The sequence below is a fragment of the Molothrus ater genome, chromosome 7 (assembly GCF_012460135.2).
Source record: "Molothrus ater isolate BHLD 08-10-18 breed brown headed cowbird chromosome 7, BPBGC_Mater_1.1, whole genome shotgun sequence".
Taxonomy (NCBI): domain Eukaryota; kingdom Metazoa; phylum Chordata; class Aves; order Passeriformes; family Icteridae; genus Molothrus; species Molothrus ater.
Genome location: NC_050484.2, coordinates 9,082,268 through 9,226,446, shown reverse-complemented (window position 1 = coordinate 9,226,446; position 144,179 = coordinate 9,082,268). Strand labels below are relative to the sequence as shown.

Below are 144,179 nucleotides of genomic sequence, written 5' to 3'. Positions count from 1 at the left end.
AAAAACCCAAACTGTTTATTAAGGGACAGCCAAGGGAAGGGGTGAGCTGGGAGGTGAAGAGGGGATGGGCAGGACCTGAGGGCTGCAGGGAAGGGGGCTGCCAACAGGGAAAGAGATGGCAGGAGCTGCTGGAGCTTCCACAGGCTCAGCTCTGAGCAGCAAGAGCTGTGCCTGGAGCTCCAGCTGCTCCATCCTGCTCTGCAGGTGCTCCCATCTTCAGTGGGCACTGGAAATCGCCAACGGACGCCGGTACATCTGATCCAGCTGATGAACAAAGTTCTGCAGATCTTCTTTCGAAGGTCAGCTGAAGCAGGATGCTGGTGCAGGACGGCCTCTCTTCTTCCTTCAGGGCTTGAAGAGCTGGAAGAGAGAGGAACAGAGCCACGGTCAGAGGCCAGATTGAGGCAATGCAAGGAAAGCCTCCTGCCAGGGCCATCCCAGCCGGCTCTTGCCATGGCCAGGAGGGAGCGGGAGACAAGGGCTTGGGCCGGAAGGTGCTGGCCACGGATCCCCCAGGTGTCCCTGGAGGCTCTCCGGGCTCTGCCGCCGCCGCCGCTCGTCCGCACAGGGAGCAGAGCCCTCCGCAGCCCGGGCACGGATTGTAGCTGCGGGGCCGGGAGGTGCAGCTGCCCCCGGCGGTGCTCGCTGCCACGCGGCTGCCCCGACTCACCCTCAGCGAGGACCTGGAGCTCCTCCTTCTGCCCCGTCACGAGCACTCCGGCCAGCCCTGGCAAGACAGAGCCCGTGGCGGCGGCGGGCGGCACAGCTGGCCGACACGGGCGCTGGCAGCCCTGCGGCCGCACGCCCTCCTGCCCGGGCAGGGCTCCCGCCGGCCCCTGCCGCACGCTGCCGCCCGAGGGCACGGCCGCGGCAGGGCGGCGGCAGCGCCGAGGGCGGCCGGGACTGCAGCGGCCCGGGCGCCGCTCCCGCTGCCGGGGCAGCAGCCGGGCCGGGGGCAGGGAGGGAAGGGAGGGAGGGGCGCCGGGCTCGTGGCTCACCGATGGTCCTGACGGCCGCCAGTCGCACGGGCTTCTGCGGGCTCTGCAGGCGCGGCAGCGCCCAGCGCAGGTGCTCGGCCGCTCGGCTCTCGTCCTGCAGCAGCTGCGGGGAGGGCCGGCAGGGAAGGCTCGGCGCGGGCTCTGCCCCTCGGCCGGGCGCTCCCTGCGCCCAGCACCGGCCGAGCCGGCCCGCACGGCCCGGGGCAGGGAGCGGCCTGGGGGGGCGCAGGCCGGCGGGCCCGGCTGCGGCGCCGGGCAGGGCCAGAGGTGCCAGCGCCCCGCACCGAGCACCGGGGGCAGGGCTCGGGCTCCCGGGCTGTCCTTACCAGGCTCTCGGCGAACTTCATCCGCTGCTTCTTCGTAAGCAGCTCCTCGAGTTCCCCCCTCCTCAGGAAGCGTGCCGCACAAAGCAGGGCTTCGCCAGAGGCCTGGAGAGCGGCAGAGAGCTGCAGGTGGCACCAGACCCGCGTCCCTGCACCACGGCCAGGGAAGGCTGGAGCCCGCCAGGCGCCAGGGCAGGAGGCGGCCGAGCCCCCTGCCAGGGATGCGGCAGCATCGCACAAAACCTCACCTCGGCCACCTGCAGGTTCTCATCGTGCCAGCGCAAGAAGAGAGGGAGCAGGCTCTGGTTCACGATTGTCGTGAGACACTCCTCCTCCCCTTTCGCTATCAGCTCCATCACCTTGACGAAGAGCTGAATGGAGAGCAGCTGCACGTGGCTGTTGTCCTGGAAGGAAAGGAGAAGTCCTAAGCACCAACTGCTCCAGGCCCATTGGGGCAAAGGCCCAAAACTGCACAGAGTTTCCAGGCAGCGTCCAGTGCCCTTGGCTGGGGGCACAGAGCCCTACATTCTCAAAGTGTGGCAGGAGGGGCTCAGCCATCTTCAGGGCGGGGACGCTGCGTAGCACGACGGCTTTGTCCTGGAGCGTACGCGTGAACACAGAGAGGCTCATCTCGACCATCTCTGGGTCTGGATCAGCCAGCAGCTGCACCAGGTCTTGATACAGGCGGCGTATTCCTCGTCCCTGCGTGCAAGACCGGACTGTGCTGTGAAGCCGTGAAGGGCCGCAGCACCAACAGCTGCTTGGGGCACTGGGGCAGCTGAAGCGGGAGGCAGGAGAGCTGGGAGCAGCTGCCTCTGCTGCCAAAGGCCAGCCAAGGCCAGAGGTCTGCGTTGCCCAGCCCCACGATGCTGCCAGCGGGGCTTCAGCCACTGCCCCCTTCTCACCAGCGAGGGCTCCTTGCTGAGCACCACGAGGCCTCGGAGCGCCAGGCGCTCGCTCTCCGTGCACACGTGGGGCAGGTACCTGGACAGCAGCAACAGGGCACTGGGACCGTGTTTGCTCAAGTCCAGGCACTCCAGGAGCTGAAAGGCACAGGAGGGCAGTGCCAGGGGAGCCGGCCGCCAGGAGCCCTGGAGCCGCACAGGGCCGGGCCCCGGCAGCAGCAGCGGGCGCGGGCGGCGTCCCAGGCGGCCGCAGCCTCGAGAGGCCCGAGAGCCGGGAGGCAGCTCAGCCAGGCAGCGCTGGCCATCAGGCTCACCTCCACAAAGAAGGCCAGGGCAGGCAGACGCCAGCACAGCTGCTTCTCCATGAGCAGGCTGAGCAGCTGCGAGGCCATGAAGGGACACAAGGGCCTCAAGCCACGGCACACCTCCCTGGCAGGGGAAAAAGGCACCAAGGCCCTGAGCCTCCCAGGGTGGGCAAACCTGTCCCAGGAGAGACTCACAGAGGTCTGATCTTTCCCCAGCACTCTGCAAGGGCACATGGGCCCCTTGGGAGGCGGCTGCTCCTGGGCATCCTCCTCTCCCAGCCTTTTCCAGTCTGCTCGGCCCTCCCTCGCCGACAAGGCCCTCTCGCTTACAACCCCGGCGACTGTGTGGGGCACTGCGGGCACAGGGCACAAATGCTGGCGGTGGTGGCAGGAGTAGGGGATCTCACCTGGCCAGCAGACCCGCTCCATAGTGCTGGATCTCGACATTGAGCAGCTTCTGCCAGACCCGCTTGTGCTCCAGAGCCATCAGCTTCTTCCCGTCAAAGCCCAGGCGGGAGAGCAGATCCTTCATGGTCTGCACTGTAAACCTGCGTGCCGAGCAAAGGCCAGGTCACTCTGGGAGCGCTGGCCCTGGCCACGGGGGCGTGGGAGGGACAGGGCGACTGGCACCTGTTGGGCTCGCTGGGAAGGCCGTGTTCCTCCTGGCACGCTCTCCAGAAGCTCTGGGTCTCAATGTCCCCTGGCATCTGCTCTGTGGTGATGACAATTTGCCGGAGCAGAGCCAGGAAGAGCTGGGGAGAATGCAGGAGAATGGCGTAGTGCCACTCTGACATGGGGACAATCCTCCAGAGCACCAGAGTTGCCTGCAAGAGACAAAGCAGCCCGAGGCAGCGCTCAGTGCCAGGGTGTCCATGAGGCAGGGCCCGAGGGGAGACGCAGGGGGAGCACTCAGCCTGCTGCCCCTAGGCCAGCTTTCAGCCCAGGCAGGGAGCTGAAGGCTGGGGAAAGCTGCTGGAGAGGCCACCTGGAGGGCGAGCAAAGGCCAGCTCTAGAAACTCACAGCCAGGGCAGAGATGGCCTCGTTGTCCCCGCTGCAGAAGAAGCCGCTGTAGGGTGGCTGCTCCTCCATGGCAGAGAGCAGCCATGGAAGCACCACCTGGGCGGCCACTTCTGACGTGCCGATGGCTCTCCACATCAGCGTGGCGGCTCTGTGGGAGCAGAGCTGTGCGTCAGCACCGTGCCCCGTGCGGCTGCGTGGGGCCGGGTGACAGAGCCCCGGTGCCCTGAGGGGCAGGGAGGGAGCATGGCAGAGACTCAGCAAACAGAGGGGCCCGAGGCTCCCGCAGCTCTCCGCCTGTCTGGCAGAGCCCGTGCGACAGGCTCGACAGGGCCAGGGGCCCTAGGGGCCAGCGAGCACCGAGCTCTTGAGGGAGTTGTTCCCCATACCTGTCACACGTCGGGGCACAGCATAGGAGGCTCATCACCACTGGAGCAGGGTGTTCCTCCGTCAGGCTCAGAATCTCCATTTGCAGCCCAGCGTCCACGGTGACACAGGACGCCAGCCTCTGGAGAATGTCCCTGACCGTGGCTAGCACCTGGGGGAGGCGGCATGGGGAAGACTTGGAGCGCTGTCCAAAGGCAGCAACTTCCCCAGCTTCCCCCAAGAAGTGCTCGCCTTCCCAGCCCACTGTGATGGCCTCAAAGGCTGAGGGGGCCCAGCAGCTGTAGCTCGAGGGGCCACGTGATCCTGGGAGGCCTTCAGCCCTGGCCCCAGGCTGCTTACCTGCTGTGGAGAAGCGCCACGCTTCTGTAAAAGCTCCAGAGAGGGTGGAGGAGTCAGGGACAGTGTGGGCATGGCGTCACTCGCTGGCATGCCCTGAGCCTGGGTGTCGGTGGTGGCCGTGCCCTCAGTCAGGGCCACGTCAGCCTCCGCCCTGCCCTCGGCCGTGTCCTGCTCAGAGGCTGCTGCGAGCTCAGAGGACGCTGAGCCGGCAGCAGCCTGTGCCCGCAGCTGGCCGGGCCTGCAGTCGGGCTGGGCCGTGCCCTCGGTGCCGGTGCCGCCGCTCCTTCTGCGGCCCAGGCGCAGGAGCCTCCGCAGTGTCTGCAGCAGAAGGAAGGGCGGGAAGAAGAGAGGGACGTTCCATGGCCTGCTCCAAGCGCGGGGCTCGGCCGGGCAGTGCCAGCAGGCCTGGCCCAGGTGGGGACGGCCGCAGGTACCTGTGCTGCTCTGTGGAAGTGGCCACGGGTGGGCTCCTGCTCTTGAGTCAGGTCCTTGGCCGAATCTGGCAAAGAGCGAGTGCAGCCAGAGCTGAGGGGCCGCGGGAGAGGCTGGAGAACACAGCCCAGCCCTGCGCTCCCCTGGCAGGGACAGCCCCCCGGGTGCCCAGGGGACAGAGCACGGCCATTGTGGGGGCAGCCCTGGCCCCTGTCCAATCCCGTCCGTGGGCACGTCCAAGGGATGGGATGGAATGGAATGGCATGGGATGGGATGGGATGGGATGGGGCCAGGCCGGCTGCAAGCACCTGCCCTGCGGCCTAGCTCCGCCACTCACCGTCCTGCAGCGGTGGCAATTGCTCTGGCTCTGCAGGCTGCTGCGCTGGGGCAGCTGCAGGGCCATTCTTTTTCTTCCCCCGAAGCCCCTTGAACGGGCCGAGCAGTCTGCCCGCCATCTCGCTGTCTGACCTCGAGGGCACCTTTGACACAGATGCCCCGTCAAGGGTCCGAGTCAGCGAGTGCCGCAGTCCTGCCTTGCAGGTGCCTGCGACAGAGGAGCCTCAGGAAGACTGCAGGACAGCAAGTCCTGCACTCTGCTCTCGAGGGCTCCTGCCACAAGGACAGGAGACTCCTCGTGAATGATGGTGGTCACCAAGCCCCACGGCCTGGCCACGAGGGCACGGGCCGCAGGGATGGGAGATGCCTCAGAAAAACTCCGAGTCACCGAGTCCCGAGGTCTGGCCGCGAGGCCAGCCGCAGGAGGAACGCTTCGGAAAAGCTCCGGGTCAGCAAGGAACGAGCCGGCTGTGCGGGGGCTCCTCACAGCACTGCTCTGTCCCGTCCTTTCCCGTCGCATGCACCGAGCACTGTGGTGTGGCCACGGCGCCGCCAGAACCTATGTCAGCGTGTGTCACAAAGGGCTGCTCACGCACCCCATCCCACTCGGTCCCTCGGTGACCCTTCCGCACCGTGTCACAAAGGGCCCTTGGACACGCTGCCACGTGCCCCAGGGCCGCCCCCTCCCCACCCAAGGTGCCCTCGGCTGGAAGGAATCCCTTGCCCCGAGTGTCTGACGCAGGCCTGGACACACCAAGCCCGGCCAAGTGCTCAGGAAAGGACTCTCCACGGTGTCCGGCCCGCACAGCCCAGCTCGGTGCCGGCCCTGGAGCAGAGCAGCTTCCAGCAAGAGGCAAACGCGTCTTGCCAAGAGTTCAAACACACCAGAGAGGGAAGATGGCATCAATGTGTGCATAAAGGCCTTTGAAATCACAGCTCTCTGAGAGGCGTTTGGGGCTCTCGGCTGGACAGAGATGATCCGGCTCTGTCCTGTGCTCAGAGGGGGGGAACACACCCTGCCGCTGGTGCTCGGCTTGGTCTCCGCAGGCCCAGGCAGATGCCAAAGCTTCTCTTCACGGTCTTCTCCCTTCCCACGCCCCTCTGCCAAGTTCAAGGGGCCTCAAGGATGGAAAGGAGCTCAGGGAGCCAAAGGGAGACAGCTGCACCTACCTCACTGGGGGCCCCTGGGGAAGCACTTTGCTTGAGAAGCAAGCCCCTCTCTTCCAAAGGCATTTCCCCAAATGCCCACATTTCCTAGGGAACACCAACACACACTTAAGAAACCCTGGCAAGGCTGAATTACTTCTGCTCCTTGCAGCACAGGCACTCCAGCTGCAGCTCACCCTCCTTCCCCCGAGTCTGTTTCCACGTGTCCCTTGTGGCGCGCAGCCCCGGGCCCCCTATAAACGAGAGCTGCCCGCTGCCTCCTCACGTGCCTGAGCTCCTGCCCGTGCTCAGGGCACCAAAACCAGGCTGTTCCCAGCCTGGGAACGCAGCCCTGCTCCCACAGGAGGCTCTCGTGAGCCCCTTCCCCACTGTGCACGGCCCTTCTCCTGCCCGCTCAGAATCCTCTTGGCACAGCAGAGCACAAGCTGGCCAGCTCTGGGCTCAGCAAAGCCCAAACACAGGCACAGGAGGACGCAGCGGCTGTTTTGCTGCCATGCCCCAGAGAGATGGGAAGGGTCCCCTGCCTCTGGTCTCGTTTGCTCGGTTTCTGACCGGCTCTGAGGCAGGGGCTGCGATTCCTCGCTCGTGGGGAGAGCAGAGCCGCCAGAACCGCACCCAGTGTGCAGGCACTGCCTGACAGCGCTGCGGCCGCTGGGACGGTCGCGCCTCCGAGTCTCGGCCACTCCCTGCTGCTGCTGCTGCTCCATTTGCTTTTAGGCACACCCAAAGCTCACAGCTAGGCCACGGTGGTCTCTGGTTCTGCCCTCTTCCTGTCCCTGTGTAGGGATGGAGCTTTCAGGAAGCTCTTTGCAAACCTTCCGGCATTGCAAGCTCCTTTGCCCTCAGTGGATCCATGCCATGGACTCCCTCACGGCTGGCTTCACAGCACACACTCAAGTGTGCTCTTCTAAAACCCAGGGTCCTTGTCCCCTTCAGCGTGCTCAGCACGACCTTTAACTCCACGGTGCTGTGCAGCTGGAGCAGCAGGACAGGGACCTTTGCAGCCGAGCTGCCCTTGTTCCTCTCTGTCCGTGCCCAGAACGCAGCGCGGAGGAGAACGGCAGCAGGGCCCTGCGTGTCCCCGGGCTCAGGTTTTGCGCCGCTTCAGCACCACGGAGATGCGGGGTCAAGTGAAAAACCCAAACTGTTTATTAAGGGACAGCCAAGGGAAGGGGTGAGCTGGGAGGTGAAGAGGGGATGGGCAGGACCTGAGGGCTGCAGGAAGGGAGCTGCCAACAGGCAAAGAGATGGCAGGAGCTGCTGGAGCTTCCACAGGCTCAGCTCTGAGCAGCAAGAGCTGTGCCTGGAGCTCCAGCTGCTACATCCTGCTCTGTGCTCCCATCTTCAGTGAGCACTGAAAATCGCCGACGGACACCGGTACATCTGATCCAGCTGACGAACAAAGTTCTGCAGATCTTCTTTCGAAGGTCAGCTGAAGCAGGATGCTGGTGCAGGACGGCCTCTCTTCTTCCTTCAGGGCTTGAAGAGCTGGAAGAGAGAGGAACAGAGCCACGGTCAGAGGCCAGACTGAGGCAATGCAAGGAAAGCCTCCTGCCAGGGCCATCCCAGCCGGCTCTTGCCATGGCCAGGAGGGAGCGGGAGACAAGGGCTTGGGCCGGAAGGTGCTGGCCACGGATCCCCCAGGTGTCCCTGGAGGCTCTCCGGGCTCTGCCGCCGCCGCCGCTCGTCCGCACAGGGAGCAGAGCCCTCCGCAGCCCGGGCAGGGATTGTAGCTGCGGGGCCGGGAGGTGCGGCTGCCCCCGGCTGTCCAGAGGCAGGGCTCAGTGCCATGGTGCGCATGTGGCCGGGACTGAGGGGAGAAGGAGGTGGAGCACCCCGCCTGCTCCTCCTGACTCTTTAAGTTGGGGAACTGAGGGGAAAATTTTTTCACTGGTTGTAGTTGGTGGTATTTTTTTACATCTTATTGCCAGACTCTATTGTTGTGTCTGGTACAATGACACTGCTCTGCAACACTGTAACTCTCACGTACTGCAATGTATGTAGGACTGATTAGGTTTAAGAAAATAACTTTTTGAAGCTCTGCAGCCAGAAACACATCCCGATTTCTAGTTCGTGTAAAGAAACGTTGACTCAACTTTTTAACTTTTTGTTTCCCAAATATTTAAAAAAAAATAAATATTTTTCTGAATAAGTTTTCATATTATATTGGTTTGGTCCTACTATTATATTGTGCATTTTAGTTCAAGTTACACAAAGCCATCAGTGCAATTACATTTGGTAATATGAAAAAATGATATTAATAAGTCATTGATACTTAGTTTTCTGCTGATATTGAAACAATTTAGTCAGTATGCAAATAATACCAGACTATCAAGTTATTGCTAGATATTTTCTATGGAAAGAAAGTGCACAAGTGAGGGACATACTCTGGAGAGCTTTCTTTGCACTGAGGGACTCTATAAATCTAAATGGCCTTGCGGACCATAAGAATTTGGCACAAGACCAGCATCTTCAATAGAACCTTTTTACTCCTAGCTATTCCTCCTATCCAATAGAGCTGGAAGATAAAGACCATATTTCCATCCAGTGATTATCAAATAATAGATATTTTCAGAGGCCCCACAGGCTCCAGTCCTAGTGATAGAGACTGATCCTTGAGGTCCCAATTGCTACTGGAGAACTTTTATCCTGGGTTCTTTGCTGCACTTGTTTACAAACAAATCACAAGCTTGATGATTTGTTTTAACACACATTTAAACACACCTTTTAACCAGTTAAGCTTTCTTCATTTTAACAGCCATCAGGCTGCTTCAATCTAATTGCTGAAGTCTGTTTGTAGAATTATTTGCAATTCTAATCCTAGCATTGCTTGCAGCTTGGAGAAGCTGTGCGCTGATAAACTGGTTTGATCCCTGTGAAACAGAAGTTAATCCTGTGTAGAGTAATGGAGTGAGAATTTTTCCTACAAATCTTACAAACTGACCTATAAAATTTCATCTTTACATAGGATAACTCCCTGAGCAGCTTTCTATTGAAATACCAACATCTTTACAACATCAAGGAGATTATACCTATGTCCTCACTGTTCCGTCTTTTGTGAGGCTCCTGTCAGCATCTGTAAAGCCAGTGCAGAGGGATTACATGGAATGGTCTTCCTGTTCTGTCTACAGGCTCTTAGCGTAACTGGGCCTTCATGAAACGAGTCCTTTGAGGAATTTAATCACATCTAATTTGGCTTGATCAATTTCTACAAGTCTTTCACAGCAGGACATTTACAGAGATATCTTGGTGGCACCTCTACTCATTTTGACTCTGAGACAAATGAACTTCAATGACTTTACGGAGCGAACTCTATAACTTTTTTCAAAGGACAACTCTCACCACTTTGACTTCTCATTGTGCCATAAGTTGAAAGAGTGCATAGAAACACTATGCAAGCCATAGCACCTCCTGAGTTGTTTCACAAATTGCATGGTCAGCAGCTCCAAGATCCCACTTTGTGCATAATTAACATCAGTAGAGGTTAATTACAGCTACCCATACAGCAATCAAGCAGAGGGTAAAACTGAGTGGTTTAATTATTAATAAAATTATGTTATAGAGTCAACGTGATAATCACCATGTAATAGAGGTTATATCTTTCTAAAAACACATTCTGAAATTTCTCCTATTCTGCAAGATTTTTGCAGGGAATTTTATAAAAGCTGTTGTACAATCAGGTAGATAGGCTGTACATACGCTAACCACTAATAGGAACACAAGCAGCTGCACAAATAATGCAACAGAAGAACAGGTCAATGATGAACCTTTATCATCTGAAAAGAAAATTCATCTAAATTTGGTTGTGATGATGCAGGGATTTTCACTTGACAATTACTGATCTCCAAAGTGCAGTTGCAGTGCTTTCTCTGTTAACCCCCTTCTTCCCACATTCTTCAGCCCAAGCTACAAGACTTTCAAGATTTACTGTTTTTTACCTGTCTCAAAACTTGGCTCTAAATTTTCCAATGAATGGAGAAAAATAGATTGAGCTGTGTTCCTTTTTAAATGCTCTTGAAACCCTCTGTACATGGAGCAGGTAAATGTTACTGTGGTAAGCCATTAGAGTATCTTCAAAATTAATTTAATACTTTATCTCTTCACAGAGAATGAAAAAAAGAACAAGTTTGAGAAAAATGAGAGGAAGGAATCTGTCTTGCAAGTCCTTGAAAGCTGATAAGACTAGATTAGCTTCCTAGTGCATGTAATTTTTACATGGTTTTAATTGTCATCTGGAATTTCCAGTCAGTCCATAAAATTAGCTGGCTCATCTAGATGCAGGCATTCAAGGTGCTATGGCCCAGGGATTTATCACCAAATGGAGTAATTCTGTACTGCTGTTTAAAGATTTCTCACACTAAAAAGGGGAAGTTATTACTGTGCTGCAAGATCCTTCCTATGGCCCTTCCAATTTGCTGTTGTATCTGTCTTGTCACTAACGTCAAACGCTACATTTTGTGCATGCTACTGGATACAGAAAAAATGAGCTTGAAATTCTCAGAGAAAAAGGAGATAACCCTTCAGATGTGCTCAATCAGATAACCAACTCAAACATTTACATGTACCTCTTCAATTTTGGCTTCGGAAGCAATTGAACCAGAGAAGAAAAAACTTCAGAAATAGCTTTGTGAAATACTCAAACAGATTCCTCTGCAGCATACTGAAGTGGAAGCACAAAATAGGAACATTCAGTCCATATTTACATAGGTTTTCTTAAACAGTACATAATTTATACATCTAAAAGCAGGATATGATGGCTCCATGGCTGCTGGAGGGTGTGTGCAGTGCCCTTGTATCGACCACACATGGTAAAACTTCACAGAAATGACCACATGGGGGAAGGCTCTTAAAGAAGTGACTCGTAGAAATCCTAAGGAAACACTATTGATTGAGTTGTCTCAATCCAATAGACTACTACTTTGATATATATATATAATTTCTAGCAGGAAAATTTTTCTAAGAGTGCAAAATTTACTTTGCTGGCAATGAGATTTACTCCAAAATAATCAGCATGCTTCTGCTTATTTCAGTATTTTTAAAGTGATGGTTAGTGGCATATTTGAGAAATCCTCCTTCCCTCATCTGGACTGATTTCTAAACTTAGTGAATGTATGTATAGAAAAAGAATTTAGCTTTTTTCTTCCCTTTATAAAGGCCAGTAGCTGCCTTGAGTATGAATGAGCAGGTCAGATGTAGGTACTGCCAGGAGAACAGGGAGTGCTGCTGCCTCCAGCTTTATGGCTACCTGTTGCTCATGGAAAAAGGTCTGCATTTATCCTCCCATACAGTCACTATATCATAGAATTAAAAGGAATTATCTCCTCTTTCTTTTTCCCCCACTTCTTTCATTTTACAGGAAGAATGGGTTAGGCTGACATGCAGATCACAGGGAAGTCAGCTTATGGTAGAAAAACCTCAACTTGTGTGATGAAGAGATCTTTCTGTTGGTTGAATAAAATATAACTCTGCACAAAGAAATACTGGTCTGTATGCTAACAAAATCTAAAATAATAAAATTACTAAAACTAATCTAAATTATGGTAACGAAATATTTGTATTCAAGTCTCAGAAATATAAAATAATAATAATTTATTATAATTTATTTATAATTCTGATTAAAATATTTAACCAATATTTTTATTCGGGGGGATAAACAAGAGAATGCTTAACAATTCTCATTGAAGGCAAACACAAAGTATTCTTTTCCTCCATAAAAACAAAAAATGGAACAGTAGAACATTATGGAATCTCACTTTCTCCATGGTGGGAAACATAATGGGGTTTTGTTCTCCAGCCAACATCTTTTAGTCTTCCTATATTCTTCTAATCCATTAGAGCTTACTTGCATGAAAAAGCAGATTTATTCCACAGAATTCAGAATTTAAGATGTAATTAACTGAGAAAATTACCACATAGTATAGGGGGCAGAAGCAACTTACAAAACTCTTAAAATTGCTTAGAAAATTTCTAGCACAAACAAAGCATACTCCTAAGTTCCTTTTTGTGCCATCAAGATAAAGGAGGATGTGATTTACAATATTCCATTTGTTATTTTGGTTTCTGTATTTTACTTACTAGTTGTATCTAATTCAGATGACAGATCTGCTTCCCTGTCTTACTGCTTGTTATGTTCTTTCCTTAGAAAAGACTGAGAAACCTTACTTCAAAGGATAACTTTCCACTGTGAGTAATGCTTTTTGCTGCCACTTTCCAATTTAATTATCACTTACTAATAAAAAAGTAAACCAGTAAAAAGTAAAACAACAGTAAAAACCTGTACTCCAGAGAAAGTTTTTACAGCAAAAGACAAGAAAAGTAACAGAGCTATATTACATTTGCTGCCCCCCTTTAACATTGCTTCTGGCTAAGTGGAAGGAATCTGGATAACAAGGTAAACTGAGGCAATCTGAAATCTTAAAGCAAATAATGGAACATGGGGTTAGAAGGCTGCAAATAATTTCTAATAAAAATCAAGAATGAACTGAAGCGACGATTGTTTTTGCAAAGATGTGGAGATCTATGTGCATTTTTAAAATGAAGAAAAATAGTGTGTCAAATTGTCTTCAAATACACTTTAACTCTGACTTCCCATTTGTTGCCTGAGGTTTTCAAGCATGGAAAAGAACATGTTGTGGGTTTAGGCTTGGATAGTTCCAGCCCTTTCACAATTGGTCTTAAAGGCAAGGTTGGCTTAGATATCTGCTTGGCTTAGGGCCCTAATGAGTTAATTAAGCAATTCATGGTGGCTGCACTTCAGAAAAGGACAAAAGCAGGCATTAAACCTTAGCTCATTTTAAATGCTCTAAGTAAATTAAGGTCAAGTGCAGTAGTTAAAATCTTTAGTGAAGAACCACAGGGAACACAAGGTCAATGAGTTCCCTGGCTGTGCTCACATTTCCTTGAGGGTCACCCCGAGCTGTGCAGCCCAGGGCTTGGAGAGGCAGCTCCTGCCAAGGCCCTGCAGCTGGGGGTGAGCTGGCCAGAACAGCCCAAAGCCATTGCTCAGGTACATCGTGCTGCCCAGGGATGCAGGCATTTAGGTGGGGAAGAGGCAGAGCATGAGCGTGACACTCCCCAGGGCGCTGGAGGCACGTTCACCAGAGCAGATTTATAATAAGCAGATGGACACATGATATAGAGAATATGGCATGGAATTCACGCTCAGCTCTCATCAGTTCATAGCTTACCTAATTTTGGGGCAAGCAAACAGCTATCACTTAATTTTAGCATCTCTAGCAACTGATATTTATGAATTTCTCTCTTCCACCTCCCCATCCATGCACTTTTTATTGTTTTCTAGTATGTATTTTTTATGATATTTTATTTTAAAAAGTAGTTTTCTCTTACCAAACACAAAGACAGAAGGCAAACCCCATGGGCAAAGTGGTAATAAAATTAAAATGAATCCAAATAGAACTTAATTCTCTGAAATCAGTTTTGTTCCACTGCATTTAGCAGTCTGAAATAAAAGAAAGCATGGTTTATAATTAAAAAGGAGATCTAATGGAAATTGAAAAACAACCTCAATTTCCATCAAAAGGGAGGAAAACCAGTTTCAGATATGAAAATTTGTCTTCTATTTGTATCATTAAACAGCAAATGCTTAATAGGATGTATTGTGGAATGATCAAAGTTATTTGGGACACAAATAAGGCATAAAAGTCTTACATGACCTCCCATGAAGAATATGATAACCTGCTTTTCTGTGCTTATCAGGATGTAGCTGTCTAAATGAGCAATACTTTAAAACACTGTGATGGACCATGGCATTTGGAAGAAAAGTGAGCCTACACAACTAAAAACTTCAGGAGTTTTACAAGAAAGAGTGTTTGGTGACCAAAAGGCATTTCTAGGATTGCAGGATGCAGCCAGGATGCAAAGCTGGAGGTCAGGAAATGCCACAGATTATAAATATGTGACCTGACAGGAAAGTCCCAGAATGGACACGAGCTGTTTTAACACTCGAGCTGTTTGGGATTCCTCAAGAACTCCTTCTACCTGTGTTTCAGGGACTGCAAAGCTTTCATTCTTCTTTCTCCTAGGGGCCCCAGCCTTGGTGCATGCTCTGAATAGATGTATTGGACACAACCAACCAACAAATCTCCAGGCAATAGGATGGGGTGCAAGGGGAGCAGGGTGGCCAGAAAGAGATGAGATTTCAGGAAAGAAAAGGAGAAAGCTATACTGAAAAAAACTCTGTCAAAAAAATAGCATGTGTTTTCACCAGGGCTGCAGAAACACACGGATTTTCTCATGGCACAGTGACAAGATCCCATCCAGAGAGAGTGGAGCACCTCAGTGCTCAGAGAACAAATTCTGTGAGGAGGACTGAAATGGTTCATTTCAGTTTAAACTGTGCTAAACTCTCTTTTCCCATCATAATGACGATATTTGCTGCTTCACCTGTCTTAGACAAACTGGTAAGATTCCCTCCCTGCTAGAAGACTCATATGAGACATCCCATTACTGGAGGCTGGACACTGTAAAACTACCCAAATTTTGTGAACTATAATAATGACCATGACCTTGGACCCTTGAATGGATTCTACATAGCTCATCAAAAATCTTCATTTTTTTCTATGCAAATTTTTCATGGTCGTGCACCACAATTTTGTGTTTTTCTGGTTCTCTTTCCTGTTCAAAAATCCCTGTAAAGAAAACCCCAAAACAAACCAAGCAAAACAACAAACTAGTACTTTACTCCTCTTGAAAACAGTATAGACCTTTGGGTTTTTACCCAAAACACCATTCCCTTTATACAGTCATGATAGATGAAGAGCTATTAATTTCCAGATGGGATGCAGGACACCTTTTGCAGATGAGCCTGACTCCATGGCAGAAGAAGCCATAAGTTTTAGATAAACTAATATATTCCAGTCACATGGTTTAAAAGCTAACTCTTATGTTTTTTTACTTCTTTTTGTTGACAGCCACAGTGATCTGTTACTGACTTGGCTATGATATTTGATAGCTTCCATTCACAGGGTTCACAAGAAACAAAAATTTTTTGTCTTTAACAACACGAAATGAAAATGTTTATTTCAAGTTTCAGAGCTGCTTCTCTCACTGCCCCTCGCAAATTTCCTATATGCCCTCCAGAGTAGGAGTAAAGTGACTTATGAACGTCTAATTCCTGCAAATTATGCTTTTAGGATTCAGCAAAAGAAATCTTAAAACAAAAATCATGAAACAGCAAGATTATATAGCTCATTTCTGTGCCTTTTCACGGCCCTGCAGGAGGTCACTGAGATCACACCCCACAGCTTCAGAATCATCGTCCTTCATTTGCATTTTATCTCATTTTCTTTCCTCTGTCTTGGTGCTTACCATAATTACCTTGCAATGATTTTTTTGACAACTACTGTGAATACAGGGAATATGGGCAGTACAGTGGCTTTTACAGACCTAAAATCTCAGAGGCTGCCACCATGAAATATTGTGCAAAATAAGAGAGCAAACCCTCCGGTGTGCAGCAGAGAACCTCAAGCTAGCAGGTGGTTTATCTATCAGCAATTTTTTTTGTTTTACCCCAGGGTTTCTGGATGTGCTCATTTGTCACCACTCATTATTTATAGGCATGCAGTTTGATGCACAGTACAGAATTACAGTTCAGATTTGCCTGCTGGAAAAACTTAAAGCCTGTGGTCCATGACATCTTCTTGAGGAAACTGCAGAATTAAATCAGTGAAAAGTGATGCAATGTTTTTAATAACATTTAATTGGTAATTGGATGCTCTAGGAGTAAACAACTGTTAAATAACATTGATGAAAGGTCTGTCAAAAGGAGAATACATTGTCTGATAAGCAACTGTGTGGGCAAATATTTCAATTGCTCCAGTCTAGTCAGACATGCTGTGTCTGAGTAATTCCTGAACCTGGTCTTTTAAATTGAGCTGGGCTGGCTTCCAGACAAGAGCAAATCTATCCTCTGGGTTGCACAGCTAAAGACCTCAGTGCAGAGCTGTGATCCTTGTTCCCGATGTCATTTCCCATTCTTTCAGTTCCTGACATTTTATGTTACAGCACTGTTTTTCTGTTGCTTTAATCCCCCAGACATGGCTATATTTAGAAAGCAGTGGAATAACTAAACTACTGTACAGGGCTTTGCTTCTTCATTACAGATTAGGATTTCAGTTCTCCAAAGCTTCATATGTGGGATACATCTTTGCAGGATTTCAGAGTTACTCTTTAAATGCTTGTAGGATTTAGTCACAGATAAACTTTAACTGAAATTTTCTTAGTCTGCTGGCAAGATTAAATTCTCACTATGATCTGTGCCTTTAATGGAGAAGAAAAGAGTGAAAACTTTCCATAGATTTTTATGATGATCACTGTCACTTTATTTGAAGAGTTCACACTCATGTTTACAGTTATAGCATCTTTTCAGTACTAAAACAAAACCTTCAATTTCCCCCTCAGGGTTATTAATCATGAGGAAACACATAAACAGAACTCTCCAATCTCACTTGTTACTGGTTTTATGCAGAGAAGGTCACATACAATTTTTGTTCACCTAATGATATGTGAAAGTTAAAGTAGCTGTTCTTTTACATTTGTCATTGCTGCAGAAACTCTGTTTTGAAAATCTGATGTTGTAAGACATAAACCAGTAAGAATGGAACAATACCCATATGGTTTTTTTCACCTAATCTATTATGTGAGTAAACACGCACACACATATATATATAACATTTAAAAATACTTCTTCATGTTGCTGGTAGCATTTTTGGCATTTTTTAATAAAAAAGTATTAGCATACTCTAAATGTAGTCATTTCAAGACACATTTCTCTTGATAAAATTACTAGAACTAGCAAGTAAAGAACAAAAATCTGGACTAAATATGTTCTTATGCTTAAGGGCATGTACCCTTCAAAACTTTTGCAGGATCCAAGTGGCTTGGGTGTCACTATTAGAAGTGACTCAGATGTTGAATGATCTGTATGTTTGGACTTCCAGGAAGAGTTAATGTACTACCCAAAGATACATGCAATTTTAATATTTCCTTTATCACAGAGATGTAACTCCTTACATTGTTATAACATGCCAGTAAGACAGCATCCAGCTGGGATGCAAAATAATCTTTTCTTCTCTTTATTTCTAAGATTGGAATTAATCCCTGCATTAGATACTGACAGAATTTATTTTGGGGATTAAATTTGCTCAAAGCCTTTGTTCATAGGAAATGCAGCTTGTGATACAGAGATGACACTAAGCATTATCATAAGCTAATAAAAAGAGAGATAATAAGGACCAAATCAGTAGAAACAAATTTCAAAAGGTAAAATTCCCTCTGCCTGCAAATTTTCTTTTTCTCTCCCCTTTGCCCTTGTACCCCTCCTGCTCTACTTTTAGATTCAAACTAATTTCTTCACCATATTTTAAGTAGTAGATGAAAACGTGATAACTCCCCTTTGCTGAGGCAGAAGAACTAATTGCTTTTTGTTCACTATCTTGGCTGATGGGTGAGAAACTAAAACCCAATTCATCCAGTAATTGCTACGTTCACGAAAAACAGCATCAAAGCCTTGATGCATTTTACTTTTGTGTCTTGGGAAGGCTCATGTCTAATTCTTTTGCTGATATGGCTCATAATATAGTCCTCTGACTCTTCTATTTGCTCTTGCAATTACAAGGGTTCTTATTCCATTGTGCATATTCCTCTGAACTAAGATTAGCTTAACTGAACTTCCTTTGAAAACCTGGCTACCCATCAAATGCATCAGGCCTAATGCATTCTGCAGCCACACAAAATCAATGAACAGCACAATTTTCTGCTTCCTGCAATGATCAATAGGATTCACATAATGGGTGGAAAATTTTTAATCATGACAGCCCAGCATCTAGCTGGCATAAATCTTCCCTGCATTATAACCTCTCCATTTCCCACCAGTGCAAATTTGCAGGTATTGAATAATATTTATGTAGCAGATTCATTATGAAAAGCAATACAATTAGAACTTCACACTTCAGTGATGATAGGTTGAGATCCCAGAGGCCCATTTCCTAGACAATGTACTGGCTTCCACGTTCCAAATGCAAAATCCTTTTTTCTCCTGAAACTATGACTTTTGCTGAAACTATACTTCCCTGGATCAAATCTGACATGGCTCAGGAAAATGTTAATTCAGGTTGACCATCTCTAAGAATAAGTACATTTGAATGAGAAAATCATCTGCCACCAAAGAAGCAGTTCCTGTCTCTGTCATAATTTGCTTTTCCTCCTCTGTCCTGGCTCAACTTATGGAGCTGCAAAAATCACTTCCTCTGAAAAGCCATGAGGGAAGAGGAAAATCAGCTGGTACTGTCCTCACTGACAGTGCGACCTGAGGCACACGTGATTTTTACAGGCTACAAGTCAGCTACCACAGGTACAGAAATAAAGGGAAAGGAGCTAACTCTCCTCTGGTTTTTTTTTAGTAACAGTCTACAAATAAATACATAACTGCAATGTTAAGGGTTCTGGAAAAATTGTCTCTAAGTCACGTGCGTATTTCTAATTTACTGTTTTCTCAGGAAAAGTACAAAGGAAACTTTATCAAAAACGAAAGAAAACTTAGGTGCCTAGAAAAAGTTTCTTAATTTTAAATGTCAGGACCACCCCTATGTTAGGGTATGCCAGTGCCTTTTACTGCTCTTTGAGTCTACAGATCTCAGGCTTTGCTCTGATAAACAGAGGAGCATCTGTGGCACAAAGGCTTAAAAGGTGAAACAGCAGCTGAACTCTTCTGCAAGTCCCTCTGAGACATAACCCACCCTTCTGCCTGGTTCTGCACCCCTGGGTCCTGCTGCCAAACCAGAGCCAGCAAATCACCTCTCACACAATATAGTTAGATAAATCTTTACAGTCATGTTCTAGGAATGGATTTCATTTTCATCATCTGCCATTATGTTATAATCACAGCCCTATACATGGTTTAGTGCCAAGCTATTTTTTTTGTCCTTGCCAGAGTGTTATAAGAGTATCTTTATGACTCCTTATGCTCAGTGAATCAGAATGATGATTCCTTTTGATCTTAGCTCAGAGCAGGTTTCACTGGGTACAAACAGAAGTGCCCGCCAAATGTGAACTGCTCAAAACTTACACTGGTAAATAATATTCAAAGGAGTCAAAACATTGTGTCACTGCTCAACTCTGACATTTGCTTCTGTCATAAAAATGAGAAATTGGCAGGAGACAGCACAGTTTTAGACCATTCTTATAATAATCAGAAAAATACAACTGAGAAAAGCAAAGAGTATGTGATAAGCACTACATTATCACAGTATCACAACTGGAAATGGGTACATATTTGCAGAGGTTTAGAAGGAAAGATTCTCTCCTTCTCCCTAATTTTTGCAAGATTTTTCTGAAGGACAAAGTATTAACTTGCAGCTTACAGTGAAGACACATGAATATAATTACTCAATATAGATACAGGATTATAAAGTCAGTCCACCAAATATCTACAGATAGCAAAAGGCTTTTTTAATATTAATATGGAGGGAAAAAGAGAGGCAGAAACTCAGTGAATGTTTGGCAATGTGTTCTGCTGTTACTTCTAAATTCTCATGTGTAATTTGGAATGAGAAATCAAAAGCCTCAGGCCCTCTTTAAGCAGAAATTTGAATTAAAACAGTACAACCTCAAAGTGTCTCCTGTAAGTGGATGCACTTCTTGGCCAACAGTCTGTATTTGAAACTGGCACTTTTCTCTTCAGCATTGCCCTCTGTTGGGATATGGCATGGGAAGCAGAACCTGCCTGAGCCATGTCTGAACTGGGAACAGAGGAAGGCTACATGGCACAGGAGTCCACATCAAATTAAACCTGCAGTTTAAAGCAAATTTAACAACAGAGTGTTGGATTTCTGCACTCTGTATTGACTACTTGTCAGTAGATATCATTTATACTGTGGCTTATATATATGGTATTTAGTCACTCTTCCATTATCTGTTTTTCTTCAAAAGCTCTTTTCTGCATGTCAGGCTAACTTTTAGCATAAAAATGAAATATCCACAGTACTAACCAAAAGAAATACATCTGACTGCCAATGCAAAGATTCTCCTGACCACTCCTGCAGACATTCAGACTAGTCTACCAGTCAGGCATTTTCTGATGTCATTAAATGACTGCCTCTTCTTGATCTTAAACTTGACAAATTAATGACTCTAGACAGGCCCAAGATGATAAAATCTACACATCTGTTGACAGTGACAAAAATTTTCTATAATATTAACTAATAAGTTACACAAGAAACAGGCAAGTTTAGCACCATTTAAATTAAAGGTGTTAAGTTCTGCCTGTTGTCAATTTTGATACACAGACATAGCTCCAAGTACTGATAGCACTTAGAAATGTCCCTTGTAACACTGTCCAATTTTAGCTTCAATCCTGTTATTATTTAGCTGACTACATTATTCATGTGTGCATGAACACTCACAAATACACACAGACATACAGTAGTTCAGTAGTAGTAGGGCTAAAAACATACTAAACACAATATATGTCTGTCTTATTCCTGTTTAATTTGATGTATAAGCTTTGCAAGGCACTAATTTCCTCTTAACATCAAGAAAAAACTAATTGCAATGTTATTTTTAAAAAGGGCAAGATTAATATGCTAAAATACATTGCTAGCATAATTTCTTCTCTCCACACTCCAAGTAATCAAAACGTTTCACCCTCCTTTATGTTCCACATTAATTGAGGCTCCATCAGAGCTGGAAAGCTACAGTGCTACAGTCTAGACAATATAAAACACCACCCAGAAATGACAGTGCCTGCTGGAAAGGCTTTCTGTTCTGCTAGTCCTTTTTGTCATTATAACTAATTATGTAGGACCAAATAAGCCTGCAATATTAGCTCAGCACTCTGGGGTTCCTAGAAATGGATGCTCCCTGTGATGCTGTGGATATTAGAAAATGCAGTTTCACAGTTTTGTTGTCAGCAGGGTCAGGTGGTCTATTAAATACTGTCAAGGAGGAGAAAGGACAGGAAAAGAAGAGCAAGTTTTGGTGATACAGCTTGGCTCTCACTGGCACTTTCTAATGCTCTTTCATTTTTATTATAGTTTATTCCTAGGTAATGATATATGAACAGAAAGAAATTTCAGTCTACAACCAGCTAGCTCAGTGAGATATTTACAGCCAGTCTCAATATGCTGGGGACAGAGGGAAGTTTTTTCAGGGAGGAGAAAATTTCCAGTGAATGCTATTCTATAGTAACCTCAAAAAAATAGTAGTTAAAAAAAAAAGTATCTTTAGGGGAAAAAAAAATGAAACCTTTTATATTTCTATTTTTCAGATTTCAGTGTCTTTGAACCCAAATTCAATTGTTTTTCAGGAATTCTAATATTTTTTAAAATACCAGGTTGTTTTCCAGAAACCTTATTTTCTTTATTGAAAATGTTTTTTGAAGGAAAACTCATTCTTGTCAATAACACAAAAACATATGAGACTATGCTGAGTACTGAGAAACATATAATGGCTTTCTCTTTCTTGGATGTTTTGCCTTTGATAGAAGCTAAGCTGCACTTTTAGTAGTTTGCAGGAAAATAATGGGGTTTTGTGCTATTGGTATTGCCAGGAGTGCTGTGTTGTTAGTGGTGATACTTTCTATGAAATGTTAAAAACTATGCTTGCTCAGATTAAGGATAAGGTTCATTAATAATCTGCAAGAAACCACATTCACCTGATGGCACATCTAAGGTAACAGCAACTGTACTGGGTGTTAAATCCCCACATTTCCTTGATTAGAGTGTTGCCAGTTGCCCAGATTTGTTTCCCTGTAGATGAAGCTGGGCTTTCACTGGCTTCCTCAACTCCTGAAAAGTGAGAAGCTATGAAACAGGGCCACAGCTACATCCAAGTTCCATTTAGTGCAAAATGCAAAGATATTTGCATCTGTAAAACCACATCTGTGTGCTGTACGACTTACTAGCAGTAGAGACTCTGGCCACCTGTGGAGAGGAAGAGATGGTTGCTGCCATGAGTCAGAAATCCTCTAAATCTGCAGAGATCATCTGAAATCATCTAACCCTGCAGACAGGGTGGGTCATACTCTGTGTGACCAGTGGTACACACTGGTTCAGGGTATTTTGAATCAAGCAGGCAAACAAACCTGCTCCACCTTGAATATGCACACCAGGCTTCTGACAAAACTATGGCAACGTCTCCATTGCTCCTTTCACTGCAGATTTGAGGCAGAATTACCATTTATTCAATTTCAGTCTGGTTTTGTCCCTCTGAGACTTACATCCACACACTGTTCTCCCTTGTAAATCTGTAAGGCCACCAAGCTCTGTTCTCCTTGCTGAGCACACCCTTTCCCTGGCACCTGCCTTGGCTCCACAAGCCACTCATCCCTGTTTCCAGGAATGCCAGAAATGCTGAAAGGAGCCCTGTTCATGTGTCTTGCCTGACCACTGGAATAAACAAGCCGAGGCACAGCCTGGCAAGCAGAGCCAGGAGATGATTGTTCAGCTCTGGTTTTTTACATTTTCATACACTAGGAAAGCATCTATAAATAGCCTTTGAGAAACATAAACGTTTTAGTATAATGGGATTCATGTTTAATATGGGCAATGACTTCCCTTCCCTTAGGATCGCAATTAAAATGTTTAGACAAAATTAAACAGCTTCTTGGGAAGATACAATGATGCAGAGCACAATATTTAAACAAGCTCCCAGTGCCTGACAGAAAATGGCTCTTTGCAATCAAGCTCCAAAAGGGGAGACAACATAGCTGTTTATTATTGCTCCATATGCTGATGAAATATGGGTACTGGAGCACCAGTATCACAGAAGCTTATAGAAAAGAGGGATTTCTAGAGAAAAATGGCATTATTTGTTCCTGAAAAACAAATTGGTAGTTGTCTGAGGCAAGTTTGGGACATGTTCTCATTATTAACTAGCATCATGTGATTAGTCAACTCCAGCTTTGGCAAGACAGATTTTCACATACAGAGCAGTTTGATAGAAGTTGCTGCCTGCCTGTTATTTGAAAAAAAAAAAACACAAACAAGCAAAAAACACAAACAAGCAAAAACCAACCAAACAAACAAAACAACCAAACAAACAAAACAACCAAACAAACAAAACAACCAAACAAACAAAACAACCAAACAAACAAAACAACCAAACAAACAAAACAACCAACCAAACAAAACAACCAACCAAACAAAACAACCAACCAAACAAAACAACCAAACAAACAAAACAACCAACCAAACAAAACAACCAAACCCAATCCCACAAGGTTTTAATCACAGCATTTTCTATCCTTGTAAGATCCTTGGCTCTGGCTGTAAAGCTCTTGTGCAGAGCTCAAGCAGGGAAAATAGATAATTGTGCAATGCTTTTATGAAGCTCCAGTTAATCCAGGAGCTAATCAGGGATTGTTTAGCCCTTGGCACAAACTGGGATAATCTCTGTGCAGCTCTCACCTGTGCCCTTTTCCAATCCTTGACAATAATTTGTTACAGCATATCAAAATTCAGGTAATATTTTAGGAGGACAACTTGGAGTTTTTTCCTCTTTGCTACCCCTGCATTTAGGAAGGTTGGGAAAGGTTGTTACAACATGGATTTCTTCAGAACCCTTTTATTCCATGATATTATGGTGACTAAGAGCAAGCATAAAGCCTCCAATTCCATCAGATATTCAAGAAAAAATTGATCTATGTTGGACCATCTTAAAAGGATAAGTTCAGAGCTTCCAAGTCTGATCTGGAAATATTTGCAACATAGTCACAAAAGATATCCACTATTCAACTTTTACCATTTAGTTACTTTAAGGCTTGCTATTCTGGTCACTCTAAACTACAGTTTTACTTTTCTGCTAGAAGGATTAAATCTTTTACATTTCCTTAAAATTATTAGGCCTAGGTGGGTGAGAATGATTGCTGAGAACATAATCATGCTAAGAATTTAGCTTTCAGAGAAATTCTGAATTTTGTCTATACTTCTGCCAAGACCTAATGAGAAGAGGAAACAGACACAGCAATGAGAGAGATCTCTGGTTAACCAGAGCTTTTTAATCTAAGCACCATGTTGAAAAACCATAGTCTTTGTATTGCAAATAAAGGATTTCAGGACCTGTTGACTTCTCTTAGCATTGCCATGATGTCAAAGTCTATACTACCCTGGACATAAATACTAAACACCCAAGTTAAATCTGTGATTCTATAATGCTTTTCTGTTTCCACTTCCTTTGCTAATTTTGATTTCACTCATTTCATGCTGTGTGTGCAACCTGTCATTATGTATCTGTGGTTTCTGTCATTACATATCCTTCTTTAATTAGTGCCTATGGCCATGGTGAGATACATTCCCAGTGCCAGCTTCTGTCTGACTGCCATGTGCATTGACCTTGTTGACCTCACCTACATTTCCTTTCTGGCTCTTAAATGCCAGAACCCTCATAACAGGCTGGAGCCTTGGAAGTACAGGGACATCTGTTTTCACAATTTGAGCTGTCTTGGTTCTGCCCTGCCACCCAAGTTCTCAATCTGGCACATCCAACCTCTCCATGGTCTGCCACTAAATCCTCAAAAGGGCAGCACTTTGAACTGAGATATTATGGAGACACTTTCTTTTATAAGCCTTAGCTAAATATCTTGTTTGAACTGGCCTTTAAAATACTTGCTGGAATATAGCACAACTTAATTGTTACTAAAAACCCCCCAAAACCTGCACAAAGATTTAACTATCCAAGTTCTATGGCTTTTAAGTGACTCAAGAAATCCATTCTTCCTAGTACATAAAAATGAAAATTTCATCGTATCCATGTAGGTAAAAGGCAGGAAAAAATTATTAAAACTAACATGACAAGAAATCACTAACTAAAAGTACTGAAGAATCATTAAAAATTAAAACCTCCATTTTGAAATAAGGAAATGTCTGCAGAATACATTCACTTTCTCTAGTATTTTAGGCTTTGTCCACATACACAGTGAATGTTTCTTCCTCAGTATTTTCCTGAAAATATTTAAAAACGTCATAGTCCAGACAAGCATTTAAAAAATTCTGATAACAAATGCAGATTGTATCACAAATACTCTTGTAAACTCAATAATGAAATGCCTTGTATTTTCCATTAATAAATGCAATGAATTTTGAGGACAGAAACTATTAAAACTCCATATATGCTCTCACTTCCAAGCAAAGTATTTAAAACATTACACATTTTCAATTTTTCTCCAGTCCTCACTGAAAGAATTGTGCATGCATAATAGCCACAACCTAAACTGTGGTTTACGAAATGAAGTCACACAAGCAAAGGAAGCCTGCAGCTTGCTTGTAACACAAGGCAGGTTGTCAAAGGGTACCCAACTTGTGCAGCTCTGCTGAATATCCCTGAAGTTCTGCAGCCATCCAAGTTTTACGGGCTGAGATTGAGGGATTCTGAAACCAAGATGTGGGTAGGAGGAACAGAGGTAAATTTATGAGCAGAATCATTCTGAGCTGTGGCTGTAACCTGCCTGACCTGAGCAGCAATATGAATTTTATTGGAATTACACAAGCACAGGAGCAGACATGCTGCCAGTCCCTTCCAGAGCGATCTCTGACACGAACACACCCTGACACATCAATCCCAGGCTGTTTGGTGAGGTACAAAGTAAATACAGCTGTCACTGTAAAGACAGCATTTTCTTGTGCTACCAGCAATTCTCTCTGGAAATTCTTCATGCAAACCTAGTGGTAGGAATCTGCTATTTACTAAACTCCAAAACATGCTATGAAAACAACAGCCTGTTTTATGATAAAAACCTCAAAATGCAAAACTGTGAGGAAATCTCCAGAAAGAACTTTATTTTCCATTTTTATGATGCTTTAACAAGTTCTTCAACAAGTCCTTATGAAGTGACAGTAATGATTTCGCAAAGCTATTGCAAGACAGGTTGGATATGTCCCTGGTTAATGATGTTACTCTGGAAATCATTTGAGTTATAAATGTCTATACTGTATATATAATTTCACTTATTTTAAAATGTAATGTATGTTAAATAAGACATATAAGCTAAACATGTTAAATAGTCTAACAAGGAATTTGCATGCATGTAAAATTAAATGTATTACTGCAGTGTAATTTTTAATTTTACAAGCAGTGTCTACAAAAAAGAGTGACATCTATTGACAAGTTCCATGTTACTGTAGAGACAGCATCTGTCTGGGCATCTATACTGATCTAATGATCTAAAAAGGCACATTAGTCTTTTACAGTATACATTCTTCAACAAAAACTATACATTTCTACTTTTAGACAGCTTAGATCCTTTATAAACACAGAACAATGTGTTACTAAAATCTGAACAAAAAAGAAGTCACATACTGTAAAGACAATTTTTCCATATTGCAGGAAATTTTCCTATATTACTTTCAGAGGAACGGAAGATTTGGTGAAGGTCAGGTTAAGGCTATGACTGATCACAGCATTCCAAGTCAAATTTGGGGTGGGAGTCTGCTATCATTGTCTGTCCAACCAGTGCATGGATTGCATTTGACTCATCACAGCATCCACCTTGTTTTCAACAGAAACAGATGGCAGAAGGGAAGAAATGAAAAGCAGGGCACAATGAAAGTAAGGTGGTTTTCCAAAAGGAGCAAACTGTCAAAGGTATTAATATTTCCTAACTTTGCCTCTCCAAATTAGCAGCAGTGTTTGGCTGCTATAGGGACAGTGTGCAAGCAGGAGCCCAGGAGAAGGTGACAGTGTGGTTCCCAAGAGCTCAGAGGTGCCACAGTCCTGTAGGAGAATGGAATGGAGGCACAAAATGCCTTGACCAAGACGTGTGCAGTGCTGTGCCAGTGCTGGCAAGGAGCTGTGTTAGAGCATTTCTCACAAGCTGGGGGTTACACACCTCACTGTGCCAGGGCCAGAGCACTCAGTGTTTGGGAGACACCTCACAGGGATGTGTAATGCCACTTAATTCCTGTCAAACCTACGCCTATGATGTTAAAAATAACAAGGGCTTCAGAAAGGACTATTGCTAAAATAACTTTTAAGAAATGCTACAAAGTTGTTACAGAAAATACTGGACTAAGTTTTGAATGAGTCATGACAGTCTGCTGAGGAACTAAAATACATTTTGTTTTCACAACAGCACCTAGATACCATCCTGATTGTTAATCACTCAGGGCACATATTTAGATGGAGAGCAATCATAGCTACATAGGGTATATTGGTGTTTTCTGAGAAAGTAGAAATACCGTATTTTTTTCCTTCAATCATATGTTCTTCAGGAGTGACTCTCCTTCCAATAGCTTGATTTCAACAGAAATTTCCTTTGGCATGTTGGGCTCCCCCAGCCCCCCAGAAGGAAGGTAAGTCTACCTCTTTTTGAGTCATTAAATCTTTGTTTGAAATTTTTCTAATGGCCATGCCACAGCTAAAAATTGATTAGGTTATTTACTCCTTATTTGCAAAAATTTAGGCTGCAATTGTCCTTACCCCTAAAAACTGTTGTGCTAATCTACATCCCATAACTATACTATCTATTACCCTGAACATAGGTAAGGAACTGAAAACTGTCTTCAGATGGTCAGCAAAAATATCTCTTCCTGGAGAGGAATAAAGAATTAAAGATGGTGAAACTCTGTGCCCTTGCTTCAGCAAACAGCAGCAGTGGTGGAACCAATCTGTTCCTGTAGCCATGAATCATTTCAAAATTCAAACTGCTTTTGCTAGGTAAGAGCAAAGAAAGAATTCTGATTCTAGGGAAAGGTCTGAGCTGAGAGTCAGGAGTCTCTTCTGCTTCCTCCACACTTGTCCAGAGTCAAACTCTGACATAAGGTACAGTCTGAACCTGTCCCAGCCTCCATATGCAGAAGGAATGAAATAACGCAGATAAAATGTAACATGGGTCATAAACACAGTCCTCTCACAAAATTTTAACAAGTGCAGATTTATACCACCAGAGGAGACTGAAGATAAAAAATTAAACTATGTAACAATGTAGGACAGACAACAGACTATAGGGGAAAAAAACCCAAACCCCTGAAACTGTACTACATAAAAAAGTTTGACATATGTACATATTTTGCTTCCAAAAGTCAGAGGTGTTAAAAATCAGACAGAAGAACCCTTCCAATATCTGAATGTTATGACATTTAATTATTATTTCTTAAAGGCAGAAATTATTTCATTTTATTGTTAAAGCATTACCAGTGCTGTTTACTCAATGCATAAACATTGGTCTGCTTGCACTAGCATAGCAATCTTATGCAAAAAAGCTTTGGTGTCTCAGTGATTGCATTTAATATTACATCTACTCAACTGCAAAGGCAGCCTGCCCAGAGCTTTCTTAGCTGTCTGCATTCAGAGAATATTTTGGGCCAAATTGAGTAATGCAGATTTAGAAGACTGGAATTTTAGTGCACAAAAAAAATTCTTGAAGCTACAAAACATAGTAAGTGTAATCTTCAGCCAAGTGGTGACCATGTGCTTTCTTCACATTCTTCAGAGAGAAATATCTGGGTTTTAAAATCAGCCTGAATTTATTATTTGGGCATTACTCTGACCACTGCATTTCCCCATCACACCTGAAGGTGATAACCTGACTGGCCCTTTCTTACAGCTGATGAACTTCAAGCAGTGCTTCACTTAAGGATTTCTCTAGCACAAATAAAAATTGGGAAGATTAATATACTTTACACAGGAGCAGGGGGATGTAGATGAGAAAGCCATCACTGAAATATGCAGGAAGAACATGCTTGCTTATTTTATTGTTTCCTGAGGGTTGTTCCTCTCCTCCCTTCCACTCCATCAGTTCATAAATTATGTTTGTGCTTCCTTACACCCATTGAATACCAAACCTCCCACCACCTTCCCTCTTATGAAGATCATGAGTTAGAGGAGCAATAATAGCCACAATCTTAGGCTACAATAGCAACATTTAGAGGTATTTGTCTTATCCCTTTTCTGACAGATCCATTACCAGTTCATTAGCCTTTAGTGGGTAGAGACATTCAGTAAACAAATGAAAGTAACTCCATTTAAGAGCTAGAGAGCTAAATTCAGCTCTCCTGCTCAGCCTGCTAATTACACGGAGTGTTGCGAGTGCACACAGAAACAGAGCCATGCTTTGCTGTGATTTCACAACATCTCATCTTAGAATTCCTGAAGGCCAAGACACACAATTAGCTTCCTTTGTCAGTGGCTACAAAGATATGTAATGGAAAACTAGTCCAGCAGCATTTGTGCTACTCCATCTTGCTGTAGTCCAGAAAATACAGAGATATGTATTCTAAATTCAAAAGATAATTATCTTCCCCTCTCTTCCCTTGTTGAGGTGACAGACTGCTCCAAGTACTACAAAAGCACAGTAGTTGAAAGGCCAATCTTTTCTTAATTTTAAGCTTAAAAACACATGCATGAAGAGTGGCACAGGAAAGCCCAGTGTTGATATGCATGATACAAGTTATTCTGGAATTAAATAGCCCAGTATAAAAGCCACCATATCAGGATACAGCATTACTTATCCTTCTCTACATGCTTTTGTCTACCCTACATTCAGGCTTTACAGAAACCAGGGACCCAATCATCTTCTAATACTTGGACAGTAACCTCCTAAAGATAATTACATTAAATTAATTTAAGTTCATCAACACAATGGGACTTTACCTTGGCTAGAATAGGGGTAAAAATGACCTTTATCTTTTCCACCTAGTGCACAAGTCAGGAGAAACACAATTTCCATAGTAGAAATCCAATGCCAAGCCCTTTTTGCTAATAGTAATATACTTTTTTTTTAAAGTAGTTTTCTTATCAGTACTAAGGTTCTGTGCCACATTGGGGCAGTAAGCAGGATACTTCTCAAAGTTTTAACAAGGATGCAGGTTCACAGCCTGTTTCCCCCTAAGAAGGCATTGAGAGTAAGGTAGTTAAAATCCAGAGCTAATCTAAGCCTGACTCAAAATTAAATAAATAGTAAGAAATTGCAATCACTTTTTGATCTTAAGTGTTTTTACTTGGGGTGAAATTGGCAGCAAAAATGATGATTCAACATGAGGAACCTTAGGTTTTCAGTTCTTTCAGAAGACTGAATAACATCCTTGGTGCAGATGCTGGCTGCACTTTGACAAAGCATGATGTAAATGTCAGAGAGGCACATTTTGGGAAGATATGTTATTGCAAGGTCCTGTTGTAAAGATGCTTTTAAGAAGCTGTTGTCTCTTTTCCTAATTGATCACAGGAAGTGCATCTCTTGGAGAAGCAGTGAGAGCTGGGATCAATGACAGGCTAGTTTAATGCAGCTCTTAACAACAACCTGCAGAGATTAGGAGGCTGTCAGAAAGATAACACCAGAGATTTATAGATTGTTTTCTGAAGCCATTCTCCGCTCTCATGGGTGCTCTGTTATGTTTCTCTGTGCTTGGATATGTAATATGTGCTCCCACATACAGATTACAGATCCAAGCTGTAGTTCTCATTTCTGGAGAAAACAGCCTTGCACCTTTCTGTGCTGCTTGACTCCAAGGCCCTGGGAGAGCAGGAAAACACGTGTCTGGAAGCCAAGGCAGTTAGGTAGCTGGAATGGCTTGGGGAAATCTGAGTTATTGCTGCCGTTTCCTCTGTCACTTGAGTAGGGCATAATGGGCCTCATTCAGCTCCTGTAACACCACTGAATCGATGGGGCAGCATTATCAACAAATGAGCCCCCTGGGTGCTGAGTCTGGGCTCAGGTGCTGCGGTGTTTGGGTTTGAAGGTCCAGCTCCTAAAAGACACTTGAGTCCTCAGGGAAGGGCTCCACTCCATCAGGGCAAGGAGAGTGTCTCTTTTCTCACATCCATAGCCTGGGAAGAAGTCAGACTGAAGTGCATCAAGCAGAAGGGGAAATAAAAGGTGCTTGGGTAACACAAGAAGGGAGCAGCACTATTGATTTTGATGGAATTAGGCTGCCCTGAACTAGCTGAGGATATGCTCCCCTTCCCACTGACAGAAGAGAGCAATGGCAGCATTGCTCTGGCCTTTCCCAGCCCCTTTGACTTCTATATAGCAGCCTTTCAGAGACCTTTATATATTTATGGGATTTGCCTATTGCAGCTTTAAAGACATGGCATGTTTTACCTAATTTGAGCAAGACAGGACTATTTGTTGTAATTATTCTTGAAGATCATTTCACTTATCAGTAGCCAGAAGAGTGGAAAGTAAAAATGAATTACTTGAACAGTCACTATTTGAACAAAGGGCACGATGGTGCAGGCAGAGGAGAAATTCTGGATGTGCAGGGAAAGGTTACTCCCTCAACAGCATATAAATCATAAAGATAAAACCAGTTAACCACTCCTTTATGGAATATTAGGAAGATTTTCCTATGACTTTTGGTTTGTTTTATCATTGTAAATCAGGAGTAGAGAGACCTTAAAGACAGAACTATAATGTATTGGGCAGTCTCAGCCCGCAGATTAATCTACACTTTTCCAGCTCCTCAGAGGACCTGCCATCATTTTCATAAATAGATGACAAGGACAAAGATGGACAAAGCTAATTAATTTTGTTTCTCATGAGCTGAGCGCAGTGCACAAGGTGATGACTTAAAACCTCAGGAGCTAAAGATATATAGCAGCTAAAGTAGGCTGATGTGATTTCTTAAAAACCTGAGGAAATGCCACCAACTTCTACATGAAATTTAGATTCTCTTTCAATTAGACAGTACAGAAAAATATACTTGAGCATTATTTTTCTTTTTTATAAAAATTTAAATCAGAAGTGTAAAGCTAAGTTGGGGCACCAAACCAAAGTGCATCTTTAGTGAAACTAGCACTGAAAAGCAACTGGAAGAAAGAGGTCAGTAATACTCCTAACTTACAGTAAATAAAGAATCTCATTATGGACTAAATGCACAAGACAGTTGTTTCCTCGTCCTGACAATTGGGTTCATTTTAAGGCATGCACCTTTACAGGCGGCATTTTGACCTGTGACATTAACACTACAAAGTACTGAAGGATCTAGATCCATGAAGCTAGCTATAGCTTAAAATACAAATTGTGTGTACCATAATGCACTTTAGAGAAAATTTAGTGGTTGCTGGGAAGATGAAGGTCATCCCTCCAGCATCCTCCAGCTCCAAGGGCTGAGCTGTTAGCACCCAATATGGAATATCCCTTTGGTCAGCTGTCCCAGATGTGTGTGTATCCCCACACCACTTCTTGTGCAGCCTCCTCTGTGGCCAGAGGGGGGGAAAGCAGGAAAGGCTTTGACTCTGCAAACCTTGCACAGCAATAACCAAAACATCCCTGTGTTACCCACTCTATTCCCTGCACAAATCCAAATCACAGCCCCATGGCAGCTACTGCAGAGAAAAGGAGCTCAGACCAAAACCAGCATGGTGTACAACCACACAAAGATGTCCAAACGCAGAAATGTCTAACAGATATTCAATACAAGTCCTTCACAGCTTGGGCACTAGCTGAAAACAACCAGGAGATGAGATGCTACAATAGCAGATATAAAACTAAGAGTACAAATGCATTAGGTAACATCAAACATTGGGCAGATGCCCACTTCTTTCAGTCTGGTAAGAGGATGGAATAGAATATGGAACAAAGCAATTACAAAGAAACCCTAAACACCCAACCAAACAAAACCAGCAAAACAAAAACCCAAAGCCAAACAAAAAAACACAACCAAAAAAAAATAACTAAGCCTGTTTCCTGGGCATAAAGAGTTGCATTTAAAAAGATGGGAGTACTCAGTTTAGCTGAATATGAACCATTAGGTCTTTGATAAAATCCATAAGGCAGACAGATCTGGAACAGGTGGGTTTTTTTCTCTCAGCCTTACTGAAAGTAAAGACCAGGAAAGACTTCTCTAAAGCAGCTGGAGAAATGCAGTGAAGAAAGTCTATATCTGCACCATATTCATATGAATTTTGTGTGAAAGAATTCTCCAAGGCTAGATAAAAAAGGAATTGTGATTGTGAGAGCATCTGCCCAGGAAGAGGCCCTTCAGAACTGAATTCAAGCAGCAAGAAATACTGCGTTTGAAATTTAAGTGGGGAATTTCAATATTAAATACAATTTTAGTTGAAGACTATAAGACTGTTATAAATGTTACAGAGGATGGAGAATGCATGAGATCAAATCATCCACAAGAAGTTCAAAGACTGCTTTTTACAGTGAATTTGAATTAACAACAATAGTGAGGGGTTGTTCAGGCTCCTTGCATGCAATAAAAGAAATATTTCGACCTGCATAAACTGAAGGAGTTCATGTTAATTCCACATGACTTACAGAAGTAAAAAGACCAAAGAAAGATATACTTCTAATGCATTCATTTATTCAAACCTCTTCCCAAGTGAATACTATCAACCAGAAGCTTGATCACACCCATCAAGCAGGTTTCCCCTGGCCTGTGAGGTCTGTCAGTGATGACTCTCCCTCCCCCACTGTTCATAGCCCAGTGTAAGAGTACTTCTGTGAAAGTACCCCTCCCACCAAAGCAGGCTGCAGAGGCAGGCCTATATTCCATCACAACATGAAAACAGAAAGCCACTGTTGTTTTCCTTTAAGTTTGTGTGACTCAGCTGGGCTGTTTGGAGTAAGAAGTGCTTATAACAGGCAGCTCAGGTGCCACTGCAGAACAAGAAATATATTTGGCCATTTGATGGCAGTGTTAAATTGTGCATTGCAGCATCTTTCTTAGGTTCAGGTTTTGGTGTTAGGACCATACCCATCTCCTGCACCTCTCCTTCTAGGGCTTTGGATTCATAGCTCAAACTGCCTTTTTTAATATATAGATGTCATGAAAGAAAAAACCCTAAAGGCAAAAAACCTGTGAAGATTAGGCACAGTGTGGATTAATTTATCTGCAAGAATGTGTTAGAAATATTGCTACCTAGTATTTGAAGATCTCTTGATGTTTTGGATGACTTGAAGTCCCTACTACAACATTCTGGATCATTCTATCAAATAAAAAAACAACACCAAAGTAATTTGTAGTCAGGGAAGTCCTTATAAGAAATCCTAGCAATATAAAAGGAAGCTTTTTTTCTCCACATCTCCAACATTACACATATCAACCTGTAGGGATAAGTCTAGAAAGACAAGGAAGATTTGCATTTCACTCTTGTACAGCTCCAAGATACCAACATCCAGGACTCAGGACCAGTTGCTATCCTGAACACATCATGGCACATGAAATATCATTCATTCCCTTCTAGACAGTCTCTAACTACATTTACAGCTCTAACTCCTGTCAGCACATCATTCACTCGAGGCCATTATTAAATTGCATGTTCCAATTTTTGTTTGGTTGGTTTACATACAGCCTACAACATCTAAGAGAGAAGTTATCACATTCACTTTGATCTCACTCTGCATGAGAGCTTTTCCCAGCATGCAGGTGAATGCAGAAGGGACAAGTTTTTCCCATGCTTTTCTTCAGTCATAACTGATCCAAGCAACAAAAATTATCCTACAAACATCCTGAAGGTTAGAGGGGACTCACTTGGTGAAACTTCCTCCAACATTCTCACTTGTCTTTAGTTAAGTGGCATTAAATCCATTGGTTCTTATCTACAGAAACCAGGAATAGCAAACACAGGCCTCTCTGACTTTTCAGTCTGGACAATGAATGCAATGAACAAGAGCCAAAGAATGCAAAGGTATCTCTGAAGCACACAGTTTTGAATTGACTGATTTCTGTCTGGGGCTGGTTGACCTTGGCTGGCTGCCAGACCCCCCTCCAGCCTATCTCTCACTCCTCCTTCCCCAGGAACAACAGGATTAACAAAAGCTCATGAGAATAACAGTGAGTTTGGCTATTAGCTACCATCAGGGGTAAACACATTCAATTTAAAGAAAATTAGTTTCACTTATTGACAATTAAGATAGAGTTGGACAGTAGAAAAACGAAGCAGAAGATATACAACACTTCCCCCCATTCCTGTCTTTCCAAGCTCCATTCCACTCCCTCATTTCCATCTCCTCTCCCTCCCCAAGTGGTGCAGTGGTTTGGGATGAGGATAAGAACACAGCAGTACCTCTCTGCAGCCGCTTGCCCTTCATTTTCTCTTGCTTTGGTTGGGCTTCTCTCTGTGGGACACAGCTCCCTGGTGCATTACAGAGCCCTCCACAGCCTGTGAGGAAAGAAAAGAAAGGGAGGAAACCTATATTACAGATTCTTCTCAAGCCTTAGTCATCACACTACTTTTTAAAATGATTATTATTTTAATTTTTTTAGCATCCCCCCCCACATTAGAGCTCAAGGCTTTTTACCCCATTTTAAACAGGTCCCAGCACCCCCTCACAACCAGATTTCTACCCCAGAGACCCACCAGAGATGCAGCACAGGCACCAGCCAGAGCTGAGGCTCCAAAAACTACTGTGTGCCCAGAAACCTCTGAAATAACCCAGGCCAGGGTTAGCAGTGATTGCACTCACCTGCTGATAATTAGAGCCCTCATTAAAGGACAGCTACAAAGCACAGGTGGTGTGATTTTTTCATTTTAAACTCTCTTTGAAGGAGGAAAAGACCTGAAAGGTCCTAGTTCAGCTATCCCTGGCTGCACAATGCTAATTTGTTAGTGAGGAGAAGGTGGCTTTCTAACTCAGTGTACCTAATGTTCTTTATTGTCTTAAGCAACAGTTCATTGTCTACTAACATGAAACATGGGAAGGAGCAGTATAATAATCAGTTTTCTCATTTTGAGTTTTTGCTGAAATAAACCTCTGAATCTATCATGTTTCTGAATATCACTTGAGTATTTGTTGCTTCCTGCTGTCCACCTTAAGTGACCTACAAAATCCAGCTGGAATCTTTCTAGTTGATAAGCTGCCTTCAGTTTTAGAGCTTCCTCTTTTTCCTGGAGCATCAAATATAACCAGACAGGACACTGACCTCAAGCAGTTGTGATGAACATGGGAAAACACTGCAATCATATTAGCAGCCCCTAAATTATTCAGAACACCTTCTGGTAAAATGGTGCTGCAGGACAAGGAAGGCACAGAACAATTCCCAGCAGATTAGAATTTTTTCCCTGTTGCTGTCTGTAATTATTTCTATCGGATCAGTTATTTGCTATGCAAGCTTACCTTCAAAAGCATGTTTGTTTAAAAGAGAAAGAGGAAGAAATCCTTTGTAGGGCCTGCACATGATTAAATGGCTCTAACAAAGCATAATGAATAATAATGACAAAGACCTGTCAATTGGAATTTTAAGCGTTTTGGCTCATGAATTGGAAGAGCCAATGATATCAAGATGACTGCATGTAGCAAATAAGTGGGTATTTGCCAGTGAATATTACAGATTAGTGTTCCTAGTTTGCATATTTCTGCAAATAACATTTCTCCTGTCATTTTACTGTAATCACAGTACAGGGGAAAACAGTATGGAACTATTGCCTTCATCAATATATTCTTATATTTGAGAGCAGATCTCTGAGAGCTTGTACAACCCAAGAGAATGATTGGGGTTTCTTGGCTTATCTTTTTTAAAAGGGACCTTGGTCAAAAGTAGCCAGACAGACGTACAGTGAGTCCCAGCACTGCTACAAGAAGGGTGACTCAGGGAAGGGCTATCTGGGTTTCTTTGAGTGATGGATGGTGATTTTTGTCATGTTCTGTTCTCAAAGCTCTATGCAGGAAGGCAAATATTTGCATAAAAGTGCACAGAATAAAACACTTTTTAATTTCCCCATTGTATTATTATCAGTTATCTCATAGCCAGGATTTGATATAAGATGTGCGTTAAGATAATGACTTCTTTAAACTACTCCATGGTAAACACTGCTTTCTGGAAAAATCTTTTTGCATGAAAACTTTGTTTCCTTCCAGAAAGGAAGGAACTGGGGGGAACTGATTTTTTTTTTAATCTCTATTTTATTTTTCTATATGCAGTTGCCTTAGGTAATACAGCCCTCCTAAATATGTGGTTTAATTTTTCTCATTTCATTGACAGAGAAAGGGCAATATAGGTGAAATGAATTTGAGAAGGAGCTTTCCAAGGTGTGCTTCTACCTTTCATCACTATCACCTTCAAAATTAAACAAAATATGAAGTTATACAAATATTTAGATATTCTACTATAGCAGTCAGGAGCTGAGGAAAGGACAATAAATGTCATAAAACCTTAGTTTTCCATCCAGTTTTCCTTGACAAATCCTTTTCTTTCATACAGCCTCTGTTGAGGAAGGCCCATGGAGAGGAATGGCCAGGCATCTATCACTTTATCACTCTGACAACATTCGTTAACAATGTCACCTTTCCTTTAAACCCAGAGTTTGCTCTAAGAAATCTATTTTTTTAACAATATACTGTGTGGCCAAGGCAATTTTTAACATCTATTACTCTTGTGTATTGTGTTTGAAATTGATAGTGCTGAATGTGTTACATTTCTACTATCAGATACTCATTGTGGGAGATAGAAATGCTGTGAAGGCCACTAACATCTCATTGAAGAGGAAGAACAGAAATCTGATGGCTTTCCATTGAGGGACAGCTGCTCAAAGGGAGGTTAAGTAAGCACAATATGTTGGATACAGCTTTTTCCCCACTGGAGAAATATGTACCAAAGCACTTCAGAGCTCTCCATCAGATCAGTGTTCTGGTGTCAGTGCTGTAAACAATTTCAATAGGATGCTGGCTGGGAGAAGTGGAGAGAAAACAGAAAAGAAAAGGAGAAAAACAAAAGGTGTGGGTGTTTTAAGGAAAGTGACTTTTTTTTTTCACAATAATGAACAAGCATACATATTCCTTTTGAATACAAATATTTAGCTCTGTATAGACAGATTTCCATTAATAACAAAGAGCAGTGAAGCAACTGAATAGGTGCCAAGATTCTGCCCTGTATTTTAATAAATTGGAGCAAATTCCCTGAATTTAAGCAATAATCCTGTACTGACTTAGTTTATTTTCTGGTGTGGAAAATCAGCCCTACTTCAGCATGTACATCAGTTGTCACAGGAGCCAAATCTATCAGACAGTCAAGGTGGATCTGCCTAGATCTCCAGCTGAAAGTGAGCTGCCCAGAGCAGCCTGAAGTCATTGCCTCCACAGCCTGGTGTCATTAACAAAGAACTAGGGCTCCTCGCTCTGTAATCAGGGCACACTTGGCTGCCTGAGGACACACTGTCCTCCTGTGACTCCCTCATCTCCTGCCCCAGCCCAAAGCCTTTGGCAGGACCCCCTGTGCTGAACTGCTCTGCACAGAAATAGCCATCTCCCGTTCTCCCAGTCATTCCCTTTTCACAGGGAAAACCTGCAGACTGAGAACTAACCAAGTGGGAGCACCCTTCACACAGCTTGATTAATGTTTCTACAGGCTTCTTAGGAGATAAGTACTATTTTATTAAATTCTCTCTCTACTAATATCAGAAGATTTTCTAAGTTAAGCACTGGTCTATGCAGCTGAGTATATTTTCTACACACCTCCGAATTTTCTTCTTTTCCAAAATTTTTTTTTCGATTCTTACGCTTTTTTTAATGGGAATTTTTTTTAAGACAGAAAAAGGGAGGGAAAAAAAGACTAAACCTCTTGAAATATCACCTTAAATACCAGTTTAACTCCATATTCTACCTTTGGGTTTCAGGTCCCTCAGTATATAATGAGGTACCACTATGTTATATATCATGCAAACCTATGAGACAGGAAAAATAAAAATAGTACTCGAGTGTTGATTTTCATTTTCTCTTATCAACAGCTTTGTTCCAAGGTAAAAGTAAATGCCTTCTGAAATCTTGCTACTTGATTCTCTCTTCCATTTGTGTTTCTAAGATATAAATAAAGCAACTGAAAATAGATCTGAAATACATACACACACTGAGAATGAGTGGTGATGAGCATCCTGTGGTACAAAGTGAAATCTTGTTTCTTCTGAGTTGATAGGGTGTCACAGACTTCCCCTGGATCACAGAGTGCAATGGATCTTTTCTTAAGACAGCTCTGACAGCTTCATGTAACTGAACTAATTCCAAGTGATGTTGATTTAATTCATTGAGATGAGAGTCTGATAACTGCCTTCAGTCTCCTGTAGAAAACAACGTGCATTCCTGCTGCTCTACACAAATGCTAACAACAACATGTTGGAACACAAGCTCAACAAATCATTTCAGCATTTACTTTAGCCTGCCCCACTGCAGCAAAACACTTAAGCACATGCCTAAAGGTATAGACATGCTCAAGTGCCTTTCTGATTAATGATGAACTGGAGCCCAAGTGTCTAATTTCAAGGCTAACATTGTGTCTTATTGCTAGATTGGAAGAATTACTCATTCTGGAAGTATCCAGGGAGATTAACATCACATTTTACTTCCCTTTCTCCATGAATGCTGCTGGTACACAGTGCATGAGCTGAGCCCATGGGCTGGAGGAGCTCTGAAATATTGACACACAATCAGACTTGCCAGCGAGTGATGCCCTGAGTTCTTCAACAAGCAATCAGGATGACCCCCCCCCCCCAAAATGAAGTTTTACAAACTGTTACTTCGTCATTTGAATTAATGAATCCCGAAAATCAGTTTTCAGGAAATGGTGGGGAGGAAATTGTTAAAGTGCTTTAACATCCTGTCAAAATGTCACCTATATGCAAGAACAGCACGTGTTCATTTTAAAAAGAGAGAAATGCAGAAAAACACATGACAATCAGATCTGAGCTGAGGAAAAAACCCAACCAAACAACCCACCCAGGGAAAAAACCAAAAACCAACCAACAAACCAAATAAAAAAACAAATCCCAAAATGACAAGGGAATAAAATGAAGGATAAGAGCATTGTCTTTACTGTAAACCCTCATTTCAGTCTCCAGACAGTGAAAACAGCAAGGTCAATGTCTCAGTTTAAAGAATGCAGCCCCCCCATTGCCAAGGTACCAGAGACAATGTCAGACTTAATTGACAGATTACTGTCTAATCAATGATTTCTCTGATTAGTGACCCACTGACAATACAACCGAATCAATGTGTTTATTCCAGGCATTGGACCTGATGCTCTAAAAGAGTGAAAACCAGGAAAAAATTACAACATTAAGTAACCTGAATCCCCTGCATACCAATTACACCTGTCATTCAGCTTGCTTATTTACAGGGTTTGAAAGGTTTAGTTGACAACAGAAGGGCTAATAAACAGAATCCAAGTCATGTTTAATTATATCGGTTTTATTATCTTAATTAATCAGTCCACTGCTCTGCACTCTAATATCATAATGTTGTCTTTTTTTATAACAGGCTACAAAAGATTTCTTTATTTCTCTTTACTTATTTTTTGGCCCACATCTATTGTGGCATTCTTTTTGTTGAATTCACACTCACAGACATTAGGCCAGTGTATTAAATCTTTGAAGACTGCTGTTTAGCTGGAGAACAAAAACACCCTGAAAGCTGAATGGAATACCAAAAAGAGAGTCTGTACTCTAATTAATTTTAGATGAAAAGAGAAAATTAGAAAAGACAATAAGGGATTAAAAGCCCAGAGGTATCTGGACAGGAACTTGGAAAAGACAGTGTAACTGTGCTACTGATGATAAAAGTCCATATACCAGTGCTTGATTACAACCAGAGATTATATGAAAAAAAAAAAAAATTATGACTTAATCTATGCCAAGAGTAGATAGATAATGCAATATCCTCCTGATAGCTGAGATGAATGTGCAAGGGAGAAACTGGATAATACTGATTTCAATTTTAATTCACGTTTCAAATGCAAACTGTTTTAATTATGTCTAATTGAAATGATTTATTGCCTTAAGTAGTGAGGAAAAAGACCTGAACAGAAATTCAACTTCTTAATCTTCGTGCCACACGTTGTTCCTGTTCTCCATTTGTTTGTTGTGTTGAATGAGAAATGGGAGACATGTCTGTTTCATGCCTTTGCATTTTTAGCTTTTTGAGCTGAGTTGAATCATGATGTAAAGAGAAGATATAGTTTCCATAGGGGAGACCCAATGATGTGAAAAGGTGAACCATTTAAAGATTCACTGACAGCTTTCTTTAAAATAAACACAGCTGAAGTTCCAAAGCTAGCGTAGGTATGAAGGCTGAAAATACCTCAAAAAAAAGATCAAAATATATTCTGTAAATAAAGTTTCCTTTTTTTAACTGATAAAACTTCATTTTGGAGTGGATTATTTTTGTGGCTGAAGGGAAGTTCTGTTGCCACCAACCAAGGATTCTTCTTATATTTCATAATTTCATCCCTGAAGACGGGACTGATGGATCCACCATCGCAGAGCAGTGAACTGGCTACAGACCTGCCCCAGTTACCAGTGTCTTCTCATTTCTCTGGGCAAACAAAACTCTGCATTTTTGTGACAACCTCAATGGGCAGATAGAGTTGGATACTGTGGGTAAGGCAGCCTCTGGGTCAGTGGCTCGGGCTGGCTGAGATGATGGCTACAGCACGAAGACAGGCAAACAAAATCCCTGTTTCCCCTTGCCCTGGAGGAGTCTTTGTGCAATTGTGCAGTTGCAGAGCTTTTGGGGAATGCAGAAATTCTTCCAGAGTACTCAGTATTCTGAAGTCACAGAAGGAACCTCTGGAGGTCAACTGGGCCAACCATCAGCTCAAAGCTGGGCCTCATAAGATTACTGCTGTGAGTGGCAAATAATCAGTTTACTGAACAGCTCTCTCAGCCTCTGGCTGCCCATTGCAGCAGCATCAAGGCTTTGTGTCTAAGCCAAGCGGTGCTGCAGCTCCAAAAGAGCATTCCCAGCTCTCCAAAGGCAAGCACATCTGCCCTCCCCTAACATATCCTGGCTGGCTTGAGGAAGGTGACAGCCAGGCCTCCAGGGCTTGGAGGGATTTTTTCCTGGTCTTCAAAGGGAAAAGTTGGCTAAATATATTGAGAATTTAACTTTATTCTATTTGCCTCTGTGCTGTATATCTGCCTATAAAGCAAAAAATATGGATTATTTCTGTGAAAATATCCATTGACTTTACTTTAGTATTGATAAATTTGCTGATTGAAGTGTGCTTCAGGAGAGGTACTAAAAATATATTAATCTCCATTGAAATATGTAGCTTTTCTGAGCTTTTTTAATTTTCCTTAAGAGGCATAATTCCGTGTTCAATTGATTCTAAAAAATCTAAAGAGGAATTATTTTCTAGTACAATCTGTAAGACTTTTTAAAGGAACGGAGGTGAAAAAGCAGTTGTGGTAGTTTTTGTACATGGTACACAACTGACCTGAGGGAAAGCAGCCTGCCAGGAACCTCTCATGAGGACTAACTATCCATAGAAATTCCCATGTTTGAGTTGATGCTTGCAGACAAGCAAAGGCTGATGTCAAAGTTCTGAAGGCCAAATTAAGACAAAGTTTTTCTTGGTTTCTTTGAAGAGCAAAGCATTTTGGACTATCTTTCAGTTCCTGTAACTCAAGTCTCCTTGACAGCCCATTATTTGTTTAGTCATTATGTTCTCTTGATTCCTTCTGACAAAGTTATCAAACACCCCACTGGGACCACAGCCAAAAAAGCATTCACCTTTATACAAAGGGCCAAATCCTGATAAAGAACACACAGCTGGAGTAAAAGCACTGTTTGGTCAGAAAATAGAGCTAAATGGAGATTTCTGCTGCACCTTGTCACTGCTGGTGCAAATCCAAGCTGTGGGAACTACAGGATACAGGGAGAAATAAAATATACAGCTCAGCAGTGCAGGTTTCTCCCCACACTGACACTCTGGCACAAATAGCCACAGTAGAGCTTAGATTCATTATACAGAGGTGTACTTTTATTTTCCTTTTATTGGCTCTCTATTGTCTATTCCTCCATCCATAAGGAAGGTGGTGTTTCATTTTTATCTTGTTCACAGCTGCAATGGGAACAATTAATCCTTGTTCAACAGCAGATGCAGTATAGTCAGTCATAGCACCTTTTTTTCATGCTTTCAACTTGTTACTTTTTGATACGCTTATTGCTTTTAATTTTATTGTAATTGTGGCTGAATTTTTCACAGTTTTTTATTTTAATGATCTAGGGTATTTTTCTTTTTTGTACGTCCAGAGTGCTGAGTTCCCAGCCACCCTTCATTCTGCGCTATATTCAGAGCTGATGTATCAAAATAGATATCACCAGTGTGCATTCTCTTATCAATCTCTGAAGAACTCAGAGTGACTCCTGGAGACAAATGTGGTGACCTTTTCTATCCATCCCACAGCTAGCATTAATGATTATAAGTGCCATGCTGTTCCACTGGTGTCAACAATGGGTACATGAATGCATTAAGTACTACCCTAAACACAGCATAACTTGTGCAGTGACTCCATCTTATTTTAGGCAGAAAGAAATCTTCTGCAGTCTCGTCCCACGGCCACAGGAGCTGATGGGTCTGGCTAGCTGCTCCCGGAGTGACCAGTGGAGACCACGAATCCTGCCACTCCTAGGTCCTCTGCGAGAACCCCTGGGTGGTGGCTCCGTCTACGGCATGGTGACGCAGGCGAGAGCAGGACTGCAAAGCACTGAGGCGAAGGAAGGAAGGAGTGGACACACATATGGATGCCTAAGCACTTTAATGACCCAGATGGGGCCAGTAACGGCATCAGGGAAAACTGTTAGGGAGGCACTGATAAAGGGGAAGGGTGTAATGGGAGGAGCCACGAGGGACCAATGAGCGAAGCCCGGCGGGGAGCCAGGGACACAACTGAGCCAATAGGAATGACCCAGGGAAGGGAAAAGGCTCAGGGGACAAATCATCTTAGGTAAGGGAAGATTGACACAGAAATTTCTAGAAATGAAAGGGGATTGGTTACAATGATGGACAGGTAACGGGTGGAAGGAACGAACCATTATGAGGGAGAACATGGGGGGAACCGAGGGTCAAACCAAATTCTTAACTTATAAAAAATAACCAGCTTTACAATAAACCCATACAGGACACACAATGCTACAATCTTCTTCTTTGCTGCAGCATACTTGTACTTAATCTTGCAGTCCAGTCATTCCATAGCCAGTCTATAACTGGTTTATTTATCTATATGCATCTATAATTGCGTATATATGTTTCTACATACATGCAAACATACATCTCACAGACCAAGGAGCAACTGAACATGGTGAGTCCCTCAAGAGGCAACTGCTGAGAGTGAAGGAGGTGAGAGAAGAAAGAAAATGAATTTATTTAATTTTACTGGAACATTTGGATTCTCATTTTACAAGATCTTATTAATAACATGGAAACATTTCCTATTAATCACACTAAAATGATAGTTTTGGTCAGTGCAACTTCTAAGCTTTCCACCACTGATACAGAACTCTAAACCTGTCTATTCCCTTTTCACAGGGTAAAATTCCTCTGCTGTGTGTTTTAAGAAATATGATTCACCTTGTAAAAGGCAACAATCTGTCAGCTCCGGGTTCAGGTACCTCCTTATCTCCACTGCTAGTGATTTTCTCCAAGTACAGGAGTGCAGGCAGATAAGGAGTGGTGTCAGTGTAGTGCAAACACACCATCATCTTCTGCTGAGACAGACAAACTAGGAACACGTGCTCTTTTAACCTGAAGCCAGCACTACATTGGCCATTAGGAAGATGGGCTTTTAAATTGCAGGATGGCTGTTGGTTCCTGATTACTTTGTGAACAAGACTATTTAATGGACTCTAATTTCCTGTAACTAATTCATTCTTTGCGCTCTGGAAGTAATTTTGGAACAATGTAACAGGTGATGATAATAATTATCACTCTCTATAAAATCAAAATCTCTAAATCAAGATATATATTTTTCTCTTTTTGTCTTTCCTGACACTTAATCCCTAAAGTGCTTTACAAAATAACATAGCACAGTTACAGAAATAAAATAGCAGGAGATGGAGACAAATTGAAATGAAAAATAAATAATTGATGAAATGTGTGTTTTTCTTCCTGTGCACTGGAACAGACTGCCCAGGGAAGTGGTGGAGTCACCATCCCTGAAGGTATTTAAAAGATGTGTAGATGTGGCCCTTAGGGACAGGTTTAGTGGTGGGCTTGGCAGTAAACACTTGGACTCAATAATCATGGAGGTCTCTTCTAGCCCAAATAAATTCTCTGATTCCATGTTCCAAGGTGCTGTCGAATACTGCAGCTCTGCTAATGAAGTTGCCTTGTCCATGTTTAAGACAAAGGGGGTGCACTGCAATTCAGAGCACAAGCATTCACTGCTGTTTTGACAGCTTTTGCTTCTTTGCACATCAGGTGGGGTTCCCCATTGTGAGGAACAACAGAACCGAGATGTGGGTGTTGTAGCTAAAGGAAAATGCAGCCCACAGGGCTTTGTACAGCCAGCACACAGAGCAGCCAGGAAGGCCACCCCTCTTTACCTGCATCACCATAAAACTGTGCGTGTCGCACAGTGCAGGTCCATATACAAAGCTTTTCCTGCACCTGCAACTTGGTATTTGCATCTGATGCAGAAACCTTGCCTTGCATCCAATAAATTCCTGCTCCTTTGCAGCTGTTTGTCAGCTGAACCCTGGTGGGAATCTGTGGAGAGGTGAAATGATAAGTTCAGGCTAGTGCAAGGTTCTGGCTGCTGCTGGTAAATCTCACCTTGAGTCAAACAAAGCCATTTCTTAAGGCCCTTTCTTTGCCTTTTCACAAGTGAAGAGTTTCAGCCAAGAGTTCAGTAGTAAGTAAGAACAAGAAACCACCAAAAAAACACCAGGAGTGAAAAAAACCCATTGGCTGTTTATGATTCCTTTTTCCAAGTCTCCTTTTCTGGCACTCTGTTGTGTTTATGTGCTGGGCAGCAAAATGCTCTGCTCTTCTCTGTGTAAAATCAGCTCTTTCATGTTTTCTAGGCCAATTCATATATCTTTATTGATTATGTCTTTGACTCTTTAATGACACTATTTGCAGAAATCAAAGTTGAACATGTGGAAATAGTAGTAATCTTTTTAAGTAAAGTAATTCCAAAGAAAAAGGTACATGCTGTTCCATTTATTTACAATTTACTTTTAATGCAGCTCATTGGTATTTATTTTAACTAGAGTGATATGGCAAAAATCTAGAAAAAATATGAAATGATAACTATTATAGTCCTTATTAATATTTAATATATTAATGTGTAGCTACAGTCACAAATGAAAATATTATTCTCTCATTCTGCCCTCACAGCTTGTATTATTTCTATGAAAACTAGATTCTCATTACATTTGCTGGTTTTAATCAGTAATGTGATTTCCCTCTCTGTGCCAGGCAGTTTGTGAAAAATGAGGCATTTCCTGAAAAACTCTCAGTTATAATGTTTTAGAATCAAAACCCCTTACCTTAATTTCATAGAGAATGATTACTCAAACTTATTCCCAGAAACAGTCTGGCAAGAATCTGTCTTTTTTTGATCTTGGATGTGTATTGTCCCAACGAAAAACTGTTGGATTTGTGCAGTTCAAAGCAGAAGAAAAGGAAAAACACTTTTTATGGATTTTGAAAGGATTTAATGCAAGGTAAGACAGTTGTTTTGTTTTGGTATTTTTCTTTTTTTTTATAAATTATTTTCCCTTTCCTACACTACTTTCCAAATCAGAAAGACTTGAAGCCAGCTAAAAGAACTTACCCTGTGAAGGAGAAGAGCCTCCACAAAGGACATTTGTCAACAGTGACAGCAGAAGGAGGATGTGTGTAAGTGGCACACAATTTTTACTGGATATGGAAGCAAATATTTCTGTGTGCAGAAACCACAAATAAAAGGAATCAGATGCAGCTTGGATAACAGCCAAGGACTCAGCATTGTGAAGACCACAGGTTATAAACAGCTCAGACACCATTGCCACCTTCACAAATAGCACATGATATGTTCAGATGACAACATTTTCTGCAAAGCAGTACTTTCAATAACTACTCCACAGTAATTTAAGATGATCATATTACTGGATGGAATACAAACAGGTAAAATAATCACTCTGAAGATTAAACAAGTGAAGGACTGTGCAAGTTCAAGTTAGTTTTTCCTCTTCACTGGATATTGCTACTCCTGTTATGTTTGTTTCTGTCAGATGTAAAGTAGCTCACTTGAAAAACCACTGTATTTCCAAGAGAGCTCTGGATGCACCAAGTACTCTTGAAAATCTAGGCTTAATTGGGAATTTCATGCATTCAGAAATTTAGTGGTGACCAGCTCGGCGACAGTACCTTCTGCCAGTAATGAAGAGAATTACACAGATTCTATTTATAAGTGGGAAATAGTGTGCATTTGCAACTTTCCCAAAGTAAAGGATCAGTATTTGCCAGCTGCTTTGTTTCAGATGTTGGATATTTCCTAGGGACAGTATAAAAACTTGGTAATAGATGATCACTTTAGTGACTACTGGGAAATGAAAGCATTTTATGGCAACTGCTCTAGCTGCTGCAATACACTTTAATCTCTGACCTGAAGTACAGCTGCTACTTCAGAGCAAACAAAAGAGGCTTACAGAGGACCAAGGATCAAATTTCTTGCTGTTCTGCATCTTGTATCATCATTTACCATTGTGAAAAGAGGAATAAATCATCTGCTTTTCAGACCTGATTGTACTGTGTACCCACTTTACAAAAGGATGAAGGATGACACAGGTAGGAAGACAATAGGGAATAAGCCCACAGGGATTTATGTCTGCACTGTTAGGCACTTTGGGTTTTGAGCTCTCATGTTTTTCCCCTTGGACAGAATAATATTTAGGGAAGACATTTTATGCACATGCAAGAGAAACCAATACATTATTGAACAAATCTGTGTTGCCATGTGCTGATTGCTGTTTGCAAAAATATGCCATATACTGAGAAACTAAATAATTCAGGATGGCTATCCTGTTCCCATATACACATATCATAAACAAAATAGGAAAACTCTGTTTGCTGCCCTTGTCAGTAAAAATCAGCAAATTTTCAGTGATGTATGGAGGCAATGTGGCAGAAAACTAAGAGTTATGAACACTGAAGAAACAAAGTTTTGCAATGTATATTCTATGACAGACAGTAGATTAATAGATAAGTAATACTACTGACACTACTGGACTCTTATCCTGGATTTTTTAAGCGCTACATGTGAATGCATACCTTAAGTGTTTATGGGAGAAGAAAAATCTCTACTAGATATACCATTTGGGGTTTTTATAACAAATATCAGAATATTTAAACTCCCAATATTTCCTATATGTTAGCTGCTAGAAACCCAGACTACCATTTCAGATGCAGCAAATTTAAGTTATTAAATGTTATCCCTGCACTGGTACAAACAACACAAAATATGAAACAAACCTAACAAAAATAAAACATGACAGACATGTAAGTGTGAACCCATATTTGTGCAGTCTATTGGTAATTTGGTTTGAGGTGTAGATTGCAAGACACCAGCATTTAAATCTGTTCTACATCTCAGGGTATTTTTGTGGTTCACAATATTTATGTTTCAATATATTCACTGCCTTTGTACTCCAAGGGAACTTCTAGTTCCTGTGAGAGGAGCCAGATTTCCAAAATGCTGCTCAGAGATTCATAACTCCTGTTGACCATGCCTTGTGTTCAGGTGCTGCAAAGAGCTTCTCCACAGGACCAGCTTTAAAGGTCAGTGCCGTTGCAGGGGCAGATCACTGGCATTGCTTTTTCTCATGTCCTTCTGAATGTTTAATACAGTCATTCCTAGACTTAAAATTTCCAAGCTAATGGCAGAACTGGTTGGCCCTCATGCTCTAGGAGAAGTGGAAAGTTTTAACCAGAATTTTTAACCAATTTTCATTGCTGGATGAAGAGGTGATATTTCCAGTGCTTCCAAGGGAAGAGTAGAAGCAGAACAGGCAAAATCCATAACACCAGGAGAGATGTATGCTGATGCTATTGCATCACATTTTTCTGGAAGCTGTATTTTGGTATGGAGAATTTAAAGGCTTTTAAATTGAGATAAATATTGCTAAATATGTTAAAGAATTAAAACATATGCTTGCCATAAAAGATAAGCCTGCATAATTTTAAATGAAAGAATGTGAATTGGTCCCTGATTTTTAAAAATCTTTTCTTTGTAAAATTTTCTCTTCAATCAGATTTTAAAAATGCTTAATTCTTTCTCCCTACAAATTAAGGCAATGTAGACAGTTGAGAGGGCTCATACAGCTTTCCTCCCCATAGCCAGTATTTCCATTTTGTACTGCATGGGGATTTCTAAATTGAATAAGAAGCAAACTTCAAGGGAAGATGCAAATGTAGTTAATAATGTAATTCTCAAGACACTGAGGAAGGATTCAAACTGTAGTTTGCTTAAATGAAACTATTTGGTCAGAATGTTTGAACTACATCACCTCTTCATTAGGCTCAGTGGCTAGAATATTCATGGGGAATATCTCCTTAATAATTTGCTTTAAGATAACAAGTATTCCACTTGGCAGTGCAAAACAGAAATAAAATAATCCCTGAAATAGGTGATTTTGAGGTCACCATTGTCAAACTGAAAAATGTCTGGCATATTTGTTGGGTAACAGGAATGAGGGAGAGAGGGTAGAGATCTCTTGCAAGGCAGAGAAGATAATGAATAGTGAAGGATTGTGATGATTGTCACTCAAATAGTTTTCAGTAATGAGATTCAGCCTGTGTGTTCCTAGCAACAGATGCTCTCAAAGCCCCTGTCAGGAATGACCTTTAAGCACAGTATTTGTTGCAAAGAACCACAATATTAACTGCCTCTTCTCACATTCACATATCCCACATAATGCTTATGTTCTGCAGAACAATGAGATTTCAGGTTTTATTTCTTCAAATCTTCCCCTCTCCTTTCCCCCTCCAAGGACTGTAAGAAAACAAACAGGCTGGAGCATGAGAAAAGGTTTGCTGTTATGGTGGAATACAAGCACTAATATTTGTTTGTCCCATTATCTGGGAAAAAAGGTGTGCAAAACATGGGCAGCTCTGCAGCAGATGGAAAGATTTTTTGCCATTAGCATCATTCAGCTATTTAAGCAGGAGTGAAAAGGGTTCCTCTTTAACCCTTCAAGCTGAAAATTCTTTCCTGCTGCAACAATGGGTGAAAAATATAATAAATATACTAGAAAACTTATTTTTTCTCTGCCAGACAACCTGCTAGAAAATCAAGATAATTAACGCAGAAACAAAGAAAAGCTCTTTCATCTCATCCTTTCCCTACCCACCCACTCTCTTCCTTCTTAAATAATGTGTTAGAAAAATAATAAGTCACATCAAATTCAAAGCCTGGTCCTGAGTTTCTGGCCCCCACAAACACTAATACAGGATAGAATGGGGTCCAAATATTCTTAATTTTCTGATTTAATATCATTTTATATATATCTGACTTGATATTTTTGAACATAGCTATAATATAGTATAAACGATATAATTTTCTTTCCTTTTTTCATCTAAGAAAACTTCCCCATGAAGTACAACCAAATTTTAGAATTCTTTCCACCCTCTTTCCAATACTTTTTCTCCTTCCTTCATGTACCTTGAAGAGTACCAGGACCTCCTGTGGATTTGTCTGGAATTAACTGCATATATCCTATCACAGACACAATTTCTGCCCTGGATGAAGCCCTCTAGCTGGGAGTATTACCATTTCTAACTGCATTTGTTTATCCTGAGGAGTCACTGTCACATGTGTAGTTGGGCTCTATTTCCAGAGCTAGTACTCCATAAATGACACAACTATAACTGGACTAATGTGTTGTGTATCAAAATGAAAATAGCAGCATTGTCAGGGAAACAATGAAAGGACAGATAACTGAATGAAAAGGAAACTTCCCAGCCACCTATTTTAATGTCTCTACCTGCTTTTGTCTGGGTGGGAGCCAAAAGGAAAAATAGAACAAGCTTTGATTTATTAGTTTGGGTTCTCATATAGGGGCTGTAGAAGTAACAAAAATATTTATTAATGTTTGCAAAGAGTGTAATTTAATATTGATTCTTCTTTCTCAACCTTGTTTAGATACTGGCATGCGGAGACTATGAAAATGTAAGAAATATTTATAATATTTATTACTTCAACATCCACAACTGCAGCATTCTTCTGGTGTATATAACCTACTGAATTAATTCTTTCTTCTCTTTGGTTGATAATTAGAATTTATGTTCTTGTTGTGAAACCTCACATATTCTCATTTTATCAGCAGTAACTCAGATTAATGCTACAAAACCTCGGATACTCTGTGCAAAGATCCCTGCTTGACAAATTAATCAAGAAAAGAGTTTCCTATTATTAGTGTTCTGTACTTTGAACAGGTGTTAGCTAAACTCTTTTACTCTTTTGCTTTTTTTTTTCTTTTCCCCTCTGATTTTTGCCCTGAAGCCCTGAGCCTATAGTAGAGCCCTTCTTTGCACCTCCTGGATTCATGTTCTTGAGTTTCCCCTTTACATGTCATTAATCAGCTTATTGCTTTGTCTGAACTTTTGCATGTTAATAAATTGAAGGGAGTTTTGTAGCTATGGGAACAGTGGAAGAAATAGAAAAGGTATTTATCAGAAGGAATCCAGGTACTCAAGCAGTTTTGTTAATCAAAGAGCCTGTTACAGAATTATGGTCATGACAGTGAGGATAACTAACCAGAATGTGATTTATCATAGACACCATTGGATTTTCCCTCAATGTGCATTTTAAAAATTGTTTTTCATAGAAGTCTTGAAAGAAAGAAAACATAGTCTGGGGCAGTTCTATGTCCTGTGTGATAGAGGATCAACCCCAACTGGTTTACATTCTCTGCCTTCTATACATTATGAATCACCATAATGCTTGAATATTTTATTTTCCTTATGGTCTGGGAATTGACAGGATGTGCACATTTGCCCTTGGGTTTGTTATTTCATCCTCTTGCCTACCATTTGCATGTGTATTTTCATTTCATTGGCTCCCCTCAGTTCCTTGCACAGGAAACCAGTCTGTTTGAAGGAATGCAAAATGGTGGCCTGGCCAATTGCAGAGTGAACTGTGTCGTGATAGCAGTTTAATAATGCATGACTGAATCCCCACAAGCCATAACTCACTGCTAGCACTATTTCTTCCTTTATCATGTGTCAGTTCCCTTTCCTGTCAGGATATCAAATGGCTGCAAAGTGCAGCATGCTGTTTTCCTTATCTTTGAGCTAAATGTTCCATTATATCACATTTTAGGCTTTTAGGATTGCATAATGAAGCACACATAAAATCTAAAGTGATCCTGAGTGGTGAATCCACGATGGAATATGCTACAGTACTGGGGATGAGTGGTGCACTGTGCTAGGTGGGAAGACACACAACTTAAATCATTCAGTCATTAGAATAGCAGATACCCTACTCTTGGTTTACTATAGGATTTTAGGGAGATTTATATACATCCACAGACAGCCAGAGTTCAAGGAACTTAATTGGGCAGAGATAGAGTCTTTGCAACTCTGGGATTCACCATGAGAAAATGTTTTCTGGATTAAGCCACCGTGTGTGTGCTTGCTCTAAAAGCTTTGGGCTTAACCTTTGAATTTTGTACAGCATTAGAAGGTTAATCTCTTTCTTTTACAGTATTCCTCCTTAAATGGGAGATGCCACACTGAAGATGTAGCATATTTTAATTTTACTGTTCTTTTGGATGTCAGCATCAGATCTGAAACACTAATTTTTTTAATCAGAATGGTTCATGTGGCATTAGTGTAGCTATAAAAAACCCCTACTTTTGTTCTTTAGTGGAGCAACTGGAGTAAAGAATGGATTCACTAAGATGCCTCCCAGAAAGATGTATTTGAGCTGCCAGGTTCTTATGCTATTTTTTGATATTTTGTTTTTCCACTAACAATGGCATATCTGTTATATCATTATTTTAAAAATAAACAATCTAATAATAAGTGTTCCTCCACAGTATGCCACCAAACAGATGCTCGAAAGAACAGCAGCAATTCAAATAAAAACAAAATAGAAAGTCTAAAAGGTCACATCACTTTTGCATATTGTAGGTGTCAAAATTCAACTGAGCATAAATATTAAAACTTAAATGTGTCAGCTGTTAAAAAAACTTCCAGAACATGCAAAAATATCTGAGTCACTTAAACATTTCTGACTGTGCTATGAACTTGAAAAAGTATACTGAAAGTTATTATTACATTTAAATTGAATTTCATCTAAGGTATACAGGTTCATTATGACAAAAAAAAAAATCCAACAGTGATTAAAAATAAAATTTCATTTGAAAAGCAAATTTTAAAGTATATAGTTATTTAGAAATCCCAAAGCTACAACTGTGCACCATCCAGGTACCCACAGGCATTGCAGCAATCGTGGGGCTCCAGCTGCAGTTTGGGAATCATTCACTGTAATTTCCTATGGAACATTTACCTCTCCTGCCCTCTCCCCTCTGTACCTACAAATCTGCTATTGCCTTATGATCTGCCCTGAACAAATGCCTCCTCCTCTTGTGGCTGGGCTGACCCCTCAGAAGGATTAATTAGCTGAGGAGCAGCTGCAGAGCAGAGCAGGGCAGTGATCTCAGTGCCTCAGGTAGGATCACCCCCTTGGATGCTGGCTTTATGATCTAGTTAATAAAATATTTAAACGCCTCATTTTTATGCCCACAGGGAGCACGATTGTAGCCACAGGCATAAAGTGTTACTTGGACAGCACAAAGCAAAGCCAGATGAGTGGGTCCACATGCAGGCTGTCTTTCCCAGATGTGCTCCAGGGGCAGAGATGGGTACTGATGCCTCAGGCTGAGCATCTGGTCAGTGCTGAAGGTGTGAACAACCCAAGGATCTGCACCCCAAACAAGACCAGTGCTGCTGGGGACACTGCACTGAGTTCTTGATTCTGGTTTTTTTTCACACACACAAAAATACCCTGATTGTTTCTCCCATTAATCCTAACATTGAAATCCATCTATATCACAGTAGAATTAGTCTTCATTCACCTTTTTAGGTGAATGAACTCCTGTTTGGGAGTATAACCTCTTAGTCTCAAGTTAGCAGAGGTTTGCAGCATCCTGATAAAGTGAACCTCAGAAAATACAAAGCACAGGGGCCAGGTGGGATATCACACTTGCTAGGTCTGCACTTGGAAAAACCAGTCACAGGTTTCTGGAGAGGGGGCAAATATAAATGACAGCAGACTCTCTCAAGACACCAAGCTCATTTTCAACTTCTTTCCTGTCTGGAAGATTGCACAGCCACAGGATCACAAAGTAAACGCAGTGATCAGAGGCAGGAGCAGCTGGATCTCCCACTGCACGGAGTGGGAATTTGCTGCAGCCTCTGCTCTGAGATGTGCAAGGTGGGAGCTCAGAGCACCGAAATTGTCACTTTAATGTACACAGATATAATCACACACCTTTTACATGAGTGCCATCTGAGCTAAGCCATTAGCCTTGCCTAAATTAGCCTGGCTGTTTAGAAGGTATTAAATGCACTACAAAGCCTAACATGTTTGTTATGCTCTATAATCAGAGCACCTGTTTAAAAGCCCAGTGCAGCTGTACTTCCAGCAGATTACAGGCCATTAGGCAAGTTAGCAGCACCTTATTTTTATAACCTAATCTCTCTTCCTCTTTCACATTTGAATTTTAGAACCATAAAAATGAGATTCTTCCCCCTCCACACACTTTCCCCAAGTCCTTCAGTGATTGAGATGAGGACAGTTATATTAATATTTATACAATGCTCAGATCTAACTTTCTGTTGCTATGGTAAAATATTGTCATAAAAAATTTCATTAACTTTTAATCCTCTTTAACACTGCTTTCCCCTCTAGAGACTATACTGAAACTGGATACTTGTGGGACACAATTTTGATGAGAGATAGAATCACAGAATCATAGAATTGTTAGGTTGAAAAAGACCTTTAAAGTGATCAAGTCCAGCCATTGACCCAGCACTGCCAAACTCACCTCTAAACCATGGCCCAAAGGCCACATTTTTGCATTTATCCCCAAAAATAGTGACACCACATCTGCCCTCCATAGTCTCCTTCAAGGCTTTATCATCCTTTCACTGAAGAATTTTTTCGTAATATCCAACCTAAACCTCCCCTGGCACAAAACTGCAAAACCTCCCCTGCAAAAACTCTCTAGGTAAGTGCCCACAGCTGCAGGCAGAAACCAACTCTATAATGCATCAAAATGAAACACCTTTAAGTCAGTGGTTCTTTTTAAAAGTATATGTCTACACTTTAATTCCCCCTGAAAGTCTGAAGAACCAACCAAATCAGTGGTTCATCTGTGGTTCATCATTCAGACATCTGTGTGTTCATCTATGCTGCTTTGATTAGGAGTTATGTATAATTATTTCCCAACAACTGAGCCCAAAGACAATCTCTAAATTGCCAGAAGACTCTTTCTTTGGGAAATCTGGAGATTTGGGTCAAGGTTTATGACCAATTACATCATCACTAACATTTTTAGTTTGTTTCATTATCTTCCATTCTGGTTTTGAAAGACAAAAACCCCAAACTAGAGTCAACATTTTGTTTTCTTTAAAGGCCTGAAAGTATTACAGTGGTATCTTGAAGCCTTTCTCAGGTCTAATTATTCCTGCACATTTATTGCAGGATTCATCTTTGAAACCAGTCATCCAGAGAAGAAAAAATGGTATCAGAAATCACACTTTAGGTTACAGACCATGAGCGTTTGAAGACCCAAAGACCAATCCCTCTTTGGTATGTGCCAGGATGACAAGTGAATAGACTTCTCTGGTTTAGTTCAGTGATTATCTGCATGAACACCGATGTCTATTGATCTGTTGATACATGTCTATCCACCACAATAAGTTTCAGTCCTTGCTGCTGGGATTGGGTGCATTATCCTTTCCATGCAAGTGATGGGGGTTTAAATGTAGGGTTTGATAGAAAAGAGTAGTTATGAGAGTCATCAATCCTTTAACCTTGTGGCAATCTCCCCTGAAAACTAAAGAGAGAGTATACTTTCCTTCTTGACTGTGTTCAGGAAGATACAAGTAAACAAACCCCTTAATTAGCTCTGCTGCTTATTTTCAGTATTTGCAGCAATCTTTCTGAGTGTTATGCAAATTTCTGCTGAGACAGCCTACAAATAATCCAATTACAATACATTATCTATTTATTATGTCAGAACTTCGATTTATTATGTTCTGCTTGGCAACTGCTTTTTACTGTGTAAAAAGAAACAAAACCAGTCAAACCCAAACTCAATCACCAGGGTTTTTTTAGGCAACAGAAAGATCATTAAGCGATAGTCAAAGATAGTTATAATATAAATGCACAACACAATATTCATTAAGGTAATTATTTTTCTATGTAAGAGTGAAAACAGCATCACTGATTCATTTCTGTTTCATGAAAGCCATGGGAAGCCCTGGGGTTCATGAGGAGAATTCGTTTTCCTGTCCCTGCTCCATTTGATCATTTTGGTGGCTGTGTGCTGCCTTTCCTGGGTCAGGGTATGGAAGGAGGGATGGAGGGAGCAAAGCAGAGCTTGTATGGTGCAGGATGGCTTTGGATGTTATATGACTTCATTTTTCTCTTGTTTTATAAGAGTTACTAGCACATATCACTGAATGCAGTGTAGCAGGACTGACCTTAAATCCCCCCTCAGAAAGAACATGGTACTCCTTTCCTCACTCATCACTGTCATACAATGAAATTCACTGCAATTCACCTATTCAGACAAGAAATCTCTGACAAATGGCCAATTTAGCATTTCCTGGAACACATCTAGTGGCTGTATTTTACCTGGACATGGCCTGCTCTGAGTCCCAGTACATTCCCTGCCCTGGAGAGAGGCTGCCTGGCTCTGCTCTTCCCAGGAAAGGGAGGGGTCCCCCAGGAGCTGCTGAGGAGGGGCTGGCCTGGCCCTGCAACGGGAGCATTGTCACCTTCTTCATTTCTCATCGTTGTCCCACCATGATTTGGGAGCTGAAGTGTGGGTTCACCTTCTGTGGAGCTGTTCCACCAAAGTCCCACTGAGGGAGGGTCTGATTTTCTAGATGTTTTGTGAGCTTGTTGTGCTTGGCAATGCTATTGTTTACATCAAGCTTGCTGTAATCCTTCTAATCTCGTGTTTCATATCTTATACACCATGAAACTAGCAATTAGAAGAGCTCAGTTTGTCATTCTTTTCCTGATGGTTGTGTTGCTCATTAAAAGGTTATCTCAGCGCTCCTCTGCCAGCCCTCTGAACCCATGTCAGGATGGAGCATGTGTAAACCATGTAATTTTATGGAAAATGGCAATAAACTGCAGTGCCCGCTTTCAGTCAGATCCCTAGCATGGGCAGTGCACACAGCATTGCCTGGATCCTGTTCCACAGCACCCATCACCTGCTCTGAGCTCATATTCCTTTTGGTTTTCTTGTCCTCTTTAGAGGTTAGGTCATTGCAGTGTTTACTGGGGAGCCTTTCCTGACTGGAAAGGTCAGCCTGGCATTACATTATGTGGCCATCATTATAATTCCTGTGTGGAGCCAAGTCACAAGAAATGTAAGTCAAAAAGTGAAATCTTGACAAGCTTAATGGTCATCTGAAGCTACTGTGATTTATTAGTTTGTCCCCTGAAATAAACGTTTGGAGTTGATTGTGCTCTTCAATAACAGAGCAAGTGACATAATCTGTCTCAAATTTACTGGAGTGGCAGCCAGAGCAGGACCTGGCTGAGCCCCTGCATACGTGCTGTCTCCTGAGTGCTGCTGCAGGAGAGCTTTGGGCCAGTGTTTCCTGGGCTCAGAAATGCCAGGCAACACCTGGTCTGCATGGCTTTCCCCTGAGGTAGTCAGCCTCAGGAAATGCTAAGGAGCTTTGACACAAAGAAAAAGGAGGGGTATTTTTGCCAGTAAAGAAAAAAAAAAAGCAAACAAATTTTTTGGAAATCGTCAGTCTATCAAATTCCAAAGTTATCTGTAAATGGATCTTAATTTGGTGTTACTTTTCTTTGAATTATTTTATTTTAGTCTACAGAAGGAGTGCAGGGATTATTCCATATTGTGATCGTGATTTGCAGTTTGGGATCACATAACTAAGTGGTGTTTCTGTCCTTTGATTGGATGAATACCTAATTAAAAGTTTTCAGGGAATACTTGTGAAAACTTCATGTGTTTTGCATATTCATCAGAGTATTTGCCACTCTATATTTGCATGCATATTCATTAACTTATATTTACCTACAAATTGTTCAGAAATAATTGATCCTTGACTATTCACTTAAGATAAATTCATTAAATGGGATATAGATTCACTTGTTCACCAGATAGTTCCATATAGCTCTCAAAATAGATTCAGTAATGTACTGGAAACACCACTGACACGTGTATATTTCACATTTAAGTCCCAGTTGATGGGCTGATTTCAATGTGCCCTTTGCAGCATTGCTAAGCTTTCTAGTAAACTCACTTTCAGAGTTGTTTCCTAAAATTCAGCCTTCCCTGAAGGCTGATTTTGGTTTTATTTCATTAATTTTTGTGTAACAAAGAAAATAATTATTACTCCTTGCATTAGCCTTCTTTGACTTTTTTGTGGGTTGTTGCTGTGCTTTTACTTCGTAATTGCTTTCTTTAGTCTTTTTTGATGAATCCCTTGCTGTGGTTCTTTCAGTATTTTTTTATGCAAACACTTTTCTTTGAAACTGTTTTTTAACTTTGGAAAACAGGATTTCATCATGGCATTTCCACATAATTGTTTTGCCTCTTTTGCACCTTAAAAGGTGTATCAAGCACCTTTTGGGTTTTTTTTCTAGCTACATCATTAATTAATGTCTGCATATATTATTCCTTTCTATCTTTCAATATCACATCTTGGATTTTCATCTTTCAGTCTCTTTCCTCTTATGGTTTGTTTGCATTCTTTGATGTTCTTCCTTTAATTATTTTTTGAAAATTTTAATCTTGGGTACTCTGTTGTGCTGTCTCTAACCTCCCAGTGTTTAGAATTTTTAATTTAGTACCACCTGTGAATTACATTGGTGCACTGAGAGGTTTATGTTTGTTATATAATGCTGTTATGAGAGGTTTGTACTTTAGGTGAGCAGTGGATTTAAGTTTTTGCTTGAAACTGTATTTCAGAGGAGCCACCGTACCTGGCTCTGGCAGCTGTAATATAACACCCTATCCTGACTGCAAAAATCTAGTGCTGAAGCCAGCTAGGAGTTTCAGCTTGGGAGTTTACTCTTTTGCATGGATGTAAAGAATGGGATGAGTCACTTATCCCAGGCACATTGAGGAATACAGATGAATGACTATATGGATTTTAATGGGAAGCCTCTGAGATTGGCAATTGCACCTGAACTGGTTGTTGTTCCCTTTAGCTGATCTCATTACATCTCTCAGAGGTCCCTGATTTCATCATGGGAACTGAAATGCTGAGGGAAAAGAAAGATTTTGGGCCACTCCTAAAATCAGGCTGATCTACAAATGTAGTTATTCCAGGTCTGTGGCCATAGTGGTAACATCATATTTTCAGGATAATTATTTTATGGCTGTTACTCAGAAATTGGTAACACTTGCAGGAGAATTTATTGCCATATGCATGATGTCCTCCTCTCTGGCAGAGGGATACTGCAACAGCAGTGCAAAGAAAATGATCTCTAAACACCAGTGTCCATTGGCTCAGTGCTAATTGGATTCCTCTCTGATTGATAATGATGATAGGAACCTTGATTATCATATGGGATTTGGGTCCTGAAGGAAAAGTAGAAGTTTGGAATTTGGAAATCTGTGTTTTTGCTTGATGAAGTCTGTTTTGTTTGGGAAAAGTGCTAAAGATTGGCCATTAAAGATTTTGTCATACAATACAGTGTTAGTCATGAGTAACTCAAAAGCTGAATGTCAGATAGCAGTTTTCAGGATTTTTTAGTATAATTTTTTCAGTCAGTCCATTTCATTTTAAAAATCCTTAAAAAAGCTGTTCTGACAGTGAAAGCAGAATGGTGAAGATTAAGATGGTTTAAGGCTTTAACTGGAAAAAAGAAAATCAGTGAAAACATGGCTCAACATACTGCTCTCCATGAGAACAGAGAAATAAAGCAACACAAATTGGTCCTCATTAAAAATTCTCACCACTGTGTTTAAGCAAATTCCATTTGATACCATATAGTTGAGAAAACATTTTTGAGACTTGAAGATGTGAGCGAAGTTATTCTGACAGTGATTTGAAATTTCTACTCTGGCATTTTGAATTTGATTAAAGGTTTGAGCTTTTAAAGCTAAAGTGCATGCTTTATATAACACAGTAGGGGCCCTATTGTCAATTGGTCTGAGGAACTGTGAATCGACAGCTATCATCAAAATAGCACAAATCCACCAGCAAGATCTCCTGAAAGACTATAGGGTGTTATTATAGCACCTAGTGGAGTATAAAATGTTATTTATTCTGCAGGCTTTTTCCCTACAGCTGTCACTCCTTTTCTAACAAAGGCTGTGTCTGAAAGAAGAGCACACAGTTTCTCTAGGGCATGTAAGTCCTGGTTAAAGAAAGTTCTTCAGTATTTCTTGTGCGAAGTAACAGCAGAGACAAATTCACATTGTCATTGTACCTCAGTAGCTGGCACATGGTATTTTTTATTACGTGTGATCCTAAGTGCTGTAGTCCTTACTTCTGTTTAATTTGGTGGTATAATAAATGTATAGTTCTGTAGAAATCTGTGATTCTGAAGAACTAGCAGAACAGTAGACAAAAGTAAGGTACAGGAATACAGGAATGCAGTCCCTATGGGGGGACTGCTGTTACAGTTTTGGGTATCATTTGCTCTTTTGGTATTGATGAGGGGGCACAGGTTTTAATAAAGGAGGTATTAGGGAAGGGGAAAAAAGGTGTCTAAATGCCCCACACATCCACATGGTCTGGTAAGACAGGCTGAAGGCTGGAAAGCATAATCCAGTTCTAGCTATGGTCAGTTATTTTTCTAGCAATTCAAAAAGAGGGGTGAAGCATAGAGCAGTGTCATAAAGCAGTGTTTTCTCAGTCTATTCTTTGGCCAATACAGGAAAGCAGAAAATGGGTGAGAATTGGACCAAATTTCCTTCTGTTTCAAATGGGGCCAAAGCAAACACCCTGACACTGGGCAAACAGAGCTCACTTTTCTCAAGTACAGTGAGTGGGCACTCGGCTACCTCCCCTTTGGTGGCACCCCTGTCTCCTTTTCCTTGTCTTCTGGAGAAAGTTGATAACTGAACGTGACATGACAGGCATATCTCATGCCCAGCAAACAAAATGATTCACAAAGTAATCCTTTTGTGGGTTTCTTTGTCTCTGTTTTCTAGCTCTCTTCAGCAGTCTAAATAATTAGGAAATATTTCCTGCTTTGTCAGTTCAGATTTATTTGTTCTCTGCTAGTGTCCCCCACATGGCTGGAATACAAATCATTGGCTGGAAAAAATGAGAAGTGATGAAGAAGGTGATTAATGACCTAACATTCTATTTTACCAGATAGAACAAGAGGGGTTTCACTCAGTTTGCCTCTAGATAACATTCTGTATTCATTTTGCAAACACAGTTAGAACTCAATTGTATGAAAAGTGAAAATTCATAAACCTACAGCAGTTTGTGAAATGTGAATGATTGCATACAGCCAGAAAACTCTTGAAAAGATAAACTAATTCTGTGATGAACGACGCATTTCATACTCAATTAATTATACAGTACATTTTGTTTCAAAATATTAAATGCCTAGAACAGTCTTCTGCCTGAAAGCGTCTGGGCTTTGTAATGAGACAAAAGTCTTGGGTTCAATCAGCTCTCTGTGTGAGAGTTTAGAATGACTTATGTCTGAATTAGAGAGGTTTAGGGCAGTGATTTCCTGGCAGGAAATTAATAATGAGCTAAATTAGAACATGCCTAGAGATGATTTAAACAACTTTGCTAGCATTGTCTGTGACAGGCTGTCAGGTTTTCCCCCAGTTCTAGTAAATAATCAAAATTATTAAAAAGTTGGAAGTGTACTGTGACTCTTCTCACAAAAGCAGACTCATTCATAACAATTTTCTGCCAATTTTTAATGGAAAAACAAAAGAAAAAAAAATCCAAAAGGAAACAGGCTGTCATTTGTGAACACAGGATGGGAGATCTGGAGAGTGTGTTCCTGCAGTGCACAGGGTGTTGTGGTGCTGCTTTGGAGTTTGTCCAAGAAGTCCAAACATCAGAGCAGATCCAAGTCCTCTCCACACTGCAAAAGGATGAGAAGATTGAAGCAGAGGGAAATAGCCAATGTCTCTGCCTCTGTCAAAAATAGTGTTGTGCTCAGTCACCTTTTACTCCCTCTAAATCAGTGCACACCAAAGAGAATTTAAAAAGAAGCAGAGCTGATGAGAGAGCTTCAAGGGTCAACATCCAGGTATTTCAGCTTGGAGGCAATGAGAGTTTTTCCTAAGCAAATTGCCAGGGTGTTCTGTTTGCTTGGTCAGATTCTGTCATGCCAAGATAAATTATTTCTGATCTTTTTCTTATTTCAAGGTAAAACAAAACAAAAATCTTTTATCTTACTGTCGAGTTCTTAAAAGTTAATATCAATTCTACAACTTCGGGGAATGAATCAAAGAGGGCATGAGTACTTAAATGATGGCCAGTGACATTAATCTCCCTGCTGTGTGCTGAGAGATCCTGTTCAATAAAAATGACAAAACAATACAAGCTCTTATTATTCAAGTGCCTCCTGAATCACAGGGCTAATGATTGACAGTCTTTTCTGAATAAAACAAACAAAGAAACAGACCAGAGAACAAACCAACCAACTGACCAAATACTAATTAAATAATTAACAATCCCTCAAACAAAATTAAAAATAACAAAACAAATCCCTAGCTTAAAACCAAAGCTCTCACTAGGAGCAATTTCACCATGGAGGCAGAAAGAAAAGGCAGATTATTCATTTGAACTTGAACATGGAACAAGAACTGTCTAGCTCTGTCTTGGAAGTTCCTAAGACACTAAAATGTCTTATTTTCTGCTCCCAAAGAGAGAACTTGAGAGAACTTTCAACTGGAAGAATTTCACAGAACATATGATCTTCAGAAGCACTGCAGCATTCTTTAGCCCTGCTGTGTCCTTGCAGGTGTTGGAGTAGAAATAACTCCTGGGGGAAAACCAGAATTGTGGCAGGAGCATGCCCAAAGGAGAAAGTCTCCATACAGCCTCTGCTTGGCAGGTTGTGCTCACCACCCAATTATATTAGACTTAAATTTAAAGCCCCTGCTGCTTACTTTTTTGTACATGAATGGATCCCTTAGGACCTAAAAGGAAAAACTTTGGTGTCCCTGGGGAATACACAGAATAATGTAATAATAGTCACTTCACTCCAAGAAAAATAGATTGGCTGAATATATCAACACTAATACCTTGCAAAAAAAAGTAGTTTTGCTTTCAGGGTATCTGGTGAAACATTTTTCATTGAAATACCCTAACAAGCATAATTCCATTAACTTCAGTGGGGCTTGATCAAAATAGATCATGACCAGTGTGGATTTTTCAATCCTGTTCATAGCAGTTTAGATTGTAGGAGCTAATTTTCCAAGCATCAGCATCTTTCAAAGGACAAGGAAGACAAGTATTTATTTGGGGGAAAGTTACAGGAAGGAGACAAAAAGTATTTCAGTATTGCTACTCCTTTCTTTGTGGTTCTGACTTCTCTTTAATTCAGTGGTATAATATATGTATAGTTCTGTAGAAATCTGTAGTTCTGAAGAACTAGCAGAACAGTAGATACAAGTAAGGGATGCAAAAACATTAAAATTCTCCTATTTGAAAATTGGGGTGGAAATTGTCATGGAGATTTAGAGATAGAACCAAAGTCTTGGACTGTTTACTTTGTTTCATTTACTGCTGTACAGTTGTATTTTAATGGGCTTGTGGATTTTAAGGAGCTATTTACAGGCACTGTACATTTATGTTAAGTGAGGTGACTTATACTGACTAGTCTGCATGATGTACAAAAATACAAATAAAATTAAGTAAATGCCACTTGTTTGTTTTCTGTCTTCTCATGTTAATGTGGAGTTGATTTGATATTCTTTCTGAAAAACATTTGCTTTATCTTAGCAGATAATTAAAAGTATATCTACTCAGTTTTCTTTTTCTGTGTGGGAGAAAACAACAATTAGAATCTTTTATAAAGTGCTTCTAATCAGGAAATTGCACAGCAGTTTTTGTGGAGATTCCAACAACAATTACAAGATCCAAAGCTCCAAAACTAATTGCTGTTATGTTCCTGCCTTTTTTAAAGCATAAAGAGACTGCACACACATTGGAACAAAGAAATGCAGAGAGAGAGATTTTTCTACGTGAGGTGGGCCCAGTGCATTTGGATATTATCTTTGTTTGCAGGCTGAATCCCTTGGTACTGAAAACAAACCATTGCTCCGTTTGGTTTTCAGAAACACACCAAACTTGGTGGGTTCAAAAAGACAAGGTTTCAGATAACAGAGGTCTAAGAGGAGGTGAAATGTGACTATAGAAATTGCACAGTCCTCCAGAAATTACACATTACAATTTACAACAGTCCCAGTTTCCACATACATTTGGTATGGATTTGAAAGTCATGCTAGAAACCAATTACCTCACCAGATTCTTATTTTTAAAAATCTACTATAAAAAGACAATTTTAAGGATTTCCAGGGAACAAAAGAATGATACAGGAAGAATACAGGAATTTTTTTAAAAAGTAGTTTGATAAGGTAAAACTTGAAAGAAATATGCTGGGTTCTTTCAGAGTCTTGTTTCAGGTAGGTTTGCCTCATCTCCTTAGCTCTTTCAGTTTTGACCCAAGTGAAATTTGGAAGAGCATGGTATTTTTCTAAATTTCTATCCAATTCTCAGCTCTCTGCTAAATAACTTCTTTTTCTGAACATTGTCTATTTAGTTGCTTTATCTTGATAAAAGGCCTTATGTTGCCTGTTTGCTCACAAAATTGGTTCAGTGCTAGTTAGTGCAACTTAAGGTGTTCTCTGTACCATGCTATTTCTAAGAGCCATGCGTTATTCATCCTGTCCCAGGATCAGAATATTGACTGGTCTTTAAATTAAAAAGAAAAAATTTAAAAAATGCAAACCAAACAAAAAACCCAAACAAAAACCCCAAACAGCATCCCCCCACACACAACCAGGAACCTCATCTGCCTGCTCTTACACAGCTTAATTATATAGGCAAAGTAAAGGAGGCATTTAAGTGTTGAAACTCCAATAACACTTAGATCATGATAGAAATCTTCCAATTACTAGCACTGAACAGGATAAATACTAATTCAAATGAGAACAAATATTTGGTGTGGGGGGGATTTTTGTTCCCATATTGACCAGGTGTATATTTTCAGTTCAAGGTGTGTGGGCACTAATCTGGTGTGCACACACCCACATCTCGGTGACCGCTCAGACACCAGTCGTGCCCCAGTCCTGCAGTTGCCATTTGCAGCTGTTTTTGTTCTCTTTCCTGAGTACTGGGATCTCTTCTACTTAGGGCAGTCGCCACATTTATTAGAAAACTGGTTTTCAATTACCTTCCAAACACTGCCATAGATTGAGAACATGGATTAGCTAGACAAATGATTCAAAGCTAATTAGTTAAAAATAGATTCTCTTTTCCCAAATACTATTTTAGTCCCCTTCAGCTATTTAGCACTTTATAATGAGTAGAATTACAACAGTGGGCCACCTTTTAAATACATTTTCTCCTTAAAAATCAATAAAGACCTTTTAAAAAAATTCGATAGTCAACACCCATGACTTATACAGGTGACTAGTTCAATACAATCAACATATCAAGTGATTTAATTCTACAAGCGAACACAAATTGTCGCTGTTTCCCAGAGCACTTCCATTAAAAGTTCATCCATGAAAATTACAGACTGTCATTATAATTTTTATTTTTGCTTATGTAAACCTCTTGGAAAATGATTTCAGCTTCTACTAGAACAGGCCCTCTTAGAATACAAATTAACCTTGAAAACAAAATAAATCACTCCCAAAGTAAATCTTAAGCAGAGCCATAAATTTTGGTTGATACAGCAGCATGGTTACAAGACCATCAGCTGTGTAACAAGATACACAACTGGTTTGCAATGCAAGCAATGCTATATCAAGTTAGCAAGCAATGATCCATTAAATGAGCCCTCCTCTACATGATTTCAAGCCTGGGTTAGAAGCAATGCTATGACCCACACTTGATTCAATTATCCATACTCTAAGAAAACAATACAATTAAAACAGAAAATAATGTTGGTGTAATGGGGAATAAGAGGAAGGATACCTTGGAGAAGCATTTCTTAGACTTAATTTCAGATTTTTGGGGGTGGCTTGGGGTAGTTTAGACCAGCTGGGTTGTGTGAGTGTCATCAGTGGTAGACAGAGGGGATGACAGAGGCCAAGAGCAAGCAACGCTAATGTCCTGGTCCCAGCAGGGTCACTGTCTCATTTTTGTTAGGGCCTGCTGTGGAGCCAATATTTCACTCAGAGCATTGAAATCAGATGGTAGCGTGCCTGGGAGAGGGAGGGCTTACATTTTTAATAGCTTGGCATAAGCAAATATTGTGGTTCCTGGTTCCAGTGAAGCTGTGGGGACAGAAATTATTGCTTTTGAAGTTTCAGTGCGTGCACTGCTGTATCTTCCACTACAGTATTGTTTTCTCCCTGCCAAGAAAATGGCTCTGAAATCTGTGAGGTAACTAAGCTTTATGTAGAGTTTGATTTTCCTATACACTCAGGTTTATTAAATGCAATGCATCAGTGTGTCCTATTATATTACATACAGAAATCTGATTATTATTGGAATAACTCAAGGTTTTTCAATTCTTTTCTTTATCCTTTGTTAATGCATGATTTAGGGTTGATGACCTTTAAGATTCTGTTAATAAAGTTATAACATACTGTGCTGAAATAAAAGGAAAATCAAAGTTTCCATGTAATTAAAGGAAGGGGTTTTTTTGTGTAAGTTTTACACAGATCACACACCTTTCCAAGAAATATGGGTTTAACATATCCAGGAAAGACAATATTTTTTTCCCTCTTTATCATATTTATTTTTCTTCTAGAAAGTGTCTGAAGAATACCCCAGGATGGCAATCAGATTACAGTTCTTAAATTGTCATGAAGATGGATTAGATTTGTTGTACCATTCACTATTCTCATTACAATTATCATCACAAGAATGAATTCATAATATGTCATTTCCTATTCATTACAGACATTGTCACTGTAGAATGTGAAATGAGCTCTGAAATGCCTCATGCATCCTGCACAACATGACAGTACTGTAAATCAGACTGCTTTGACCTTTTCAGTGCTCAGTTATTCCTTGCACTGGTCAGCCCTGTTCTCTTTCCTTGCAATTAATTGGTTGTGCTGTTGGGAACCCCTTGCCTCCTTCTGAGGTACTGAGCTTGCAACAGGTGAAGGTGGAATTAGGATGTTGGGTTGGGAGACCAAGTACTAAAGTATTTATCAAGTTATGGAGTGCCAGGCTGGAAAGGCTTGAGACTCAGAAGTAAATCGCCAGGAATAATTTTGGAATATAGCAAACTCTATGTTGTGATATAATAACTGAATAAATGCTTAAGATTCTCTACTATTCTCTATTTATAAAGACTTTAGCTAAAGTTTTCATAAATAAGAAGAAATTTGATGGTTTGCCCTAAAGGAGAGGTTTTCAGGAATTTATTGGTTCAACCTTTCTAAAATTCTCAGTTAGAACTTCTAAAGCATTTTACTTTTTCTACACCCTTGTGATCTATATTAAATCTTGGGTCTGTTGTAGCTATTTCAATATTTTTTATTTCAAAAGATGAAAATAAAGTATCTAAAGAATAAAAACAGAGTTGGAAGAAAGGTACTTTTGATATTGGTGATGCTTGAAAAATTGAAGAATGAAAGAGGCTAAAAGAAAAGATATAGTTGAATGAAATTTATGTTGGTGAGAATATTGGTAGATTTTGGCCTTTTAGAGAAGTTCTCTCAGCAGGACATTTCTCATTCACTTAATCTGGATTAAGAAAAATATCAGTAGATTTGTGCAATTATAGCATGCACCAAAAGCCCTTGAGGGTGAATATGTAGAAATAGGAATGATAAAAGGCATTTGAAAATCATTAAAAAGAATTTAATTTAAGATAGTCTTAAGGCTGAAAACATATTGGAAAATCTGGCAAATTAATTGAACATTTTGATTTTGATATTAAAATCCTACCAAATATAAACCATTGGTTTCTTCCCCCAGCCTAAAACCTTCCCCCTTCTTGACTTGGTCCTAAGGTTATAAAAGCTGTTTTAGAAGAACAGTAGTTACATCTGTACCATACCAAATGATCCACTTTTGGAAGACATTTTCTGGAGAGCTCTGCAGTTATTTTGGTTTTTTTCACCAGAAACTCCTTTTGAATCCATGAAGGGTAGATGTGGCTTGTGTTACTATACTGACAAGTATAATGCTTGCTCATCCAATGTCTATTACTGGGCGCAAAACTTGAAAGTACTGAAGGAAATTAGAGTCTGTGAGCAGCAAAAGATGAAATTTCTGGGTTACTGAATCTTCTCTTACTTTTTGTTTCAACTGTGTTAAAAGCATTTGAAATACAGAACAAAATGTCTCCAGATCAACTTATCTAATATCAAAATATGGAAAATGTCTCATAGCTTTTTTTGATAGCTTTGAAATGAGTCTTAGCAAAGGAAATTTCAGATGCTTTCTGTCATTTTCAGGAACTATGCTGATTTTTTTAAGATTTTTTCATTTTCAGAATTAATTCATACTGCTGCAGGCTTTATGATGCTTCTGAAATTTTCTCTATACCTTCAGCACAGGAATATTTTGCTCCTGCTTAATTTGACTTAGGACTTTTTTTACTTTTCTCTTTGTTCTTCAGGAATCCAGGACAACTTGCTGAAATTCATCCTGGCTGCAGGAAACATATGGAAACATAAAGTGCCAAGTTTCCATTTGCATTTCTAAAAACATTTTTCTGGCCATAATTTTCTTTTCCTTTGAAGAAATATTTTTTTTTTCTTTTTCACTTGAAATTGCTTTTTATGTATTAATACATTAAAACTCTCACACTTAGGTTCATTCTGGCCAAGTCCTATCTGCCAAAGGAATGAATTCAAAGGGAGGATTTTAAGAGTAACACACATCCTGGCTCCTTTATAGGGAAAGTTTAATGCTTTTGAAGTGAGGAAGCTCTTAAAGCTATGCAGTGTTTGAGCACTTAATAGACTTGAATATGATGTGAATTAAGTCAACCTGTCATTTTTCATACTTAGATCACATTCATTGCAGCAAGCTTGTAGCATCTGGAAAGCTGGTCTTATTCTGAAAAACAGAAAAACTATTTAGTTTCTAGTTGCCCTCCTCCTCCTGGTAATTTCAATACAAACCTCTGTTTGTGTTGTACTTTGTCCTCCTTTTGTTTTGCTGAATTCTGGCCTTTTCTTTTTTTCCAGAAGCTGACTTTGAGAGGGAGGTCTGTGGAAACACAGAGTAAAAATTCCCAAATAAATAACAAACAAACCCAACTTGTTTGGAGTTTTCATTTTGTATGAGTATGGAAACAGTTAGTTTTGGTCTAGATGATGTTGCTCTAGGTTAAACAACTGATTCTTGGTAACTGATTTTGTCCAGCTGTGCAAAAGTCATTGAATTATGTGTTAGTGTTTACAATTGCCCTCACTGTTGGATGGTCTTGTTTTTCAAAGTTAGGGAGCAATAATTCTCTTCAGATGCATTTTCTCCATTTGACTGTTCATTTTATAATGAAAGTGAGAAGCTGATACAAAATATCTCCTGGGTGTACATCTCTCAATTTCTCTGTGCACAGGGCCTTGATCTTGCAGGTTATGGGCCACAGTTTCCACATTTTTTTTTTTTATAGTTTCTGTTTAGAGAAGACATTTTGGAGGTTCATTTCTGTTGGGAAGAGGATGGAAGTATGAAGAAGGAGCTTAGGCTGAAAACTGCAGAAGCTGTCATATCTGGATGCTTTTTCTCATCTCATCAACACTCTCAGTAGTTTTGTCACATCATCACCAGAACTTAGAGTTAAAAGGTTCCTTTGAAGATTATCTAGTCAAACCCCCCAGAGTCACACTCTGAACACCCAAAGCCACTGAGTCTTATCCAAGTGTGTAGTGGAGGGCTGGGGAGGCCCTTCTTGAGGCCAAACACTTCTTATGATGCACTGTATTATAATCAGCTTTTTAATGTGTCATTTAACAATTTATAGATTTATTTTACAGCTGAGGATATTCTATGATTCTATGATTCTATTTTCTTATATGAATTATTCCACTGTTATTGGCATGCATGGCCCAATAATTAATTGTTCTAAAGACATCAGTTTCTCACTGACATGTCATTGTTTTCTGCCTTTGCTTCAGAACAAAGCTGCTGCTGTAAATCATTCTCAATCTGCATATTGCTTATACCCTAATTATAGCTATTTGGAGACCAGTATCTTTCTTGCAGAAAAAAAAAAATCCAAACCAAAACAAAAACAAACAAAACACCCAAACAAAACAAAACAAAGAAACCCTAACAACTTTTACTTAACACATGTATACTTTGGTCTAAAGAGGAAACCACTCATATATTTTAGTTGCAGCCATCTAATTTGTAAATGTTGGTTGTAAATAAATCCTGTTAGATGGTTTTCACTTGAAATTATGCACTAAGTTCATTGTGCAGAAATTGCACACATGGGCTCGCTCACTAGGCCATTGATTAAATTGCTGTTCTTAAGGCCTAATCAGGCCTTCAGTTTTTCTGGATGCAAAATATAAATCAATCCTATTGAAGTAATGAGTCTCAGAGATAAAAATGTCTTGCAGATGAATAGTTCAGTTCAGGATATTTCTGAGATCAAAATAAACACATCCTGGATTTGATCAAAGTGAGACCTTGCCTTTCCATTCCAAGAATTATATATATATAGCCTCCATTGCATAATAGTTACTGTTGCAAATTCAAATGAAACCTCTTTGGTTCTTACAGGCCTGAAGTACAGGAGAACTCAAAAAAAGAACATAACATGTCTTTTGCTCAAGGTGGTTCTCCCTGGAGTTCCAAAAGTCCAGTTCAGGAGTTAGTCTTGGGAGCACAGCTATTGTGTTAGCTATCAAGGGGGGTGGTGCATTATTCTGGCCTATATCCTACAGTCTGTGCAAACATCTTACGTTGGTGTCCCAGTGGAAATACTGTCCTATTTATCCTGCTTATCACTATGTGCTTAAAGCATTATCCTAAACCAAGTTGGTACTCTTTGTAATCCAATTGGCCCTGATCTTCTGTAGCCTTGAAAGGAAGAAGTGTATATTGACATATCAGATTATTCTGTGTTCCTGTATTAAAAGTCAAAGGAAGGGATCTTTCACTTTTTGTTGAGGAATAAGATTAGCATCTTGTCCCTGGTTCCAAAGTCATGGTTCAGCAGAAGAAATTCTCTGTGCTTCTCCTACCCTGGTTAACCTTCTGTTACAGTTTTATGAGAAGGATAATTCAAAATCTTGAGCAGTAATGAATTTTCAAGGCTGTGAATCCAAATGTGGTCAATAAAAAAAGTAACTGAAAAGATTGAGCACTACTTCAAGAAACTTATGCCTCAGATTGGATGAGGTAAAATTGCTGATGAATGGGACAAACTATTAATTCTAGGTCAAAAATAGGGACACAATGATTGTGTCAGGCACACAAGTGTTGTTCAACTATAAAGTGTTTGTTACCTAACTGGACATCTACTGACCTACACCTTGTTAGAGTCTGAAAAGGAATTTGGAAGAATACATTTCAGTATAGGAAAGATTGCTAAAATAGAAAAATAGTGTATTTTATAGAATGACAAGTAAAATAAAGAAAGGAAAAAAACCCAGGCTGGTTTCACAGCAAACCATGGAAGCCTTAGACTCCTAGATGAGAAATGCAGAGGAATCTGAAGCATACTAAACACCTCCAAGGAAGAAATTTCACCTTGATAGCAACATTAGCAAAACTACCCTAAATGGTTCTATGAGTAACAAGGTGCAGACAGAGAGGTGATGGAGCCAAAGGAGACTTTTTAAGTGAGGAGTGAGGATATTCAGAAATGAAAGGCTCCTAAACACGGGTTTGTCAGAGTAATTTTCTGTGAGTTTTAGGGCACACTCTCCATTCTTCCATGAATGGCTGTACCACTGAGAGGGCTACATTCTCATCACAAGCCACAATGAAAGGGCAGAGGATCAAACTGAGGAGGTGACAAGTCACTACCCTTACTCTGGAAGGGAATTAATTCCCAAAGAGGCAGTTTTAGCATACACAAAGACGCAGTCAGATTTTTTTCCCCTACTTAAACAGTGTTTCCTTCTTCGATGGTGACATATTTCTACCATTCCAAGACTAAAGAGATACCTAACTGTGAAAAACAAATCACAGCTGCTGTCAGAGGCTTCTCCCTCAGCTGCCTTCATATCAAGTACATCCAGCACTCCAATGCATGACTTGGCACAAACCTTTGATGTGCACTGAGCTGCAGTGGAGCAGAAAGGCTTTGTTCTGGAGAGGGGACCCAGGGCTGTGCTTCACATCCACCCTCTGGGCCATGCCACTGAGAAAGGATGGCCTCAGAACATACAGTGTACACCTACAACTTCTATTTACACTATTTAAACAGATATTTTAGCTTTTAATGTCAGATTAACATTTAAATGTCCCTGCTGGAACTGCTAGTAAAGTGTGAAAAAGAAACCCAAAACAGAAGAAACATTCAGTAAACTGGAATGTTTAAAATGGCGAAGACTTGACGGTATCATACTTTGTCCATGTTCTCAGTAACATTTGATGCAACAAAATGCATCATTTTCAATGCCTCACTTGAAGATCTTCTCCTTTGGCTTAATGTGCTTCCCCACACATAGAGAAAATTGGGATTTTCTTTGCCTTCTCTGGGTTCTCTCAGCACTGGTTTAGGCACAGAAGAGGGCATTTTCAACACTGTCTTGTCTGATGCAAGTATTTTTTCTTCATGCCTTCTTTTCCCCTACCCTTTGTCACTCACAACTTTTCAAGCAAGTAATACAAAAATTACAGCCAAGAATACACTTCCATGACCTGAGATTATACAGGGTCTTGGCATGAGTGTGCACCAGCATACAAATTGAACCTGCAAACTATGTGGATGATCCATTTAGAAAACCAGGCTAAGTATCCAGCATATGCTTTTATTTTATTTATATCTTAGAAGCCTTCAGCTCAGCTGGGTGAATTATGTAAATGGTACTACAAGCTGATTTTGCTTCTGCTGGTTAATTTTCCTCAATGTTTCAGGTCAGTAAACAATTTGAGGTTTGCTTTTTTAACTTTTAGAGCATTAATATTTTTTATGCAGTTATTGTTTCCTGAGGTCTGACTTCATAGGGTCTTAACATAATGCATCTGCACTGTGCTTTCTCTCAGCTAAATTGCTGTATTACAGAAAGATGCTAATAAAAGAATTTCTTAATTCTCCTTGTCCAGTCATAAAATCAGTGTTAACTAAAATATTCAGTACTTATCAAGGTTGTCCTTGCATTATTTAAAACCATTTTGCTAGGCTTAACTTAGATTAAAAAGCAAACAACAAATAAACAAAAAAAAAGAAAGGAAAAAAAGTAGCCAAGTTAAGCACCAAGTAAAGTTTTGTGTGTTATTCCTAGAATATTTTTGAGACAATATCTTTGAGATTAATTTTTTCTTGCAGCCTAGCTCCATCACCCCAGGACACACCCAGCAGGTGAGGCAGGTTTTCTCGCTGCCTCCTATCCAGGACAGCAGAGATGCTGTTCCTGCCTGTGGCATACCATGTAGGGAGGTGTGTAACACAAAATAATGCAGCAAGATACAGCAGCAATAACAATTATTCCAGGGAGATCCAGATCTTCCTTCTAGATCATGTTCTGTGTGTGTGATGAGTGACTGTGTACTAACAAACTGCATTTGCTCAAAGGTGAGAGGAAGTACAGTAGATACTGAGGAACACCTTCATTTTTTTCCCTTGTTTTTCAAGACACTACATTTCCTTAACTTGGCTTTGCAATTAGGAAAGTGGAAATTGAGGATTGCTGTCTCTGTCAGCTGGAATATTCCAAAGTTTTGATGAAAGCCCATTTAATGCATCTTCCTGAGTTCAGGGTTGCCTGTTCATTTCTCCTCAGAGAGTCCCTACTGCTGTTCAGCAGTGTCACTGCTAAACGGCAGCAGGCTGTGCACTGGCCTGTGAACAGTGAGCAAGGCAGCCTGTTTGGAACTGTGAATATGCCTCCACACTCCACAGTGGGGTAAAAAAGTCCCAGTTAACATGGAATGAGCACATTTGTTAATGTGGTGTAATGAAGCTCTGCTCATGTCTTTAAGGTGTGCCTGCTTCACACTATGCCTGCACCAAAAAGCCTTTTTCAAAAAGTGGGGGCAGATGCTTCATTTACAGGGAGGTATATATAAAGACATTTCCATGTGAACATGAACCTATGGCCAAGTTAAATATCAAATAGATACATTTTGAGCTTGCTGAGCACTCCAGGAAGAAGATAAATGGTGATGATGTTCTTGAGGTTACAGGATTGAATTGTGGGCACACAAGCATTGACACAGACATTCCCAATGCTGTTTCAGAGTCAGCTTTGTGACAGTGTGTAGGACAACCTGAGAGTGGGAAAATACTGCATTGAGTATTTAGGATATTTACCTTTTCCTTAACTTCTCACCTCAGGCTGCAAGACAAACACACACCCTGGTGCACAAACTGCTGCCATTCCTCAGGCATACTCTGGATGTCTGTGTGGATGATTACCTATAGAAAAGCTGTATGTCCTGGGGTTTTCTATCTTATTGTGGCTTATCTGGGTAAATCTAACACAAAAGCTGCCTTAGAGCTGGATGCTCAGCAACAGAGCGATTGTGGTATCAGTGTGACCCAGTAGACAGACAGCAATTGGAAGCAGCCAGGGGAAACATCTGTGAGCTGAAGGCCCCAATGAATCTTTGTCCCCTTACAAACTGCTTCTTGTGTCATGGTCAAAAAAAATTATGAGAATTAGGTAAGAACAATGGATGCTGAGTGCCAGCTAACACCAAATGGAAGTGTTCTTTTAACAAGTGGCGCTCAAAAAAGCTCTGTCCAGAAGGTAAATGACCTAGTGCTCTGAATGTCCTGAAATGCTCTGTTCAAACGGTAATTTCCTGGTGCTGGTGGATAAATGTATTGCTTTTTGCCAAAAAGGTGTCTGGGACAAAAGTAGATCTGGGACCTGGCCTGTGGCAGCCTTCTTGCCAAATGCTCTTTGTAATTTCCCCAACCTCAAAAGCTATGTTTGGTAGAAGATTCCTAAAGCTCAGCTGAGAGCTGTCCTGAGAGTGCTGTGATACTGAATCCAGACTGGCAGAGCAGCAAGGATACATGAATTATTAAAATCATACATCTTAATTTGAACCTGAGGAAGTAATTTTTGAACTTTATTGGAAATCTTTTCCTCCTTCCTACCCAAACCATTTTGAGATAGCCTATTACCTAACACCCCACTCAGTTTGCATTGCTGCTGGACCCCCTTTGAGACTTCTGAGGCTGCAGCAGGGACGGGGAGAGCTGCTCTGTTACCTGTTCTAATGAATGTGAAGATTATGGAATGATAGAAGAAATAAAAGTGCAGGGTTCCCTGATTTGTAGTGAAGGATCTATTGCTACCAATTGTACAATCTCTTTCAGAACACGAACACTTACTTTAAGAATTTGTCTGAGAAATAAAACTAAAAGTTCTGTGGCAACAGTGGTAAGTTTCTACCCATAGTGTGGGTTTTCCTATATTTTTCCCTTAATAAATATCCTATCAAATCAGATTAATGCTAATTTATCTTATTTCATTGAACCACTCACTTGACAGTTCATTAAACTTAGAATATTTTAAGAACTTTAGGGCATTTTAGAAATTCTCTAGTTTCAAAATAAATGAATTTTTAAGAATCACTGATCAGAACTGAGACTTTCAGATTGTGATTTAGAAGACTTTTGATCAGCACTTTCTTATCAAAGGTCAACCTTCTAGAGGTTTTCAAGGAACAACATCTGTCTAAATGCCAAAGACAATTAAACCCTCTAGGCTCAAGAAGCTTTGTTAGATGTTACCTACTCATCAGTGAACTGCTGTAGAAATGGAGGCCATGATTTTGTTAATCTGCTATCAAATGTTGTCATTTATTTTTGTCATAGTTGTCTGTGTAAAAAGCTATGCCATAAAACCAAATATTCAGTTTGGGCAGCATTTTTACAGCTTTGTTTAATCTCTTTCTCATGGCCTATTGATGCATCTTAAAACGAATTGCAATGAACAGAATACCAAAGGAAATGCTAAACTAGAATCTTTTAATAACTAAATCTTTAAAACTATTGAATTAAACATGGCAACATTTCTTTCTTAGCTGAATTAATGTTCATTCATGCAGAAAATTTTGAATGTAACATTATTTAAGCAATTTAAAAGTGAATTAGAGATTCATCCATTGTATCAGGTATCTGACTTCAGGCTAACATTTTAATCTCAATCATTGTTACAGTGTTTGCCATTCAAAAACGCTGAGAGATAACAATGAAGGTTAATTCATGCAGAACAGAGACTCAGGTCCTTGTGGATAAGTATGTTGGCTATCAGGGAACGGCAAAATATGCTAATAAATTATTGTTTACCTTAGCACGTTAGGCAAGTTACACTTGTTTGGGTAATTGTTTTTAGGTTTTGCATTTTGGATTTATTTTTTGTTTTATGTTGTTTTCATAGCTGCTCCACTGACCATAGAAGGACTACTTTTTTTTCTCTGTTGTAAACAAACCCACAGATTTTATTAGAACTCTTTGTAAATATTCTTACAACAGCAGATTGACAAACTTTTCCAGGGGGATTTGGTTTAAAGAGCAAGTTAGCTGTCACTCTTCAGCATTTTTCAATTTGCTAAGTTATTGTCCTTTTCTGATCTTTTCATCAGCAGACCTGATTTATTTCCAGGTTAAACATGTGTGATGTCTTCATTTAAGCTACTCTTGAATTTTAACTAGGAATAGTGAACTCATAGTCAGATTTATTAGATAATGTTCAGACATACTGAACCACACTGAGAAATATTCTTAATGGGGTTCTGACTTGGTCAAAAACATCTTGCTGCTTGGAACAGGCAAACAAAAATTGTCCATGACATGATCAAAGTCTTCACAATACATCAAATATGTGAGGTGTTTGTGATTAGGATATATGTATAAAATGGAATGATAGAATATGCATTATATAACCCTGCACTTGGAGGAAATCCCTACATCCATGGTGTGTGTTTCAACAGGTTGGAAGCAGAGGGCAAAAAACTTCTTCTGCCACAGGGAGCACTTTCCTTACTTCCTACCACTGAGGCCAGCTGCTGTTTGTAACACACAGGTTCAATCTACATTGGAAACATTCATTCTATAGCTGTGGACACTTTAAAGTCAGGCAGTGTAGTTTTTTTTTGGTTTTTTTTTTTTGTATCTTAGCAATGTAGCATATTTCATAGCAGGTGTTCACTTCTCCCAGGTTTGCACTTATTTTAATACCTGTTCTAAATAAAACAGTGCTTTTTTTGATGTAGCAAGGAAATAGTGTTGGTATAAACCATACACTTAAATATCACCACATATTTGTGATGATCTTTTCCTTTCCCTTGCCTAATTTGGAAGTGAAATATTCCTTCCCTTATGGAAACACTGGTAAGCCTGTTTCTCTACTGTTTTTCTGTAATTCTCAACAAAAACTGGCTCTGCTAAGAACTCAATATAATGACTGGAGTTCTGCTTACTCTAATTAGATGACCATGTTAGGAAGACAATTAGTCATCCCCTTTAGTTAACTACAGGCAAATTTCATTGTATAATTGCATACTAATGCACAACTAGGAATTTTCACCATGTTTTGCCAGATTCTGAACTTCCACATCCTGTTTATAAAATGTCCAGGTGTAGCAATCAGGACCTTTTTGTTTCCTTATGAGGGAGAAAGAGCAAGGATTGTGTATTAATCCACAATATGGGAAACAAGCTGGATAGATAGCAGTGAAATCAGGAGATATTGCTTAGCAGGAAAACCAGTCTACAACACTGTGAACTTCTTCAATTGATCTAATTAAGTCAGGCTGTATTAAGATGTGCAGTAATAGTAAAAAAAAACCATGAAACCCAACATTTAATTGTGAAAGGGTTATAAATATGCAAAAACCCTTTATTTTTTTATTTATGAAAGGATTATTAGAAACTATTTGAATGTTAGTGGGTAGGGAATTACACAGATCAGAAGCTATAGGGATGATTGATTGGTATCAGTAATTACATGGTCTGACTAAACACTTTCAGATTCCTGGTGTTACTGTTTCTTGTATCTAAGTGATTTTATTCTAATTTCTGTGAACAAAAAAGGGAACAAAACCAAATAGTAAAGAAAAAAAAACCTCAAAACCATCCCACAAAGGCTTAAGACTTAATTTTTTTTAATGTTTGACTCCAGATATAGAACACCTTTAATTACTGATTGCTCATAGTACATAGAACTGGCAAGAAGAAAGGTCACTGAAGTTTTCCTACTCTCTCTTGAGTGTTTCTCTATAATAGTCCTAATTTACAGCAGGGAATGTGAGTGGTTTTTCTTAATGTTTACTGTTCTGACCTTACTCAAAATGAGTTCTGTCTGCTTTTTACATGGCTGGAAGTAGACTTAAAAATGAAGATGCTGTGTCCTTTGTTTTCAGCATTGGAGAGGGCAGACAATCTGTTCCAGGAGGTGAGAGGATCAGTGTCACCTTTGTTATTGTGAAACTTTTTCCTTCTCCCACACTGTACTGGATAGGAACATAGGAAGGGGATGTACAACCACTAAAAACAGAATAAGCTCTGTCACTCATTGAGATAAGCAGCATCAGTTCATATCCAGAATACAGGAAAGCTGCTGGGCCAAAGAAGCAGAAACCAGCAGCAGGACTGGTAACACACTTGTCAGTTACTGGCAGCTCCAGTTGTCATTTAATTATGCAGTATAAATAGAAATATTTTAGATCATGTGGTTAGACAATGGCAGCAATAAAACTGATGTGTGTTTGGAGCAGTTACTTAAAACATAAAATATATCTAATATAGAAACTGAATGGAATTTTTTCCTTTGTTAACCTAGATATTCCAGTAAATTAATAACTTGCATGGGAGTTGGGAATCAGCGCATGGACACATAATGTGAATAAACTATGCAAATAGACAAGTCTGGCCATTGAACTCAAATGTAATTTGAACAAATAAGTCCAAATTGACTCAGAAAGTACTAAATTAAGAAAAAAACCTTGGAAAAGAAGGTTTAAAATTAACTGGCTCAGGAGGAAAGGGAAGAGGAAAGGAAAGGGTGAGAGAGAGAGAGAGAGAGAGAGAGAGAGAGAGAGAGAGAAAGAAAGGAAAAGAAACTAGATTTACTGAATATCTGGAGAAGAGATAGAGCAATGTTGGCCGACACTATCAATTTCATACCATAAATTACATTTCTTAGATGAACTAGTGGGGAATGCAAATAGTTTCGTGTCTTGTAGTATGTAAAAACAAGTTGTATATTAGGTACTCAGCACTGGCATTGAATTGTATTCTTTTTGAAGCTCTCCACCTCTACTCTGCTGAACAATATTTATTGCTATCATAGGCCTTTAGAAGTTAAGATGTATTTCAAAACAAAATTATTACTTGCTCTTGGATTTTGGATGGAGGTTTTTATTGTTTAAAAAAAATAGATGAGTATCTGATATCAGACTTTCCAGGGTTATTGAGAAAGGCTTACTTTCCTATCAATTTGAATCTTAAGCATCTACCATGAATTTAAACTGGTTCTTAAAGAAGATTAAATTCATTTTTATTGCAAATATGGTTCTTTTCCAGCACCTTTGGGAGAAAAAAGGCAGATGAAAAAGAGAACATGATGTGAGCGAAAAGATGAGAGGCACACGAAAAATGTGAACTGCTGAATTTACTGTCAAGCTATAATGAGGTATTGCTTAACAATTAAGTTAAATTATGCAGCTGTTTCCTAGTATATTGTGCTAATGCATCTGAGATTACAATTTTCTGACTGAAGAACAATATATGGAGGAAACCGTAGCATTCCACATTCCTGCAACAATTCATTTCATGATTAAAAAAGGAAGGCAGTATTTTTGCAGCTGTCAGGAATAGGCAATAAAGGATGACAATCCAAGGGGGCCTGTTAGTCAGTGACACAATAAAATAATCCCAAACCAAAGCTGCAGAAAGAAATAAGCTACCCTTGGAGGGGTGGCAAGGACTCACAGGCACAGCTCCTGGCTGTCTGTGGTGAAGTGGCTGCAGAGCCCAGACTGGCAGAAACAGCTTGGAATGTTTCAAAGAGAAGTGATGCCACACATGATACTTCAAAGACAAATGCTCAAAAACTTCAGGGAACTCTTAACTCAATGCTTTAAAGCAAAAATTGCAAATACATCAAGGGTGTGTATCAGCCTTTTTTTTTTTAAAGACAAAAAGTCCAACCCAAACTTGACTAATCAGTAAATCTAAATTATCTTTACAAGTTCAAAAATAAATTTACTTGAATGAGGATTAGGTGAAAATTGAAGATTTGTAAAACTAAATAATATTGAAAATGTAAACCCAAGGAAGTACACTGGTGTTCCAAATTTTGCATGTGGGATGGGCTCATGGGGAAAAATAGCTACATAAAGCAGAAAGAAATTAGGTATGTTAATTGGAGCAGGTGGCTTAGACTTTATTACTTCATTTTTGACCAGCTTGAATTCTTGAGACTATTTAAAATTCCAGACTAACTAATTCATAGATAAATCTGTATTACTCATTGTTTAAACTTATTTATGCAAAAAATATCACAAACCCAAAAACTCTAGATGAAAACACATAATAGCATTTGAGTAGAAATGAAAGCTTTTCACTTAACATCCATACTTCAGATCACTCTTTTATTCTGATCATCTGTTTTGCATGATTCTTTTGTTTTAGTCAGCATTTCCTTTTAAAAAAGGTTGAATTGGGGAAAAATATAATTTTATTTCACATTTTATGAGTCTGAATAACATGAAATGAGGTTGTGCCATGCTTCATGACCATGAATATTTAAACATTTTCTATAAATAAAGTTACTTATTTTTGTTTTAATCTTGTGAAAAAGCACTGCCTGGAAATGATAATGAAGAAGCCTAAGAAAATACCATTTGGAATAATTCCTGCCTTTGTTTTTACCAGTTGTTCCACAAAGGCAAAGCAGATTTGGCCTTTTAATTTCCTTGAGTGACCTAATTCTCTAAGCTTCTACTTTACTCACTTTTTATGTTGAGTTACATTATTATACATAAGAAAAAAAAGTTTATGATCAAGTGAATTTCGAAGGGTTTTTTTCAGTCTTTTCCAGTATTTATTTACTTTGTGTTTATGAGAGTGAGACTGATGGCACCTTGCTGAGGCAATGCCTGAACAAGGTACCTTTAACCTGATGGAAACTTTATCCAATTGAGAAAAAATCCTCTGAAATATTCTATGTCCTTCCTTTTTGGAGCCACTGTGAACAATTGACCCCTCTCCAGAGGTTTCCCATGGTCCCTTTCTCCCTGCAAGCTAAGGAGCAACAACATGATTGGTAGTGGATTGTAGATTTACCTTGACCACCTGAACTATGACACAGTGTAAAGCATTCCTCTTGGATGTCTCTGTTTGCTTGGTACATTTTTGAGCTGTCATTGCTTTTATGCGCTTTTTCATGAGCCCACCAGCCAGCTTTGTTCTTTTGTTCGTGCCACTTGTGCTTGCTGCAGAGATGGAAGAGGCTTGGGCTTTGTAAGAGCATGCACTTGGCAAAGGGTGAAGAGCTGAGGTGGAATATACTAAAATAAAGCCAAGTATTATTGCTCATAGGCGTAGTATGTGGAATTGGAAAAAAAAATCAGAATGGAAAAATATCAGCTATTACAACAGGAGCAAACCAGGGAAACGTTAAATTAGTCTGCAATTCAACTTCAGAATTGAAGTACCTTTTCTTGTCAAAATATTTTTCTTTCTCTCTTCTACTAAACAGGAAATCTGGAGCTAGTTTGGTGAGGATATCCTAAGTATGGAAATGCCAAATTGGACAAGGAAATAACCACTTCCCTTTCTGCCACAGCTCTTATGCTTCCAGTGACCGTATTTACTTTGTGTTGCACGTTTGTTTCAGAGCAGTGTTTGGACCCTTGGCTCTAAACTCTCACACCTTTTTGCTGCTTGTCTGCTACAGAAATGTCTTTTGTCTGTGAGGGTGTCACCTCCGTGGAGCCAGGTGTTCCAAATGATGGAGTTGAATAAAATGAATTATTTACATGAGATGCGCTTGCCTGTAAGAACCATATAGATGTCCCACATAGTGTCTCTTGTATAAATGTACCTTTTTATTTACACACCTGAACAGATAGAAATGGCTGTAGCAGGTTCATGATCAGGTTCCAAATGTAATGCAGTATGTGTGTTGATATAAAAAAGCATAAATAAAGGAAATTTATGTGCTAAGTTCAATTCTGAGTCTTATAAATATTGCAATATTTTGCTAATTACTTATGTTGTGGCCATATAATAACTACATAAAATTTATGCTTCTCAAAATGGGAGGTTACCACAAAAGCTGTCACAGACTCCTAACTAGTGTCATAAATATTCCATTGTAATATATACAATAAGAGATCTTTCACTGCTTTTCCCCTGAAGGTATATTATTCAATTTTCAGAGTTATAGCACAGTGATAAATTACAGCTTAATGTTGTTGTGCCGCTGAGCTAGCCAAGACTTTTTATAAACAACTGTCCAAATGTTAAAAATACAGAAAGCAGTCACACTGGTGGGATATTGACTCCGTTCTTTCTTGCATTACCTTGGTTGTTTCTTTTTTTTCCAACAGACCAATACGAGTTTTTATACTTATTACAATTTTTCAGAGTAGATCATCTGAGTTTCTCAAGCAGTGCTTGTGAAAATTACCTGTGCCTTAGGCTCAGTTTTACAGTGAGCACAATATTCTAGGGAAACTCACAATACAAACCTGCTCTGTGACACAGTGTGGTGTAGAAGTGTGCCATAAACCAGGAGACAGAGCCCTGGAAACTGGTCTCATTTTAAATGAACTAGGCAAAGCATCAACCTGAGAAACACTGATGTCAATAACCAGGATAAAAGTCAACATTAACAAGCAAACTCTGGCAGAAAGGGATGTGTAGACACTTCAGACTTTTAATATTTACCTATATGCATAAAAGTAGACCCAATTCAGCCTTTTTTTCCTTTTTTTGAGGGACTAATTAATTTTATTAGAGAGTAAGTAAATTCAGCTGCGAATCCTAGAGAATCTAATGACTTCCAGAGATTCAGAATGAATTCAGCAATAAAAGCTAATTAGAAGGGAAATGGATGCCTAAAGTATCCCTGGTGTGCATAAAGAAAGAGTATAAAGACCATTAATTGAAATTAAAATTTAACAGTAGCCTAATGCTGCATGACATAAAATTCCATCTGTTGTGCAGAGCCACTAAACAAAGATACATGGGGAATAGTGCTGGAGTCTCAGCTCTGCAGCCAGTCAATGAACGTATTTTAATGTCAGATCACTCCACACAGTGAGGAGTCTGATGTTAAGAGGAGTCAGTTTAGGGCATGATAATTTCTGTAGCTGCTGAATTAGAGAGAAAAAACTAGAAGTGATGCTGCATTAGTGAGATGTTCTATTTTTTAATGAAGTAAGTGGGGGTTCTACCTGCTTTTTTTTTTTTATCCTTACAAGCGCAGAGCATGTATCCATGCATTTTAGCACATATAGGCTGTAAAATCCTTGTCAAACCATTTCTTAGAAGCAGGAATAGAGTCAGTGTCCTTTCTCACCTGAAATGTCATGGAAGTTTCAGCAGAGCACATGTAGGGGAGTAACTGAGAACTTTGAATAGCTTCTCCTGGAATGTCCAACTTCTTGTGCTGACCACAAAACGTCTGGGAAGGTCTTTTTTGTTGTTTGTTTTTTAAAGACTGATAAACAGTGGTTGCTGTAATGACTTTCAGTGCACACATCTCTGGCAGGAATTCCCCTGAAATAGTTTTCAAAACATGGACTGATCTGTTGCTGAAAGGTGGTTACATTGTACTTGCATTTCCATACTATAATAATTCCATGACTAGATACATGCAGCAACCAAAAGGAGTCTTGTTTCTTAAATGACATATAAATTATAAATCTAGAGGATTTATAATTACTGAGAAATTTCCAACACAATGATTTTACTTTCAAGCTTACGTGTTGGACTGCAAAAGCAGCCTTTCTGCAAGTGAGTCTAAGAAAGTGATTGTATGATTCTTAGCACAACATGACTGTAGACTGTGATTGTTATGTGAATATTGTGCATGCTGAATAGGCCATAATGTCAAATTAAATGCTATCTGAGATTCATAGGGTACATTTTCTGAATGCCCACATGTGCATTTATAATTCAGCACTTCCGTTCTGGGACATCTCTCAGTGCAGAGCTAACAGCTACCACAGAACACACACAGTGAAAGAAAATAAGAGGTTGCATGGAGAGTCACCATCATGTTGTGTGGATTGAAAGGAAAAAAGGCCCTTTATACAAAATAGTTATATAAGCAGAGATCAAAACAAAGGTTGTCTGCAGGAGAAAATTCTGTGAGTTAGCAGGAAGGGAAGAACTGCAACCAAAGATAAAAACAAATTCATATTCAGCAGATTTAGGGGTACTTAGCTGAAGGTAATTAAACACTGGATGAAGCAGCAGCAAAATAAAAGGTGATGACCTCTTTTTTGGTCTGAGACCAAGGTCCACTGCTGTTTTGGACAGTCCTTTTAATCATTTAGAATACACAAAATGTAAGTGTAAACAGGTTGCTAATGAGGATACTTCTAACTTGGATTTGCAAATTTACCCAAAAGAAGAGCAAGAAGGTTTTCAGAGTAGAAAAATTACAGATTTAACTATGCGTATTTCTTGAGTGAGCCAGCAGTTATTGCAGCAGTAATGACAAACAATGATATTTAAAGGCAAAGAAACAACAGGTGTATCGAGCCTTGGCCAGGTTGGCAGCCACTCTCCATGCCAGGCAAAACCAGGTAATTCAAGTGCAGGATATTCTGTGAGTTACAGAGGAGATCACCTGGCAGATGGGGCAGCCAAGGCAGGGGGTGGGATAGAATTGCCTGCCCTGCATCTCCCTGCTCCCTCCCTCTCAGACCACTCTGTGCACTTGGCTCTTGCCGGCCCATCAGCCTGTTCCCTTCCTCTCATTGCTCCTGCCCTGTGCATTTGGGAGCTGCTAAGTACTACAATGACTTTACAGTTAATTTGTTAATTAGAAATGGCACATCTCTTAGCTCACTCTACACACATTTTTCACTAAGCACCCCTGTAAGAACAATTCTCTGAAGGAGCAGCTATTTCCAATATTTCCTAAAGTTCTTGTCATTGCAGCCCTTAGACTTGGCATTTGCTGGAATATTTGTCTAATTTTTGCTCTTTTGATATCAATGTTTGGTTCAAAGTACCTGTCACAGTGTTTGTCCTATGCCCAAAACATTAATTTGGGATGAAAGAGCTAAGTGGCTGGCTATGTATTTGCAGCAGCAAAATTAGGTATCCACATAACCTTTCCTGACTTTTCAAATTGTGTTTAGGTAGTTCAGTGCATCTATATGGAGCCTGTCAGACTGTGCTAAACCAACTGTTTTTAATTCTTCTCCCAGTAGTAATCTTCATCTGTAATTAATTGTAAGGTGCATGTATAAATAATATTGCCCATTAGTGAGATATCTGACAGCTTCCATATGCAAATGTCCCTCTCTTTCAGCCTAGGTGTAATCACAATGTACATAGTATTTATAAACATATGGCAGATAATTTTATAGAATTCATTTCTGTATTGCAGGATACTTGGGAAAAATATTGTAAAAGCCATCTGCATGCCAGATAACGAGGGGTGTGACAGGCAGGCTGCTAACTGTGAAAATCCTCATACCTGCTGCATTGTTATTGCACTTGTCCTTTCTTATCATGCAATGACAAAATATGAAATTGTTACCCTTTCCTAGAGCTTCAGTTTTTGAACCCCAGACATTATCAACATAAAACAGACACGTAGGTAAAGCTAATAAAGTTTCTTTACCCATTTACTTTGCTTTTTAAAAGATATTGATAGATTTAGGTACTTACAAAAGTTAAAGAAAAATGAGATACTGCTTTAAAATTTGACAGCAAGATAGTTAACATCAGTCTGTCACATTTCTCCACAAGATTAATTTGCATGATGGAAGTATTTTCTGTGCTATTATCCAGAAGCAGAACTGCAAAAAGAATACCGATTTCTATTTTTTTCCCAAATATCTTGTATAAAACCACAATGTATTGAGACATAGAAAGCTTAATTGTCCAACTGCAAATAAATCCTTAAGAATGAACATGAGTAACTTTTTTCACCTCAAAAAAGTTGTAAACATGATCTGCACATGCTTCTTGAGATGTTGTGAAATTGGTGCCTATGGTAACATCAACAACAAATTTTGCTTATCAAATAATTTTATCTTTAAAATGTTTGTTGGATACTTTTAGATATTTGTCCAATTTAAGTGTCACATATAGAATGATGTTTCCAGTTTTGACCTCATGGGTCAAACCCACCATTTTCAAATCAAGGTTTTTTTACTTTTTTGTATACATTGTCCTGGTGAGAGAGCACTATTGTCTGTGGCTGTAGAATGAAAACAAGAGATCTTTCAGCAAAACACTTCAAATATCCAAAGCACCAGGGAGCGTTAGTTAACATGTTTTTCCCCCAGAAGATGAAGTCTTTATGAAAAGGCAATCAGCTAGGCTGTTCCAAAGATTTATTCCAAACAAAATCTCCCTTTCTAAATTTATTTTCTCCAGCTAAATCTATGGCTAAATTTGGTATACTCCTAAAGAGATTTAGATTTTATGCCCATGTTTTAAGGCAATTGAGAGACCCATGGTTTAATATTTTTTAATGTTCTTTCCTGAAGCAATTGTGTTTGACTGTTCTTCCAGGAATCAATTTTCAGGGATACACAGTCAACTCACTTTTATTGCAACCCATTTCAGCCATTAAGCAGCATAATTTCAGCTACCATGGAAATGCTGATTAAATCTACTGGTTTTATTTTGACATCTCAGCCGCGCCTCGACAACTAATTGCTAGTTTGGTGAGGCATCAAAGGGGCATTGAATCTTTGGAGTAAAAAATGGAGCGAGACCGCATGTTGGAAAATCATGGATGGCACTCACCTGCCCTTGGGGCTTGGTACATCAACATCCATCTTCATCCTCTGAGCATGGTGGTGGCCAGTGAGAGCTGGAGAAACACTCTGACTTGATGGAAGTGTTAATAACACCAGTTTTTAACCAGTTTGCCAGCAGCTTCTGTCAAATGAAGCTGAGGGGCTGCTTGCTGGTGTGGAGAGAGGGAGGGAGAAGCAACCTCCTGCCTTCCTGTGGGCACCTTGGAAAATGGCTTGTGTAGTGCCCAGTGTGGAATTGCCCAGTACCACTCGCCCAGATGAATGCAAGGAATAAAAATAAAAGTGTGAATATTACAGGTGGGATGGGAGATCCCAGCTTGGCCTGAGCCGTGGCCCTCATGGGGGCTGCTGAGGGGACGCTGCTGGGCCTGCCTGAGGGAGGTCAGCGCTGCGGCTGCTCTGGCTATATCCAGACTGTTCCAGCTGGTTCCAGCCAGTTCCAGCCGGTTCCAATCTGTTCCAGCCGGTTCCAATCTGTTCCAGCTAGTTTCAACCAGTTGCAGCTGCCCCCAGAGCACAGCCAGCCCTCAGCCATGGTGCCCCAGGTGCACCTGTTTGCGTCCCACAGGCCTGAGGAGAGCAGAGGAGCACCTGGGCGTCCCGGTGGGGATAAATAGGGCAGGGGGCAGGGAGGTTCTAACATGGACTCTGCCTGAGAAGGTGGAGCTGTGTCAGGAGCAGTTTTGTCCCCAGGGAGCTGTGCCCTGTGGGGAGAAGGTGGTGCTGGAGCAGGGCGCTGAGGAGGAAGGAGCTGCAGGCAGGTACTGCTGGGTGCTGGCCCGGTGCCTCTGTGGCACCTGGGGAGGAGAGGAACTGGGAATGAGCTGGGGAGTAGAGCTTGGTGTAAAGGGGTGAGAAAGGTATTTTAAACTTTGTCTGTGATTCTTTTTCTCCAACTCAATCTTAAATGGAAAAAGCAAAAAAACTAGTGGGTTTGCTCAGGAGTCAAAGGGATGTCTTTGCTTTGGCTCTGCCAACACCTTAAGAGGACAAATGCAACTTGGGCATCTCTCACAGGAGGAGCTGACATTCCCACCTGTGTGCAACAAATGCTTTTGAGGATTCTTTTGTTTTCTTCCATTTCTTGTAAATTTTGAAGCAAGTTTTCTTTTATCCTTAAGAAGAAAAAATTCTAAGTCTGTCTACTTTGTCTCCCTGGTATTGTTGTGCAACTCTTTTATGCTGCAAAAGTATTATTTCTCTTACTTGAGGGGTTTTGGGTTTTCTTTCATATGTTCCTATTTGTGATTCTATGTAAATGGGATATAAAACTAGATTAGTATTGGTTTCTCTGTTATTATAGTAGAATATCTTTAAAACTACTCAGAGAAAGTTTTGACTTGACTTTATCTTTCACTCTACTTGATGTGAGTGTGTTAGCCATTTTAAGAAAACTGAGAAAAATGCAGCTTTATCAAATATTTCATGTTCCTCTAAATTTTCATCACTTCAGTACTGGAATATAATGAGGATAATATAATTCTGGTATGTCTAAACTATTGCTTCATTGTTACTATAGTAAGGGGTGAGGAGGTTGGAAGCTTGTTTGTTTATTTTTTAAATTTGCTTTAAGCAGGCCTCTTCAGAAGTTTGATTGCTTGCTTGGTCCCAGGCAGTTGCATGTAGTTAAATTGCAGTTTATTGTTTATTGGCTTCAGATGCTCTAGGTTGCTTTCTAAAAAATCTCTGTTGATTAGTGCTGGAGTACAAAAGTACTTGGGTTTGCGTCTCTCTATTTATTTTCTTAAGTTAGTAAAATATATTGCTAGACTCTGTCCTACAGTCAGTGTTGAAGTCAAAACAGATGAGTGTCTTGAAAATACATCTATTCTGATACCTGAAGTTTTCTTTCATTCCTCTGTTTATTCTTGCCTGTTACTGCAAGTGCTTGACCTCATGTTTAATGCTGGCACCACTTTGTATCCACTCTTTATTGTATTTGTATTACCTAAGAAATTACTTTGCATTTTTGTCATGTTCCCTACTGATCTGGTCAAATAGTGAACAGTCCCTAGTTCAATCTCAGTGCCATCACAGATTGTAGAATCATTACGGTTGGAAAATACCTGAAAGATGGAGTCCAACTGTTAACTGTGACATAAATGTTGTGTTACTTCTCCAAGAGAAAAATATGAAGAAATAATGTCAAAAAACCTGGCTTCTGGCCATAATTTAATTTTTCAAAGCAAATTGTAAATAATTTATATGTTTAACACAATTATATAGGCATTTTAAAGCATGGAGGTGTTACTGATGGAATTTATTTCTTTTTACTGTGGGATTTTTTGCAAGCCTATTGCAGGAGTTTGAGTTGTCTGCATACATGGGACAAAAGGGGTGGTCTCTTAGCTGAACACAGTAAGTCCAAATAAGTAAAAGCAAATATTTTGGTGGCTTTAGAAGTTATCTGATGGAGACGGCTGCTAAATTAAATCTCTTTCAGCCACACTTTGAACCCTCCTGGCATGGTGCAGTCATGTTATTTGTATCATTAAATAATCTTGAGTGCTGTGCGGTATGCTCTTGTATTTAACACCCACCCATTTTTGAAATGGAACCTGCATATTACAGTTAAGTTGAAAGGCATATAGTCTGTTCTGAAACATGCAAATAATACCCTTTAGTGCTGAGAGGAATTAAGCACATATATCAAGAGGAGAATATGTCCTAAAGTCTAATCTGTCTAGCTGTTTTCTCTACAATAAATTGCATTTTATTTCAATCAGTGTTGTTATTTTTGCCAATAGGTATTCTGAAACTTGATACTGTGAAAATTCAGGGCAACAGGAATGAAAGCTCTTCTGCGGAGTGAAATTTTGAATTTCTAGAAGCCTCACAGATTTCTAAGTAACACCATGTGGTAAAACTGTTCCTTGAGCCAATACATTTATGGATTAACTAAGTACTGCTTGCTGTGTTTATACATATAAACTCCCTTCAGAAATTTAATTTACAAAACATTACAGCCTAGCGAATATAATATGAAGATCTGCTGCCTGGCATTATTTTTACTTGAGTTGTAGATATATTTTCATTTTCTTGTCCCATTTGCTGTACGAGGCCTTTGACCACTTTGGGTGGTGATTTTTCTTCTCAAAATATCCCCAGTATGTTTACATCAAGGAATAGAATTTAGATGATGGGAACCATTAGATTCAAAGCAATAACATAGCTGGTTTTGGTGTTTGTTTTTTTAAGACTGTGATAGCAAATATAGATACTGCTGCAGCACCACAGACCATATGCGCACAACAATTCCTTGCTGTCTATTTCTGGCTCATAAATACAACTCCAAGCTTCCTTTGATGTTAACTCTCAATGTTTGTTTCTGTTCGATTTCACCTGTCAGTTACCATGTTTACCTCTGACACGATTCCTGCTCTGGAATCAACTTTCCACAAGGCAGAGAAAACCCTCCTCTAGATGGCTTATATACTGTAAGAAAGATCCAGGTGTCTGGATTTTAAATATTTCTTCATGTTCTGTGTCTTTGTGCTTTTCATTAAATACTTTCAATAGTCCCTAGGAAGCAACAACTTTTCTTGAAAGATAATGGCACAACTCTACCATTTATTCCCATATTTCACTGTCTTCCACCACCCATGCTGTGTTTCAGCCCTGCATCAGAATATCTGATTTGTAATTTAATCCTCTGAATTAGGTAGTGTGATGGGTGTAAAAAGCTTGGGCAGTACATTGGTTTATATGAAATAAACCCAAGACATCTCCTTGTTGGTTTAAAAAGCCCCAAATGCACACACACCCATGCATACTCCCCCTAAAAATACCAGCCTCCCAAACAGAAAACTCAGAGAATGTGGTCTTTGTAAAGCATAACTTTTCTGACCCAGGCTCATCCTTTTTTGTTAGCTTGGAGTAATTGTACTGTTTTAGCCAAGGCTTTACGTTGTCTCTACTAAGAGAAACATTGTCATTTCTGAAGTGACAATGACAGTGTTCTCTTAGTAAAGGAGTACTCCCTTCTGCCTCCAAAGGCACATGACTGCCAAATTCAAAAGGATGCAAATCGCTGTAGTTGAGAATAAAACAGTAGCTAATGGTGAGAATGAGCAATGTTGGGTTATTGCTTTGAATTGGTTGTCAGATACGATTTTTCCAGTGGTTTTCTGAAGGTGGAAAACCTGACTGCCAGCCCAAATTGGAGAAGCTAGGCACATGTTCTTCTGTTAATACCAGATAATAGGTAGAAGCTTGAGTTGGTTCTATTCCTCTTGTGTGCTTGTACCGCAGTTAAGGAAAACTGGAGAGGAGTAACAGAAGTGATTTCTCCTTGTGCTTTTATTGACCTTCCTCTCTAGCTCTTAGTTTGGGTATGAATGTGTACATGCAGGTTTTTAACAGAAATAATACTGGGAGGGACTTTCAGAAGTACTTTAGGAGCCTCTGTTATGCCTTCTTTATTTCTAACAGCCATTTCCTTCACCTTTTAAAAATACCAGCTTAGGGATCTCACTTGTGTTGGAAGGAGGGCTGGAATGGAGGCTAGTTTTCTGGGGAGGAAATGCAATCTTTATTATTGCAACTGCAGTTTCTTCTAATCTAGTTCACTATGGCTACAGATGTGTTAATCGCTTCTGTCTGACAAAAATCTTTTGCATACTTATAGACTATCATCACATTTCCCATATTCTGTTCTTTCAGCTAAACAGTTCCAAACACTTCTGTCTTTTGTCATGGGTGATGAACCCTGGCTGTTGGAGTGCCCTGTTTCCCTCTCTCCAGTTAGTCTATATTTCCTGGAAATCAAAGTGAGGAGCTGCATGGCATGCTCCAGCTGAAGCTTTATTGGCCCTGCCTAGAGGGAAAAGATGGCCTGATGCATCTTGACTCTCATTTCCAGCTGTCTGATGGGGGTATTTGTCTTTTACTCAACAGTGTAACACTGTTGACTCATGTTCATCACTGATGCATAACAAACTCATATATTTTCCTGTAAAACTGCTAACTACTTGATCCATGTGCTACATTTGCATAGCTAATTATTCATGCTTAGGTACAGAACCTTGCCTTTGTCCCCACTGAATAAACATCCTTTGTTTTTCAGCTGTTTTCCTACTTGTCAAGATAATTTGAATTCCTAGTTTGTCCTCTAGCTTATTTGTAGTCCCTACAAGGTTTGTTATCTGCAGATTTAGAAACTCATTGAGATTTCACAAATCCATCCTGAAGACAAAGGTCTTAATATTTGGTACTCATCCAAATCTTGAAATGCAGTGTAATCAGGAAATGCACTTAATCCTTAAACAATGTCTTTCTTACTGTGAAGTTTTAAGTTGCCTATTCCCAAGTGATGTGAATATTAGGGGATGATGTTAGTTTAAGAAGATGAAAGAAGAATGTCTGCTCTGTTTCATAATTTACACTAAAAGATATCTCTGTGAAATAATCAGTAGCTTGGATCAGTTTCTTGAAACAGCAAGAAATTTTGAGCGCATTTTTACAAAAATTAGAGGTCCCATTTTAGGCAGACAGGTGAAAAATCTGATAATTTGCAAAAAAACATGCAATTGATCATTTCAATTTAGGTGCAATTTTAAGATGTTTCTGTAGTTCAAAACGTTTCAGGTTGGCTTACTATTGCTGTATAATGTATGTGTGCTACTAATGGCAAAGACAGGCCTTTGGGGATAGTTTTCAAAAAGCTATTGAGGGGAGCTTGGGGATAGTTTTGTTTTTTGTTTTTTCCATGTGTTTTTGTTTAATTTTTGTTTGTTTGGTTTGGAGATTTTTTTGTTTTGGCGTTTTTTTGCACACTGGCAGCCTATATTTAAGGAAGAACCTCAGTCAGAATTTGAGCTGAATATTGAAATGTTTTCAGAGTTCAGACCGGAATACAACTGAAAGCCTTAGAAGGGAGTCCTGTCCCTGCAGCTTGAGGCACCTCCAGCCTATTCCTGCAAAGCTTTAGTTTTCTGTGGGTTGCATTTTAACACTTAGCAGAGGTACCTGTGCCACAGGAAAAGGCTCATGCAGGATATCCTCAGCACTGTAACTGTTAAAGATGTTAAAAGATGTGTAAAGCTGTGCCATTGGCCAGAAAAATCTACAGTTCACGTACAGTGAATTTAATTTTTTTCTAAGTGTCTCTAAGGTCACCATGGGGACAGTCTGCAGTGCTCCTGAGATGAGAGTTTGAAGATATTGCACTGAGCAATTCCTCCCAGCACTGCTATGATAGGGAGGGGTTCATCATAAGATTTAGTGGAGTCGAAAAGTAATTGCTATTGGCAGTAATGTTTTTTAATTATTCTCAGATCCTATGAACAAGGCCATGAACTAGACTGTGCATTGCAGGAATTTTGCATCTTAGTAAATTACTTTGTGGTATTTTTGTTTTGAAAAACATTTGTGTGTGTGACGAGGGGAAAGAATTTATGTTCCAAATTATGTGTTCTGTTCCATTCTAGATTGTCAAGTGCCAGTGCCTTGTCTAGTTCAGGAAAAGCTTGGTTGTAGTTTAGAGCCGAGTGTGTCTCCACACCATCTTACAGTACAACTGCTCTTGAGGAACACTGGAAGAGGGACCCTTGTTTATTCATCTGAATATTAATACACTTGCAGACTACACCTATTACAAAATTGTCATGGTTCCCTGAGTCACTGCACTAACTAAACAGTCCTGGAGTGCACAGAAAATGCATCAAAGAGACTCAACACACCCCAGTCCCAAAGCACATGTTGTGTTACCTTTAAGGCAGGGTAAAATCAATACAAGGAGGAAAGTCAGACCTGCCCAGGGAGATGGAAAATCTGCAGTGAAAAACTTTGAAAAAAAATTCCCTTCTGTTTCCAATCATGTGAAGACCAGTATTTAAGTAATTTTTAATGTTGTGGGCTGTCAGAATGCAGTATAAGGTTGTAATGGAGGAATAAGGAAGGAGTGGGTTCATTTCAACTGCTGAAATGTGGGACAGAAGAATAATCACAGAACTTGCATGGAAAAAGCATTCTGTACCTTCTGTGCACACTGTCATTCCACCAAAAATATAAGCAGAGCAATTGGTTTTATTGGTTTCAGAGTAAAAGTTAAAATGAAATCACTGTAGCAGAAGGAAGTCCTTGCACCTCTAAGTGTGTGGTGGTGAATGTGAGTAATTAAAGAACTCAGGTTAGTCTGACAATTGATGATATACACTGTTCCACAACTGAATTCTTGTCACAATTTAATTCCTACAGGGAAAAGTCATATATATATAGGAGGAAAAAACCCAAACTTGTCATGAATGCTGCTGTGCTTTCTTTTCCTCATTTTGCGTATGCCTTAAAAAAATGTTACTTTTTTTTTTAGAAGGGTTCTTCAAAGAATTGTCACTTAGAATGTGTAACAGCTTTCAGCATCTATGAATATAAAGTTACAATAGTACCTGTTTCAAATTGTTAGTAATATCATTAAATGCACTGAGAGATGCTTATAAGACTTAAAACTGTGATGGTGAACAAGATAAATAATTATTAATAATAAGACTCTCTTCACCTTCATTAACAGGGAGGGTTAAAGATAAGTTATCAGTCTCTTAACTTTTCTTCATAAAATCAGACTGGGTGTCTTGGAGGGGGCTTAGCAGACCTGGGAGGTGGTTTAGGGCTTTTCTAAGGAGGCCAGAGAGCAGCCATGCTCTTATGGCTCTTTCTGTATCTTTAATTTTAATTACTTCTGTTGTGTATGGAAGTGGGAATTGTGAACTACAGATGTCTTTTCAAGAGAGGAGGATGAAAATAAAAATTAAGGGAAAGCATTAAAAGAAGACATGAAGGATGATTGGCTTTGCATGAAAAAGGGGAAATGCAGATGGTGTGGTGATGCTAATCATTTACTAGTTATGATTAATTTGTAGAGGAGTTTTCAGGTCTGGGTTCAGTATCTGAAAGCAGGAGAAGATAAACAGTGTGAATCACACTTGGATCAAGAATGAATTAAGTTCACCTTTGTCCTAATCATAAGACATAGACTTTTTCACTTGGACGTGTCTGTCTCTTTATAAGTAGATGGAAGAAAATTTCTTTTAGAAGTATTTACATTCTGTAATCTGGAGCAGCCTGCTTCAAACTGTAACAGCTTTTTACTGCTTGGCCCCTTTGTGAACACTTATTCAGTTACCTGAATAGGACAACCATGGCCTCGGTTGTGAATGACTGTTGGTTGCCCAAGCCATTAACTAAGGCAAAATACCTGACAATTCAGCTTGACAGACTTAATGAGAATTCCAAGGCTGCTTAATTTATCAACCTTTAACATTAGAATGTTATGCTCCTGCAAAGCTTCGGTGTTATGCATGTTATGTGCTGAATCTTTTGACAATACATCATGATCCTCATCATTGAGAAACCTCTGCATAGAGTAATCTGATCAGTTCATTAAGACCAGAAAGGTTTGAACAAAATAATAATGCCATTGTTTACACTCCAAGCAATGAAGCTCAAATGAGTTTCTGGTGTAATTCCATAAACTTTAATACAGCAGCTCCATGAATACTTTTAACCTAAGTAAAAGAAGTGCTTCTTTGTGAGGAATGCCAAAACTCCACCCTGGTAGTCCTTTTTTTTGTATTGTTACCCTCTTAACTTAGGTGTGTATTACTGGAGTTACTGAGTAGTGTATGTTATTTTGTGTAAAAGGTGGATTTTGAATCACTGAAGTACCAATGGGGAAAGTATGTGGCTCATCTCCTCTGAGATGTATGGAGTGATCAGTTTGTCCATGTGACTTTACCTTGGTCATTTTTGGTATGTATTCTAGAACAATATACATGATAGAGCTGTACTAAGTGTAAAGGTATCATGTGAATCCAGAGAACATGACTAAATCTGACTATCACCCTGCTGCTGGAAGTGAAATGGTGAGAGGTACTAAAGTGAGATATCTGGAAAAATCTACCCTGACCTAGAGAGCATGTGCTGCTGTGCAAGGCTGCTCAGAACAGCTGAATTTGGTTTCTGCTCTGAGTTATTCACCATCTCCTTCTTAAAGACTGTAGAGAAGGTAAACTGCTACTAAGTTACCTTCAGTCCATATAATTCTGTCACTTCAGGCTTCATTTCCTACCCTGAGACACAGTTGTGATTTGAGATGCTGGGGCTGGCAGAGACCTACTTGAGGAATGTTAATTGCTTTATGAAGCTTTATTTGTCAATTTGTTTGCAAGCCATCACCTAGATCTCCTGCCAAACTGTGCAGCTGCTTGCAGTAATATCAAATTTCTGTGTTTTTTCGGACACCTTGTAGCAATTAGCTACAAGGGATACAATGGGTTAGCTGACTAAGCACATAGTGGTATCCTAGGGAAGTTACCATCCTGATCGATGTTACTGGAGTAAATATCAAGCACTAAATGAAACACGAGTGATGATGAGATTAGCTTGATTTGAAGATCTCACACCCCTTAATGCAGTATATGGTTTGTCCACTTTTGTGAGGGGCAGGATTTTCTGTATCTTGTTTAAAGGGTTGCAGAGTCTTAAAGGTTCTGTTTAATTTGGAAAAATAGTGGGACTTATTCATATGCTTCAAAGAAATATAGTTCTTTTCTTTAAGGCTGCTTCACAGAAGAGTTTTAGGGACTTTTCCATTCACTGTGTTGAAATTACATTTTTCTACAAACAGAGGTCAGTGGAGCTCTGCCGATTTCTCTGCCAGTGTGGAGAAATAAAGTACTGAAGCCTGGTGGCCCTCGGTGGAGGGAGTCTCATTTTGGTGCTTCTGCCAGTGACAGCAAGAGTCCTGGACTGTTCACTTCCACACCCATTCAGTTAAAATTGACTTTATTATTACAGAGCTGGAGCCATGGCCGTAACTCCTTTCTCTCCTCTGGTAATTGCATAAAGAAATGCAATTTAGCCCACGATTTGGAAGCCTTTCATTTTGGAGGAATGAATGATTGTCTGTCTGCTCATGCCTTCATCAATAAGCAACCACCAAATCACTAAATTTCCAGTATAACCAAATTGCTAAACTTTTCCAATAAACTAATATAAAATCTCTCCTATTTCCCAGTGTTGAAATAGATCACAGGCAGACTGCACTTGATTTATAAGTGTAGAATAAATAACATAATTTTATGCAAGAATATACAGCAGTGTATTTATGATTATATTGCTGCCTTATGTCATTACTAACACCTCCAGAAATAACTGACTTGAGCACTTTCTTATCCATAAAGAATCAAAATTGCAGCAACTTCTCTTTAAAATACACTGACTATTGTGCTTCCAGAAATCTTCAGACTTAAGCTGAGGAAAGTGTTGTTTTCACAGCATTTACAATGAAGTTTTATTGTTCCTAGTACTTGTTACAGATTGTGAGTAATCAAAACATGCTAGATTGACTATTACTAGGTTTAAGGATTTCTTCTCTGTGCCAAGTTTTCTATAAAGCATTTGCTAAAGTGAGATATAAGCAACAGATGTGTCAAAATGGGACTTTCCTGAGTATCACTGCCATAAGGCATTTCTCATCAACTCATTGCTGACACTGGTAATCCTAATTATTTTTAAATTATTTTATATGTTTGCTTGTACATGAAATGTAGAAATCACATCTTAGCCTAGTGTCTGTATGCACAGGCTTTTTTTTTTTACTGGTTCCACCTGTTCAGGAGGTGTGATGGAACTATGTCAAACATAGAGCCAGACTATTTGGAGCTAATTATTGGCTCACAAGTATTACTTTCATGAGACAGGGCAATTGGTTTTTTTTATTTTTAAATCATCCTACTTAATCACAATGATAGCTATAATTTGGACTACTACCCAGCAAATCTGAAAATCTAGAGGTTTTTTAGCATTTTTTCATGGACTAAGCACTCTGAATAGTTAGGCTTTTAAGAAGTCTGATTACTGTGTTATAGTGCACTTCCATGATTAATTCCAGCACTGAAATTCCCTAGCTATTTTCTTAGCACTTCAGCAAACACTTGTCACCACTGTTTTTCTCCATGTTTTATCCCAATCAGTTTCTAAAAAGGCCAGTGGTAGTTTTTCTATTCTCTCCAGCTTTTATGAAATAAAGAAATTATGGTTTTATTTTTATCCTGCTTTTATTGTAAAAAAAAAATAAACTTATTTCTTATTTGAGTATTAATAAAGAGTTCAACAAATCCCCAAAGAGAGACAGGTGTTGATGAAGTTGCTACTGGCATATGGATGTTAATATCCTCATTCTTTTTCTACAGTCATAAGAGAGACAGAGGTTCTGAATATTTGAATTACAGTCTAAATATACCTTCTCACTCCAGGTAAAAACAGCAAGATGTCTCACCTTGACTTATAGCTTGACCTTGTGAATTAAAGCATTTTTTAAAGTACTTTTGAGAAGAGTTATTAGAGATCTATGGAGAAAAAAAAAATCTGATATTGAGAACCTGCTCTGATTCTGGTATGATTAGCTTTAAAAAACACAGTAATTAATTTTGTTCTCATACTCTTTTTTGAATGTACTAATTTTAGGCAAAAATAAGATGCTCAGCTAAACAGATTAAAATAGCTTTCTCAATGTGGATCACTTAAGACATTTTCCAATTCCTCTTTCCTTACTTTATGCTGGTGTGAAGATCTCAGCTGGGTTCTCCCAGTCCTGTTAGAGTGTGTTCTCATTCAAAGAATTCATACTTGACAGACAGAAATTAAAATGTCAATCTCTGCAGTCCTTTTCCTCTTCTCCCCACAAAAATGACAGAGATGGAGTGCTAACCATAATCCAGATGAAATATGTAAGGGACCTTTTAGTGAAACAAAGAGGGGGGAAAAAAGCTTAGAAGATGAAATTTCTGTAGACATAATGTGAGGTTTAGACCCCTTTTTCTTGCTGGGCTTTTTCCCCTGAGAAATAGTGCTGTAGTAGGCTTTGTCCAGGACAGTACGACCAGCCTCTTTGACCAAAATGTAAATAGTAAAACAAAGAAGCTGACATGTTTCTTCATTGCACAAAGATGAAAATAAAAGATAAAGCCTGTTATCTGAAATTGAATCCTTTGCATGAGAAATCCTTAGGTTCATACTATGACCGCAATCAAAACATGTATCAAAAGCCAGAGATTTAATCTTCTCTGTTCTGTATAAATTAGGTTTTTCCTATTTTATTAGCATTTTCATTAAAAGCTACATGTTTTTTTCCACTGCTGCAGCAGTCTAATAGTGTATGAACACTTTCATTTCTAATGAATAAAATTAAAAATTTCTGAAAAACTCTAGCCTGTTTTCCCCTACTATGCAGTGTCTGCTTCTTTTCAGCCAAGATTATCTCCCTGGGAAATGTATTTTAGGCATATTGATATGTTAAAGGTTGCCTTTTAAACACACCATATGAGGTTTTGCCAATGCAATATGCTAAATTAATGTGTATTTAGTATATATAGTCCCTAGAACAGATTATGATAAAATGTTTCTTATCAGATGTGATAAAAATGTCACCTATTGCTCACTTGTAATGGCTTTGTCATTGTAGACTACATATTTAGGTCAGATGAAATTGCAAGGAAAATAACAGCTCGAGTTGGACTCAATGATCTTTCTCAGACTATGCTGTGACTCAAATATCAGAAGTACTGTGTTTGTTCTACACCAAATTAGACTTCTGTTCCTGACTAGGAAAGGTTTACAGTACAGGAAGAATTTGCAAAAGGAAAAAACAAGAGTAAATCTATTGCATTTTGTTCTGATTTAAATTAACTCTTGTGGAGTCACTGAATGAGTCTTTACTCAGCTATTGGACACTGAACTCTATGGGATTTTGGTCATGCCAATGACCAAATGCTTAAGGCATTTGTAGAATAATAGAGTTTGGAAGGAATGTCTATAGGTAATGCAATCCATTTTACACAACTTACCTGTTGGCAACTTAATATTAGGTAATCTCTTCAACAATCTGCTTCACTGAAAAAGTGACTCTGCACATCAGGTGGGAGTATGTCTTTATTTCATTCCTGAACTAGTCCTTCTCATTTGTAGCACTTTCAAGATTAACATTGAGAACACGTGTTACACTAGGGTGGGCAATTAACTAATTATATAACATATATGAGTTCTGAAGTTTTTTTTAATGCTCATCTTCACCAGTGGCATCTCCAGGAGTCATAAAGGATAAATAAATTAGGGCAAATATTTGGCCTCTGGGCTTCATGTTTTCAGCAAAGATGAATGTATATGTTTCTTCAATGTAAGTATTGACCTCCTCTTTGTTTTGGTCAATACTTAGTTCTTGACTCAATTAATCTCAATAGATACCCAAACAAAGATCAATATTTATTGAAATTGTGGGAATTATGTACATGTGGGGAGCAAATGCATTTCCACGAGTTTTGTTAAGAGCTTAAATGTCTAAAAAAGCCCAACTCCTTTCAGTGGAATATGTAGCACCATGAGCGTTGCCAATGATATTAAAAGCACCAGGAATTTTTCCTATTCTTTCCTTTAAAAGCTACTGGATGCTTGGCCTCTTTGTGTGCTAAGAAATCCATTAGGATTCATCATAGTGTCTTGGGAAGAGAGGATAAGAGGTCTTTGGTTGCCTGCTTTGACATCTGAAATGAATGCTATCCCAGCATAGTAATGATGTTTCTTGTGTTCCTTGGCCCCCAAGAGAAGCCCTTGTATCACACGAGAGCTGGAAAAGCCTCCCCTTTCCCATGCAGAAGACCTGCAGGGTACTTGGAGTGGGTGGTGTTTCTCTGCCAGGTTAATCAGAGCCCTTCTGGAAGATCTGCCTGCCTAAGATTGAATTTTGCCCATACGTGTCTCTACCCTTTTTCCCCTTCTAAAAATTGAATGTTCATTTCTATTTTCTTGTGCTTTCAGTAGAAGTGGTGGAAAAGGGAATAAATAAACTGAATAGTGTCTGCTAATAATGGGATGCACTTATCTCCATTACTTTCGTGTGCATTAAATATGCATGGAATCAGATAAATATATTTTTAAAATGTGAATAATATTGGGGGTTGAATGTTACATTATGAAGCCCCCCTCAGGCTGAAGCCCTGGGGGTTCCTAGGTTTGCAGCCCTTTTCAGTTCAGCATTGCTAAGAATCCTTTTTTATTAGAGGAGAATTACTTGCACTGTTTTTCAGAATTATTTTTGAGATAGTTCTTTAGCTGCATATTGATATGTACTTTATCTTCATAGTTTTTTGACCTACCAACAGAGAGGTGGGGAGAAACAAACAAAACCCAAAAAAACACCACTTTCCCACAAGAGAAAACAGCTGAGGTTGCAGTCATCTGAAGAAACAGCTAGTTAAAATGCATTTACAGGGACCCATCACTTGCTTGAGTTGTGAGTAATAAATAATGAATGAGAGCTGAAAACAAACTGCTGGTGGAAAAGTCCACTAAATAAATTTATTCATCAAAATATGAGCAAATGCCTCAAAAAATATTTTTCCCTCTTTAACAGGCTGAATTCATTGGTTAAATTATTGGTTGCTAAATAAATGTGTTGCTTAATGATCCACAGAGCAATTAACCTGTCACTTTGTGCACTAATTTACTAAATCCTTTCCAATCTCTCTTGATATTAAGTCCTTATTGTTAATTTGAAGAGATTAGACAGTTATTTAAATGTATTTAATGTTTCCTTGCAAAATGTTTAAAATCAATCTGCTACTAAACCTCATTGATACCAGAGAAATTAATCTGATATTATGATTGAAAGTGTTAGAGCATAAGGGCCTTGCTGAATTTTTGAGATGTTACAAGCAAGAAATTCAGGGTTGGTCTCTAGTGCTAACTTTCGTGGATTTATGGGATGTTGATGTTGGCAGTGGTCTTTGGACATGGTCTAGTCCCCCTACTCTAAGCATATGTTGCCCAGGACTGTGTCCAGATGGGTTTTGCGTATCTCCAAGCATGGGTACCCATACTAGGCAAGCTGTGCTATTATCTGACCACAAAGTCAAAAAACTTTTTAAATGAGATTTGAAATGCTCATTTTGGTGTCCTTTTCCTGTTGTGCTGTTATTTAGCCACACTGAGATGGCCCCGAACCTTCTCAAGGCTGATCAGTCCCATCTTTCTCAGGCTTTGCTTGTTGGTCAGATGTTTCCATCCCTTGAGCATCTTTGCAGCCCTTTGCTGGGCTTAGTCCTTGTCTCTCTTGTAGCTGGGAGCTGATACCTGGCTGCAGGGGTGTCTCAGCACTGCCCAGGCAGGCAAGGCTCACCTCCCCAGCCTTCTGGCAGTACTCTTCAGAATACAGACCAGAATATTGCTGGGCATCTTCTCAGCTTCTTAGATTCTAGAATTTTTTATCAAAATGAAGAATAATGGGAAAATAACCATATTTCACTGTGCTGCTTTTACTGTTTGCACGTATCTATCTGTGTTTATTGGTTCTGTATTAGATCCCTTTTGTATGAGTCTTTGCAACCACAAGCAGCAGTGTAACAATAGCTGAGAATTAGGGTTTTCCTCAGCTTTTGAACAGAGCCTGCAACATTGGATAAACATAAAAGAAGGGTTTGCTCACCCAGTGATGTATGTTATCAAACAGGGACTCGCATAATGCTTTTCAGGCAGAACCACATTTCTCTAAAGTGGGTGGTATCCTTGCTTACTGTATCTCAGCTATTAGCTACAGCTTAAGTATTAGATTTAAAAGAATTTTAATGAAGATAAACAAGTTGATAGGAACAAACATGATGTAGCCTTGCTTTATATTTAACATGAAAGGGACTTTGAGAAAGTTCACTATACAGTGATCATGCCTGTTTGAAAAAGAACTCGGACTCAGTTGAAATTATATTCCAAATTAGAAGTAACAGCCTTCTGATGTGATAAAGATCCCTATTCTTTAAATGGAGATATTACTTCTGAATGCTGAATGATAAGAGGTTTAAGAGAAGGTTCTGTCATTGCTGTTTACCCAAGTAACCAGTCAGGTTTTAGTACTGCTGCTTCTAAGCCCAGTGCAACACCACAAGGACATGTCATTTCTGACTTAACAGATGATGGTCCTGCTTTTGGAGCAAACCTCTGCATTACCCACGCTTACTGTTCCCAGGTCCACATTACAGAACATTGAGTGTGACCTGGGTTCCTTTAAGCTGAAACAAAACTGGAACATACACCCTAAGAGAGAATGCCCAATGTGTTCCAGCTCCAAAAGAGGTGGGACGAGATCAGAGGCCATCCAAAGTTCTAAGAAACTCTTAAGGGAACTTTCCTATATGAGCATCCAGGAACAACTAAGTCAGTCACACATTTAATTTATTAAATTACTTACTTTTTGTTAATGCACTTTGGGGTTTTTTTCCTAAGGATCTGCCATGTAATAGAGATATCCAAATAAAATTCAAGAACTTTGCAGTCCCATCTGAATACATGTTAAGCGTGTTACCTTTCTTTAGATGGCTGATTTTTGAATTGATCTGTTTAAATTCTCTTCAGACAGCAATTAGTCATAGACTGTCAACAAGTAAAAACAAGATTCTAATTATTAATTCAGAGATATGTTGCTGTTCATAATCAGATATAGATATGATACCCAATTTTATAATTTCATGAAAATGTTCAAGCAAATTACAGTCTCTTAATAACTTGAAGGGAGTTTTATCTTTGATATTATCTCTGTCACTAGTTAATATTGACATAATATCATCTTGTAAAAATGGTTGTCTTTCTAATCAAATGTAGCACATAGTAGGGAAGGGATGTGTGTTAATGAAGAAGCAGAGCATACCGGAAAATGTTTGAACAGCACAGCTTTCAACTAGGAAAAAATAACAACTCAACAAACCAAATCCACCCACTGGAGCCATTATTAGTCTGAAGATATTTGTGGACAAGCATCTGACCACCTACACACCAGTCATGTTTTGGCATTTATTTCTGATGCTGAATAAGTACACTGTTACAATAGAATTTTTCCCCCGAGTTACTGGTATGGCAGGTACTGAGTGTTCCCATATCACTGTGGCTGGTAGGCAGATGGTGTGAGTACAGCAAGAGAAAGTGGGATGAAAATCCTGCTCAGAGGTGGGCTGGGATGCTGCTGCAGGCTGATGCCGGATTTGGCATCTTAAAGGACAGCTGGGATCTGTACAAAGGTTTCAAAATTCACTGTGAGTGTTTCCACCTGAGCTCCAATAACCTGGCCTTTCAGGCAGCCTTGCAGAGGAGCTGTCTGCTTGTCCTCAGCTTCTAGAGCTGGATGAGGCTGGATGTGTCCAGCACAGCTGTACTGGACAATGCCCAGGCCTTTCATCATTACCGAAGTGGTGGCAATGGCAAAGGACAGCAGTGCTGCTGTACCCAGCTGTTGATCATTGACAGATCTCTTTAGCTCTCATTAGTGCTGTATCAAAGCCATGATCATCAACATTGGCAGCATTGGTAAGAACAGAAATATGACCAAAAAAATAGTCTTGGAAAAAGCCAGCTGAATTAAATTTTCGGGCCTTATTATATCAGATAATGACTTAGATTTGTATGACCTGTGAGTGACTAAGAGAAGGTAATTACTATTCCTGGCAGGAAAAATAAAATAAGTATTCAGCAATATTTTTCAGCCCCTCACACTGAAAGACCTATTGTATGGCCACCACAAAAAATCTGAATAAATATTGTCCTATTCTGTTAAAAATGAAAGAGGGTAATATGCTGTAATACGTGGAAACAACACAGCATTGAGAGAAGGAAAGAAAGAGACAGCAGATGCTGTTTTCCAGACTAAATCTCCTCTAATGCACTCCAGGGACCTCATTTAATCAAGCATCATTCTCACACTTCATCACGTATATTATTCAGAAATGATGAAGAATTCTGGGAATAAATTAGTCATTTATTTCAGGATAAATGGTTTTTAAAATTTATTGTTATTTAAGCTATTTTGAAAAATTTAGTTTTTCCTTTATTTTTCCCAGAGGCTCCCAGCTCAGTTTAATCAGAAACTTCTATTTTGCAGGGTAGATCAGGATCCTGGCTCTCTTTGAAAAAGTCATTTTTCTGGGACATACTTTCTTCTGTTACTGCATTCTTTCTCCCTCTGATTATCAGATTTTAAAATGCTTCTTTCAGTGCACTGTGACTTAGGGGAATAGGTTTAACAATCCTGTGATAAAAAAGAATTTCTTTTTTTCCCTGGCTGTGTCCATTAAAGTGACTTAGCATAAAAAAGACTCTCCATCAAAATCCTTTCCTTTTTTTTCCTCATGTCTTGTTGGCTGCTGGTGTTCCCTGCCCTTTTCCATCATCTGCTGTTTACCTCTAGCACTTCTCTTGTCAATTTTATAATGATGGTGCAGCGCAACCTGACACTGTCCAGGTAAATATATTCAACACTTTCTGGAGGAGCTTATACAAACTGATACTTCTCCAGGAAGGATTCTGTCATATTTAATCACCCAGAGTGGTGCCTTATCTGCATGTTGGAGGGCACAACCCAGCTTCTCTAAAATATCAGTATGGCTTTCATGGCTAGATCACATATTTGTAAACAGCAGCTCTCTTGTTCAATTATTTTGAATAGAGGGATTTAAATTAGGTTAATATAATTTATGGACCCTCCCTGTTTGGTGCTGTCTGGGTGATAAATTGGACAGCCATATGATGGGCTGTGTTTATCCTGGGCAGGGTCTCTTCACTGCACTCTCTACCCCTGGGCACTTGAGGCCTTTGGCAGCAGTTGTACAGTCAGGGAAGAAAGCACGTGTTCTAAGTGCTAAATGGAGTTACATTTAGCTTATATGTGAAGGGGAAAGTAATTTTATTACAGAAAGAACCATCCTTGTGTACGTCCTATGCATTTTGTACATATGTGCATATATATTTTTACTTTCAAATCTCAATAGTTTTCTGCTAAAATGGTCTAGCTCTTACCAGAAATAAAGGAGCACTCTCACTAATTTCTTTTTCTTTTTAATCAAAAATATTGTTTTGAAAGGGAAGAAATACTTTTACTGGTAAGGAAATTGTTTTTTAAAATCTATGAATTTCCTGTTAGTATAAGAAAACTCTCTTCCACAAAATTAGAAAGTATCTAGGTAGTTGTCAATCAAGACATGGAAACTTGATGGGAGTTGAGGTGTTGTAATACCTCAAGTGAATCAGTCAATCAACAGGCATTAAACCTGGGATCTTTCTTCTGGATTGTAGCCAATTTTTTCTAGGCTTTGTCATCCAAGTGTGCAGGTGAATGTTCATCTTTGTGTGTCTGGGAGATCCCATGGGGCCATTCTAGGCTGTCAGCCCTGGTACACTCCTGGCAGAAATGGAGGATCAGGAATGAGGAATTTAGCAGTTATTTGCTGTCAGGTTTTTCCCAGCACCACTGGGGTGAGATGAGGCAACTGACTCTGACAGCAAAGATTACAAAGGTTGGAGGAAAAGGTTCTTAATATTTTCGATGTCAGGGTAATTTCTGCATATGAATGATAAACAAGTTTTCCTGCCCCCATTACATTCTTAGGATGCTTGTCCTCCATATAACAAGTGGATGAATTAATGGGCCAACAAGAAGTTCAAGAGAGACTACTGAAAAACAACAAAAAATTAGAAAGGAAAAGCCATTATGGAAATTCTTGCAGAACTGTAGAACTACTTGTTTTCAAATGCTCAACCATTGTGTAAACCATGGTGGATTCCTGGAAGGCCCTAGAGGGGTCTAGTTCTATTTCATATAAGTTTTCTTTTTCTCTTTTGATGTCTCTTTTCCCATATTTTTACTGTCTATCCTCTTTTAGGCAATAGGAAAATCTTAGTAAGTCATACTTCAACCAAATACAGTGTTTTTTGTTAGTTGTTTGCAAGGTTGGATGAACAGGGACTTGAAAGCGGGATGACAGACTTCACATGCCATAGTGCAATGAATCACTTTATGTTCCATTCTTTAAAAATAAAAATGCATCTTTTTTAATGGGTTTTCTCATTATTATTTCAGAGCAGCAGTCTCTGAAAAGCCCTCACTGTGAGAAACCAATGGGGGACTGCACCAGAGAGCTACAGGAAGGCTCAGTCTCACTTTGCAGTTACTCATGTGTGCTGGGCTCTGATTCATTGCAGTGAACTTCACGAGCAAGAGATTTGTGTAGGTGCAACCGTGTTTTAATGAACTAAGTGATCACATTAAAAGATCACAGTTCAAATTCTCATTAAACCTACGTTCTATAAGCTAAATGAGAAAGTATTTAACAACATGGGCTGTGATACTGTAAGAGTTCCTTCCAACTGCAGGTCTAGGATTAGAAAATATTAACACCAATTTGTGTAGGACACGATGGGATATTTGATGCCTCTGTATAGCATAGTTCTCCAGGAAGTATGTAGTATCTAAAGAAAAGCAAAATTTAGGGAGTCTGCAAGCCTTCTAGCTGGTAGATTTTCATGCCTGGACTCCAAAACAGATGTGTGAGGTGGCTTTAAGCAATATCTTTGTGCTTCTAGGTAGAAAGGGAACCAAGTGTATTCTTTTTGGATTCAAGAGATTCAAATTTCATCTCAAGGAATAAGCCAACTGCTTAGTCATAGTGCATGACTCTAAGGAAGTATTCTCCATTCCTCCTGGGAGGCACTGCCACTAGGAAGGGCAGTTCAAGTATCATGGAGTAGGGGAAAAAAATCCAGGAGACAGTTACACCACCTGCTGAACAGAGAAAGCATCAAACCGGGAGGCACAATCTGCTCCACACACTCTGCACATCTGTGTGCATTTTAACCATGTTTGTGATAGACACCTTTTATGTTAGGAGCCCAAATCAAACAAGTTGTATCTCAGCACAGATCACCAGTTAGTATCCAACAATATTCCTTTCAGATAAATATTCCTATCAAAGTCAGTAGAAATGTTGTGTTAGAAACATTTCACAGAAATGTGACTTTTCTTCTTGGATATGATTTTCTTCTTCATCTTTCTCTCAACAAAGCACTGATCAGTTATTTTTCTTATTTTCTTGGGTTTGTAGCACTTTTAATTATCAAACTACTTATATTTCCACACATTTTCCTCTCTAAAAGATGTAAATTAATAAATTAAAAGTATAAATTCTAAATTTAGTATAATGAATGTTGCATTAAAATGAAAATGGTATTAAATAATAACACTTCAGAAGTATTTATAGCACCATTCTGGTGAATTATGTGATTTCATAAAAATAACACCTTGCTATTGTGTATAACAGCTATAAAAGGGACAAAAGTAAGAAAAAACTTGAGCTTTCACGCCTGAGCAGAATTAAACCAAAGTCTTTCCTGTGTAAGGAGGAAAGTCAGACTGCGTTTTGTTTTTACTGCGTTTTGCCTGATTTAATTTCCACAAAACACACAGAATGAGACGAGTCCTTTGTTCTTGCCTGTATAAATTTTGATCTTGTGAAATTATAGCTTGCAGTTAAGATCAAGAGGGTGGGGCTGAAACACTAATTTGTCTTCCACTGAAAAACACAATGCTGCTGGGGCAGGATGGGATGCTGTTTCCACCCTTCAGCTCTCCAAGCACAGAATAGTGGCTAGAACCACGTGCAGCCTTCCCTCACCCCTGTCTTGCTTCCTTCCTGGCCATATTATTCCCATACCATAACATAATGCTTAAGAATGACTTCATCCCTAATAAAGGAGTGCTTCCTGTGAGGGTAGCTCTCTCTCTGTCTGAGAACTCAGGCTCTTCAGCAGTGGGACTCCTCAGGGAAGTGGCTTTGGGGATGGAGTGGGCAAATAAAGAACTGAGAAGGGAATTTGTAAAGTCACAAATCTTCACTGGCATGAAGTAGTTGAGATCCACTGGCTTCAGGAGGTCACAAGGGACTGCAAACATTTTTCAGGAATGAGTGCCTTAGCCCTGACCTCAGCAAGATATAAATAGTGATTTATGGCTGAAAGTTTCCATTTTCTAATATTTATTCCTGCGCCTTCTAGTTGTACTTTTGAGAAGAGAGGGGAATGGGAAAGAAGAATTAAAACTGCCTGTTTAGCTAAGTCTAGGGTGAAAAGTTCACTTCATCTTTAGATATTCTGAGTTTTCCTAAGTTCAGAAGAAATAATTTTCAGAGTGAACCAATTTATTCTGTCATAGAAAGGAAAAATATTAGGTTGCTAAGGTTTTATACTCTACACCTCACCACACAAGTACAATATAGAAACTACTGGACTGATACAAATAAAGAGCTCCTTTTATTGTAAAACACCTTTGGCTTCCCTAAAGGCTTTTCAAGTTTCTCAGAAATAGAAGACAAAAATATATTGCAACATAGAAGCAAGAAAATAGAGAGGTGATGATGATTAGTGTTGGGTAAATATGAACTGAATGGTCAGTTTAGCAAGTCACAGCTTAGGTTCTGCCTGGGAAAGTCAAATACTAACTTAAACACACTGACAATTCCAATGCTGAGGTACAACACTTAAATTTATTAGGATTTCTGCTTCTGATTCTCACTAGGATCAGGTCACTGTTTTGCTCCACAAACTAAAGAGTTTACAAATATTTTTGAAGTGTTTCAGGAAATTGAGAATGAAGATAACACACTTTGTTATGGTCAAGGCAGGGGGGAGAGCATGTTGTAGCCATGAGGATATTATTTACTCAGTGTTGCTGCCAAAATCAAGGTTGAGGATATCTGATCCAGAATTTATCCACTAGAATTTATAATGGACTATCATATATGAGAGAAAGCCACAACACATGAATCAGGAATTAAATCCCACTTAGCCTGTGAAAATATTAGTTTTATGCATTATGATTTTCATCTTTAATTTCTGAGCATCTTGTGACCAGCAGTGAAGATAAAATTAATGCTTGGTATTTGTGAGAAAATAAAAGAGGCATGTTCTCAAAGCAGTTCCCTTTCTGTGCAAAGATGCTCTTACTTATCACTGCCCACTCAAACATACCCTCACCTACTATATTTAAATTTGTGAGAGGATTTTGTGGGTATCCAGAAGTACTTATCTGCTGTTACCAATGATGTGTCATGCTGAGTATAATTATTAAATGTAAGAATTATTAGTATGGAGTACACCTAATGTTCTTTTGCTTAACAGATGGTTTGTCAATATCTGGGACAACTTAGTAGCCCTAAAATGATTCATATCTCAGCTATCTGAACACATGGCTACCTTTCATCACTTGTGCTGAGTCTTCTAAGAGAAGGTTTAATAACCCAGTTTTGAAAAGAATTTCTGTTATTTAAATGTACATGTCACCAGCATATTTTTAACAAGGAATGGAAAACATAAATGCAAACTGTACTTGCAGTTTTCAGTGGCTAGGCTTTCCTTCTTTTAATAGAATTACTTCTAACCTTTGTGTACATTGCTTGTCACATCAGTATCATTCATCTGATGAAGAGTCACATCCTCCCATAAGTCTATGAATCCTGTCAGAATTTCCAAAATGGGAATCCATCTGTGCCTAGAATTCTCGTGCTCATCTTTTTTTTTTTGCGTGTTCAAAGTGAATTGTTTCCTACTTTCTTCTTCTTGCTTTCTTGCTCATCTTCTCACATTTTCTCACTTTTTTTTTCTCCTGCTCTTCTACCTTTTTCTTGTTCTCCCCCTCTCCTGTTCTCCTGTCCACTTTAATGGTTCATTTGTGCCCTTTCAGTAAGAAAATTTGCTATTAGCACAGACTAATAACCTAGTTTTTTTCCTTTCTTTGAAAAAACCCCCACATGCCATTTCCTGGAGATCTCTATATGGATATATCTAACAATCTAATTTTGGTAATCTATTTTTCTCACTTCACACATTAAAGGCCTATTTTGGTATTGGTGCAAGAATAGCAGCCCAAAAGTAAGACACTAAAAGGAAAGTAATTTGGGCTCAGCTGTAGGTATGAAAAAAGAAAAACTGTTGAGGTCTGTATGTTTCTAATAGTGATTGTTGCAGATCTGTTATTACAGTGGGTTCTAATGTTTCTCTGGAGAGATCAATTATTTACTCTACTTACCTATGTTAATGGTGTGTCAATGTAATTTATGACATCCAAGCACCAAATTGCAGGAAAGTGTGGTAATGCACTGTAAGTTGTCTGAAATTGCCAAGTGATACCGGAGATATTATCCACATCTCAATTGTAATCCCAGTTCCCTTCTGAGGCATGAATACTCCTGGGAAACTCCAGCTTCAGCAGCCAGATGTCTCTGGCTATGATCAAGAGTAGTAAATTAGGCTTCTGCAGTCGGTGCTTTTGAAAGATAAAGGAGCAGATCCTTAGCCGTGCAAATTGTTACACATCCACTGATTTCTACAAACCTGCTGTGCATGACATCGTCCTCCTCAAGGCAAATTGTGACGGAGAGGCAAGGACTCAGACTAGGAACTGAAAATCTGAATTTAAACACGGGATGAAAGCTTAGACTGGATGTAGCCTGTACCTATCAGACTTCTCTCTATCCAGTTTCACCCCTTGTTTGCATTTAGCACTGTTTTTATTCCAGGATCATTTAGATGATAAGTGCTTAGGAGATAATCTTATTAGAATCTTGTTTGGCTAGGAATTGTTTTTCTCAGATGGGTTGTTTATTGCTCTTGATTTTAGCAGACTGCTCTTTGTATTTTTCCTTCTTGTGGAAATGTCACATGTTGGATTTTGGCCAGGTTAGTGACAGTCAGCAATACTTGTAGTTGGTCATTCCTCATCCTGCACTATGTTTATAAAATCAGTCTGGTTCTGAGTGAACACATACATATCTTGTTAAAATGTTACAGTAAACTTAGCATTTATTGGTGATCACAGTACTGGGGGAGCAAAATAAGTTTCAATAATAACCTTTTCTTTCAGTATAAATATGTTCTTTTTAAGACTTATTCCTGGCAGTAATATTTACATATTTACACTTTTTGTAAATGTAGTGCTTAGGAACTTTTGTCAGGGAGAGAGATTTTTTTTGGCAGCTCTCCCAGACTTTGCCAAGAAAAAATTACTGCAATTATTCATGCAAGTTTTCACAATTTCTTAACATAACTTCTCTTTGATGCATCATATTAGAACAATTCATGCAAATTGATCACACAATTCTAATGATTTTGCAAGGAGTTTCTATGAAAATGACATTAAAGTTCCAGGGTTTTCAAAATAAGGGAGAAAAACAAGTAAAAAATTGCTGGCTCAAAAAAAAGACCAACCATTACTTGACAGCCAAATTTGAGGAATTTTACCAAAATGTAAATCCATAGGCACTGGTCTTGTTCCCAGAAAACATTTTCTTCCCATTTAAAAATTAGACTTAGAGTAGTATTTCACTGAAAATCCATAATATTTAATTTAAGAATTTAAGACAAGGTCATGGATTTATATAAAAACTTTGTCTTAGTCCCATTTTTTTTACCATTAGTTTATTAATGAACTTAACTGGTTTACATCTTAAGTGTCCTGAAGTTGAACACCAAAATTGAATTTAACTCGAAAATGAAATCTCTCTTTAATTGATTTGGTAATTTAAAATGTTCCTAATTTCCTGTAGTACAAAATACACTTAGCCAAAGTATTAACACTGAATTTTAAGTATCCAGCAGCTAGAAAACTCAGTTGTCTATGTTTTAGGCAAGATACCCAATGTGCTGCAGTATCATCAGCATGGAACCAGGCAGGTCAAGCAGCTTGAGCAATAAACAATGAGAGGCTCATTGACTCTGGAGAGGTTACAACAATCTTTTCAGGAACAATATTGAACATATTGTCTGCCACTTGACACCTCAACTCTATTACTATATTTATACTATATAAATCATTATTATAAAAATGATTGTTTATAGAACTATGTTTATATACACAAGTCTGTTCTTTACCATCAGTAAAAAGTTTCTTACATTTCTTTAGTATTTCCTTTCTCAAACATCATAATGGATAAATTATAAACTATAGCTCAGTGTCTTCGTAAATTTTCATTGCCAAAAGGACAGGAGAAAATTTGGCAACACAAAACAGCTGTCTCATAATTCACAGCTCTTATTATTCACCAATTCCCAGACAAATTTTAACTAATTAGTTTTGCCTGTTTGTTTATCCTTAGCATACATGCTTGACACCCCATTTAATTGCTGCTTTTGCCCATATCTCAACATGGTGCTTTGGGAGATTTTCTGTTCTGAAAGGACCTGCCTGCTTCATCTGCATCCCATTACAAGCACAAGTGCTAGAAAAGATGCTAAAAGCCCCTGTGTTGCGCCTGTCTCACCCTGTCAGTCTGCATATGTGCAATTCCCAAATGGGAGTTGCATTCCAATTTCCAAGGATCTAATTCTGTTGTGTGCCATAAGATAGGCAGACAGTAATTAAAAATTTGTGATCAAAAAAAATCACTGACAACATACGTTTTTAAATCCATGCAGAATAGATGGTGACGTGTACAGATGAATGAAAAGGATCACAGGTAATTTGACTTGGATGAAAGGGGCGTAAGAAAAGAAATATGATTCGCCAAGACGTTGCATGAAGGGAGAAAAAGTAACTATGGCATTGAAATGAAATATCAAAATATTTGGTTCTTAATATATATTATAAGCTACTGGCATCACAGTGAAGCACAGGGTCAAGCTTTCTCTTTTTGTGTTTGAGGGAGAAGGGGATTTCAGCCTGTGGGTGCCAGCACAGCCCCTGGGGACAGCCTGGCATGTGCCCAACCTGCTCCCCCCAGCCTGGTGAGCTGGCATGGCCAGAGCCAGGCACTGGCACACTCTGACCCGTTTCTCACTCATGGGGACACTTCTGCAGTGCTGTCCCTCCAGCTGCTGTCCCTGGATGGGAACAGGTACAGCAGGATCAGGTTCAGCCACCTCCTCTCTCTCCCCCTTCCCTAGAGGGAAAAATCACATTTGCCTGAAATGGATTGGAGGGCCAATCCCTCGCTGTCATGTTTCATAGAGTACATAACAAGCCTGGATCTCTTGCCAAGAAAATGAAATGAACTTACTGTGTCTGGGTGACCTTCAGGACAATGAATAACTACTTTTTAAGCTTTACATGACATATACCTGGTATTGAAGAATAGTGCTTATTCCGTGAATTAAAGAAAAAAATTACTCTGCTCTAATCCTTTTCATTTTGCTCCAAATTTTGGTTAGCATTTGGATCATTAGAAACACAAGTGCCTGTGTATTCCTCTGTCTTTCTCTTTCAATTTTACCTTTCATGTTTGTTGTAAAATTGGTGAAATTACAGATTCTGAAGCAGGATTTCTGTTTGTAGCATTTGAACTAAAATGGAATGTCCACAGTTTATTATACAGCAACCATTTATTTTATAGCATGATTTTCTGGAATGTATGTTGTTTGTTTTTTTAAAATAAGAATGTTATATCATCACTAGTACCTTGTGTTCCCAAGAAATTGCTACAATGTTCCTGATGGTAATACTAAAATTAGATGAATCAGACCTGACAGTGAACTGCAGTAGAGGGAATACTACATTAATTTCATCTACTCCTTTACTTGTCTTTGTAACACAAAAGAGGAAAAAAAAGCCAAGTACCCCCTCCGCTCCACAAAGGTTTCTCAAAGAGGGGTTGGGGGGTGGCAGCAGAAAACAGGAGAACAATGAAACAATAAAAATTCAATACTAACAGAATCTGTCAACCTTAAAACAATTAAAAGAATCAGAGTTCATTCAGTCATTGTCTGCCATTTGTACATCAGGAAAGAGGGAAATCAATATTTGTTTCTTGGAGAGTTCTAATCCCCAGCATGTGGTATTGATATTTTCAACAGTGTAGAAAGACTTTTCACAACAAACCTTTCACTTTTCCACTATTAGAAAAGGTTTGTGAATTGGCTTGAACATTACCTGGTAACACGGCTCTTGTTTAATGTTTTCTTTTGGGGAGTTTAATGCTATTTCTATTGGCATTACTAGTAAAACTTTTTGCACTGCTATTGCTGTTTTAATACAAATGAATGCATAAATAAAAGAACCTGTATCACACAGGTGACAGCCATGAGAAAATTTGCAACCAAAAAGCCACGGGTGACAGGAGCTGCTCTGTCCCCAACAAATGTCTGAGGCATTTGCAGGCTGCTGCAGTTTCTGGTGGGCCCTTGTTATAATTTTCTGATCTCATTGCTATCCTGCAAACCCTGGAGACACATCTGTGGAGGCATGGCCAGTCATGACTTCTAGTTGTTACTGAACCTTGACACAGCTGGGACCTCTCTACTGGCAGATTGTTTCCTCAGTTCCAGCTCTGAATGGGAGGAACTCATGCGAAAATGAAATTTATCCTGAACTGGTACTATTGAAAAATGCTATCTGTGTTTCTTTGACTCCTGTTTGCAATGTGTCACATCACCTGATTCTTTTATACAGCTTCTGCATTATCAGTCAACTAAGTGCTGTGAGGGGGATAATATCTCACCCCTCAGGAGATGGGGGAGATAAAAGGCTCCTTACTGTGTTTGCAGGAGAAAAAGTAACCAACCTCTCTTAGAGCAGAGGGAATAGGAGAGGGGATGCTAGAATTCAACTCCTACCTGTTAGCACTAAACTCTTCTCTACTTTTCCAGAGTAAACTTATAAAAATTGGCACGAACTTGCATGTGGGTTTCAGGTGGGAGCTCATGTCCTCTCTAGCAGGTCTGAGCCCTGCTAATTGCTCTGTGACTCTCTTATCCTTCCCAAGAGGGCTGTAAATTGGGCTACTGGAACCCACAGCACATTTTTGGGAGCTGGTGGCAAGGCAAATCTCCCTGTCCTCCTTCCACAGCTTCAAGCATTCGGGTTTTAGACATTATTGGTTTATTGGGTTTGTGCCTCCTAGTGTGCTTCAGGCACTCGTGAACATCCTCTGATTCAGGATGATTTTTTTTCCATTGCTGCAAGCTTGCAAGATCAAGTGAGAGTTATTTTACCTTTTTCTAGAGTTCTAGGACTGTTCTAGGTTGGACCAGCAAAATATTCCTGTTTAAAAGTCCAAAGTCTGTATAGCACTTCTTGTCACTATGGTCTGTGACAGGCAACACTGGGTGAATTAGTGGAATTTAAGCATATATCTTACATGAAAGATATTCAAATAAGCCAGAAATACACACTCCCTTAGTCTCCTTGTGACACCAAGTTTAACATTAGATTGTTTTCATTTCAGGGAGAAAAAGATTCACACAGAAGCAGACTTTTATTATCAGTTTTCCAAAGCAGTAATTTTTGCTTCAGCAGAAATAATTTCGTGAATACTAGAATTAAAGAAGAATTCTAACTTCCCCAATACAGAATTATTAATGAAGAAATGTTGGTTTTTTTGGAGGGGGGGGAATTTATTCCTCCTTCCTGGTCAAAGATTTAGTCTTCTGGGGGCTTTTGGCTGAAGAATGATTGTCCTAGGATATGATTTCAAATACATCTCAAGCACAGGAACAAAACTGTAAGAATTCAGAGGATGTTAGTAACACTGAAACCAAGACTTTGCACACAGTGTTCAAAAAGTGACCTAGAGAAAGTGATTAGATTTGTGTGGATTAAATCCTCTACATAATCACTTGAACTTGACATCCATCTTTAGTATCTGAAGTTCGATTTTCCTGCCAGAGAGACATAAAAATAAATCTCCTAATTGTTAGAGATGATATTGTTAACAATTTCTCCCAAGAAAGGGTGATCATGGTATGAAAAAAACTCCCATCTGTCTGAAAAAATCATTGACATTTTGAAATTAGAATTAGGTGCCAGAAAGATGCTTCTGACCTCAATTAAACTAAAATAGTAAAAATGATGGAATGTTTTACCCCAGAAATAGAAGAGAAAGTAAAGTCACTTGAAAAATGTGGCATAGCCTTATAGGGCTAAACATCCGAGCATCCATAGGTCATCCATGTGAAACTTAGGGGAAAAGTCTCAGCAGTCCTGGGATGTTATTTTCAGATTAATATACTATCATATTTTTGGAGTTAACCTGTAGGAGTTTGATTTGTTTTCTTTCTTTCTTTTTTTTTTTTTTTTTTTAAAAACAAATGCCTTAATATCTCTGGAATCTGGCCCTCAAAACTTGAAGGATGCAAAGTCACTAAGAAAAATCCTGGCTGTTACCTTATTGAAAGTTACATCAATCTCTCAAACCCAAATGCTGAATTCCTGTTGTCATTTGCCTTGCTGGAAATATTAGTTTAATTTCCTGATACCGTCTGTCTATCGATTATCTGCAGAACTGATTACATGCATGCTCCATTCCCACCCCTGGGCTTCCCTGTAGGAATACCTGCTATGGGGGAGGGAGAAAAGAAGCACAAGTGGCTTTGTGGGAAATCCATCCGTGTTTGACAATTTCCTTCACAGATCCCCAAAGAAAAATGCCTTAGGAAGTGCTCCCTCATGGTGTCTGATCAAAATGTGTCTGCTGGCAGCCACTCCTCAAACACTTGGTGCAAACAGGCGCAGGGTGATCGCTGGTTTTGTGCTCCTCCTGGGAGTTGGAGCCACAGGACACCTGCCACTGTCTGCTCCCTCTTCAAAGGACACAAAGCATCGCTACCTGCAGCGCCTTCAGAGGCAAAACCAGCTGGCGTGAAAGCACAGCCCTATTTGCATTAATAGCTTCCCAACAACGGCTGAAACATGGGCTTTAGGGAAATGGGCAGCTCTTCCAGGTCCTCCTTACTAAAGTCCTGAAGGTGGAGGAAATCTTGCTGATGCAACAACAGAGAACTCCAGTGTCTCTCAGTTTAATCCTCAGATTTCTGTTCTCAATGACTTTGACACTTCATCAGCTTTTTACCCACATCATATAACGAGCACTTTTTTATAGGCTCTGTTTACACTCTGTGACATGCTGGCTGTGCATTGGGAAATGCTGTCCCAGCTCACAAGTCTGATGGTTATGTGCTCTGTTCCCCTCTCAGCAAAGGAAAAGTGCCTTTTGCCCAAGCTCTCAAAGCAGCAGGCTGGATGGAGCTCCCTGATGGTAAGTTCATGCCTTGATCTGATGACGTTTTAAGATTGGAATCAAAACAACAGTTTGTCAGAATGAGTATTCACCTCACAGAGCCTCCAGTTTGTGACCTGGCCAAAAAGGGAGAGTAATTCATGAGTGTAACTCTGGCTTTTGCCCTTGTTGAAGTAACCAGGGTGATTGTTTGTGCCTGCAAGGTCAGAAGAGGATGAGCCTAGGGTTAATGGCAGTCAGGACCTATGGACCAACGTCACCCTGGAAACTTTGCAGGCCATCAGCATGACACACAGTGCTTTTATGCAAAATGCCCTGGTGCTGACAGGGAGCAGCAAGGGTGGCCGTTCTGCAAGGGACAGGGAGCCAGGAGCCAAGTGTGGCTCTGGCATGTGGCAGCTGTGGCCTCTCTAGCAAGGAGCCAGGTGTGGTGGCAACCCTGGGTCAGGATCACAGACAGGCTGCTGGGGCAGTGTAGCTTAAAAGCAGCTCCTAAGGGAAAATTGGGGCCAGCTCTTGCTTCCAGCTCTCTTCACACTGACTGCCACCAGCAGAGGAGATGATCTTGGGCTCAGCAGCCGTGGCTGGCCTGTGCCACACATGGCTACTCTGAGCTCCAGCCTGATGCATGCACCTGTGAGCAGGGCAGTGCCTGGTGAGAGGAGAGCAGGGCAGACACACCCAAACTCCAGGTAACTTCATGCTAAGTGGATGGTTTAAATGTGTGGGGCTTTTTTCCTCTCTCCAGCGTTCTAGAAATGTAGCTGATTGTCTGAAGTGCAATCAGTGCACACTTGACTTTTGAGAATGATACACATAAAAGTGTTATAGAAGGCAATTCACTGAAGTCAAGTGTGCTTGAATCACATTTTAGATAATTGGCTGGATTAAATAAAAACTGTCAGTAATTACAAAAGTATGGTTTGATTTTGATTCTGCTCTGCATTTTGTCCGTTTTTAAGCTTGCTTCTTTTTGTACCTCACTGAAGTATTTTATCTTTGCTTCTTTGTTTTCTACTTAATAGTCACTGTTTCCATTCAACAAGCGTTTTTCTTCAGTTTTCAGTATGGTATTTAACAAGTTCTTTCTGTCCTCATCTTGCTTTCCCTTAGTAGTCTTCACTTGCCTATTACCTTGGGTTTTATTTATTCTTAATGGCCCCAATTAGAAAACAGTTACCACAGCACTTACTTAAACCCAGCTTAACCATGTGTTGAGTCACTACCTGATTTAGCATGCTTAAACTTGTTAATTTACATGAAGAATTGGGATAACAATGACTCTGTTATGTACTCCAAATTAACTTCATTTCTGTTTGCCATAATTGGTTTATTTCCAACAGTGGAAAAGTTGCCAGGTAAAATTTACACTGAGAGGGAAAGAGAAATATGAATGACAGTACGTTTACATCTAGCACATTGCATGTTAGCAACTTGATGTCACAAAACTCTTTTGGTGAAGGTCAATGCAGGGGAAGCAAAGGCAAAAGGAAAAACAAAACCCATATTTGAGATTCCCAAGGAATATACACAACATGGAGCTTGGATGCGTTTTTGTGGTATGTCCCAGTAGTGTGACAAGATTCTGAATAAGGTCCCAGCAGAGGTGTCATTACCTGTTTGGATATCTTACTGTTACATTTGTCTATCTCACATGCTTAAAACCCTGGGGCCTCAGTATCATCATGAAATGCCACTCAAAGTTCCTTCTAAGGCTGACCATTGGAAATGACCAAGGATCCATTTCATGATTTTATCTCGTGACCAACTGTAGCTCAGCATCTTTACTCTTAATACTTTGGATATAAATAGATAAATATTTATATGTACACTTCTGCATACAATTGCCTGGGGAATCTGTTACATTTTATTTGTATTCATGATCAGTGTCTCTGTTGCTGAAATAATTTTGGTAGTATGAATTTTTTTCCAGGCTTTTCAGTGGCCTCAAGTATTGTATTCACATCATTCTCACCCAGATTATATGCTTGTCAAAGCAAGCTCAAGCAGAGAAAGCTAATGCTAAAAACACATGGAAATGTTAAAAGAATTTAGGACAAACAGGAGTGCTCCTCCTCCAGCAAGCTTCTTGCTTGAGGGAATATGGGTACACAACTTCCCTCATGGCTGGCTTTGGTTAGCAAATCATTTGATGCAGAGTAATTGGAAGGACTGGGTGCTACAAGAAATGCTGTGCTGAAGAAGCGCTAACACGTATAATTAAAATTTAGGGCCAGCTCCTCAGCGGAAATTTAAACGAGATGATGCTTTCCTCCTACATATTGACTTAGGCGTTTTGATTCAAAAAAATTGTTGAGCTACACTTGGGGGGTTTCTGAGTATTTCTTGGTTTTAAATGGTATTTATCAGGATCGTTCTGTCGTTTGACATTTGAGCAAATGGGAGCATAATACGCTTTCTGAAAGATGTAAATTGGAAGTATCTATGAATGGGTACTGAATACTCAGTCACTGACTAGAATTTAGGCTGCAATTAACCAAACTAACATTTATTTATTTTAGGTGCATACCTTCTAATGGAATGCTTCACACATAAGTAATTAACCTTATGTCATGGGGACAAATGCAAATATATGTGATTCATTTTTTGCCACGCAGATTTTTCTATTGACAAAAAAATATGGTTTGTCTCTGCCTGTCTCTATTAGAGATTCCATTTTCTATACTCTGTTTACCGTTTGTTGCAAATTAAACCATGTCAAACTGACAAGCTACAGGTTTTTTCTAAAATTACTAGCTTGTTAGGGGTGAAAAAACTTCTTTTGGGAAAAAAATGAATGTGCTTTTTCAGCAACAAGACTTAAATGAAAGCAATTCTCTATGCTGTTGGCACAAATGAATTTGGCTCAAGTGAAAAGCAAATTAAACCTATTGTACGTACTTCTTTCATTAAAGGCAAAATATATATATTTCTGCAAATTATTGATGGTGTTTCCACATATTCGTGTTTATTTTGCTATCCAACAGATTACAGAGTTCAGTGCCCCAAATCTGACCTGCCTTGAATCATTCATTCAAATCTCCTGGGTCAGGTATCAGCTTACAGTAAAGTGCACTGAAGCTTCTTTCATTAGCCTGAAATCCCAGGGACAGGGAAGCCACTTCCCTTCAGTTCAAGACTTGTGGTTTTGGACCCCAGTGGTATGTTAATGCTGTGTTTTCTGTATGTGCATACACAAATCTACTTTTCCAGCATTTCAACTTGAAAATGAAAATATGCAACTGCTAATGAGAGAGCCTATGTGAGCCATGGGAAGAGAGAGAGGAGGGAAACACTCATTGCCACTGCTCTTGGGACTCTTCATGCCCTAGGTCTTGGCTCAGGATATTTGAATGGCTGTGCTGGTAAATCTCAAAGCACTTCCTGCCATGATAATCTCACCGGAGGTGGTGATTTGTGTCTGAGGCCTTCAGCCAGGTGCCTGACATGCTGCTGTTCTCTGCTGAGCCCAGCAGCCTCTCTCTCCCCAGACACACAGGTGAGTTCACACCTGTGCATTCAGGGCCAGCTCCATTCTGCTCCACTGGGGCTGGTGCTTCCCACTGTGCTGCTGTTAGTGCACGTTGGTGTGTTGGTCATGGAAACACCCAGGAGCAGGCAACTCTCAGGCACAGTTCTCCTCCCTGGGATGTGCTGCACAGTCCCTGCCTGTTCCAAACACCAACAGCCGTTTGGTTTTGTGCTGAGGGCTTTGTTTTCATCTCAGAGGCAAATCAGTGTTTGACCAGCTGATTGCCCCTGTTGATTGTTTCCATTCAGCATTTGTGGGTTTCACACGTGTGCAGTTGTGCTGATTGCTCCTTCCAGCTGCGCAAGGACAGCCAGTGTGAACCTTTTCCTATGTAAAATGCCTTGTGTGGGGACTCTGGGCCCCAGTGTAACCTCACTATCCACGATGTTCTTGTCCCAATTCATTCCAATGAGAAAGATAATTGGATTCAGGCAGTTAAACCATTTTGTAGGTGCTGCAAAATCTAATCATTATCAAGTATATGGAGTTGGTGTCAATTCCTTTCTTCCTTCCCAAACTAGGAAGGCTGTTTTTCTAAAATCCTCTAGCAAATGCCTGTTCCATACTGGAACTTCTCAGCATTAAAAAATTGTATTGACATCTCTATAAAATATTTCTCTGAATTTTTATTCTCTCCTTTAGGCTCTCATGGCAATCTAGATGGAAACCAATGTTCAAATGGCAGAATTTCTCTGCCAGTCTAAATACAGGATTTGTCTAAATATAACTAAATTGAAGTTTGGTGCAAAGCTACACAGGCCTATGTAGATAAGAAAAATATGAGCCTGATTATTCCTATGCAGTACTGAGAAAAAATAACTTATGGTTAAATCACATAATGTGATGTATCATGTTTATTAAACTGTAGTGTTAAATCCCGGTTTACTGTTTTCCTATTAAAACGTCGTTGACGGATATCTGAGAAAAAATACTTAGAACAATGAGTCAAATTAAGGAAGTTGAATAAAATTTTTGAATATTCTTCTGAGAAGAATTTTCTAAGATTCGGAGGTAAATAACAATCATCTGATACAAGAAGTTGGTGAAACTGCATTTTGCTGTTTAGTCGGAATCTTTGATTAGCTTTATCCAGTGATTTCTAGATCTGGCTGAAATGAAGTAGCTTTTTATAGACAATATATGGAAACACTGAGGGAGAGATAAAAAAAGGCATTGACACATACTGATATCTGATTTATTGGGGTATTTAGCCATGCGCATAAGCACATGAACTGCAATGATCTGTGATAGGATTGATTTGCCTAAAGGATATGGCTTAACTGGGAATGTACAATTTGGAAAGAAGATTCCATGAACATAGATAATGAAGTAAGCTTTAAAAACTTGACAACAGCAGAGGAGAAGTAGTGAAATCCTTTCTCAGAAATGAATAGAGAAATTGCTTTTTCCTAAAATTATAAGAGCATATTTGTTTGTGCCTCACCTCTGCCTAATGCTTTCTGAGGTGCAGCACGGGGAGCCATCCTAGACCAAATCCAGACCCAGATGGATCTCTCAGAAAATCACAGCTCACCCCCTCCACTCCTCTGACTCAGTGAGCTGCTGGAAGGAGTTGTTCCAACCTGACTTGTTTTCCTTGGGGAGCTGCTCCAGATTTGGAATCCAATGGCTATGTTTGGCAAAGGACACGTGCTCTGTCTCATGCCGTGGTTTCTGTGACATGGGTCAGCCACACAATCCATCTCCTTTTGCCTCTCTGTTTTGATTTATTCAGCTGAGAAAAAGTAGGTATGTGCATATGTTTGGATGTACAGGCATGTGAGCAAATGATTCATCTTGCTCACTGTGAAGGCAGGTGGGAAAAATTTGAAGAAAAAGACTGCTTTTATAAAAAATTCAATACTAATTTCATAGAAAATCACTAAAGAGCTGATTAATGAGGAAGATCACTTAATGTTTCCTAATTAGATTTATGGCATTTACCCAGTGCCTTTAATTCATTGTGCATTAAGGAGAAATGTGTAAGGTTTTCATTTGAAGGCTTTGTTTACTCCCAGCCCTTAATTTCAAGGTTATCATCCATGCAGTGTAATTTCCTTTTGTTTCTTTGCATTAACAGTTCAGAGTAAATAACTTGGCTGGTTAAAACCAAAGTACAAGGAAGGCTCCAGTGTCATTATGGTAAAGATCTATAAGCACAAATGTCATTAAGGAAGCAGGAAAAGCGGAAAGCACCATCATATAAGGGTTGCAGTGTTGTTCCAAAAACAAGGGAATGAGGATGATGGCATCCAGGAGTGACCAGAATGGTTTGATGGTTATGTAATTGCTGGAACCAGATATTACAAGAAGTGAAAAAATCTGAAAGACCTCTACAGGAAATGCTCCTGGATCTGAATCCTAATTTCCCCACTGTACAGCTGCTTATGGCCTCTGTTCTAATTCCCATCCATCTACAACAAAAGATGAAATTACCACAATAGCTTTTTTTCCAGACTGATTAAATGGAGCAGGAAAATAGACAGCAGAACTGGTAATACATTATAATTAGAGACTTGTTTCAATGCAATAATCTAAGGCATAATTTGTGGCATAAATCCTATTTCAGGAAAGCACTTAAGCATATATTTAAGTCTATCTTTATTGACACAATGCATTTAAACATATGCTTCAGTTGAAATGTGGGCTTAAAGTCAAATTAAATATAATGTTGAAATATATGTGCAAACTTACAATGATTTTTTTAGGAAGGTTTTCCCAAGCGAGGATAACTTTAAAAGCATTTTATTTTGTCTTGAATTAACATTGATTTCCTGCACAAGAAAGTTATCCAAGGTATTTTGTTTCCACCTTTCTGGGAAACCCTTTGGTTAGGTCAGGTGTTTTAACCCCTTGCTTGCAGTGTTACAGCATTTATCCATTTTTTAAAAAGAAGTTTTAGCAAGCTGAAAATAAGAGGAAATAAACTTTGCAGAAGTTCCATATTAGTGTATTTCAAAGCAAGTAATTTACACCTCTGTGCAATTGGTAAATCCTTTGGTTCTCTTTTTCTGCTTCTATTACATCTTTGATTTCTACTTATCTTCACTGTTATTGGTCATGAGTTTTGACTATACCTCTTACTCAAAATTTGTGATTCTAGACAGGGCACAGTGAGGTGTCAAGTTTGGGGAAAAAAGTGTTTGCTCTTATTTGTCCATGTCTTCCTCTGGAAGGGTAGAAGGAAACCTAAGACATGTATGACATTCAGGAATGAGTTCCAAAGACTCTGAGAATGGCTCGTTTGTGGCCATATCCATGGAGGAAATAACCTGTCTCTAGTCTCAGAGCACCACACAAAAATGAACCTCTGCATGGCACACTGCCAGTAGCAATTTAGCAACTTTAACGAGTCCATAGCAATGAGCTCCAAGTGCAGGTCCTCTCCATGGCTCCTTATTGCCATGAACAGGGGATGTTACAGTGCTCTCCTCACCCCTCCTCTCTCAGGCCTTTCTCCTGTAACTCCATTTCCTCAAGTTTTCCTTCCTGTAAAAACATTTTAGAGGACTATTGCTTAAATGAATAAAGCACCTAGTAATAAAAAACATGCCCCCAATCAGAGTTGTTTTTCTTTCAAGAGACTGATAATTTATTTTCTTTTCAAATCACATCACAGAATAAATCACATCAGAGGAAAAGTCATGAAGTATATTCTCTTAGGCCACTATAACTTAGAATAATTTGTATATCATTCCCTGGAAGAAGTGATATTTCTGTGTCTTGACAAATTATTCTGTCTAATTCACTCATCTATCTCATAGATTCTCATAGATTCATCCACTCTGATTCCACTTCTGTGATTCTCTAAGTAAAAATGAGAGAGGAGAAACCTCTGAGGAGAAAAAGCCCCTGAAATTAATAGTCAATCTAGCATAAAATAAAATTAATATTATGAATATTGATCACTTTAATGTGCAGTAAATATTCTGCTTGTAAATAGACACTGTTTACTGATTAGAAATGTGTGGAAATATTGCTTTTATATAGAAGGGCTAAAAAAACCCCATCGCTCTGTAACTAAAAAGGTGCTTTTGATCTTATTTTCTTTCTTTACATTTGCAAGTGTAGAATCTTTTTTTGTACATGTCTGACATTATTATTGGAGAATCTCTTTTTCCTTTTTTTTCCTTTCTTGTTTTTTCCTTCTCTTTATATTGTTTTCCATTTTAAGTTTTGGGAAAACTAACTAAAAAAGGTAAGAAACTGAACTTCTACTGGTTCCTTTCCAAACAGGTCTAGAGGAGCATGGGCTAAACATCCAAAAATGTTACTTTGAAGTGTTTTTTTCAGTAATGTTTTATCCAATGGATTTCAGAGGAAAAGAATGAAAGTCTTGCATATGGTACTCCAGAATTTCCCCAGTCATTTTAATTGAGCTCTTGATGACTTTTGTGATGCCTTTTGGAAAATACCTGTTCTCTAACCAAAAGCAGGGCTGTTACTGTGCATGTGTAAACCCTGCATGCTCACATACCTGTGTGTCTTCAAGAAATGCTTTCTTGTTCTAACTCTTGGTACAGCTTGCTTCCCTCCCGAGCAGAAATACAGGTAAAGAATTTGTGAGTATGAAACAAAATCTTATTTTTGTTTATAAATAGTATTCATTCTGCTCTCTAAGAGCAAGCAGTGTGAAGGACACGTTCAGAGAACAAAACATTCCTGTTAGAGACTGATCTAAAAGACCTAACAGAATGTGTTTTTTTTTTTTTGGTTTTGCAGTCATAAATAATTTAACTTGTTTTAATTATTCTCAGGAAATAATTTCAAAGTCTTTACTATGAAGACAGCACACACAAGGCCTTTGTTTTTTTTAAATATCAAATAGATTTAAAGTGATACTTCAAAAGTCCTCTATTCAGCAGCAATCAATGTAATGTGGACTGAATAGTTCAACTGTGCTCCTGTGAACATAAAAGCAGAAGGTTTGTAAAGCTGCCTCACAGCAGTAGCTAAACATCAAAACAATATAGAAGTTTAAAAATAATTATGAAAAGTGATCGGTTCTTTATCAGATACCAAAAATACTTCAAAGGGTTTTTTTTAAAAAAACATTTCCATCCTTACAAACTCATGTGTCTGTGTGTATATAAGGTAAAGAACAGGAACACTCAAAATGCAACCAATGTATGTTTTATGGCTGTTAGAATTTAGCCTTGCTAAATCAGAGCAAGTTCCAGCATTGATTTCAATAGCACCTGGCTTAGGTACTATTGAATTTGAGATTTACGTCTTTCATAAAATTCAGATTTTAATAACTTTAATTCCCTGATGGCTGCAGAGTTGCTAAGGAAGCAGCATTTGACTTTATGATATGAACTGCCTGAGGATCAGCCACTGAACCTGAGGGATTCTGAGTTGGGAATGTGGGAGCTGCCTTCCTGTATGCATTTGTCCTTGTCTTGTGTCACACCACTGACCTCATCTACAGCAAGTCCCACATTTCAGGAGTAAATGGGGTTTTTTTGCCAGCTTACCAACAAAAAAAGAACTTTCTAAATGCTAATTTTAATAATGAATGCCTTTAACCACTATTGAAATTTCAATTTCTGTTTGGGAGAAAGAGGCTTCCATGCCAAGTGCTTTGTACAGTGCTTGGCATGCATGTATGGAAAAGCTCTAATCTGCTGTCTGGGGGCTGAAGAGTTCATCTTGTCCTTGCACTTGCTCCTGTTGGACTTGTTCAAGTTTCTATAAATAATGTTGCATTCTGAATAAAAGGGAAAGAATTTGAGGGCCCTGTGGTAAGGAATCTTGCCTGACATGTAGGTGGCAGATGAAAGTTCACATCATTGCTCTAATGGGAATGAAATTGCTTATAGAGCCTGGAACAGCTCCAAGATAAATGAGGTGGTCTGTGATTAGAGCAGTTATCTGGAATGTGGAAGGCACAGATTAAGCTGTCAGTGTGAGGGGCTCCTTTCCTCCTCTGAGCCACAACCACAGGATCTCAATCAACCCCTTGCCCATGCCTCTTCATTTCAAAATGGAAAACAAAGAGGGTTTTTGCTATTATATTTTTTTAGCTAGTATTTCCCTCCCATGTCTCGTAGTGATGGCACTGAGAACCTGCTCACTCAGTGTCTTTGTAATCCTTGGTCTGTCCGAAATACATGAGGACTATTTTGGGATCAGATCAGCCATCTCTAATCACACAGCTGTAGGAAAAACTTATTTCAAACCAGAGTGACACTGTAACACTCATGCTCTGCCTGAGATGCTGTATGATTAGTTTTCTTTCTGGACTGTAATCATTTGGCAGACACCTCTAACACTATAATCAGTTCAAAATGTCATGGTGTATTAGCTAAAACTTACAGCAATCAACCCAAACCAGGGAATGGTCAGACATCAAGAAAATGGAATTAATGAGGTGGTTCTGTGCTTCAAAAAGTAACATTAGAAGTCAAACCAGCAGGCAAGTGCACTGTGGAAAGAGAGTGTTCCCAGGATCTCTCCAGAACTGTTCCCATCCTGTTTCTATTGACTCCTATCACTGAAAGGACCTATTGAGTCCTTTCACCACTTCCTAGAGTTCATGTTTGCAGTTTCAGTTTCTTATATAATCAGAAATGGTCCTAAGAGCCCAAGGTAGAGCTTGTTTGATATCCAAATGTGTCACTGGACTATTTGGATTCAGAACAAAGCAGAATCCACAGTGTTTCTGTGTCATTTTCCTAACGCAGCTTAAAGCAGAGAATTGAAACACTTCCAAATGCATAACTAAAGTACACACACACACATTCTTACTGTCAGCAAGTATGAAATTGTTCTTTGAAACCAGAAGGTGGCTCTACAACCAAGCTGGGCAAGCTGAAACCATAGAGATGCAGTATTCAAAATTTTTACTTGATCCTTTCAGTTCTCTTCTTCCTCAGTGGAAACACCCCAGTTCTGTAAGTAATGTAAGTGGTTTTACAATACCTCTTTTTTCTTCTTTTTTTTTTTTTTTCATGGCAAAAACTTCCACCAAAGTCCTTTTTTTACTAGGGTAGGGCACAAAGCATAACACTGATGGCTTTAACTGGCTTCTGCTGAAGTCAGTTGTTATCTCACTGCTGATTTCAGTGGGAGCTGCTTAAATCTAAATATAACGAGCCTGGAAGATCCTTCCCGTATCTGCCTGGGGGTGGTGTGAATGGCAGGTTCCTGCACACATCGGTCTGTTGAGAGCTGATTTTATTTGTAATGTTTGCTATAAAGCTATCAATGGCTGGTCTTTGACATTACACAGCCCAGAAATGGTGCTGAAGATGACATGGCATGATTTTTTTTGTTTAGAATAGCACACTTGGCTGGTGTTGTTTTAGTATTTTGTAACATTATGAAGAATTTATGTGACAGCATATATTTTGTATCTGTCTCTGCCCTTTTAAGTTACCAGCAATTGTAGCACTGTTTGAAAAGGAGGTGTGGGGTAACTTCTCACATTCCTGACATAAAACTCTGAACAAAGCCTACATTTGGAAAAGCAAACATTTTTTCCTAGACACAGATATTAATTGTCAAGAAATTCAGCAAAGCCAATGAAGTAACTCCATTGCAAGCCTCAGGTTAAATTAAAACAAGATCTACCATATATTTTCTTGGCATTTGATTCGAAATACTACTGTAAAAAATAACAGAAAATTATAGACATTGTGTACTTTATGGGAATTTTAACATGTGGAAAACACTTGGGTATTTTGTGCATTCTCCTGCTGTGCTAATTGTTTCAAAATTTCAAACTACCAGTTATGGGGAACTGCTGAATGCTTTTGTTTCTCTAGAGGTTGTACAAGCAGGAACAAAAACCCTCAGCAATTGCTGGAGTTTACATTAATAATCAACACTGAGCTTGTTTTGTCCATGGCCCATTTTAAAATATTGAGATGTGGGCCTAGTTGAACACTGTTGCTCTAGTTTTGTGCTGCTTGAAATCCGTTTCAGTGTCACTTTGTGGAGTCATAATGTAATGAAGTAGTGCAGCAGTAAATGAGGTCAATTCACTATTACACATGTGGAGCCTCAGACAAAAAAAAAATGCTTGGATTTTATTTTTTCTCTTTTTTTCTCTCTCTTTTTTTTTAGCTTGTGTGTAGTGTAATTAAATGGAATTTATCCTGACATGCTTGTCCTAAAGGACGGGTAGAACTTTCAGGATATCAAACTGCTTCCTTGTCATTTATTCATTTCATTACAAAACTGCAGCCCTTCAGGGCGTGTGCCATAATATAATAGTGCTCCTGAGTAGTAGATTTTCATTTGGCTCTTTGATTTATCTGACAGATACAGGGGCAAAACCCCCATATGTAACCAGAAAAATCCCCATAGACAAGGCATACATGACTGCTAAAATGCACAGGTTATTTCTGCTAACAATGGCATCAACTTGTATCAGAAATGTTCCTTTCTGATTTGGCTTTCTCTGGTGAAATGAGATGTTTTAGTGTTTCATTTCTGAATTTGTTTCGTGTAACTGTGTTCTCCCCAAACAAACATATCTCAGATCTCAATATCAACTCCTTTCACAAAAGATGGGTGTGATAATTCTTCCATGAAGCTGTGCATTGCTTTTGCTTTCACAGAAGTTTTGAAAACATAGGCTCTACAAAAGTTATCATTTAATTCTAGAATAGATGGAGATTAATAGGTGCTTTCTACCCCCAAAAAATGACACTGAATTTAAGCTTCTGGTACTGTTAGACCAGTGTTTTTCTAAACCCCTGAATGTTAAACTCCCTTTCAGTCAGTTATGCTCAGACCATGAGGTTTCTTCATCCTGCACTTCCTCAAGTGTCACTGAAGAGCTCATATAAATGGAACTAATTATTGTGTCAGTCTCTTACTAGAGGAAAGCAGGAACTGGCTCACCTATTATCTTCTTTCACTAATATTTACATAGAATAATAATTCACTCATAGATAAAGAGTAATTGCTGTGCATCTCTGTCCATTAAAATGTGCATCAACAAGTCAGCCTTTTGCTTGTTGCATATCTTGGATGGTGTTGCAGTCAAACTGCCCCCTGTAAGATTCTGCTATTGACTTCTACTTGATATCACTGCATTTCATAATATAAAATCAAAATGTGGGGGTTAGATTGGGAGAATTTGTTCTCTGTTTCTCCTTTTTTCCTTTTTTAGGTTGTTTTTTTTGTGGGTTTTTTGTGGCTTTTTTTCCTGGTGATAGAAAAGAAATCACTGTTGATAAAATTAGAAAGGTAAAGGGGGAATCAGTTCCCCACTCATGTCAGAGTTTCTGTTGCACAGGTCTAGCAAATTCAGTGGATTTGGCTGTAATTTGCAATGAAATCACTTATGTCACTTGCTTTGCAAAGATACAAAATATGGATGAATGGACATAAGCTATTCTTCAGCCAGTCAGAGAAACGCCATGTTAGCCTCTCAAAAATTCCCTCAAATTATCACTGATTGCAATCAACACTTTCAGTCTGATTCACAGAAGACAACAGCCTTACAGAACACATTATTTTCTTCCTCTCAAAGGATCAAGTTAATGTTTGGTCAAACAGGAACACAACTTACGTAGGGTTTTAAGCCTCATGAGCTACTAAGTAAGTTTTTTACTTATACTGCAGGGTAAACAGTTTGTTGGTTCTTTTCATCCTTAATGAAGAGAAGTGCATATGTAGAACAGAGAAAATTGCAAAAACCCCAGATATTATAGATATTGAGCACCCTAAATTCAAAGCAATGTGGGCTATACTGCTCACTACAAAACCTGGGGCTCTGTAAAAAAAAAAAAATACACCATTGGTATTTGTAAAGAAACTGCTAATACTTGTTTTCTTCTTGAAACACCTGCTCAGAATATCAGGTATCTTGAACTTGTATCTTGTAACTTGTTTCAAGAATAGCAATTGCTGTTTTGCCCCTCCTTTTGCAGCTTTATAGACTATTTGGAAGCACTTAGGTTCTAAAGTTGTTGTCATTACTACAAAATCATTCTGAAACTTTGCCATCTCCATGGCAACTGGCCTACTTATGTTAAGGATTTTGATACCACACTGATGTTCAATGGCATTGTTAATCCGAGATATTAATTTAATATATCAGTGCTTTACACTGGAGTTTACATGCTTAATCTTTTGGTTATAATCGTGAGAAAACTTTGATGCTGAATAATGACTTGCTAAAGCATTAGCTCACCCAGAGAACACCTACCACAGGATGAATTAGCACAGACTAAGGAACACAGAGTCTTGTGTTAACAAACAGGATGTGAAAGCACTGGCAGTACAGGTAAGTTCTTTTAAGAGAAATGAGTAGAATCTTTCCCAGTTATATAAATATGGTGAGCAGAATTTGCCCTGCTCAGGCAGACCCCACTGAAATCAGCAGCTGGGATCACTGAAGCCAGGAGTTCTGTTTTCCTAGCAAAACACTCAGAGCAAGGTTTGAGGCAGGACCAAACCTGCTATGAACACCAAACCCAGGGTGCAATCCTGTAGAGCACATCCTGGTGTGCAGAGGAGCACCTAGTGCTGGCTCTGGTGAGCAGGCAGTGCCCAAATCCTCACGGTGTGACAGAGAGAAGGGCTCAGGTGAACATGCTCCATGTTCAGGTGAACAAGTGAACATTCTCCATGTTCCACACAGATCAGTAGTCGTTCTAACAATCCCCAGAGACGGGTCAGGCCTAGTGGACTGGCACAAAGATGGATGCTGTCCTTAAGAATACACATTTCAACTCTCCACGTGTCTCCCTTCCAAGGGTGGGGAGAGCCTGGAAACTACAGCCAGCAGGGTTTTGCTGGAGCAAAACCATGATGCTCTTACACAGCACTGTGAAAAACCTCATTGATGTCAAAATTCCAAATGCTTATTTTATCCATATCTTTCTGAATGAAACTGTAAACAATGTGCAGTGTAGTGGAAATGTGAAATATTACCCTATTTGAAAGTGTATTAATCTTTTTTGAACTTTTTAGTGTATATGTTACTAATGCCAGGGTAGAGCAAAGCCTTTGTGCTGCTACAGGGGTGGAGGCGAGGAGAAAACACAGCAGTATTTACAAATAGATTCTGCAAACTCCAGTTCAAAAGAGATGACATCTCCTGTAATTGCAGATGAGTACTTTCTTATTTGTTTTCTGCCAGAAATATATTAAATTATACTCACTGCCCCTAGCTAGTCCGTAAGCCTTTTTTTCTTACTGGCCAGAGTCCCATTCCCAGCAATCCTTTAAATTTCTCATTTTTCATGCAACTACCTTGATTATCTATGCTGTTAGTGTGCTCAGTAGCTTTTTGTTGGTAGAAGGGATCCCAAGGGTATCATTCTTTTTATTACATTTCACCGCCGTGTGGAGAGAATAGTCCTTCCTCTTTGGAGGTCAGAGAGAAATGATCTATTTACTTCCTTCTAAATGGAGGATAATTCTGTTCTTGCCTGGCACTGAAACTTTTCTATCAGACACCTTCCTGGAGACAATATTATAAAAGCCAGATTTTCAGCAGATTTGAACACTTTCCACAGTTCCCCATTGAAATATTGAATTAGATCTGAAATTATTTTCTTCTGCACTCGTGTCATTTTAAGCGAGCTTTATGCCAGGGCCTTTGATGCCAAATTTCATCTCGGGGTGAATTCTTACTTTTTGAGAGTCTACCAAAATGTAGACTCTCAAAAGCCTCCTTTACAATAGACTTGCTGGCTGGCCCTTGGTTCCAGGGGTGCTGCTGGCAGGCTCAGTTAAAAAGCAGGCTCAATGGGTATGAGACCATAAGCACAAACTCCCTTTAAAATACAAACCTTGGAGCTCCTCTTTAATTCCTACTGCCCCAAAGCTGCATTCTGCTCCTTCCAGACCTGTGAATGTAGAGGATGAGTACGCCTCTTATTGGGAAGTGTGAATGGAATGAGGAGTGGATAGGGCTGATGGAGGCACGGGCATACCTTCCTGTATGCTGCAGCTGATAAACTGAATTCCTTGCTGAGCTGGGGATTGGGAATGGATGAATACAATTGCCTAATTGAGACTTTGGTTTTTTAAATCACTTTGAAAATACTTGTGAGTCCCTCCTTTTGCCTCCTCTGAGCCTTGGTGCTTTTAAATGGTAACCAGTTTTGACTTGTTACAATCTCACTGGAATCAGTGGAGAATTTTAATTAAATACAATAAGTGTTTAAAACAGGATCCAAATGCTTAGAATTGGGAAAAGAAATTAGGCAAACTTTGTGTAGATTTCAAATGAGTTTTCATTCCAGAGGCACAAAACCTCTGGAACTGTGTGGGTGTTCTGCTGATAGGTTTATAAATGGCATCAGATGACCTTGGTGACCAACCTCAGGCAAAGAAGAGCTCATTTTGAACAGTGAACAATGAAGGCAATAACTGATCCAATCGATAGTTCCTGAGCTTCCTGTGACCTAAGGCAGATTTGAATAAACCACCTATTCAAGAAATTGTCTATTAAAAAAAAAAAACACCTGAGTTTCTTTATTAAAATTTATAGTTAATGAAAAAATCTGACTTTTCAAGGTATGCTGTTTGCTTCTTTAATTTTTTTCCTGGTATGAGAAAGCAAAATTCAAAAAGCTTTTACTTTTTCATCAACAAGAGACTTTTCAAGTGTTATCTCCCCTCTCCTGTTAGATACATGTGCATAAATTCTACAGGAAAATTTTAGAAATTCAATAGCAAATTTTTAGATCTAGCAAGTAGAAACCAACTAAATAAATAATGTACCAAGAAATTGCAGCACATTTATCACAAGACTGTGAGGCAGGTTAATCTATATTATGAGAGATGGCTCTGTTGCCCAGTTCCAGTAAGGCCAAACCAGCTGGCCCTGCTTACAGGAACTGGTAAAAAGCAGGATATAAATGGTTAGGATTCATCAGGGTGATGTACGGGGGAGCTGTGCAGCAGCTCCTGGGACTGCAGCCTTATCTCTGCTGCATACGGTCTGTGCCTCAAAAATTATGCTCAATGTTAAGACTGCTTCCACAGGGAATAGAAATAGAATGTTATAACTAAGTAATAGCAAAAATATTTATGAACTCATTTTCTCTCCAATGTGTCGTGTTAATAATGACCGTTTTTCTTTCATTTAATATTTAAAACCCACAAGAAAGTATGAATAGAATTTACACCTATTAAAAATGTCTTTGAGCGGTACCCAAAAATAGTTACCAGCACTACTACACTGTTTTTTTCCCTCTTGAGAAGCTACAAATCTGAAACCTAGCAAGGTAAGTTTTGAAATGTTTTATAGTGATTAGAAAGTCCTAAATGGAGGCGTGGTCATGGAGAGAGGGGGCCATGTCCACATTTCATGTCAGTATCACAAAATCCTACTGTATAAGTATAGCTGGTGATTACAGTACTGGTCTTAATGTACAATCTAACCCTAAAATTAAAACTAAATGACCCAATGTTGTGAAACTTTATGTTACAGGCAAGGCCAATATATTTTTGACTTCAGAGAGAGTGCTTTTACAGCATTTTTTTCCACAAGAAGAGTGAAAAAAAATCTTCCTCTTAGGTGAGTCATTGTTATCTAATCTTTACAGTATGGTTTTATCGCCTTGTAGCTAGAGAAACTAAACAGGAAACTTCACTTTGCAAGCATAGTCATTTCTCAAAACTTTGCATTTTCCCTATACGTAGGAACTTTCTGATATTTGACAGTAAGAAGAGAGCAGCCAACAGCTCAGACTTAGGGAGACTCAGGGAGAACTAATGGATTCTGTTATGCCATAATAATTCATTATCAAATTACAAAAATGTCTTCTTCAATGCAATACTCAAACACAGGGACTGAAATTCTCTGAAAAAAGGAATGAGGACATGACAGTAAGACCTGGTATGAAAATGAAGGGGATAATTATAGATATTTGACACTATAGCTGAAAATATGGGACTTTTAAAATCATTTGAGCCATAGGAAGTCAGATTTAGATATGTCAACATTAGGAAAATGCACAAAACGCATATTGTTAGCAGAATGGAGGAAATCTCAGGATCCAGAATTAAAAAGCATGGAAAAAAATCTTAATAGAAAAATGTTTAAGAATGTGTAATTTGAACTGACCCATGAAGGTTGTTATGTTAACAGCTACTATTAAGTACAACAATGCTCAGGGCTAATTTTTGCTGTTGTTGGTACTAAATATTGACATTCATTGTGCATGTTTTTCTGAAGTGTTGAAGGGAACCAAACCCCTGTTTTCCAAGGTACTGAACCAGCATGCAGAGCATTCCTAACCCTCTGGAGATGTCAATAATTATATATATTTTAACGAAGATCCTAACCCCCAAATCTGAGGTAATGCAGTATTTATAATTACTTGGAAGTGTTTCAGAGCTAAATTTCACCTTCTGTAGCGCTGGGTTGCACCTCTGAGTGGAGAGTTGTCAGCAGCCCTGTATGGTGAAAGGTCTTGTGGAGGTTGCAGAGCTCAGTGCTCATCAAGAGCCCACCCTGCACCTGTTTACTGGAGCATGAGACTGTGTTGGGAAAATACCTAAATGTGTCACTTCAGTGGCACTGCTTGCAAACTAAGGACCAAAATAAGGAAAACTGAGCTTCCCACGGGGAAAATAACTAGGAATATACAGTGAGGACTACAGAAAGAACACTAATTTGCAAGAACAGCCTCTGCAAAAGGACAACAGACAGCTTGGAAGGGAGATTTCTCCATCCCACATTTGATTAATAACTGCAAGGAGCACTGTGACCTTGGTTCCTACCACAACACTTCACAGAAGTTAGCTTCCCTCTTGTTTGAAGTACTGGATGGCTTCTTTCTGCTTGTGGCTTAGGAAATCTTAGGAAACTTGTAAGAGGTTGAAGCCAAAAGCAGTGACTGCAAACCTAAGAATAAATAATAATTATGAAAGTGAGCTTCCTTCAGAAACTTGCATTTAATTCTATGACTTGTTCCATCAAATGCTGATCTCACTGCAACAGAACTTGACTTTTGCTCTGCGGCAGGATACGCTGGAACTTTTTTCATATTGTCAGTAATTAGTGAAAGAGTAGATATGTTGAAATCCCAGTTATCAAACATTTATTTTATACTTTAATTTATACTTTAATTTAAACCAGAGAAATCAGCTCAATTATTTATCTAAATCTAACAGAGACAGTTGACTTCATATGTTGGATCTCAAACAATGCTACAACAACTGAGAGAATGCATTCATGCAAACCAAGGGAGCAGTTACTGTGGTTTAATTGTCTTCAAGAGCAGCAATTATCGTCTGAAATTCAAATGTGCTGCTTATGTTTTGGCCTTTTGGGGAAAGGCACGTTTTAGCAGTCAGAAAAATAACTGTCTGCTTTTGATGCTGTGTAAAGACTAAAGATTTTTCACTGATAATGTATTCCTGATCTTTGAATGCTGGACTTCAGCCTATAATTGTTGACTGATAATTGTTTTCAATCCCAACAGGTCAAAATGCTTATGTATATTTCAAGAGTAGCTGCAGCCAAAAAAAAAAAAACAAGAAAAAACGAAATTGCTTTTATCTTTGAATGAGTTGGTGCATTTTGCAAAGGAAGAACATTACACAGTAACTACTCATTTAAGAAGTAATTAACCTTCTTAAGCTATTTGCATTATTAATGTACTAGTTATCATAATGTCCTAATGTATCTGCATTTCCATTAATGTTTTCTTCACTAAACAAATAAAAGTGGATTGAGTAAAGAGATGACATTTGTTTAATTGTTCATCAGAATTCTCTTCCCCTAATCCAAAGCCCTGATAGTTTGCTAAATAGAAACCCTTAAATGGATACCATTTCATGATAGGTTTTGAAACTAATTATATCAAATGTCATAGTGTTATTTATTTAAAAGGCTTTTCAAGATAACTGTACAAGGGGAAAGATCTGGTTTCTTCCTTTTAAAGTGCTTAAAATATTCTATTAAGTTCTTGTAATTTGTTTAGCTCTTTAACAAATGCCCTCAATCAAGTTTAATTTTAGCATCCTATAAAATGTTTCCTGTAAATGTAGTTTTGTAAAACTGTTTACTGCTACTGCTTCTTGCCTTTATGAAAAGGTCTCCTAAACCAGGATCAGCATAATTCTATGCTTGCTCAGAAAACCTTGGCGTGGTTTGCAAATATTGGAGAGAAGATCTATTGCCACAAAAAAACCCCAAACAAACAAAAAAACCCCCAAACACATGACCAAAGAAGTCCATGCAATTAAATAAGTTTGTCTCTAATTAAAAGACACAGGTAAATATAAAATTTCAGCTCTGTGCGAAATGTGTTTATACTTTGGTGAGGGAAGAAGCTCAGTGTCTTAGGATAATTAACCTTAACCTGAGTCTTCTACACATTATACCACACATAATGGTGAAAGCTGGATGAAATAATCTATTTTTTTTAATATTTCGAGTCCTTGCTTGCTTTGAAATCTAAATTCTTGTTTTATTTCTCAAATCAGTGCCTGTGAGCAGCACATTTAACATCATATTTTTCAGCACTCTGAATTTGTTCATAATCTCACATGCAACTATGAAATGGAGCCAGAGGGGTTCCCAACTGTAGGAAACCCAACACAGAACTGAATGGGTGTCTGTGGTTTGTTTTGGGTTTTTTTTTAATTAAGTATTCTAACATTGATGATAAGAAACAAGTCAGAATCTAAATGTATCTGTCACATTGCTCCAAGTATTTTAACTGTAGTAGGTGCATGCATTAGAATATTTCATTTTTCAAGTTATGAATCTTTTGAGTTTTAGTTGCCATATTGCATAAAAATTTAAATTTTTTTTTGTCATTATTCTCTATTCCTGCAAGTTTTGAGCAAATGCCACTCGCCAAAAGATTTGAACTAGAGGCTGATGCTCCAGTTGTCATGTTTGAATGTTACCCTGTGGGGAAAAAGGCAGCAGATTTCTTCAATAACCTTAGCTAGTCTTTACCTCTCAGCTTTAAACAGTTACATATAAAAGTGTTGAAATCTTCAGCAAGGGAAAGATGCTCTTTCCAACTCTGTCTCACGTGAATCTGCTTGTCAACTGATATTAGAAATATGCCAGTGCTAAAACACTATTGAAAAGTACATGTTGAGCATGATGGCAGCAATTGTGGGTATCAGTTTTAAATCTCTGTGGCCATGAATGAACAAATCACTTAGGAGAGCATGTTATCTGAACTCCTGCTAATTACTGCTTAACAGGTTCTGCAAAGATTGTTGATTGCTTCCCTGTTTTCTTTCTCAAACTTCTCCAGCTGCCTTTTAGTTTCACACCTTCACCTTTTTTGGATCACGCTGGAATCAAAAGCCTGTTATGCCCTTAGGACATCTGTTCCTGTAGTAATTTTTACCTTGGCTATAACTTTGCAATTATCATCTAAAACTGCCACTAAACTATCCTGCATAAGTTGCAAATATCAAAAAGGTATTTTAAATTATATTGCTAAATTTATAGGCAGGCTTTAGTGTCCAGGGTTAAAAATTTATCCTAGTAGCCTGAAAGGATATTAAGTTCCATTTGGTCAGTTAATGGTGCATCCTCTTTTGTAGGTTAGTACTGAGATAATGTAGAGAAATAACAGCACTTTACAACTTCCCCAGCAATTTGTGAAGAAATCCTACTGCAGAAGAGAAAGCAATGGCTGGGGTATTCCAAAGCCTGCTGATATCAAGGGACTAACCAGAAGTCTTGCTGGGGGGTAACTCCTGTTTGTTAGAGGGCACAGAAGAACTAGGTGTTCAGAGTAACATGGAATTAAGGATCACTTCTGCCAGAGCTCTGGATCCAGCCCCAAGCTCCCTGTGATGATTTGTCACATTCTTTGCATGGCTCTGTAATTTAGGTATCCACAGAGAAATGCAGAGATAGGAACTAAATCCGTGTATCTGAAACCATATTTCTGACCATGGCATAATTCTCCCAAACCACTGGATCTCAGGCTAGTTAGACTTGCACTGGAGAGAGAGAGAGCCATATGGAAAAAGACTCACAGACTTTTTTGCCTCTCATGGTTTTGCCCATCTTCCTTCAAGTCAAACTGGCAACCTGTGATGGATTTGATTTTTTAAAAATTCTTTCTCCAGTCACAATCATACCGAGTGTTTGGCCCTAAATAATTGATTTTGATTTTGGTGGCAGTTGTCATAAAAATGAAAGGCTGGAATATTGCATTAAAAAAAGACAAGTGAAGAATTGAGAGTGGCCTGAACTTTAAATGCACACCAATATTACACAGTTCCTATGAAAACTATTGAGACCCTTCCAACAGCATTGATAAATCCTGACATTTCAGCTTAACTACACCATAAATGAAACTGCTACTTAACTCACCTTATCAATTTCCTCCCCCTGAAATCCAATCATTTCCAGAGCTAATTTCACAATGGCTTTAGATCAACATTTTTAATTAAGAACCTCATCTTCAGATATTCTGTCTTTCAGAATCTCTTACAACAGGAGTAGCAGGGATAATATAACTGCTGACTACCACTGCAGAATACAACCAAACTATCTGTATTTGGTTATTTCTTCCATCAGGTACAATACAAAAATCTCTGGGATCTAAGGCACCTGTTGCTGATGGAAAAACTGAGGTAGATAATTTTTTAAGGAATTAAATAGAAGGACACCCAGTCAGAACACAACATCTTTTGGTTTTATGTTACCAAGCATGAAAAGATGAGGACTGTTTCTAGACTGAAGCTTGCCATTATACCAGCAGTATCTAAGCTATACTAGAGAGGTCCTGAAAGTTAAACTAGAAGGGACCTGATTAAAGGTTGATCCTGATTCCTTAGGGGTGAGTGCAGTTGTCAGTAAAGAACTGTCTTATACTTTTTGTGCCCCAAAGTTTCTTCCTTTTTATGTACCTAGAGCAGAAAGAGTTGTTGGAGACACTTAATATGTTATTTCCCACTTTTCTTCCTAATTTTGGTCTGTATTAATTCCATATCAGAGTCATCCATTTGCACACATCCAAATAAATTTCATCAAAGATAGTAGCAGGACTAAGAGGAAATAGAAATTCAGTTGAATCTCCAGCTGTGTACATGAAGATTCAAATGAAAAAACATTGCTTTAGGACCGTTGCAAATGTTTAGTCAAATTGAGATAAAAGATATGCGTGGTATTATCTATCAATCTAATGTTATTTAATCTAATCCAATTTAGGAATAGATACAATACTCAGGAATGAAAAGGACATCTGCATTGATCCTGACTCTCTAGGAAGCATCGATTCAGAAAAGTATGTAATTTTCTGTCATCGTACTTGGGGATAAAGGTCTGAACTGTTCTCTGTAAATCACTGTAGCTATATTACTTTATGAGTTGCAATTGTTTGCTTAAAAACAGATGGTGCTCTGAGAATTCCAGAAGGTGTAATGTGAATGTAATAAATTTATTTTCTTTGTACAGGTGAACTAGGCCAGTTTATCTGAAAGGCACTCTTTGTATTCTGGAATTCCAGTTTCATGAGCGAGAGCATCACATATTTGCTATGGGGTTTGTCCTGATGTACTGGTCAGTGGACAGGGGTTTTTGGGCTTTGCTTGATAATGAGGATAGAAAACTGTAAAATAGCAGTCCCTTTTCTCTTTTTTTCTCCAGCAGGTCCATCTTTTTCAAGATCCCTACTTGATACATAGGAAGACTGGTATACTTAGCATGTTAATGTTCCAGGACTTTGAAACTACTATATCCCTGTCCACAGCAAAAAACTTTTAACCTTCTCTGCCAGCAGCTGTACCAAAGGGGAGAGGATGTAGGAAGGAAAAAGTATTCTCCAGAGTTTGAATCACTTCAGATTAATTGTTATTAGGGTTTTTTTTGGCCATCCTCAGAGGTTTTATTCAGTCCCTGAGGGAAAAAAACCTCAACCATCTCCTCCCCAAACAACCATTATTCTGGTCTATGAATAATGTAATGCAATTTTTAAAAAAACACCCCAAAGACAAACCACAACACCTATCTTCTTTATATCTTCTGGACACGAGCTGCATTTGGGAATATATTTTGTACTGGAATTAAAGTTGTCATCTTTGAACTGTTTGCAGATCTTTCAGCATTGATGGATTCCTGTGTGTTTGCATATAATGCATATGAGATTACCAGATAATGCAAAGCATTTCCAATTCTAGGCTGATGTCCCCACACCCAACCTTCACCTTTCTTGTCTCTCCTTCTATGGAGAGTAAAAATGACAGAGTGTACATAAAAGTATAAAAAAACCCCTCAGATTTCCAGGTGATTATTTGAATGGAAGGGAATATTAACTTCTGAATCTCACTTTTAAAATTAGATCATGACATGCTAAAGCAACTTCATTTGGTAGGTCTTAGTACTTGCCATGCTTTGAAGATGGCAGAGTTTGTAGTAGTGGTCATGCTTCTGTGGGAAAAAAAAGATGGCCAAAACTACCTTGTTTTTTTACAAACCAGGCAGAGTATATTTTAATAAATACTGACAATGTAAGCTACTGGTTTCCTATTTTCTTTTAGACACGAGTTTCTGATCTGTCAGTTGTTTGTGACATTCAGCAGCATCCCAGTGCCAAGAATAGCAGCAATGTTTGTTTCTCAGCAATGTTTCTGTTGTTTTATTGCTCCACCATAATTTGCTTCCATATGACAAGAAATACTTTTAGGTCAGATTCAAAGCTGAGTCAGAGTGATCTTGTGCAAATTTGTATCTGATTTATAAATCAACATCTTAGGAAGTGCTGTTCAGAAAACTGTTTTGATGGACAGCATTCCATGATAAGACAGATGGAAGCACATGCATCAGAAGATGAAAAGTAAAGAACTAACTGCTCCTAACATCTTTCTTCTGAATGATCTTTTGCCCTCCACATTAGACTCTGCACATAAGCTGCTTGCAATTACAGCAAGGTTATCTGGCAATTTTGCTTCTTTTAAGATAGTGATTTGTTACCACATTACCAACTTAGATCAGTCCCAATGTGCATGTTTCAAGCCCTCAAGTGTGTTGGACATGTTTCTGACATGGTGTAACACAGCTGCCCTCAGTAGCTGTGACCATTAGAACCTTTCCTTCAAACAGCATTTCAGTATCAGCAGTGTTGAAAATCACTCACCCTTGGCAGAGTGTGAGTGTTGCACTAACTGTGTAAACAGGCACAGCACAGGCTCAAACCATTCTGAACAGAGGCAAGGGCTGAATGTTGGAGCCTGAAGTGTATCAGGAGTGAGGCACTTGAGAGAGGGTGGGCAAACAAACTTTCTGCTTGTGTTTGGTTTTCACCAGCTATTGGTCACACGGGTTTTTCAACTAGAAAATATTTTCTCTGCTGAATCATGACTCTTGTCACAATGTGTTATCTTTATTTTGTTAACTTTAATTGTTATCCAAATCTGGAAAACAAATTCCACACTGAGAAGGGCTAGAAATAAATTTATATTCCTTGTATTAGAGGAATTATTTTCATCTATATTACAACACTCACCTTTCAGCCAAACCAGGCGGCCACATAAAGGAAGGAGGTCAAGAGCTTCTCATTTTTCGGCTACTTTTTTTCCTATTCTTTTTGCTTTCTTTTGCCCTGTTGCCTCATCACAAATCAATATGGAATGAGATTGGTTTGCTGGACAGCAAGCTGCTACCTGATGAAAATAAATTGAATGAATTTGGAAAGCATAAAACAGAGTGAAATTTCTTACATGCTGAAATAATTCAACTGTGTTAACCGTGCTATTAGACCTCTTCAAAGAAAACAGTTGAAAAAGGCACCATGGCTTTCAGAATCCATTGCGATACAGAGCAGAATACATAAGAACAAATAATATAGAAAACCTTTTTTGCTTTGACTACATTAAACAAATGTTAGTGGTGGAACAGCAGTTACTGCATTCACCTACTGCATGAAGAGAGTTGTCATATCCATGAGATAAATAAAACACCCACCCACTCAGCCTGAAACACCCACAGGCCCACTTTTGAGCAACTGGTGACATGTGCTCTGTATGCATGACTACTCTGCAGTCAGGTTCCTTGTGTGCCATAATGATGCATATTAAAGATGGATGTCATAAAAGGATTAAGGGGGTCTGTGATATGCATTGTTTTGTGCTGTATTTCCTAGCCCGAGGGATTAGTTGCTATAAACTGCTCAGGATCTCCACATTGCCAGATGAGTCAGTGAAAAGAAAACAGTAATGAGAGCATCCAGTTTGAAACTCAGAAACATGACTGAAGGCTGTGCTGACTTGCAAAATGAATGGTGCTGGTTTGCACTGTTAGAAACTCCTTGCTCTATGGAATCTCTTTTTTTCCTGACAATGAAGTCTGTCACTCCTAAGTAACAACAGGCTCACACTTCCATAGCAAAAAGGTACCATCACAGCACCTAATTTAATTTCCACTCAATCACAGTCAATTTACATCTCACTAAGCCATTCTGAAAGCTTCCTTAAACATACATATTTTGTCTTATTGCAAATCTATAGTATTTGTTTAAATTATTTAACTTTGAAGACAGGAAGATTTAGAAGTGATCCTCACAGCTGATGTTCTTTAAGTTGCTTGGAGCTGGTTACTGCATAAAGCAAGCTGCTGAGCTGGAT

The 144,179-nt window shown here is 39.6% G+C and overlaps 1 long non-coding RNA gene across 1 annotated transcript; it reads left to right on the top strand.

Moving 5' to 3' along the window:
* The first annotated feature begins 27,424 nt into the window (after positions 1 to 27,424).
* On the top strand, positions 27,425 to 141,648 carry LOC118688934 (uncharacterized). The gene is made up of 4 exons (XR_004980538.2): positions 27,425 to 27,512; positions 135,058 to 135,144; positions 140,770 to 140,845; positions 141,208 to 141,648. It is a non-coding gene; the product is annotated as an uncharacterized LOC118688934 (long non-coding RNA).
* Positions 141,649 to 144,179: the final 2,531 nt, after the last annotated feature.